The 144,179-nt window shown below is 44.1% G+C and overlaps 5 protein-coding genes across 5 annotated transcripts in view; 1 reads left to right on the top strand and 4 right to left on the bottom strand.

Moving 5' to 3' along the window:
- Positions 1–41,542: 41,542 nt before the first annotated feature.
- SNTB2 (syntrophin beta 2) lies at positions 41,543–70,379 on the bottom strand. Its single transcript, XM_063437408.1, has 7 exons — positions 69,775–70,379; positions 54,897–55,083; positions 54,612–54,807; positions 50,233–50,375; positions 46,613–46,809; positions 43,500–43,681; positions 41,543–42,625 (listed from the first exon to the last, which is right to left on the bottom strand). The coding sequence occupies exons 1-7, from the start codon at positions 70,325–70,327 to the stop codon at positions 42,533–42,535; spliced, it is 1,551 nt and encodes a 516-aa protein (XP_063293478.1). The 5' UTR covers positions 70,328–70,379; the 3' UTR covers positions 41,543–42,532.
- Positions 70,380–77,619: 7,240 nt separating this feature from the next.
- On the bottom strand, positions 77,620–93,485 carry UTP4 (UTP4 small subunit processome component). Its single transcript, XM_063437556.1, has 17 exons — positions 93,413–93,485; positions 91,001–91,161; positions 88,080–88,271; positions 87,886–87,970; positions 87,704–87,793; positions 86,965–87,176; positions 86,702–86,873; positions 86,524–86,615; positions 85,177–85,273; positions 85,023–85,087; positions 84,307–84,429; positions 83,987–84,143; positions 79,199–79,305; positions 79,010–79,105; positions 78,735–78,920; positions 78,195–78,305; positions 77,620–78,051 (listed from the first exon to the last, which is right to left on the bottom strand). The coding sequence occupies exons 2-17, from the start codon at positions 91,157–91,159 to the stop codon at positions 77,935–77,937; spliced, it is 2,061 nt and encodes a 686-aa protein (XP_063293626.1). The 5' UTR covers positions 91,160–91,161; positions 93,413–93,485; the 3' UTR covers positions 77,620–77,934.
- A 1-nt stretch (position 93,486) lies between these two features.
- On the top strand, positions 93,487–98,501 carry CHTF8 (chromosome transmission fidelity factor 8). Its single transcript, XM_063437557.1, has 3 exons — positions 93,487–93,605; positions 96,367–96,484; positions 98,223–98,501. Exons 1-3 carry the CDS (start codon positions 93,583–93,585, stop codon positions 98,430–98,432), a joined length of 351 nt encoding a protein of 116 aa, XP_063293627.1. The 5' UTR covers positions 93,487–93,582; the 3' UTR covers positions 98,433–98,501.
- A 5,973-nt stretch (positions 98,502–104,474) lies between these two features.
- On the bottom strand, positions 104,475–114,377 carry HAS3 (hyaluronan synthase 3). The gene is made up of 4 exons (XM_063438815.1): positions 114,294–114,377; positions 109,970–110,575; positions 107,879–107,980; positions 104,475–106,747 (listed from the first exon to the last, which is right to left on the bottom strand). The coding sequence occupies exons 2-4, from the start codon at positions 110,573–110,575 to the stop codon at positions 105,818–105,820; spliced, it is 1,638 nt and encodes a 545-aa protein (XP_063294885.1). The 5' UTR covers positions 114,294–114,377; the 3' UTR covers positions 104,475–105,817.
- A 14,301-nt stretch (positions 114,378–128,678) lies between these two features.
- Positions 128,679–144,179, bottom strand: part of TANGO6 (transport and golgi organization 6 homolog) — a 41,476-nt gene continuing 25,975 nt past the window's right edge. Inside the window, exons 16-18 of the mRNA XM_063437785.1 lie at positions 140,154–140,305; positions 139,962–140,075; positions 128,679–129,104 (exon numbers count right to left, since the gene is read on the bottom strand). Coding sequence (XP_063293855.1) covers positions 128,928–129,104; positions 139,962–140,075; positions 140,154–140,305 — 443 coding nt within the window. The 3' untranslated portion in view covers positions 128,679–128,927. The remainder of the gene's footprint in view (positions 129,105–139,961; positions 140,076–140,153; positions 140,306–144,179) is intronic.

Here is a 144,179-nt window from a genome sequence, read left to right as displayed (position 1 = left end):
AATACTCCCAGTAACGTGTCTGAATGTATAACAGAGCTCCACAGTAATAATACTCCCAGTAATGTGACTGAGTGAATAACAGAGCTCCACAGCAATAATACTCCCAGTAATGTGTCTGACTGTATAACAGAGCCCCACAGCAATAATACTCCCAGTAATGTGTCTGAGTGTATAACAGAGCTCCACAGCAATAATACTCCCAGTAATGTGTCTGAGTGTATAACAGAGCTCCACAGCAATAATACTCCCAGTAATGTGTCTGAGTGTATCACAGAGCTCCCCAGCAATAATACTCCCAGTAATGTGTCTGAGTGTATAACAGAGCCCCACAGCAATAATACTCCCAGTAATGTGTCTGAGTGTATCACAGAGCTCCCCAGCAATAATACTCCCAGTAATGTGTCTGAGTGTATAACAGAGCCCCACAGCAATAATACTCCCAGTAATGTGTCTGAGTGTATAACAGAGCTCCACAGCAATAATACTCCCAATAATGGGTCTGAGTGTATAACAGAGCTCCACAGCAATAATACTCCCAGTAATGTGTCTGAGTGTATCACAGAGCTCCACAGCAATAATACTCCCAGTAATATGTCTGAGTGTATAACAGAGCTCCACAGCAATAATACTCCCAGTAATGTGTCTGAGTGTATAACAGAGCTCCACAGCAATAATACTCCCAGTAATGTCTCTGAGTGTATAACAGAGCTCCACAGCAATAATACTCCCAGTAATGTGTCTCAGTACATAACAGAGCTCCACAGCAATAATACTCCCAGTAATATGTCTGAGTGTATAACAGAGCTCCACAGCAATAATACTCCCAGTAATGTGTCTGAGTGTATAACAGAGCTTCACAGCAATAATACTCCCAGTAATGTGTCTGAGTGTATAACAGAGCTCCACGGCAATAATACTCCCAGTAATGTGTCTGAGTGTATAACAGAGCTCCACAGCAATAATACTCCCAGTAATGTGTCTGAGTGTATAACAGAGCTCCACAGCAATAATACTCCCAGTAATGTGTCTGAGTGTATAACAGAGCTCCACAGCAATAATACTCCCAGTAATGTGTCTGAGTGTATCACAGAGCTCCCCAGCAATAATACTCCCAGTAATGTGTCTGAGTGTATAACAGAGCCCCACAGCAATAATACTCCCAGTAATGTGTCTGAGTGTATAACAGAGCTCCACAGCAATAATACTCCCAATAATGGGTCTGAGTATATAACAGAGCTCCACAGCAATAATACTCCCAATAATGTGTCTGAGTGTATAACAGAGCCCCACCGCAATAATACTCCCAGTAATGTGTCTGAGTGTATAACAGAGCCCCATAGCAATAATACTCCCAGTAATGTGTCTGAGTGTATAACAGAGCTCCACAGCAATAATACTCCCAGTAATGTGTCTGAGTGTATAACAGAGCTCCACAGCAATAATACTCCCAGTAATGTGTCTGAGTGTATCACAGAGCTCCCCAGCAATAATACTCCCAGTAATGTGTCTGAGTGTATAACAGAGCCCCACAGCAATAATACTCCCAGTAATGTGTCTGAGTGTATAACAGAGCTCCACAGCAATAATACTCCCAATAATGTGTCTGAGTGTATAACAGAGCCCCACCGCAATAATACTCCCAGTAATGTGTCTGAGTGTATAACAGAGCCCCACAGCAATTATACTCCCAGTAATGTGTCTGAGTGTATAACAGAGCTCCACAGCAATAATACTCCCAATAATGTGTCTGAGTGTATAACAGAGCCCCACCGCAATAATACTCCCAGTAATGTGTCTGAGTGTATAACAGAGCCCCATAGCAATAATACTCCCAGTAATGTGTCTGAGTGTATAACAGAGCTCCACAGCAATAATACTCCCAGTAATGTGTCTGAGTGTATAACAGAGCTCCACAGCAATAATACTCCCAGTAATGTGTCTGAGTGTATCACAGAGCTCCCCAGCAATAATACTCCCAGTAATGTGTCTGAGTGTATAACAGAGCCCCACAGCAATAATACTCCCAGTAATGTGTCTGAGTGTATAACAGAGCTCCACAGCAATAATACTCCCAATAATGTGTCTGAGTGTATAACAGAGCCCCACCGCAATAATACTCCCAGTAATGTGTCTGAGTGTATAACAGAGCCCCATAGCAATAATACTCCCAGTAATGTGTCTGAGTGTATAACAGAGCTCCACAGCAATAATACTCCCAGTAATGTGTCTGAGTGTATAACAGAGCTCCACAGCAATAATACTCCCAGTAATGTGTCTGAGTGTATAACAGAGCTCCACAGCAATAATACTCCCAGTAATGTGTCTGAGTGTATCACAGAGCCCCACAGCAATAATACTCCCAGTAATGTGTCTGAGTGTATAACAGAGCCCCACAGCAATAATACTCCCAGTAATGTGTCTGAGTGTATAACAGAGCTCCACAGCAATAATACTCCCAATAATGGGTCTGAGTATATAACAGAGCTCCACAGCAATAATACTCCCAATAATGTGTCTGAGTGTATAACAGAGCCCCACAGCAATAATACTCCCAGTAATGTGTCTGAGTGTATAACAGAGCCCCATAGCAATAATACTCCCAGTAATGTGTCTGAGTGTATAACAGAGCTCCACAGCAATAATACTCCCAGTAATGTGTCTGAGTGTATAACAGAGCTCCATAGCAATAATACTCCCAGTAATGTGTCTGAGTGTATAACAGCTCCACAGCAGTAATACTCCCAGTAATGTGTCTGAGTGTATAACAGAACTCCACAGCAATAATACTCCCAGTAATGTGTCTGAGTGTATAACAGAGCTCCACAGCAATAATACTCCCAGTAATGTGTCTGAGTGTATAACAGAGCCCCACAGCAATAATACTCCCAGTAATGTGTCTGAGTGTATAACAGAGCTCCACAGCAATAATACTCCCAGTAATGTGTCTGAGTGTATAACAGAGCTCCACAGCAATAATACTCCCAGTAATGTGTCTGGGTGTATAACAGAGCTTCACAGTAATAATACTCCCAGTAATGTGTCTGAGTGTATAACAGAGCTCCACAGCAATAATACTCCCAGTAATGTGTCTGAGTGTATCACAGAGCTCCCCAGCAATAATACTCCCAGTAATGTGTCTGAGTGTATAACAGAGCCCCACAGCAATAATACTCCCAGTAATGTGTCTGAGTGTATAACAGAGCTCCACAGCAATAATACTCCCAATAATGTGTCTGAGTGTATAACAGAGCCCCACCTGCAATAATACTCCCAGTAATGTGTCTGAGTGTATAACAGAGCCCCATAGCAATAATACTCCCAGTAATGTGTCTGAGTGTATAACAGAGCTCCACAGCAATAATACTCCCAGTAATGTGTCTGAGTGTATAACAGAGCTCCACAGCAATAATACTCCCAGTAATGTGTCTGAGTGTATAACAGAGCTCCACAGCAATAATACTCCCAGTAATGTGTCTGAGTGTATAACAGAGCTCCACAGCAAGAATACTCCCAGTAATGTGTCTGAGAGTATAACAGAGCTCCACAGCAATAATACTCCCAGTAATGTGTCTGAGAGTATAACAGAGCTCCACAGCAATAATACTCCCAGTAATGTGTCTGAGTGTATAACAGAGCTCCACGGCAATAATACTCCCAGTAACGTGTCTGAATGTATAACAGAGCTCCACAGTAATAATACTCCCAGTAATGTGACTGAGTGAATAACAGAGCTCCACAGCAATAATACTCCCAGTAATGTGTCTGACTGTATAACAGAGCCCCACAGCAATAATACTCCCAGTAATGTGTCTGAGTGAATAACAGAGCTCCACAGCAATAATACTCCCAGTAATGTGTCTGACTGTATAACAGAGCCCCACAGCAATAATACTCCCAGTAATGTGTCTGAGTGTATAACAGAGCTCCACAGCAATAATACTCCCAGTAATGTGTCTGAGTGTATAACAGAGCTCCACAGCAATAATACTCCCAGTAATGTGTCTCAGTACATAACAGAGCTCCACAGCAATAATACTCCCAGTAATATGTCTGAGTGTATAACAGAGCTCCACAGCAATAATACTCCCAGTAATGTGTCTGAGTGTATAACAGAGCTCCACAGCAATAATACTCCCAGTAATGTCTCTGAGTGTATAACAGAGCTCCACAGCAATAATACTCCCAGTAATGTGTCTCAGTACATAACAGAGAGCTCCACAGCAATAATACTCCCAGTAATATGTCTGAGTGTATAACAGAGCTCCACAGCAATAATACTCCCAGTAATGTGTCTGAGTGTATAACAGAGCTTCACAGCAATAATACTCCCAGTAATGTGTCTGAGTGTATAACAGAGCCCCACAGCAATAATACTCCCAGTAATGTGTCTGAGTGTATAACAGAGCTCCACAGCAATAATACTCCCAGTAATGTGTCTGAGTGTATAACAGAGCCCCACAGCAATAATACTCCCAGTAATGTGTCTGAGTGTATAACAGAGCTCCACAGCAATAATACTCCCAGTAATGTGTCTGAGTGTATAACAGAGCCCCACAGCAATAATACTCCCAGTAATGTGTCTGAGTGTATAACAGAGCTCCACAGCAATAATACTCCCAGTAATGTGTCTGAGTGTATAACAGAGCCCCACAGCAATAATACTCCCAGTAATGTCTCTGAGTGTATAACAGAGCTCCACAGCAATAATACTCCCAGTAATGTGTCTCAGTACATAACAGAGAGCTCCACAGCAATAATACTCCCAGTAATATGTCTGAGTGTATACCAGAGCTCCACAGCAATAATACTCCCAGTAATGTGTCTGAGTGTATGACAGAGCTTCACAGCAATAATACTCCCAGTAATGTGTCTGAGTGTATAACAGAGCCCCACAGCAATAATACTCCCAGTAATGTGTCTGAGTGTATAACAGAGCTCCACAGCAATAATACTCCCAGTAATGTGTCTGAGTGTATAACAGAGCCCCACAGCAATAATACTCCCAGTAATGTGTCTGAGTGTATAACAGAGCTCCACAGCAATAATACTCCCAGTAATGTGTCTGAGTGTATAACAGAGCCCCACAGCAATAATACTCCCAGTAATGTGTCTGAGTGTATAACAGAGCCCCACAGCAATAATACTCCCAGTAATGTGTCTGAGTGTATAACAGAGCTCCACAGCAATAATACTCCCAGTAATGTGTCTGAGAGTATAACAGAGCTCCACAGCAATAATACTCCCAGTAATGTGTCTGAGAGTATAACAGAGCTCCACAGCAATAATACTCCCAGTAATGTGTCTGAGTGTATAACAGAGCTCCACGGCAATAATACTCCCAGTAACGTGTCTGAATGTATAACAGAGCTCCACAGTAATAATACTCCCAGTAATGTGACTGAGTGTATAACAGAGCTCCACAGCAATAATACTCCCAGTAATGTGTCTGACTGTATAACAGAGCCCCACAGCAATAATACTCCCAGTAATGTGTCTGAGTGTATAACAGAGCTCCACAGCAATAATACTCCCAGTAATGTGTCTGAGTGTATAACAGAGCCCCACAGCAATAATACTCCCAGTAATGTGTCTGAGTGTATAACAGAGCTCCACAGCAATAATACTCCCAGTAATGTGTCTGAGTGTATAACAGAGCTTCGCAGCAGTAATACTCCCAGTAATGTGTCTGAGTGTATAACAGAGCTTCACAGCAATAATACTCCCAGTAATGTGTCTGAGTGTATAACAGAGCTCCACAGTAATAATACTCCCAGTAATGTGTCTGAGAACATAACAGAGCTCCACAGCAATAATACTCCCAGTAATGTGTCTGAGTGTATAACAGAGCTCCACAGCAATAATACTCCCAGTAATGTGTCTCAGTACATAACAGAGCTCCACAGCAATAATACTCCCAGTAATATGTCTGAGTGTATAACAGAGCTCCACAGCAATAATACTCCCAGTAATGTGTCTGAGTGTATAACAGAGCTCCACAGCAATAATACTCCCAGTAATGTCTCTGAGTGTATAACAGAGCTCCACAGCAATAATACTCCCAGTAATGTGTCTCAGTACATAACAGAGCTCCACAGCAATAATACTCCCAGTAATATGTCTGAGTGTATAACAGAGCTCCACAGCAATAATACTCCCAGTAATGTGTCTGAGTGTATAACAGAGCTTCACAGCAATAATACTCCCAGTAATGTGTCTGAGTGTATAACAGAGCTCCACGGCAATAATACTCCCAGTAATGTGTCTGAGTGTATAACAGAGCTCCACAGCAATAATACTCCCAGTAATGTGTCTGAGTGTATAACAGAGCTCCACAGCAATAATACTCCCAGTAATGTGTCTGAGTGTATAACAGAGCTCCACAGCAATAATACTCCCAGTAATGTGTCTGAGTGTATCACAGAGCTCCCCAGCAATAATACTCCCAGTAATGTGTCTGAGTGTATAACAGAGCCCCACAGCAATAATACTCCCAGTAATGTGTCTGAGTGTATAACAGAGCTCCACAGCAATAATACTCCCAATAATGGGTCTGAGTATATAACAGAGCTCCACAGCAATAATTCTCCCAATAATGTGTCTGAGTGTATAACAGAGCCCCACCGCAATAATACTCCCAGTAATGTGTCTGAGTGTATAACAGAGCCCCATAGCAATAATACTCCCAGTAATGTGTCTGAGTGTATAACAGAGCTCCACAGCAATAATACTCCCAGTAATGTGTCTGAGTGTATAACAGAGCTCCACAGCAATAATACTCCCAGTAATGTGTCTGAGTGTATAACAGAGCCCCACAGCAATAATACTCCCAGTAATGTGTCTGAGTGTATAACAGAGCTCCACAGCAAGAATACTCCCAGTAATGTGTCTGAGAGTATAACAGAGCTCCACAGCAATAATACTCCCAGTAATGTGTCTGAGAGTATAACAGAGCTCCACAGCAATAATACTCCCAGTAATGTGTCTGAGTGTATAACAGAGCTCCACGGCAATAATACTCCCAGTAACGTGTCTGAATGTATAACAGAGCTCCACAGTAATAATACTCCCAGTAATGTGACTGAGTGAATAACAGAGCTCCACAGCAATAATACTCCCAGTAATGTGTCTGACTGTATAACAGAGCCCCACAGCAATAATACTCCCAGTAATGTGTCTGAGTGTATAACAGAGCTCCACAGCAATAAAACTCCCAGTAATGTGTCTGAGTGTATAACAGAGCTCCACAGCAATAATACTCCCAGTAATGTGTCTGAGTGTATCACAGAGCTCCCCAGCAATAATACTCCCAGTAATGTGTCTGAGTGTATAACAGAGCCCCACAGCAATAATACTCCCAGTAATGTGTCTGAGTGTATCACAGAGCTCCCCAGCAATAATACTCCCAGTAATGTGTCTGAGTGTATAACAGAGCCCCACAGCAATAATACTCCCAGTAATGTGTCTGAGTGTATAACAGAGCTCCACAGCAATAATACTCCCAATAATGGGTCTGAGTGTATAACAGAGCTCCACAGCAATAATACTCCCAGTAATGTGTCTGAGTGTATCACAGAGCTCCACAGCAATAATACTCCCAGTAATATGTCTGAGTGTATAACAGAGCTCCACAGCAATAATACTCCCAGTAATGTGTCTGAGTGTATAACAGAGCTCCACAGCAATAATACTCCCAGTAATGTCTCTGAGTGTATAACAGAGCTCCACAGCAATAATACTCCCAGTAATGTGTCTCAGTACATAACAGAGCTCCACAGCAATAATACTCCCAGTAATATGTCTGAGTGTATAACAGAGCTCCACAGCAATAATACTCCCAGTAATGTGTCTGAGTGTATAACAGAGCTTCACAGCAATAATACTCCCAGTAATGTGTCTGAGTGTATAACAGAGCTCCACGGCAATAATACTCCCAGTAATGTGTCTGAGTGTATAACAGAGCTCCACAGCAATAATACTCCCAGTAATGTGTCTGAGTGTATAACAGAGCTCCACAGCAATAATACTCCCAGTAATGTGTCTGAGTGTATAACAGAGCTCCACAGCAATAATACTCCCAGTAATGTGTCTGAGTGTATCACAGAGCTCCCCAGCAATAATACTCCCAGTAATGTGTCTGAGTGTATAACAGAGCCCCACAGCAATAATACTCCCAGTAATGTGTCTGAGTGTATAACAGAGCTCCACAGCAATAATACTCCCAATAATGGGTCTGAGTATATAACAGAGCTCCACAGCAATAATACTCCCAATAATGTGTCTGAGTGTATAACAGAGCCCCACCGCAATAATACTCCCAGTAATGTGTCTGAGTGTATAACAGAGCCCCATAGCAATAATACTCCCAGTAATGTGTCTGAGTGTATAACAGAGCTCCACAGCAATAATACTCCCAGTAATGTGTCTGAGTGTATAACAGAGCTCCACAGCAATAATACTCCCAGTAATGTGTCTGAGTGTATAACAGAGCCCCACAGCAATAATACTCCCAGTAATGTGTCTGAGTGTATAACAGAGCTCCACAGCAAGAATACTCCCAGTAATGTGTCTGAGTGTATAACAGAGCTCCACAGCAATAATTCTCCCAGTAATGTGTCTGAGTGTATAACAGAGCTCCACAGCAATAATACTCCCAGTAATGTGTCTGAGTGTATCACAGAGCTCCCCAGCAATAATACTCCCAGTAATGTGTCTGAGTGTATAACAGAGCTCCACAGCAATAATACTCCCAGTAATGTGTCTGAGTGTATAACAGAGCCCCACAGCAATAATACTCCCAGTAATGTGTCTGAGTGTATAACAGAGCTCCACAGCAATAATACTCCCAGTAATGTGTCTGAGTGTATAACAGAGCTTCGCAGCAATAATACTCCCAGTAATGTGTCTGAGTGTATAACAGAGCTTCACAGCAATAATACTCCCAGTAATGTGTCTGAGTGTATAACAGAGCTCCACAGTAATAATACTCCCAGTAATGTGTCTGAGAACATAACAGAGCTCCACAGCAATAATACTCCCAGTAATGTGTCTGAGTGTATAACAGAGCTCCACAGCAATAATACTCCCAGTAATGTGTCTCAGTACATAACAGAGCTCCACAGCAATAATACTCCCAGTAATATGTCTGAGTGTATAACAGAGCTCCACAGCAATAATACTCCCAGTAATGTGTCTGAGTGTATAACAGAGCTCCACAGCAATAATACTCCCAGTAATGTCTCTGAGTGTATAACAGAGCTCCACAGCAATAATACTCCCAGTAATGTGTCTCAGTACATAACAGAGAGCTCCACAGCAATAATACTCCCAGTAATATGTCTGAGTGTATAACAGAGCTCCACAGCAATAATACTCCCAGTAATGTGTCTGAGTGTATAACAGAGCTTCACAGCAATAATACTCCCAGTAATGTGTCTGAGTGTATAACAGAGCCCCACAGCAATAATACTCCCAGTAATGTGTCTGAGTGTATAACAGAGCTCCACAGCAATAATACTCCCAGTAATGTGTCTGAGTGTATAACAGAGCCCCACAGCAATAATACTCCCAGTAATGTGTCTGAGTGTATAACAGAGCTCCACAGCAATAATACTCCCAGTAATGTGTCTGAGTGTATAACAGAGCCCCACAGCAATAATACTCCCAGTAATGTGTCTGAGTGTATAACAGAGCTCCACAGCAATAATACTCCCAGTAATGTGTCTGAGTGTATAACAGAGCCCCACAGCAATAATACTCCCAGTAATGTCTCTGAGTGTATAACAGAGCTCCACAGCAATAATACTCCCAGTAATGTGTCTCAGTACATAACAGAGAGCTCCACAGCAATAATACTCCCAGTAATATGTCTGAGTGTATAACAGAGCTCCACAGCAATAATACTCCCAGTAATGTGTCTGAGTGTATAACAGAGCTTCACAGCAATAATACTCCCAGTAATGTGTCTGAGTGTATAACAGAGCCCCACAGCAATAATACTCCCAGTAATGTGTCTGAGTGTATAACAGAGCTCCACAGCAATAATACTCCCAGTAATGTGTCTGAGTGTATAACAGAGCTCCACAGCAATAATACTCCCAGTAATGTGTCTGAGTGTATAACAGAGCTCCACAGCAATAATACTCCCAGTAATGTGTCTGAGTGTATAACAGAGCCCCACAGCAATAATACTCCCAGTAATGTGTCTGAGTGTATAACAGAGCTCCACAGCAAGAATACTCCCAGTAATGTGTCTGAGAGTATAACAGAGCTCCACAGCAATAATACTCCCAGTAATGTGTCTGAGAGTATAACAGAGCTCCACAGCAATAATACTCCCAGTAATGTGTCTGAGTGTATAACAGAGCTCCACGGCAATAATACTCCCAGTAACGTGTCTGAATGTATAACAGAGCTCCACAGTAATAATACTCCCAGTAATGTGACTGAGTGAATAACAGAGCTCCACAGCAATAATACTCCCAGTAATGTGTCTGACTGTATAACAGAGCCCCACAGCAATAATACTCCCAGTAATGTGTCTGAGTGTATAACAGAGCTCCACAGCAATAATACTCCCAGTAATGTGTCTGAGTGTATAACAGAGCTCCACAGCAATAATACTCCCAGTAATGTGTCTGAGTGTATCACAGAGCTCCCCAGCAATAATACTCCCAGTAATGTGTCTGAGTGTATAACAGAGCCCCACAGCAATAATACTCCCAGTAATGTGTCTGAGTGTATCACAGAGCTCCCCAGCAATAATACTCCCAGTAATGTGTCTGAGTGTATAACAGAGCCCCACAGCAATAATATTCCCAGTAATGTGTCTGAGTGTATAACAGAGCTCCACAGCAATAATACTCCCAATAATGGGTCTGAGTGTATAACAGAGCTCCACAGCAATAATACTCCCAGTAATGTGTCTGAGTGTATCACAGAGCTCCACAGCAATAATACTCCCAGTAATATGTCTGAGTGTATAACAGAGCTCCACAGCAATAATACTCCCAGTAATGTGTCTGAGTGTATAACAGAGCTCCACAGCAATAATACTCCCAGTAATGTCTCTGAGTGTATAACAGAGCTCCACAGCAATAATACTCCCAGTAATGTGTCTCAGTACATAACAGAGCTCCACAGCAATAATACTCCCAGTAATATGTCTGAGTGTATAACAGAGCTCCACAGCAATAATACTCCCAGTAATGTGTCTGAGTGTATAACAGAGCTTCACAGCAATAATACTCCCAGTAATGTGTCTGAGTGTATAACAGAGCTCCACGGCAATAATACTCCCAGTAATGTGTCTGAGTGTATAACAGAGCTCCACAGCAATAATACTCCCAGTAATGTGTCTGAGTGTATAACAGAGCTCCACAGCAATAATACTCCCAGTAATGTGTCTGAGTGTATAACAGAGCTCCACAGCAATAATACTCCCAGTAATGTGTCTGAGTGTATCACAGAGCTCCCCAGCAATAATACTCCCAGTAATGTGTCTGAGTGTATAACAGAGCCCCACAGCAATAATACTCCCAGTAATGTGTCTGAGTGTATAACAGAGCTCCACAGCAATAATACTCCCAATAATGGGTCTGAGTATATAACAGAGCTCCACAGCAATAATACTCCCAATAATGTGTCTGAGTGTATAACAGAGCCCCACCGCAATAATACTCCCAGTAATGTGTCTGAGTGTATAACAGAGCCCCATAGCAATAATACTCCCAGTAATGTGTCTGAGTGTATAACAGAGCTCCACAGCAATAATACTCCCAGTAATGTGTCTGAGTGTATAACAGAGCTCCACAGCAATAATACTCCCAGTAATGTGTCTGAGTGTATAACAGAGCCCCACAGCAATAATACTCCCAGTAATGTGTCTGAGTGTATAACAGAGCTCCACAGCAAGAATACTCCCAGTAATGTGTCTGAGTGTATAACAGAGCTCCACAGCAATAATTCTCCCAGTAATGTGTCTGAGTGTATAACAGAGCTCCACAGCAATAATACTCCCAGTAATGTGTCTGAGTGTATCACAGAGCTCCCCAGCAATAATACTCCCAGTAATGTGTCTGAGTGTATAACAGAGCTCCACAGCAATAATACTCCCAGTAATGTGTCTGAGTGTATAACAGAGCCCCACAGCAATAATACTCCCAGTAATGTGTCTGAGTGTATAACAGAGCTCCACAGCAATAATACTCCCAGTAATGTGTCTGAGTGTATAACAGAGCTTCGCAGCAATAATACTCCCAGTAATGTGTCTGAGTGTATAACAGAGCTTCACAGCAATAATACTCCCAGTAATGTGTCTGAGTGTATAACAGAGCTCCACAGTAATAATACTCCCAGTAATGTGTCTGAGAACATAACAGAGCTCCACAGCAATAATACTCCCAGTAATGTGTCTGAGTGTATAACAGAGCTCCACAGCAATAATACTCCCAGTAATGTGTCTCAGTACATAACAGAGCTCCACAGCAATAATACTCCCAGTAATATGTCTGAGTGTATAACAGAGCTCCACAGCAATAATACTCCCAGTAATGTGTCTGAGTGTATAACAGAGCTCCACAGCAATAATACTCCCAGTAATGTCTCTGAGTGTATAACAGAGCTCCACAGCAATAATACTCCCAGTAATGTGTCTCAGTACATAACAGAGAGCTCCACAGCAATAATACTCCCAGTAATATGTCTGAGTGTATAACAGAGCTCCACAGCAATAATACTCCCAGTAATGTGTCTGAGTGTATAACAGAGCTTCACAGCAATAATACTCCCAGTAATGTGTCTGAGTGTATAACAGAGCCCCACAGCAATAATACTCCCAGTAATGTGTCTGAGTGTATAACAGAGCTCCACAGCAATAATACTCCCAGTAATGTGTCTGAGTGTATAACAGAGCCCCACAGCAATAATACTCCCAGTAATGTGTCTGAGTGTATAACAGAGCTCCACAGCAATAATACTCCCAGTAATGTGTCTGAGTGTATAACAGAGCCCCACAGCAATAATACTCCCAGTAATGTGTCTGAGTGTATAACAGAGCTCCACAGCAATAATACTCCCAGTAATGTGTCTGAGTGTATAACAGAGCCCCACAGCAATAATACTCCCAGTAATGTCTCTGAGTGTATAACAGAGCTCCACAGCAATAATACTCCCAGTAATGTGTCTCAGTACATAACAGAGAGCTCCACAGCAATAATACTCCCAGTAATATGTCTGAGTGTATAACAGAGCTCCACAGCAATAATACTCCCAGTAATGTGTCTGAGTGTATAACAGAGCTTCACAGCAATAATACTCCCAGTAATGTGTCTGAGTGTATAACAGAGCCCCACAGCAATAATACTCCCAGTAATGTGTCTGAGTGTATAACAGAGCTCCACAGCAATAATACTCCCAGTAATGTGTCTGAGTGTATAACAGAGCCCCACAGCAATAATACTCCCAGTAATGTGTCTGAGTGTATAACCAGAGCTCCACAGCAATAATACTCCCAGTAATGTGTCTGAGTGTATAACAGAGCCCCACAGCAATAATACTCCCAGTAATGTGTCTGAGTGTATAACAGAGCCCCACAGCAATAATACTCCCAGTAATGTGTCTGAGTGTATAACAGAGCTCCACAGCAATAATACTCCCAGTAATGTGTCTGAGAGTATAACAGAGCTCCACAGCAATAATACTCCCAGTAATGTGTCTGAGAGTATAACAGAGCTCCACAGCAATAATACTCCCAGTAATGTGTCTGAGTGTATAACAGAGCTCCACGGCAATAATACTCCCAGTAACGTGTCTGAATGTATAACAGAGCTCCACAGTAATAATACTCCCAGTAATGTGACTGAGTGTATAACAGAGCTCCACAGCAATAATACTCCCAGTAATGTGTCTGACTGTATAACAGAGCTCCACAGCAATAATACTCCCAGTAATGTGTCTGAGTGTATAACAGAGCTCCACAGCAATAATACTCCCAGTAATGTGTCTGAGTGTATAACAGAGCCCCACAGCAATAATACTCCCAGTAATGTGTCTGAGTGTATAACAGAGCTCCACAGCAATAATACTCCCAGTAATGTGTCTGAGAGTATAACAGAGCTCCACAGCAATAATACTCCCAGTAATGTGTCTGAGAGTATAACAGAGCTCCACAGCAATAATACTCCCAGTAATGTGTCTGAGTGTATAACAGAGCTCCACGGCAATAATACTCCCAGTAACGTGTCTGAATGTATAACAGAGCTCCACAGTAATAATACTCCCAGTAATGTGACTGAGTGTATAACAGAGCTCCACAGCAATAATACTCCCAGTAATGTGTCTGACTGTATAACAGAGCCCCACAGCAATAATACTCCCAGTAATGTGTCTGAGTGTATAACAGAGCTCCACAGCAATAATACTCCCAGTAATGTGTCTGAGTGTATAACAGAGCCCCACAGCAATAATACTCCCAGTAATGTGTCTGAGTGTATAACAGAGCTCCACAGCAATAATACTCCCAGTAATGTGTCTGAGTGTATAACAGAGCTTCGCAGCAGTAATACTCCCAGTAATGTGTCTGAGTGTATAACAGAGCTTCACAGCAATAATACTCCCAGTAATGTGTCTGAGTGTATAACAGAGCTCCACAGTAATAATTCTCCCAGTAATGTGTCTGAGAACATAACAGAGCTCCACAGCAATAATACTCCCAGTAATGTGTCTGAGTGTATAACAGAGCTCCACAGCAATAATACTCCCAGTAATGTGTCTCAGTACATAACAGAGCTCCACAGCAATAATACTCCCAGTAATATGTCTGAGTGTATAACAGAGCTCCACAGCAATAATACTCCCAGTAATGTGTCTGAGTGTATCACAGAGCTCCACAGCAATAATACTCCCAGTAATATGTCTGAGTGTATAACAGAGCTCCACAGCAATAATACTCCCAGTAATGTGTCTGAGTGTATAACAGAGCTCCACAGCAATAATACTCCCAGTAATGTCTCTGAGTGTATAACAGAGCTCCACAGCAATAATACTCCCAGTAATGTGTCTCAGTACATAACAGAGCTCCACAGCAATAATACTCCCAGTAATATGTCTGAGTGTATAACAGAGCTCCACAGCAATAATACTCCCAGTAATGTGTCTGAGTGTATAACAGAGCTTCACAGCAATAATACTCCCAGTAATGTGTCTGAGTGTATAACAGAGCTCCACGGCAATAATACTCCCAGTAATGTGTCTGAGTGTATAACAGAGCTCCACAGCAATAATACTCCCAGTAATGTGTCTGAGTGTATAACAGAGCTCCACAGCAATAATACTCCCAGTAATGTGTCTGAGTGTATAACAGAGCTCCACAGCAATAATACTCCCAGTAATGTGTCTGAGTGTATCACAGAGCTCCCCAGCAATAATACTCCCAGTAATGTGTCTGAGTGTATAACAGAGCCCCACAGCAATAATACTCCCAGTAATGTGTCTGAGTGTATAACAGAGCTCCACAGCAATAATACTCCCAATAATGGGTCTGAGTATATAACAGAGCTCCACAGCAATAATACTCCCAATAATGTGTCTGAGTGTATAACAGAGCCCCACCGCAATAATACTCCCAGTAATGTGTCTGAGTGTATAACAGAGCCCCATAGCAATAATACTCCCAGTAATGTGTCTGAGTGTATAACAGAGCTCCACAGCAATAATACTCCCAGTAATGTGTCTGAGTGTATAACAGAGCTCCACAGCAATAATACTCCCAGTAATGTGTCTGAGTGTATAACAGAGCCCCACAGCAATAATACTCCCAGTAATGTGTCTGAGTGTATAACAGAGCTCCACAGCAAGAATACTCCCAGTAATGTGTCTGAGTGTATAACAGAGCTCCACAGCAATAATTCTCCCAGTAATGTGTCTGAGTGTATAACAGAGCTCCACAGCAATAATACTCCCAGTAATGTGTCTGAGTGTATCACAGAGCTCCCCAGCAATAATACTCCCAGTAATGTGTCTGAGTGTATAACAGAGCTCCACAGCAATAATACTCCCAGTAATGTGTCTGAGTGTATAACAGAGCCCCACAGCAATAATACTCCCAGTAATGTGTCTGAGTGTATAACAGAGCTCCACAGCAATAATACTCCCAGTAATGTGTCTGAGTGTATAACAGAGCTTCGCAGCAATAATACTCCCAGTAATGTGTCTGAGTGTATAACAGAGCTTCACAGCAATAATACTCCCAGTAATGTGTCTGAGTGTATAACAGAGCTCCACAGTAATAATACTCCCAGTAATGTGTCTGAGAACATAACAGAGCTCCACAGCAATAATACTCCCAGTAATGTGTCTGAGTGTATAACAGAGCTCCACAGCAATAATACTCCCAGTAATGTGTCTCAGTACATAACAGAGCTCCACAGCAATAATACTCCCAGTAATATGTCTGAGTGTATAACAGAGCTCCACAGCAATAATACTCCCAGTAATGTGTCTGAGTGTATAACAGAGCTCCACAGCAATAATACTCCCAGTAATGTCTCTGAGTGTATAACAGAGCTCCACAGCAATAATACTCCCAGTAATGTGTCTCAGTACATAACAGAGAGCTCCACAGCAATAATACTCCCAGTAATATGTCTGAGTGTATAACAGAGCTCCACAGCAATAATACTCCCAGTAATGTGTCTGAGTGTATAACAGAGCTTCACAGCAATAATACTCCCAGTAATGTGTCTGAGTGTATAACAGAGCCCCACAGCAATAATACTCCCAGTAATGTGTCTGAGTGTATAACAGAGCTCCACAGCAATAATACTCCCAGTAATGTGTCTGAGTGTATAACAGAGCCCCACAGCAATAATACTCCCAGTAATGTGTCTGAGTGTATAACAGAGCTCCACAGCAATAATACTCCCAGTAATGTGTCTGAGTGTATAACAGAGCCCCACAGCAATAATACTCCCAGTAATGTGTCTGAGTGTATAACAGAGCTCCACAGCAATAATACTCCCAGTAATGTGTCTGAGTGTATAACAGAGCCCCACAGCAATAATACTCCCAGTAATGTCTCTGAGTGTATAACAGAGCTCCACAGCAATAATACTCCCAGTAATGTGTCTCAGTACATAACAGAGAGCTCCACAGCAATAATACTCCCAGTAATATGTCTGAGTGTATAACAGAGCTCCACAGCAATAATACTCCCAGTAATGTGTCTGAGTGTATAACAGAGCTTCACAGCAATAATACTCCCAGTAATGTGTCTGAGTGTATAACAGAGCCCCACAGCAATAATACTCCCAGTAATGTGTCTGAGTGTATAACAGAGCTCCACAGCAATAATACTCCCAGTAATGTGTCTGAGTGTATAACAGAGCCCCACAGCAATAATACTCCCAGTAATGTGTCTGAGTGTATAACCAGAGCTCCACAGCAATAATACTCCCAGTAATGTGTCTGAGTGTATAACAGAGCCCCACAGCAATAATACTCCCAGTAATGTGTCTGAGTGTATAACAGAGCCCCACAGCAATAATACTCCCAGTAATGTGTCTGAGTGTATAACAGAGCTCCACAGCAATAATACTCCCAGTAATGTGTCTGAGAGTATAACAGAGCTCCACAGCAATAATACTCCCAGTAATGTGTCTGAGAGTATAACAGAGCTCCACAGCAATAATACTCCCAGTAATGTGTCTGAGTGTATAACAGAGCTCCACGGCAATAATACTCCCAGTAACGTGTCTGAATGTATAACAGAGCTCCACAGTAATAATACTCCCAGTAATGTGACTGAGTGTATAACAGAGCTCCACAGCAATAATACTCCCAGTAATGTGTCTGACTGTATAACAGAGCTCCACAGCAATAATACTCCCAGTAATGTGTCTGAGTGTATAACAGAGCTCCACAGCAATAATACTCCCAGTAATGTGTCTGAGTGTATAACAGAGCCCCACAGCAATAATACTCCCAGTAATGTGTCTGAGTGTATAACAGAGCTCCACAGCAATAATACTCCCAGTAATGTGTCTGAGAGTATAACAGAGCTCCACAGCAATAATACTCCCAGTAATGTGTCTGAGAGTATAACAGAGCTCCACAGCAATAATACTCCCAGTAATGTGTCTGAGTGTATAACAGAGCTCCACGGCAATAATACTCCCAGTAACGTGTCTGAATGTATAACAGAGCTCCACAGTAATAATACTCCCAGTAATGTGACTGAGTGTATAACAGAGCTCCACAGCAATAATACTCCCAGTAATGTGTCTGACTGTATAACAGAGCCCCACAGCAATAATACTCCCAGTAATGTGTCTGAGTGTATAACAGAGCTCCACAGCAATAATACTCCCAGTAATGTGTCTGAGTGTATAACAGAGCCCCACAGCAATAATACTCCCAGTAATGTGTCTGAGTGTATAACAGAGCTCCACAGCAATAATACTCCCAGTAATGTGTCTGAGTGTATAACAGAGCTTCGCAGCAGTAATACTCCCAGTAATGTGTCTGAGTGTATAACAGAGCTTCACAGCAATAATACTCCCAGTAATGTGTCTGAGTGTATAACAGAGCTCCACAGTAATAATTCTCCCAGTAATGTGTCTGAGAACATAACAGAGCTCCACAGCAATAATACTCCCAGTAATGTGTCTGAGTGTATAACAGAGCTCCACAGCAATAATACTCCCAGTAATGTGTCTCAGTACATAACAGAGCTCCACAGCAATAATACTCCCAGTAATATGTCTGAGTGTATAACAGAGCTCCACAGCAATAATACTCCCAGTAATGTGTCTGAGTGTATCACAGAGCTCCACAGCAATAATACTCCCAGTAATATGTCTGAGTGTATAACAGAGCTCCACAGCAATAATACTCCCAGTAATGTGTCTGAGTGTATAACAGAGCTCCACAGCAATAATACCCCCAGTAATGTCTCTGAGTGTATAACAGAGCTCCACAGCAATAATACTCCCAGTAATGTGTCTCAGTACATAACAGAGCTCCACAGCAATAATACTCCCAGTAATATGTCTGAGTGTATAACAGAGCTCCACAGCAATAATACTCCCAGTAATGTGTCTGAGTGTATAACAGAGCTTCACAGCAATAATACTCCCAGTAATGTGTCTGAGTGTATAACAGAGCTCCACGGCAATAATACTCCCAGTAATGTGTCTGAGTGTATAACAGAGCTCCACAGCAATAATACTCCCAGTAATGTGTCTGAGTGTATAACAGAGCTCCACAGCAATAATACTCCCAGTAATGTGTCTGAGTGTATAACAGAGCTCCACAGCAATAATACTCCCAGTAATGTGTCTGAGTGTATCACAGAGCTCCCCAGCAATAATACTCCCAGTAATGTGTCTGAGTGTATAACAGAGCCCCACAGCAATAATACTCCCAGTAATGTGTCTGAGTGTATAACAGAGCTCCACAGCAATAATACTCCCAATAATGGGTCTGAGTATATAACAGAGCTCCACAGCAATAATACTCCCAATAATGTGTCTGAGTGTATAACAGAGCCCCACCGCAATAATACTCCCAGTAATGTGTCTGAGTGTATAACAGAGCCCCATAGCAATAATACTCCCAGTAATGTGTCTGAGTGTATAACAGAGCTCCACAGCAATAATACTCCCAGTAATGTGTCTGAGTGTATAACAGAGCCCCACAGCAATAATACTCCCAGTAATGTGTCTGAGTGTATAACAGAGCTCCACAGCAATAATACTCCCAGTAATGTGTCTGAGTGTATAACAGAGCCCCACAGCAATAATACTCCCAGTAATGTCTCTGAGTGTATAACAGAGCTCCACAGCAATAATACTCCCAGTAATGTGTCTGAGTGTATAACAGAGCTCCACAGCAATAATACTCCCAGTAATGTGTCTGAGTGTATAACAGAGCCCCACAGCAATAATACTCCCAGTAATGTGTCTGAGTGTATAACAGAGCCCCACAGCAATAATACTCCCAGTAATGTCTCTGAGTGTATAACAGAGCTCCACAGCAATAATACTCCCAGTAATGTGTCTCAGTACATAACAGAGAGCTCCACAGCAATAATACTCCCAGTAATATGTCTGAGTGTATAACAGAGCTCCACAGCAATAATACTCCCAGTAATGTGTCTGAGTGTATAACAGAGCTTCACAGCAATAATACTCCCAGTAATGTGTCTGAGTGTATAACAGAGCCCCACAGCAATAATACTCCCAGTAATGTGTCTGAGTGTATAACAGAGCTCCACAGCAATAATACTCCCAGTAATGTGTCTGAGTGTATAACAGAGCCCCACAGCAATAATACTCCCAGTAATGTGTCTGAGTGTATAACCAGAGCTCCACAGCAATAATACTCCCAGTAATGTGTCTGAGTGTATAACAGAGCCCCACAGCAATAATACTCCCAGTAATGTGTCTGAGTGTATAACAGAGCCCCACAGCAATAATACTCCCAGTAATGTGTCTGAGTGTATAACAGAGCTCCACAGCAATAATACTCCCAGTAATGTGTCTGAGAGTATAACAGAGCTCCACAGCAATAATACTCCCAGTAATGTGTCTGAGAGTATAACAGAGCTCCACAGCAATAATACTCCCAGTAATGTGTCTGAGTGTATAACAGAGCTCCACGGCAATAATACTCCCAGTAACGTGTCTGAATGTATAACAGAGCTCCACAGTAATAATACTCCCAGTAATGTGACTGAGTGTATAACAGAGCTCCACAGCAATAATACTCCCAGTAATGTGTCTGACTGTATAACAGAGCTCCACAGCAATAATACTCCCAGTAATGTGTCTGAGTGTATAACAGAGCTCCACAGCAATAATACTCCCAGTAATGTGTCTGAGTGTATAACAGAGCCCCACAGCAATAATACTCCCAGTAATGTGTCTGAGTGTATAACAGAGCTCCACAGCAATAATACTCCCAGTAATGTGTCTGAGAGTATAACAGAGCTCCACAGCAATAATACTCCCAGTAATGTGTCTGAGAGTATAACAGAGCTCCACAGCAATAATACTCCCAGTAATGTGTCTGAGTGTATAACAGAGCTCCACGGCAATAATACTCCCAGTAACGTGTCTGAATGTATAACAGAGCTCCACAGTAATAATACTCCCAGTAATGTGACTGAGTGTATAACAGAGCTCCACAGCAATAATACTCCCAGTAATGTGTCTGACTGTATAACAGAGCCCCACAGCAATAATACTCCCAGTAATGTGTCTGAGTGTATAACAGAGCTCCACAGCAATAATACTCCCAGTAATGTGTCTGAGTGTATAACAGAGCCCCACAGCAATAATACTCCCAGTAATGTGTCTGAGTGTATAACAGAGCTCCACAGCAATAATACTCCCAGTAATGTGTCTGAGTGTATAACAGAGCTTCGCAGCAGTAATACTCCCAGTAATGTGTCTGAGTGTATAACAGAGCTTCACAGCAATAATACTCCCAGTAATGTGTCTGAGTGTATAACAGAGCTCCACAGTAATAATTCTCCCAGTAATGTGTCTGAGAACATAACAGAGCTCCACAGCAATAATACTCCCAGTAATGTGTCTGAGTGTATAACAGAGCTCCACAGCAATAATACTCCCAGTAATGTGTCTCAGTACATAACAGAGCTCCACAGCAATAATACTCCCAGTAATATGTCTGAGTGTATAACAGAGCTCCACAGCAATAATACTCCCAGTAATGTGTCTGAGTGTATCACAGAGCTCCACAGCAATAATACTCCCAGTAATATGTCTGAGTGTATAACAGAGCTCCACAGCAATAATACTCCCAGTAATGTGTCTGAGTGTATAACAGAGCTCCACAGCAATAATACTCCCAGTAATGTCTCTGAGTGTATAACAGAGCTCCACAGCAATAATACTCCCAGTAATGTGTCTCAGTACATAACAGAGCTCCACAGCAATAATACTCCCAGTAATATGTCTGAGTGTATAACAGAGCTCCACAGCAATAATACTCCCAGTAATGTGTCTGAGTGTATAACAGAGCTTCACAGCAATAATACTCCCAGTAATGTGTCTGAGTGTATAACAGAGCTCCACGGCAATAATACTCCCAGTAATGTGTCTGAGTGTATAACAGAGCTCCACAGCAATAATACTCCCAGTAATGTGTCTGAGTGTATAACAGAGCTCCACAGCAATAATACTCCCAGTAATGTGTCTGAGTGTATAACAGAGCTCCACAGCAATAATACTCCCAGTAATGTGTCTGAGTGTATCACAGAGCTCCCCAGCAATAATACTCCCAGTAATGTGTCTGAGTGTATAACAGAGCCCCACAGCAATAATACTCCCAGTAATGTGTCTGAGTGTATAACAGAGCTCCACAGCAATAATACTCCCAATAATGGGTCTGAGTATATAACAGAGCTCCACAGCAATAATACTCCCAATAATGTGTCTGAGTGTATAACAGAGCCCCACCGCAATAATACTCCCAGTAATGTGTCTGAGTGTATAACAGAGCCCCATAGCAATAATACTCCCAGTAATGTGTCTGAGTGTATAACAGAGCTCCACAGCAATAATACTCCCAGTAATGTGTCTGAGTGTATAACAGAGCTCCACAGCAATAATACTCCCAGTAATGTGTCTGAGTGTATAACAGAGCCCCACAGCAATAATACTCCCAGTAATGTGTCTGAGTGTATAACAGAGCTCCACAGCAAGAATACTCCCAGTAATGTGTCTGAGTGTATAACAGAGCTCCACAGCAATAATTCTCCCAGTAATGTGTCTGAGTGTATAACAGAGCTCCACAGCAATAATACTCCCAGTAATGTGTCTGAGTGTATCACAGAGCTCCCCAGCAATAATACTCCCAGTAATGTGTCTGAGTGTATAACAGAGCTCCACAGCAATAATACTCCCAGTAATGTGTCTGAGTGTATAACAGAGCCCCACAGCAATAATACTCCCAGTAATGTGTCTGAGTGTATAACAGAGCTCCACAGCAATAATACTCCCAGTAATGTGTCTGAGTGTATAACAGAGCTTCGCAGCAATAATACTCCCAGTAATGTGTCTGAGTGTATAACAGAGCTTCACAGCAATAATACTCCCAGTAATGTGTCTGAGTGTATAACAGAGCTCCACAGTAATAATACTCCCAGTAATGTGTCTGAGAACATAACAGAGCTCCACAGCAATAATACTCCCAGTAATGTGTCTGAGTGTATAACAGAGCTCCACAGCAATAATACTCCCAGTAATGTGTCTCAGTACATAACAGAGCTCCACAGCAATAATACTCCCAGTAATATGTCTGAGTGTATAACAGAGCTCCACAGCAATAATACTCCCAGTAATGTGTCTGAGTGTATAACAGAGCTCCACAGCAATAATACTCCCAGTAATGTCTCTGAGTGTATAACAGAGCTCCACAGCAATAATACTCCCAGTAATGTGTCTCAGTACATAACAGAGAGCTCCACAGCAATAATACTCCCAGTAATATGTCTGAGTGTATAACAGAGCTCCACAGCAATAATACTCCCAGTAATGTGTCTGAGTGTATAACAGAGCTTCACAGCAATAATACTCCCAGTAATGTGTCTGAGTGTATAACAGAGCCCCACAGCAATAATACTCCCAGTAATGTGTCTGAGTGTATAACAGAGCTCCACAGCAATAATACTCCCAGTAATGTGTCTGAGTGTATAACAGAGCCCCACAGCAATAATACTCCCAGTAATGTGTCTGAGTGTATAACAGAGCTCCACAGCAATAATACTCCCAGTAATGTGTCTGAGTGTATAACAGAGCCCCACAGCAATAATACTCCCAGTAATGTGTCTGAGTGTATAACAGAGCTCCACAGCAATAATACTCCCAGTAATGTGTCTGAGTGTATAACAGAGCCCCACAGCAATAATACTCCCAGTAATGTCTCTGAGTGTATAACAGAGCTCCACAGCAATAATACTCCCAGTAATGTGTCTCAGTACATAACAGAGAGCTCCACAGCAATAATACTCCCAGTAATATGTCTGAGTGTATAACAGAGCTCCACAGCAATAATACTCCCAGTAATGTGTCTGAGTGTATAACAGAGCTTCACAGCAATAATACTCCCAGTAATGTGTCTGAGTGTATAACAGAGCCCCACAGCAATAATACTCCCAGTAATGTGTCTGAGTGTATAACAGAGCTCCACAGCAATAATACTCCCAGTAATGTGTCTGAGTGTATAACAGAGCCCCACAGCAATAATACTCCCAGTAATGTGTCTGAGTGTATAACAGAGCTCCACAGCAATAATACTCCCAGTAATGTGTCTGAGAGTATAACAGAGCTCCACAGCAATAATACTCCCAGTAATGTGTCTGAGAGTATAACAGAGCTCCACAGCAATAATACTCCCAGTAATGTGTCTGAGTGTATAACAGAGCTCCACGGCAATAATACTCCCAGTAACGTGTCTGAATGTATAACAGAGCTCCACAGTAATAATACTCCCAGTAATGTGACTGAGTGTATAACAGAGCTCCACAGCAATAATACTCCCAGTAATGTGTCTGACTGTATAACAGAGCTCCACAGCAATAATACTCCCAGTAATGTGTCTGAGTGTATAACAGAGCTCCACAGCAATAATACTCCCAGTAATGTGTCTGAGTGTATAACAGAGCCCCACAGCAATAATACTCCCAGTAATGTGTCTGAGTGTATAACAGAGCTCCACAGCAATAATACTCCCAGTAATGTGTCTGAGAGTATAACAGAGCTCCACAGCAATAATACTCCCAGTAATGTGTCTGAGAGTATAACAGAGCTCCACAGCAATAATACTCCCAGTAATGTGTCTGAGTGTATAACAGAGCTCCACGGCAATAATACTCCCAGTAACGTGTCTGAATGTATAACAGAGCTCCACAGTAATAATACTCCCAGTAATGTGACTGAGTGTATAACAGAGCTCCACAGCAATAATACTCCCAGTAATGTGTCTGACTGTATAACAGAGCCCCACAGCAATAATACTCCCAGTAATGTGTCTGAGTGTATAACAGAGCTCCACAGCAATAATACTCCCAGTAATGTGTCTAAATGTATAACAGAGCCCCACAGCAATAATACTCCCAGTAATGTGTCTGAGTGTATAACAGAGCTCCACAGCAATAATACTCCCAGTAATGTGTCTGAGTGTATAACAGAGCTTCGCAGCAGTAATACTCCCAGTAATGTGTCTGAGTGTATAACAGAGCTTCACAGCAATAATACTCCCAGTAATGTGTCTGAGTGTATAACAGAGCTCCACAGTAATAATTCTCCCAGTAATGTGTCTGAGAACATAACAGAGCTCCACAGCAATAATACTCCCAGTAATGTGTCTGAGTGTATAACAGAGCTCCACAGCAATAATACTCCCAGTAATGTGTCTCAGTACATAACAGAGCTCCACAGCAATAATACTCCCAGTAATATGTCTGAGTGTATAACAGAGCTCCACAGCAATAATACTCCCAGTAATGTGTCTGAGTGTATCACAGAGCTCCACAGCAATAATACTCCCAGTAATATGTCTGAGTGTATAACAGAGCTCCACAGCAATAATACTCCCAGTAATGTGTCTGAGTGTATAACAGAGCTCCACAGCAATAATACCCCCAGTAATGTCTCTGAGTGTATAACAGAGCTCCACAGCAATAATACTCCCAGTAATGTGTCTCAGTACATAACAGAGCTCCACAGCAATAATACTCCCAGTAATATGTCTGAGTGTATAACAGAGCTCCACAGCAATAATACTCCCAGTAATGTGTCTGAGTGTATAACAGAGCTTCACAGCAATAATACTCCCAGTAATGTGTCTGAGTGTATAACAGAGCTCCACGGCAATAATACTCCCAGTAATGTGTCTGAGTGTATAACAGAGCTCCACAGCAATAATACTCCCAGTAATGTGTCTGAGTGTATAACAGAGCTCCACAGCAATAATACTCCCAGTAATGTGTCTGAGTGTATAACAGAGCTCCACAGCAATAATACTCCCAGTAATGTGTCTGAGTGTATCACAGAGCTCCCCAGCAATAATACTCCCAGTAATGTGTCTGAGTGTATAACAGAGCCCCACAGCAATAATACTCCCAGTAATGTGTCTGAGTGTATAACAGAGCTCCACAGCAATAATACTCCCAATAATGGGTCTGAGTATATAACAGAGCTCCACAGCAATAATACTCCCAATAATGTGTCTGAGTGTATAACAGAGCCCCACCGCAATAATACTCCCAGTAATGTGTCTGAGTGTATAACAGAGCCCCATAGCAATAATACTCCCAGTAATGTGTCTGAGTGTATAACAGAGCTCCACAGCAATAATACTCCCAGTAATGTGTCTGAGTGTATAACAGAGCTCCACAGCAATAATACTCCCAGTAATGTGTCTGAGTGTATAACAGAGCCCCACAGCAATAATACTCCCAGTAATGTGTCTGAGTGTATAACAGAGCTCCACAGCAAGAATACTCCCAGTAATGTGTCTGAGTGTATAACAGAGCTCCACAGCAATAATTCTCCCAGTAATGTGTCTGAGTGTATAACAGAGCTCCACAGCAATAATACTCCCAGTAATGTGTCTGAGTGTATCACAGAGCTCCCCAGCAATAATACTCCCAGTAATGTGTCTGAGTGTATAACAGAGCTCCACAGCAATAATACTCCCAGTAATGTGTCTGAGTGTATAACAGAGCCCCACAGCAATAATACTCCCAGTAATGTGTCTGAGTGTATAACAGAGCTCCACAGCAATAATACTCCCAGTAATGTGTCTGAGTGTATAACAGAGCTTCGCAGCAATAATACTCCCAGTAATGTGTCTGAGTGTATAACAGAGCTTCACAGCAATAATACTCCCAGTAATGTGTCTGAGTGTATAACAGAGCTCCACAGTAATAATACTCCCAGTAATGTGTCTGAGAACATAACAGAGCTCCACAGCAATAATACTCCCAGTAATGTGTCTGAGTGTATAACAGAGCTCCACAGCAATAATACTCCCAGTAATGTGTCTCAGTACATAACAGAGCTCCACAGCAATAATACTCCCAGTAATATGTCTGAGTGTATAACAGAGCTCCACAGCAATAATACTCCCAGTAATGTGTCTGAGTGTATAACAGAGCTCCACAGCAATAATACTCCCAGTAATGTCTCTGAGTGTATAACAGAGCTCCACAGCAATAATACTCCCAGTAATGTGTCTCAGTACATAACAGAGAGCTCCACAGCAATAATACTCCCAGTAATATGTCTGAGTGTATAACAGAGCTCCACAGCAATAATACTCCCAGTAATGTGTCTGAGTGTATAACAGAGCTTCACAGCAATAATACTCCCAGTAATGTGTCTGAGTGTATAACAGAGCCCCACAGCAATAATACTCCCAGTAATGTGTCTGAGTGTATAACAGAGCTCCACAGCAATAATACTCCCAGTAATGTGTCTGAGTGTATAACAGAGCCCCACAGCAATAATACTCCCAGTAATGTGTCTGAGTGTATAACAGAGCTCCACAGCAATAATACTCCCAGTAATGTGTCTGAGTGTATAACAGAGCCCCACAGCAATAATACTCCCAGTAATGTGTCTGAGTGTATAACAGAGCTCCACAGCAATAATACTCCCAGTAATGTGTCTGAGTGTATAACAGAGCCCCACAGCAATAATACTCCCAGTAATGTCTCTGAGTGTATAACAGAGCTCCACAGCAATAATACTCCCAGTAATGTGTCTCAGTACATAACAGAGAGCTCCACAGCAATAATACTCCCAGTAATATGTCTGAGTGTATAACAGAGCTCCACAGCAATAATACTCCCAGTAATGTGTCTGAGTGTATAACAGAGCTTCACAGCAATAATACTCCCAGTAATGTGTCTGAGTGTATAACAGAGCCCCACAGCAATAATACTCCCAGTAATGTGTCTGAGTGTATAACAGAGCTCCACAGCAATAATACTCCCAGTAATGTGTCTGAGTGTATAACAGAGCCCCACAGCAATAATACTCCCAGTAATGTGTCTGAGTGTATAACCAGAGCTCCACAGCAATAATACTCCCAGTAATGTGTCTGAGTGTATAACAGAGCCCCACAGCAATAATACTCCCAGTAATGTGTCTGAGTGTATAACAGAGCCCCACAGCAATAATACTCCCAGTAATGTGTCTGAGTGTATAACAGAGCTCCACAGCAATAATACTCCCAGTAATGTGTCTGAGAGTATAACAGAGCTCCACAGCAATAATACTCCCAGTAATGTGTCTGAGAGTATAACAGAGCTCCACAGCAATAATACTCCCAGTAATGTGTCTGAGTGTATAACAGAGCTCCACGGCAATAATACTCCCAGTAACGTGTCTGAATGTATAACAGAGCTCCACAGTAATAATACTCCCAGTAATGTGACTGAGTGTATAACAGAGCTCCACAGCAATAATACTCCCAGTAATGTGTCTGACTGTATAACAGAGCTCCACAGCAATAATACTCCCAGTAATGTGTCTGAGTGTATAACAGAGCTCCACAGCAATAATACTCCCAGTAATGTGTCTGAGTGTATAACAGAGCCCCACAGCAATAATACTCCCAGTAATGTGTCTGAGTGTATAACAGAGCTCCACAGCAATAATACTCCCAGTAATGTGTCTGAGAGTATAACAGAGCTCCACAGCAATAATACTCCCAGTAATGTGTCTGAGAGTATAACAGAGCTCCACAGCAATAATACTCCCAGTAATGTGTCTGAGTGTATAACAGAGCTCCACGGCAATAATACTCCCAGTAACGTGTCTGAATGTATAACAGAGCTCCACAGTAATAATACTCCCAGTAATGTGACTGAGTGTATAACAGAGCTCCACAGCAATAATACTCCCAGTAATGTGTCTGACTGTATAACAGAGCCCCACAGCAATAATACTCCCAGTAATGTGTCTGAGTGTATAACAGAGCTCCACAGCAATAATACTCCCAGTAATGTGTCTGAGTGTATAACAGAGCCCCACAGCAATAATACTCCCAGTAATGTGTCTGAGTGTATAACAGAGCTCCACAGCAATAATACTCCCAGTAATGTGTCTGAGTGTATAACAGAGCTTCGCAGCAGTAATACTCCCAGTAATGTGTCTGAGTGTATAACAGAGCTCCACAGCAATAATACTCCCAGTAATGTGTCTGAGTGTATAACAGAGCTCCACAGTAATAATTCTCCCAGTAATGTGTCTGAGAACATAACAGAGCTCCACAGCAATAATACTCCCAGTAATGTGTCTGAGTGTATAACAGAGCTCCACAGCAATAATACTCCCAGTAATGTGTCTCAGTACATAACAGAGCTCCACAGCAATAATACTCCCAGTAATATGTCTGAGTGTATAACAGAGCTCCACAGCAATAATACTCCCAGTAATGTGTCTGAGTGTATAACAGAGCTCCACAGCAATAATACTCCCAGTAATGTCTCTGAGTGTATAACAGAGCTCCACAGCAATAATACTCCCAGTAATGTGTCTCAGTACATAACAGAGCTCCACAGCAATAATACTCCCAGTAATATGTCTGAGTGTATAACAGAGCTCCACAGCAATAATACTCCCAGTAATGTGTCTGAGTGTATAACAGAGCTTCACAGCAATAATACTCCCAGTAATGTGTCTGAGTGTATAACAGAGCTCCACGGCAATAATACTCCCAGTAATGTGTCTGAGTGTATAACAGAGCTCCACAGCAATAATACTCCCAGTAATGTGTCTGAGTGTATAACAGAGCTTCACAGCAATAATACTCCCAGTAATGTGTCTGAGTGTATAACAGAGCTCCACAGCAATAATACTCCCAGTAATGTGTCTGAGTGTATCACAGAGCTCCACAGTAATAATACTCCCAGTAATGTGTCTGAGTGTATAACAGAGCTCCACAGCAATAATACTCCCAGTAATGTGTCTGAGTGTATCACAGAGCTCCACAGTAATAATACTCCCAGTAATGTGTCTGAGTGTATCACAGAGCTCCACAGCAATAATACTCCCAGTAATGTGTCTGAGTGTATAACAGAGCTCCACAGCAATAATACTCCCAGTAATGTGTCTGAGTGTATAACAGAGCTCCACAGCAATAATACTCCCAGTAATGTGTCTGAGTGTATAACAGAGCTCCACAGCAATAATACTTCCAGTAATGTGTCTGAGTGTATAACAGAGCTCCACAGCAATAATACTCCCAGTAATGTGTCTGAGTGTATAACAGAGCTCCACAGCAATAATACTCCCAGTAATGTGTCTGAGTGTATAACAGAGCTCCACAGCAATAATACTCCCAGTAATGTGTCTGAGTGTATCACAGAGCCCCACAGCAATAATACTCCCAGTAATGTGTCTGAGTGTATAACAGAGCTCCACAGAATTAATACTCCCAGTAATGTGTCTGAATGTAAAACAGAGCTCCACAGCAATAATACTCCCAGTAATGTGTCTAAGTGTATAACAGAGCTCCACAGCAATAATACTCCCAGTAATGTGTCTGAGTGTATAACAGAGCTCCACAGCAATAATACTCCCAGTAATGTGTCTGAGTGTATAACAGAGCCCCACAGCAATAATACTCCCAGTAATGTGTCTCAGTACATAACAGAGCTCCACAGCAATAATACTCCCAGTAATATGTCTGAGTGTATAACAGAGCTCCACAGCAATAATACTCCCAGTAATGTGTCTGAGTGTATAACAGAGCTCCACAGCAATAATACTCCCAGTAATGTGTCTGAGTGTATAACAGAGCTTCACAGCAATAATACTCCCAGTAATGTGTCTGAGTGTATAACAGAGCACCACAGCAATAATACTCCCAGTAATGTGTCTGAGTGTATAACAGAGCTCCACAGCAATAATACTCCCAGTAATGTGTCTCAGTACATAACAGAGCTCCACAGCAATAATACTCCCAGTAATATGTCTGAGTGTATAACAGAGCTCCACAGCAATAATACTCCCAGTAATGTGTCTCAGTACATAACAGAGCTCCACAGCAATAATACTCCCAGTAATATGTCTGAGTGTATAACAGAGCTCCACAGCAATAATACTCCCAGTAATGTGTCTGAGTGTATAACAGAGCTCCACAGCAATAATACTCCCAGTAATGTGTCTGAGTGTATAACAGAGCTTCACAGCAATAATACTCCCAGTAATGTGTCTGAGTGTATAACAGAGCTCCACAGCAATAATACTCCCAGTAATGTGTCTGAGTGTATAACAGAGCTCCACAGCAATAATACTCCCAGTAATGTGTCTGAGTGTATAACAGAGCTTCACAGCAATAATACTCCCAGTAATGTGTCTGAGTGTATAACAGAGCTCCACAGCAATAATACTCCCAGTAATGTGTCTGAGTGTATCACAGAGCTCCACAGTAATAATACTCCCAGTAATGTGTCTGAGTGTATAACAGAGCTCCACAGCAATAATACTCCCAGTAATGTGTCTGAGTGTATCACAGAGCTCCACAGTAATAATACTCCCAGTAATGTGTCTGAGTGTATCACAGAGCTCCACAGCAATAATACTCCCAGTAATGTGTCTGAGTGTATAACAGAGCTCCACAGCAATAATACTCCCAGTAATGTGTCTGAGTGTATAACAGAGCTCCACAGCAATAATACTCCCAGTAATGTGTCTGAGTGTATAACAGAGCTCCACAGCAATAATACTTCCAGTAATGTGTCTGAGTGTATAACAGAGCTCCACAGCAATAATACTCCCAGTAATGTGTCTGAGTGTATAACAGAGCTCCACAGCAATAATACTCCCAGTAATGTGTCTGAGTGTATAACAGAGCTCCACAGCAATAATACTCCCAGTAATGTGTCTGAGTGTATAACAGAGCTCCACAGCAATAATACTCCCAGTAATGTGTCTGAGTGTATAACAGAGCTCCACAGCAATAATACTCCCAGTAATGTGTCTGAGTGTATAACAGAGCCCCACAGCAATAATACTCCCAGTAATGTGTCTGAGTGTATAACAGAGCTCCACAGCAAGAATACTCCCAGTAATGTGTCTGAGAGTATAACAGAGCTCCACAGCAATAATACTCCCAGTAATGTGTCTGAGAGTATAACAGAGCTCCACAGCAATAATACTCCCAGTAATGTGTCTGAGTGTATAACAGAGCTCCACGGCAATAATACTCCCAGTAACGTGTCTGAATGTATAACAGAGCTCCACAGTAATAATACTCCCAGTAATGTGACTGAGTGTATAACAGAGCTCCACAGCAATAATACTCCCAGTAATGTGTCTGACTGTATAACAGAGCCCCACAGCAATAATACTCCCAGTAATGTGTCTGAGTGTATAACAGAGCTCCACAGCAATAATACTCCCAGTAATGTGTCTGAGTGTATCACAGAGCCCCACAGCAATAATACTCCCAGTAATGTGTCTGAGTGTATAACAGAGCTCCACAGCAATAATACTCCCAGTAATGTGTCTGAGTGTATAACAGAGCTTCGCAGCAATAATACTCCCAGTAATGTGTCTGAGTGTATAACAGAGCTTCACAGCAATAATACTCCCAGTAATGTGTCTGAGTGTATAACAGAGCTCCACAGTAATAATACTCCCAGTAATGTGTCTGAGAACATAACAGAGCTCCACAGCAATAATACTCCCAGTAATGTGTCTGAGTGTATAACAGAGCTCCACAGCAATAATACTCCCAGTAATGTGTCTCAGTACATAACAGAGCTCCACAGCAATAATACTCCCAGTAATATGTCTGAGTGTATAACAGAGCTCCACAGCAATAATACTCCCAGTAATGTGTCTGAGTGTATAACAGAGCTCCACAGCAATAATACTCCCAGTAATGTCTCTGAGTGTATAACAGAGCTCCACAGCAATAATACTCCCAGTAATGTGTCTCAGTACATAACAGAGCTCCACAGCAATAATACTCCCAGTAATATGTCTGAGTGTATAACAGAGCTCCACAGCAATAATACTCCCAGTAATGTGTCTGAGTGTATAACAGAGCTTCACAGCAATAATACTCCCAGTAATGTGTCTGAGTGTATAACAGAGCTCCACAGCAATAATACTCCCAGTAATGTGTCTGAGTGTATAACAGAGCTCCACAGCAATAATACTCCCAGTAATGTGTCTGAGTGTATAACAGAGCTTCACAGCAATAATACTCCCAGTAATGTGTCTGAGTGTATAACAGAGCTCCACAGCAATAATACTCCCAGTAATGTGTCTGAGTGTATCACAGAGCTCCACAGTAATAATACTCCCAGTAATATGTCTGAGTGTATAACAGAGCTCCACAGCAATAATACTCCCAGTAATGTGTCTGAGTGTATCACAGAGCTCCACAGTAATAATACTCCCAGTAATGTGTCTGAGTGTATCACAGAGCTCCACAGCAATAATACTCCCAGTAATGTGTCTGAGTGTATAACAGAGCTCCACAGCAATAATACTCCCAGTAATGTGTCTGAGTGTATAACAGAGCTCCACAGCAATAATACTCCCAGTAATGTGTCTGAGTGTATAACAGAGCTCCACAGCAATAATACTTCCAGTAATGTGTCTGAGTGTATAACAGAGCTCCACAGCAATAATACTCCCAGTAATGTGTCTGAGTGTATAACAGAGCTCCACAGCAATAATACTCCCAGTAATGTGTCTGAGTGTATAACAGAGCTCCACAGCAATAATACTCCCAGTAATGTGTCTGAGTGTATCACAGAGCCCCACAGCAATAATACTCCCAGTAATGTGTCTGAGTGTATAACAGAGCTCCACAGAATTAATACTCCCAGTAATGTGTCTGAATGTATAACAGAGCTCCACAGCAATAATACTCCCAGTAATGTGTCTAAGTGTATAACAGAGCTCCACAGCAATAATACTCCCAGTAATGTGTCTGAGTGTATAACAGAGCTCCACAGCAATAATACTCCCAGTAATGTGTCTGAGTGTATAACAGAGCCCCACAGCAATAATACGCCCAGTAATGTGTCTCAGTACATAACAGAGCTCCACAGCAATAATACTCCCAGTAATATGTCTGAGTGTATAACAGAGCTCCACAGCAATAATACTCCCAGTAATGTGTCTGAGTGTATAACAGAGCTCCACAGCAATAATACTCCCAGTAATGTGTCTGAGTGTATAACAGAGCTTCACAGCAATAATACTCCCAGTAATGTGTCTCAGTACATAACAGAGCTCCACAGCAATAATACTCCCAGTAATATGTCTGAGTGTATAACAGAGCTCCACAGCAATAATACTCCCAGTAATGTGTCTCAGTACATAACAGAGCTCCACAGCAATAATACTCCCAGTAATATGTCTGAGGGTATAACAGAGCTCCACAGCGATAATACTCCCAGTAATGTGTCTGAGTGTATAACAGAGCTCCACAGCAATAATACTCCCAGTAATGTGTCTGAGTGTATAACAGAGCTCCACAGCAGTAATACTCCCAGTAATGTGTCTGAGTGTATCACAGAGCCACACAACAATAATACTCCCAGTAATGTGTCTGAGTGTATAACAGAGCTCCACAGCAATAATACTCCCAGTAATGTGTCTGAGGGTATAACAGAGCTCCACAGTAATAATACTCCCAGTAATGTGTCTGAGTGTATAACAGAGCTCCACAGCAATAATACTCCCAGTAATGTGTCTGAGTGTATAACAGAGCTCCACAGTAATAATACTCCCAGTAATGTGTCTCAGTGTATAACAGAGCTCCACAGCAATAATACTCCCAGTAATGTGTCTGAGTGTATAACAGAGCTCCACAGCAATAATACTCCCAGTAATGTGTCTGGGTGTATAACAGAGCTCCACAGTAATAATACTCCCAGTAATGTGTCTGAGTGTATAACAGAACTCCACAGCAATAATACTCCCAGTAATGTGTCTTTAAACTGCAATGAATGTGTTTAGAACACCTATTTGTCCCTCTTTACCTATTGGACATTTTGTAAGGTGTATGGTGTGTCTGATCAGACCAGTGGGGCACCATGAGTAAAAAAAAAAAAAAAAACAACACCATTGTGTACTTGAAAATATCCTATAGACTGTATGCTCGTTTGAGCAGGGTCCTCTTCAACCTATGGTTTTCTTGTAATTGTCCTATTTATAGTTATATCCCTCCCACTTATAATATTGTAAAGCGCTACGGAATCTGTTGGCTATATATAAATGACAATAATAATAATAATTCAAGGGAAAACAATTACGGTTGCATTTAGAATGAATTAGCCCGATATATTCTACAGACACCTTCTCCAAGTTTCTTTCAACGTTGGAAGCCATTCATTTCACACTAAGACCTAAAGGAACACTGTAGTGTAGGGAATATACAAATATACGTTTCGAATGCTATAGTGTCCTGCTGCCTGTTTAGGTGGATGAGTGAGTGTGCTGGATCTTGATGATCTCAGCCAATCTAATGCTTCTCCTATAGGGAAGCATTGGAGGCAAATTGTCGCACTGCTCCAATCAGTGTCTCCTCTTAGAGACGCAGTGAATCAATGCATATCTGTGGTGAGCGTCCGTGTCTCCCTGCTGAACGTGGGTCATGCAAAGATTGCCGGACAAAACCTGGGAATACAGTCACTAGAAGGCCCTGGAGGTTGTGTTAAGGATCAGTGACAGTGTCCTCTGAAAGGCAGCGTTTACACCGCCGACCTTACATTGAGCTGTTAAGACAGAAAAAGATATGGCATACACTGCGGCCAAAATTATACGTACATAGAACTTCACGTATAATTTGGGGTCCAGTATACGCCATATCTTTTTCTGTCTAATGACTACATGAGGTCTTGGGAATCCTTGTATTGTATACAGCAGCCCTCACTAATTCATTGCACTATAGAGAGCGCCTATAACTTTTGTTCTTTACATTGAGCTGCAGTGGGTTTGGTGACTATTCTGTCGTGCCCTCTATACCTGCCTCTCCAGACGATGAATAAACATTCTTTTGTGTTCAATGTTTGTTGTGTTTGTGAGATGCTGTGTTATGTTTACAGAATCATTAAGCAGATCATATGTTACCTAGTCTATACCACTAGCCACTGGCAAGTAAAAATATAGCCCTGGGAAGTAGAAATGCACTCCTTCTGAGTGTGCCATGAACCAGGCAGGCTTGCAGTGGTAAGTAACTTTATTTATTTTAAATTCTTTATTTTAAATTGCCATCTTACACAATTTAATACAAAAGGTACATATTATTATTATGATTTGATTATTTATATAGCGCCAGCAAGTTCCGTAGCGCTGTACAATGGGACATATCATATCATACAAAGCCATAACATTCGGTTTTCCAACAAAGTGTAAGGTATAGTAGCCCATGTGTAACCGCAATATCACATCATATTCTCTGACCGGCGATAGTAACAGTGGTATATCTGACGATAAGGTTCTTATAAATATATCCGAAAATAGTTTAACAGTGGTTGTAACCATGTAACCAGCCCTGCCCTACCCACTTGCTATTGACGAGTATGCACGTATAATAAGAGAATTGCTAGTAGGTAGTTATGCGGCTGATGGAACTAGAGGTTCTGGCCCAACCAATGAACAAGAAAAAGTGGTGGCAAGTAACTTTAAAATCTGGCTAGTAGCGTAGGACTTGGAATTTGAATCTCTGTATGCCATCCTAGATGTTATTGGCATGTGTGTTCCTATTACTGGGCTTTGATCTGTACAACAAAATGTTCGGTATGGAAAAAACACATGGCCCAGAATTGTGTCACAGTCTGAGATTTAACAAGCAAGGATTTAAAATCATGTGGCATTCATTTTCGAAAAATCTGGAGTTTATTAATTACATTTGGTATTTTGGAGAATTGATAAGAGAATTTGCAGTGTTTGGGAAATTACTAAGGCAAGAGTCCTTCTAGCACAGCTATTAAGGTGAAAAGAGTAGAATTGCTAGTCAGTCCTCATTCTTTAATGAATACCATGTTGTATATACTGGGATATGTGGCCATTTACACCCATCTCTCAAAGTCCTCTTCACAATTGCAGACACCAGAATTAAACTATCAGGAGGTTAGAATAAATGCCTTTATGAACATTGTTATAAGAATAAAACCTCCAGTCTGAGGGGTACAGCCATATCCCGGGTTCACACTGTAAATACAGACTGCATCGCATTAACGAGAGGGTCCTTATCGTCTCCCCAAAGCTTTATCGTCTCTATTTAATATCACTGACATCGCTCTTCCATATCCATTAATAGGAGACACAGAATGTCAATTTATTAATGTGACACTCCGGATATACACATATCCTTTAGTACTAATTAATTGCTGGTCCCTGCTCCCATATTATATTATTAGCAGAGGTGTGAGGTTAGCTAAAGTGATCGAACGTTTCCATAGATTTCCATAAACCTTTACCAGACAAAAACACTGCCATTAGCTGGCCGATGATATGGGCTCTAACGGCCAAACTTGAGATTCATAGTTAAGTACCCATGGCTTTTTGTCCCGTCTCACAGAAAACAGGCAATCTCCACAGTTTGTTCTGCTGAGATCCGTAGAAAAAGATTCATTACGTTTGTACAGCGCTACAGAATCTGATGGCGCTATATAAATAATAATTACATGGTCCGTTATCATTGTTTCATGTATATATTGCTTTACACTGCACTACATAGCTATGTATTGCAGTAATGGCCAACTTTTGGCGCCAAGGGGATGGCTGAGCGTCATGAGAACTTAGTTTGTAGACTATTTGAAGTGGCAATGTTTAGCCATTATAGACACAGGTAAAAAGCCACACTTTCAAGGTGAATACACATAAAATGTGCATTCTGCTGGAGGACTGGATACCACCTCTATAGAAGTTTAAAACAGCAATGCTTTCTTTATAGGAAATGGGAATGGATAGTCGAAAAGTGGGGTGTGTTGGGGGAGGGGGCATTCATATTTTTTAAGGCACCAAAACAACTTAAGTGCACTTGATATGTTTTGGTCTCATATTTATGCTGCGTTTTTATTCACATTCAAATATCTTTAATTTTGCCAAAAATAAATAAGTGGCAGCTTTTAGCAGCATAACCGCATCCCCATCGCCAGGCCATTCTCTTTTCACAAAGCAACTTCCTTATTAGGTGTACGCTGAGTGTACTCATCTCAACCAATGAGAGATCAGTGTGAGCTGATCTGCTGACATGACTCCGCCCACAACCAGACACTCTACTTTTATTATAGTCTCCCTTTCAGGTTTGAATGGCTGTACAAATAATAAGAGGACCGTGGGTTGGGGTCATGCCTGTAGCTCAGCTCATACTGATCTCTTATTGGCTGATCTACACCATCTACCTTCCAATCGGAAAGTTGGAAGAGGTTAGGAGGGTTATAATGCTACCACTACTACGTTTTTTTTTAGCAAAACTAGAAATGTGAATGTGTAGAATAATACAGCATGGATATTGGGCCACAAATGAAGTTAGGTTGGTGCTGGAGAACTATTCTGGAACATTAATGTAGCCGTCATCATGGGAATCTGTGGGGTTTACCTTTTGGCTACTCCACATTTAGCGTGTTGGCCCAGCATTGCTCCACACACGTACAGCCAGGGGCGGGCTGGGAAGGGGGGCAGGGAGGCAATTGCCCCCCAGGCCGCCCTAAACCCATGGCTGCCCACATCCAGCAAAAAAATGAAAAATCTGAATCCCCTGCTTCTGGCTGAGGAGTCAGATTTTTCAACTTACCTCACTCTCCCTGCAGCCTGCAGTCAGTGGAGTCGGCCTCTCCTGATGATGTCAGGAGGAGGGGGCGTGACTTCCACTGCTCTTCTCACAGGACCGCTGGGGAGTCTGGGAGAAGAGCAGAGGAAGTCACGGCCCCTCCTCCTGACATCATCAGGAGAGGACGACTTCACTGGCTGCTGCTGGTTGCTGCTACTGTTGGCTGCTGTCCACCCCTCCCTGGCCTAAGGTAAGACTCAGGGAGGGGGGAAATACACTTTAGTGTTTTTTTTATTCCCCTCCTCAGCCCCTGTCCCCTTAGTCAGCCCCTGTCCCCTCCTCAGCCCCTGCCTCCTCCTCAGCCCCTGCCTCCTCCTCAGCCCCTGTCCCATCCTCAGCCCCTGTCCCATCCTCAGCCCCTGTCCCATCCTCAGCCCCTGTCCCATCCTCAGCCCCTGTCCCATCCTCAGCCCCTGTCCTCTCCTCAGCCCATGTCCCCTTAGTCAGCCCCTGTCCCATCCTCAGCCCCTGTCCCCTCCTCAGCCCCTGTCCCCTCCTCAGCCCCTGTCCCCTCCTCAGCCCCTGTCCCCTCCTCAGCCCCTGTCCCCTCCTCAGCCCCTGTCCCATCCTCAGCCCCTGTCCTCTCCTCAGCCCATGTCCCCTTAGTCAGCCCCTGTCCCATCCTCAGCCCCTGTCCCCTCCTCAGCCCCTGTCCCCTCCTCAGCCCCTGTCCCCTCCTCAGCCCCTGTCCCCTCCTCAGCCCATGTCCCATCCTCAGCCCCTGTCCCATCCTCAGCCCCTGTCCTCTCCTCAGCCCCTGTCCCCCCTCCTCAGCCCCTGTACCCTTTCCTCAGCCCCTGTCCCCCCTCCTCAGCCCCTGTACCCTTTCCTCAGCCCCTGTACCCTTTCCTCAGCCCCTGTACCCTTTCCTCAGCCCCTGTACCCTTTCCTCAGCCCCTGTACCCTCTCCTCAGCTCCTGTACCCTCTCCTCAGCCCCTGTACCCTCTCCTCAGCCCCTGTACCCTCTCCTCAGCCCCTGTCCCCATCTCAGCCCCTGTCCCCATCTCAGCCCCTGTCCCCATCTCAGCCCCTGTCCACACCTCAGCCCCTGTCCACACCTCAGCCCCTGTCCACACCTGTCCCCTTAGTCAGCTCCTACCTCAGCCCCTGTCCCCTTGGTCAGCCCCTGCCCCACCCTTTCACTGCTCCTTTCCCCCCTCTCAGCTCCTGCCCCCTTCCTCAGCCCCATGCCCCCCACCACAGCCCCATAACATCCCCACTACAGCTCCTCTCCCCCAATTGCAACCTATATTACCCACACCACAGCCCCTTTCCCCAAATTGTAGCCATCAACTTGCTTCAGCCCCTATCCCCCCGTACATTTCCTAAACCCCCAATTACAGCTTATACCCTCCACTACCACCCCCTGTCCCCCACTACAGCCCTGTCCCCCACTACAGCCCTGTCCCCTTACTCAGCCCCTGTCCACTGGTTTTAAAAGTGTAAAGTTTGGGTGTGTGTGTATGAGTGGGTGTGTGTGTATGAGTGGGTGTGTGTGTATGAGTGGGTGTGTGTGTATGAGTGGGTGTGTGTGTATGAGTATGGCTGTGTGTATGAGTATGGCTGTGTGTATGAGTATGGCTGTGTGTATGAGTATGGCTGTGTGTATGAGTATGGCTGTGTGTATGAGTATGGCTGTGTGTGTCAGTATGGCTGTGTGTGTCAGTATGGCTGTGTGTGTCAGTATGGCTGTGTGTGTCAGTATGGCTGTGTGTGTCAGTATGGCTGTGTGTGTGTGCGCATCAGTGTGGCTGTGTGTGTGTGCGCATCAGTATGGCTGTGTGTGCGCATCAGTATGTCTGTCTGTGTGTGTGCCAGTATGTCTGTCTGTGTGTGTGCCAGTATGTCTGTCTATGTGTGTGCCAGTATGTCTGTCTGTGTGCCAGTATGTCTGTCTGTGTGTGTGTCAGTATGTCTGTCTGTGTGTGTGTCAGTATGTCTGTCTGTGTGTGTGTCAGCCAGTATGCCTGTGTGTGTGTGTGTTTGTGTCAGTATGTCTGTCTGTCTGAGTCAGTATGCCTGTAACAGTGTGTCTTTCTGTGTGTGTCTGTGTGAGTACCAGTATGTATCTCTATGTGTGTGTCAGTATGTCTGTGTGCAAGTATGTCTGTCTGTCTGAGTCAGTATGCATGCAACAATGTGTCTTTCTGTGTGTGTCTGTGTGCCTGTCAGTGAGTGTGTGTTTTTTAGTGTGTGCCAAATCAGCAAGTGTGTGTGCCTGTCATTGATTGTCTGTTTAGGTGACTGCTTCCCCCCCCCCCCCCCCCCCCCCCACACACACACTTTCAATCACATGGGAAAGGTGTTTTTACTCTCCTCTTGGTGCAATGGGCCACTTGACTGGATTTGCCCCCCAGGCCTAAGGCTGCCAGCCCTCCCCTGCGTACAGCCTATTACTAGCCATTAATAAACGAGTGTCCCACACACCGCCATTGATTATACCAGGGATGGCAGGCTCACAGCTATACAGAGCATGAGATGATTACATGATCCACTTACAGTCCCTGATGTTTTGTTTCAGTCCTCACTACTGCCATCTCTATCCCCTCGTACAGCCATCTCTGATATAAAGTGTATGTCGAATCAATGAATAGCTTGCCAAATTTGTGGCAAGTAAATATTGACAAATTTGTAGCAGATCCCAGGGAATGTTCATTTTATTCCCAATATAGCAAAACACCCAAATGCAAAACATTCACCCCGTTGTGCTTGAATACATCACCTTTATTTTCCTGCAAAGACTAATCTTTGGTTAAATCAATGAGAGACAGTTCTGTTCGGGAGAAGACGCGGTTTTGGCTGGCGAGCTGCGGTAACTGCCTAAAACAGCAGTAAGTTTATATGTCCACGTGCGTACGTGATCATTAGTCCTTAGTTTCATCTCTCATAGTGGAACATTACATTTATTATGACGTATACATATTTGTATTACCTATATATGTACATATGCATATATATTTAATATATATTTTCATTAAATACTCTTGAGTTCAATATGCGTGAGTGTATATACACACACATTCACACTTCCTATCGCGTGTGTAGGCTACAAAATATACGCTATATATTTTTGTGTGACTAAACTTGCTAAGGCAGCAGTGACTCGAAGGCACTTTGGTCATAAAATAATTTTTTTTGCATTTTAAAATAAATCCCAGAGATCACGAGAAACCATACAAAGAGATTCTTGCTACCGAGAAAAGACGTCTGCCCAGCACTGACTCGGTAGAAGGATGCATAAGCTGTGTGATTGTCTCCGTCTGCTATGTACAGTCTGCTAGTCTCACGGGTATCTTTTAGACTTCACTTGTTTGCAGGAAAATAAAATTTAAAAAAAGCTAAACTGCTGTTTCTGGTCCAAAACCTATTCAACAGTCAGATCTTGGTTCCTTGCGATATACCATATCTATGTAGTTTCCTGCAGTTTCGATAATTTTGTTCATGTAGTGTGGAAGAGGCTTTAAAAATCTGTTAAAAAAATCTGCTCCCTTGCTTTTAACCCACATTCTGCAATGCCACCAGTCTACGTCTCAGCGTCGCTGGTAATGGGGAGAAGTATTGACCCCCAAGCTTGTAGTGGCTTTGGCCATTTCTGTCTCTGTATTACGGCATCTGATTTCCACCGGAAGGCACTGTAGTGAGGACAGCTGTGTGCGCGTTGAATTGAGGTGTCCTGCGGATGGCACTGTAGTCTTAGGCTAGCAGACCCATACGAGTGACTTTAGCAGATAGGAATGTGTGCAACAGGAAAACAACAGGCTTCGGACACGTGTGCAAATCCAGGGTCTGAAAGAATAGAGAGGATCGTGAGAAAGATAAAAAAAAAAGTGCATGGCAGTTGATATGCAAGATATCAGTCCAAATCGTTTTGGGAAAGTAGTCTCTAACCCAGCAAACTTGGTTAATTAATACAGTTACTGTAATATACATGCAGCAGCCCACGACGACACACTGTTTAGTGAGCATACCCCTCAGTTTATGGAATATTAGGTATCAGTAGAGCCATGGCACACGTGACCCCTCGCTATGCATTACGGTTTATCTGTAATAAGGGTTTCAGAAAAATGGTAACATTTCTTTCAGCCTCAGACTAACTCACTATAACTACTTTGCCCTGCGCAATTAAAGCAACACACAAGACAGGTATTGGCCCATCATATTATAAACACATATATGCAGATAATATGAGGATAATTCTAATGGACTTAAAGGGTTTCTCTAAGTATATAAACTACTAGAGCAGTGGCTATGGTGGTAGGAGTACCCTGACCCTGTTTTCTGGTACTGATGCTTGTAGTGGTTATGGTGCCTGGAGTAGCCCTTTAGTTAAAGTTCTGTGAAATATATATCAACAAAATCAGCTATAAATGTATCCATCACACACAGGTTATGTAATGACTGGCAGGACAGGGCGGACTGTACGTTGAATAAACACAATGCTGGAACGTCGAACATTTACAGGCAAACATCGGCATTTATTCACCAAACTGGGAATTTGGGAGAACTGGCCAGGAAACTGCAAATCGTAAGCCAAACTTCCAGTAACAAAGTTGGAGTGATAGATTAGTTGTAGAATGTTTTCACTGGGAATATTTTGGCTAAAAACGTACAATTCCTGGTCTGGTGGGCCCCACAGAACTGATGCACGTTCTCATCTTACCAGCTCTCCCTCTGGACCCCCAAAATCCAGATAAAGGTTTCTTTTTCCATCGTCCGCTGACATCCGGAGCTTCTCAAAAGGATATCTGTGCAATACTGGTCCTGAGGGCTCCCCACGACACACTGTGAACCCTGTGTCGTAGTGTATGGAGAGTGAGACGCCTTCTCCGCGCAGTGTGCAGCCTGCGTACAGACGTGTGTTAGCACATGACATTAATAAACATACTCCATATATAGTATTCTCTGTCTGGTACTCTAGCAGTGATCGCAGGCCTCTGGTATGTCTGCGAAATCTACAAAGGCAAATTTCCACTATTCGTTAGTTATAAGCAGCTGTATTCTTAATAGAAAATAAAAGCACCATGCTGGGGGGTGAGGATTAACGCACTTTCATGGCGCGGTGCCTGCGGGGGAGAGATTTAATGCAGATTTCATGGCGCGGTTCCTGCGGGGGCGGGATTTAATGCAGGTTTCATGGCCTGGTGCCTGCGGGGGGTTAATGCAGATTTCATGGCCCGGTGCCTGCGGGGACTTAATGCAGATTTCATGGCCCGGTGCCTGCGGGGGCGGGATTTAATGCAGGTTTCATGGCCCGGTGCCTGCGGGGGCGGGATTTAATGCAGGTTTCATGGCGCGGTGCCTGCGGGGGCGGGATTTAATGCAGATTTCATGGCGCGGTGCCTGCGGGGGCTTAATGCAGATTTCATGGCCCGGTGCCTGCGGGGGCGGGATTTAATGCAGATTTCATGGCCCGGGTGCCTGCGGGGGCTTAATGCAGGTTTCATGGCCTGGTGCCTGCGGGGGCGGGATTTAATGCAGGTTTCATGGCGCGGTGCCTGCGGGGGCGGGATTTAATGCAGATTTCATGGCGCGGTGCCTGCGGGGGCGGGATTTAATGCAGATTTCATGGCCCGGTGCCTGCGGGGGCTTAATGCAGATTTCATGGCCCGGTGCCTGCGGGGGCGGGATTTAATGCAGATTTCATGGCGCGGTGCCTGCGGGGGCGGGATTTAATGCAGATTTCATGGCGCGGTGCCTGCGGGGGCGGGATTTAATGCAGGTTTCATGGCCTGGTGCCTGCGGGGGGTTAATGCAGATTTCATGGCCCGGTGCCTGCGGGGACTTAATGCAGATTTCATGGCCCGGTGCCTGCGGGGGCGGGATTTAATGCAGGTTTCATGGCGCGGTGCCTGCGGGGGCGGGATTTAATGCAGATTTCATGGCGCGGTGCCTGCGGGGGCGGGATTTAATGCAGATTTCATGGCCCGGTGCCTGCGGGGGCTTAATGCAGATTTCATGGCCCGGTGCCTGCGGGGGCGGGATTTAATGCAGATTTCATGGCCCGGTGCCTGCGGGGGCTTAATGCAGGTTTCATGGCCTGGTGCCTGCGGGGGCGGGATTTAATGCAGGTTTCATGGCGCGGTGCCTGCGGGGGCGGGATTTAATGCAGATTTCATGGCGCGGTGCCTGCGGGGGCTTAATGCAGGTTTCATGGCCCGGTGCCTGCGGGGCGGGATTTAATGCAGATTTCATGGCCCGGTGCCTGCGGGGCGGGATTTAATGCAGATTTCATGGCCCGGTGCCTGCGGGGGCTTAATGCAGGTTTCATGGCCCGGTGCCTGCGGGGCGGGATTTAATGCAGATTTCATGGCCCGGTGCCTGCGGGGGCTTAATGCAGGTTTCGTGGCCTGGTGCCTGCGGGGGGTTAATGCAGGTTTAATGGCGCGGTGCCTGCGGGGGCTTAATGCAGATTTCATGGCCCGGTGCCTGCGGGGGCGGGATTTAATGCAGATTTCATGGCCCGGTGCCTGCGGGGGGTTAATGCAGGTTTCATGGCCCGGTGCCTGCGGGGGGTTAATGCAGATTTCATGGCCCGGTGCCTGCGGGGGGTTAATGCAGGTTTAATGGCGCGGTGCCTGCGGGGGCTTAATGCAGATTTCATGGCCCGGTGCCTGCGGGGCGGGATTTAATGCAGGTTTCATGGCTTGGTGCCTGCGGGGGCGGGATTTAATGCAGATTTCATGGCCCGGTGCCTGCGGGGGCGGGATTTAATGCAGATTTCATGGCCCGGTGCCTGCGGGGGCTTAATGCAGGTTTCATGGCCTGGTGCCTGCGGGGGCTTAATGCAGATTTCATGGCCCGGTGCCTGCGGGGGCTTAATGCAGATTTCATGGCCTGGTGCCTGCGGGGGCGGGATTTAATGCAGATTTCATGGCCCGGTGCCTGCGGGGGCTTAATGCAGGTTTCATGGCCCGGTGCCTGCGGGGGCTTAATGCAGGTTTCATGGCGCGGTTCCTGCGGGGGAGAGATTTAATGCAGATTTCATGGCCCGGTGCCTGCGGGGCGGGATTTAATGCAGATTTCATGGCCCGGTGCCTGCGGGGGGGGTTAATGCAGGTTTCATGGCCCGGTGCCTGCGGGGGGTTAATGCAGGTTTCATGGCCCGGTGCCTGCGGGGGGTTAATGCAGGTTTCATGGCCCGGTGCCTGCGGGGGCTTAATGCAGATTTCATGGCCCGGTGCCTGCGGGGGGTTAATGCAGGTTTCATGGCCCGGTGCCTGCGGGGGCGGGATGTAATGCAGGTTTCATGGCATGGTGCCTGCGGGGGGAGGGATTTAATGCAGATTTCATGGCCCGGTGCCTGCGGGGCGGGATTTAATGCAGGTTTCATGACCCGGTGCCTGCGGGGGGTTAATGCAGGTTTCATGGCATGGTGCCTGCGGGGGGAGGGATTTAATGCAGATTTCATGGCCCGGTGCCTGCGGGGCGGGATTTAATGCAGGTTTCATGACCCGGTGCTTGCGGGGGATTAATGCAGGTTTCATGGCATGGTGCCTGCGGGGGGAGGGATTTGTAATGCACTTTTATGATACAGTGCTTGAGGGGGAGGATTTTTATGTTGATTTCATATGCTATTATAGAACTTAATTAAGAAATAAATTAAAATATTTTAGAGGAACTTGTGAGTCTGAAAGCCAGGTTATTACACAATGAAACAGACCTTCTGCACACATTAACCATCAGATTTCCTGTGCAAATTGCATAATCTCCAGTGAAGCTACCATTAACCTAAAATTAAAACTCATAGATAGGTGTCTCTGGTGTGCCACTTACTGACGGTGACTTCCTGGGTGAGTTCTGCGGCAGCATGGCAACCTTGCACCAATGTCCTGGTCCATGCAGACAGATCCCTTTGATTCTCCACTCGAAACACATGTGTCTCAATGCCCTGAGGACAACCTGTACGAGTGCCAAAGGTTAGGTGGGACCCAAGCGAGGGTGATCCATGTCCAGGACCCGAGTGGACCAACCTGGATTGGAAGAGGGGGCACCAAACTATTACTGCTGGCTGGCGGTGGAGATTCACAGCATTATTACATGTACACAATGACATTTAGCTAAACTGTAGTTGACTAGGAATCTGCACATTATAGGTCAAAGATGGAAAATGATGGATTGGTAAATGTATTCACTCTGCCTTTATTGGCTAAAATCCTAGAAGTTCTTTTCAAATAATTTTTATTAAAGTTTTACATATTTGTATAACAACAGGAATATAAACATTGTATTGGGGGTAGGAAGGGAAGGGAAACTTGGAAATGGAAAGGAATAACCATCCAGTATTACAATAGGCATAACAGTGTATATGGCAAAAATAATAATAATATGTTTTACATCAATGCACTTTAATAACAAATATGTCAAAGACCATATGTTGTTTTGATTTTTTCTTCCCACTTATCCCAATTGTATTTTAATATTGGGAAACCACGCATATGAGCTCTATGTGATAATTCGTGTGCCTTGTTTTCTAGAATCAAATTAAAAACTTCCCTGAGAGATGGCACATCTTGGGACTTCCAATGTCTAGGTAAACAGGATGTAGCAGCGATCAAAATGTGACCTATGATTATTTTGTCTGTTCTATTAATGGACTCCGGGAGTTTTTTAAATAAGGCTAGTTCCGAGGTTAAAATGCTAATGGTTCTGTCCACTTTAATAATTAGGTCGTGAATCAATTTCCAATATTTAGTTAATTTAGGACAGAACCACCAAATATGGGCCGTATTGCCCACACCCCCACAATCCCTCCAACACCGGTCAGAATACATATTGTTCATGTTGTGCAATCTAGACGGGGCCAGGTACCAACGATATAAAATGTTATAATGATTTTCAAAGTGGTCGGTGCAATACGAAATACCTTTTAAAGCTTTAAAAAAACCGAACCATTCTTCTAGATCGAAAATCCTAGAAGTTCTGCTCTGTGGTTTGGCAGTGCTTGTATTAGTAAAAGTCCTAGAGGTTCTGGTCTGCCATTTGGCACTGCTTCTATTGGTAACAATCCTAGAGGTTCTGGTCTGCCATCTGGTATCAATCCTAGAAGTTCTGGTCTGCAGTTTGACACTGCTACTATTGGTATCAATCCTAGAGGTTCTGGTCTGCCATCTGGTATCAATCCTAGAAGTTCTGGTCTGCCATTTGGCACTGCTTCTATTGGTAACAATCCTAGAGGTTCTGGTCTGCCATCTGGCACTACTTCTATTGGTATCAATCCTAGAGGTTCTGGTCTGCCATTTGGCACTGCTTCTATTGGTAACAATCCTAGAGGTTCTGGTCTGCCATCTGGTATCAATCCTAGAAGTTCTGGTCTGCCATTTGGCACTGCTTCTATTGGTAACAATCCTAGAGGTTCTGGTCTGCCATCTGGTATCAATCCTAGAAGTTCTGGTCTGCCATTTGGCACTGCTTCTATTGGTATCAATCCTAGAGGTTCTGGTCTGCCATCTGGCCCTGCTTGTATTGGTATAAATCCTAGAGGTTCTGGTCTCCAGTTTGGCACTGCTACTATTGGTATCAATCCTAGAAGTTCTGGTCTGCCATCTGGCCCTGCTTCTATTGGTATCAATCCTAGAGGTTCTGGTCTGCCATCTGGCACTGCTTCTATTGGTATCAATCCTAGAGGTTCTGGTCTGCCATTTGGCACTGCTTCTATTGGTATCAATCCTAGAAGTTCTGGTCTGCCATCTGGCCCTGCTACTATTGGTATCAATCCTAGCGGTTCTGGGTCTGCAGATTGGCACTGCTTCTATTGGTATCAATCCTAGAGGTTCTGGTCTGCCATCTGGCACTGCTACTATTGATATCAATCCTGGAGGCTCTGGTCTGCAATTTGGCACTGCTTCTATTGGTATCAATCCTAGAGGTTCTGGTCTGCCATCTGGCCCTGCTACTATTGGTATCAATCCTAGAGGTTCTGGGTCTGCAGATTGGCACTGCTTCTATTGGTATGAATCCTAGAGGTTCTGGGTCTGCAGATTGGCACTGCTACTATTGGTATCAATCCTAGAAGTTCTGGGTCTGCCATCTGGCACTGCTACTATTGGTATCAATCCTAGATGCTTTGGGTCTGCAGATTGGCACTGCTACTATTGGTATCAATCCTAGAGGTTCTGGTCTGCCATTTGGCACTGCTTCTATTGGTATCAATCCTAGAAGTTCTGGTCTGCCATCTGGCACTGCTTTTATTGGTATCAATCCTAGAGGTTCTGGTCTGCCATCTGGCACTGCTTCTATTGGTATCAATCCTGGAGGTTCTGGTCTGCCATCTGGCACTGCTTCTATTGGTATCAATCCTAGAGGTTCTGGTCTGCCATCTGGCACTGCTTCTATTGGTATCAATCCCTGAGGCTCTGGTCTGCAATTTGGCACTGCTTCTATTGGTATCAATCCTAGAAGTTCTGGGTCTGCCATCTGGCACTGCTACTATTGGTATCAATCCTAGATGCTTTGGGTCTGCAGATTGGCACTGCTACTATTGGTATCAATCCTAGAGGTTCTGGTCTGCCATTTGGCACTGCTTCTATTGGTATCAATCCTAGAAGTTCTGGTCTGCCATCTGGCACTACTTCTATTGGTATCAATCCTAGCAGTTCTGGTCTGCCATCTGGCACTGCTACTATTGGTATCAATCCTAGAGGTTCTGGTCTGCCATTTGGCACTGCTTCTATTGGTATCAATCCTAGAAGTTCTGGTCTGCCATCTGGCACTGCTTTTATTGGTATCAATCCTAGCAGTTCTGGTCTGCCATCTGGAACTGCTTCTATTGGTATCAATCCTAGAGGTTCTGGTCTGCCATCTGGCACTGCTTCTATTGGTATCAATCCTAGAGGTTCTGGGTCTGCAGATTGGCACTGCTTCTATTGGTATCAATCCTGGAGGCTCTGGTCTGCAATTTGGCACTGCTTCTATTGGTATCAATCCTAGAAGTTCTGGGTCTGCCATCTGGCACTGCTTCTATTGGTATCAATCCTAGAGGTTCTGGGTCTGCAGATTGGCACTGCTTCTATTGGTATCAATCCTAGAGGTTCTGGGTCTGCAGATTGGCACTGCTACTATTGGTATCAATCCTAGAGGTTCTGGTCTGCCATCTGGCACTGCTTCTATTGGTATCAATCCTAGAAGTTCTGGGTCTGCCATCTGGCACTGCTTCTATTGGTATCAATCCTAGAGGTTCTGGGTCTGCAGATTGGCACTGCTACTATTGGTAACAATCCTAGAGGTTCTGGGTCTGCAGATTGGCACTGCTTCTATTGGTATCAATCCTAGAGGTTCTGGGTCTGCAGATTGGCACTGCTTGTATTGGTATCAATCCTAGTTTGAGCGACACCAGACACTCTGAACTGAGAAACCATAGAGGATGTGATTTTAAAATGTGTGCATGTGGTTTGTACCTGGTAGATATAAGAGGCAGTCGCTGTTTTGGACTCTCCCATTCCCCTCTTGTCCGTGGCATTGCTTCAAATAGCAGAAAGTCCTTCTGAGAAACCGCAGTGAGCACTGGGTGCCAACTGGAGCGTCCGTCTTCCTGAGGTACCTGTACATGAGATGAATATTGGTATTTGTGAAGGCAATGCGTGGATCGTGGATTGATACAAAGACTGGTAAATGTACTGATCGAGAGAAAGTCTACACAGCACAATCACCACTTACTGAGACAGCTAAGATCATCTCATGAGATAAGAGAGCATCTTATACAGAGGGGGAGAACAAAGTATGCCGCTTACAGCAATAGAGAGTGCCAGCATACTGCGAGAGAGCACAGGACACTGATAAACAGAGAGCGCAGCTTACTGAAAGAGAGAGAGAGAGAGAGTCTGGGTTACAGGGGGAGAAAGCAAACACAGGTTAGGGAGACAGACAGCAAACACAGCTGAAAATTACAGACAGCAAGTACAGACGCAGGAAGCGGCAGCACAGTTACAGGAGGCAACAGTAAATACAACTAAATGGGGACAGACAGCAAACTCAGGGTAAAGAGACTGCAAGCTCACAGTATAGAGACTGCAACGCAGGGTAAAGAGACTGCAAACGCAGGGTAAAGAGACTGCAAACGCAGGGTAAAGAGACTGCAAACGCAGGGTAAAGAGACTGCAAGCTCACGGTATAGAGACTGCAAACTCAGGGTATAGAGACTGCAAACTCAGGGTATAGAGTCTGCAAGCTCACGGTAAAGAGACTGCAAACTCACAGTAAAGAGACTGCAAGCTCACAGTAAAGAGACTGCAAGCTCACGGTAAAGAGACTGCAAGCTCACGGTAAAGAGACTGCAAGCTCACAGTAAAGAGAGTGCAAACTCACGGTAAAGAGACTGCAAGCTCACAGTAAAGAGAGTGCAAACTCACGGTAAAGAGACTGCAAGCTCATGGTAAAGAGACCCATTAAATATACGGTAGTTGAAGGAAGGATATTGTAAAGCAGGAAAAAAAGACAAATACTGAACCAACTGACAGTCAGACAATAATTAGGGAACCAAGGAGACAGACAGAGCAGAGTAAGGCATACTGAGAGTCTGTGTGCATTTAGAGAGAATCTGGCTGGTAGAAACAGACACCACGTATCACACATTGCTGCTATATTGTATCACCCTCAGGGCCGGATTAAGAGCCCGGTGGGCCTGGTGCTGACAATTATGATGGGGCCTAATTACAGAATCTTATCGACCAGAAACACTAAAACAGTCATACCTCTCAAGCATCATGTATCTGATGGAGATGGTGTGTGAGGAAAATTCCAAGGATGCAGCTATAAGAAAACACATACTCTATGCTAATCTCTTTATCTAATTTATGCTTTCATTTTTCAAGTAAATCCATACCCCCCTAAAAGCAGTGTCCAGTGAAACAGGAAGTCAATGAGCGGGGTAAAAGAGTGGGCCACTGATGCAAATTAAGTGACCAGAACGGCAAAAAGGGGCGAACATGCCCAAAAAGGGGGCATGTCTGTCCAAAGAATTGAAAGGCCAGTCTGGCATCAATGTGCCCATGTCGCCCAGTCCCCTAGTCTCCCAGTGTCTGTGTCCCCATTTCTCCCAGTGTCCCCATGTCTCAGTGTGTCCCGTGTCACTAGGATACTAGGGACACTGAGAGACATGGGGACACTGAGAGACCCGGGGACACTGAGACACTTGGGGACACTGGGAGACATGGGGGAACTTGTGGATAAAGACATTGGGAGACTGGGAGACATGGGGACACTGAGACATTTGTGGACACTGGAAGAAATGGGGTCACAGACACTAGGGAGACAGAGACATGGGGACACAGACACTGGGAGACATGGGGACACAGACATTTGGGAAAACTAAGACACTAGGGAGACAGAGACATGGGGACACATACACTGGGAGATATGGGAACACAGACATTTGGGGAAACTAAGACACCAGGGACACTGAGAGACATGGGAAACCAGACACTGGGAGACTAACTGGGAGACACACACTAACACTCACAGTAACACTAACACACACACTAACACACACTAACACTAACACACACACTAACACTAACACACACACACACACTTTTTAAAAATTTAATCCCCCCAGCCTCCTTACCTTTTGGAGTGCTGAGGGGATTCCCAGTGGTGCTGCTGGGCTCCTGGGGGGCCGGTCACCCGGCGAGCAGTCAGGCTGGCGGGCGCGCGAGGGAGCACTCTCCCCTGAGTGCTTCCTCTTCAGCTCCCTCGCGCGCCGCGTACTGATACCGGTGCCGGAAGATGACGTAATCTTCCGGCTCCGGTATCAGTGCGGTGCGCGAGGGAGCTGAAGAGGAAGCACTCAGGGGAGAGTGCTCCATCGCGCGCCCGCCAGCCTGACTGCCCGCCGGGTGTAAGCAGGGCCAGCCTCAGGGGGCCCGGAGGTGGCCGGCTCCTGGGCCCCCCAGGAGAAGAGGCTGGCCCAGAGCGTACATACCGGGTCGCAGGGGCGGCCGGGCGACCCTGGTATGTATGCCACTGACTGAGACACTAGGGACACTGGCTGGGAGACATGGGGACACTGGGAGATATGTTCCCCAGTGCCCCCAAGTGTCTGTGTCCCCATGTCTCCCAGTGTCCCCTAGTGTCTCCGTGTCCCCTAGTGTCTCAGTGTCCCCTAGTGTCTCAGTGTCCCCATGTCTCCCTGCTGCCTCCCCCCCTTCACATACCTGAGCTGTAGTCTGTCTCTGCAGGCTGGGAGATGCTGTTTGGACTCTCTGTGCTGTGTAGCTGCTCTCCTGCAGATCAGTGATTAGAGAGAGGCAGGGAGGGAGATGCTGTAACTTCCTATCCCTGCCTCTCTCCATACACAGTGAGATCCCTACTGGCCGGTGCTGGTATTGCAGAGTAATCTCTTTATACTGAGAAAAATATTTGCATTTGTATTGCTGGCATGGCCAGGCAGCCTCAAATACCGGCTGTCCCTTAAAATACCAGTCAGGTGGCAAACCTAAGAGTAGTGTGTAAAAAAAAAAAAGTGTAAAAATTTATTATTGTTTTTTTTTTTTTAAATGGGCCTATTCCATGGGCCTGGGCCTGGAGCTGCAGCTCCATCAGCCCCTATGTTAATCCGGCCCTGATCACCCTGCAGAAGGCAACCAGTATCCCAGGAATGGCTACTGATTGGAGTTGGGAAATAACTGCTTTCCTGCCTGCAGCTAAAGAATTGCAGGGCAGCCATTTTCACGTCTAGAGAGACAGGGGGTATTTATTCATATTGCGGTTTGTTTATTGATCGTTTATCCAGGACGCTATGGATTATGTTCTAACCTCATAATGTCCCTCCCTCCCCCTCTATATCTATATATATATGGGGCTATTTACTAAATGACTAATTTCAACCCATTTTGCTATTCACCAAAGGCATATTTGGTTATTTTAGCCGATATTTGGATTTTTATTTGGCTGCAGTTCAGTTTTCTGTTGAACTCTAGACAAATAAATCTCCATATGAAACGAGTGACTTGGTTTATCACAAACAGCCGAACCGTAAACAAACTGTCTTCATTTGGTTGTTCCAATTCTCCCGATTAAGAGGGTTATTTACCAAAGTGAGAATTTAAGGTCAGAGTAGTCGAACTGATAGCATTGCCAGATCATTTTTCCAGTTTTGCTCTATTGAATTCCCATTCTAGTGCAGAACCCTAACAATCCCCAGACCAGGAAAAGAACCTTCCAAGCCATTCCAATCCCCAGACCAGGAAAAGAACCTTCCAAGCCATTCCAATCCCCAGACCAGGAAAAGAACCTTCCAAGCCATTCTAAGTCTCTCTAATGCTCCCCAAACCCTCCCTTAAACCTATACAGATACCCCAACCCTAAATCCCCCCCAAAGGGATACATTCGCAGCCATGTTCTCTCCCCAGCTCCGCTATAGTCAGTGCATGGATATTTTAGCTTGAATTTAGTTATTTGAATTCAATTCACAAAATCCAGTGTTTAGCGATGTAACAACATTATCCAGTGGAATTTAACAGGGATCCATTTGGCCGATCTGAGCTGATTCGGTAAGCATTTGGTTGTTAGTGACTAGACACTAAAACGTCCCTTATAGGACAATTATCTAGAGAATAGACAGATGAATAGTGGGCTAGAAGATGACACGGGAATTCACTAGGAAAAAACATTCAATGCAGGTCAGGCAACAGCAGGATCTTGGGATTTGTGGTTTCAGATTGTAAGGGCCAGAATTGCAGGGCCACGTATTGGGACAGAAATTCACCTAAAATAACTCCCAGTTTACACTGACAAGAACACAAAAGGCCGGAGGGAGCAAAGCCCCACAATACATCACCTGTTCAGCAACCCAGCCCAGGTATCTGAGATCCTCACTCGTAGCTCCCAACATGCGCTGGGTCTCCGCGAGGACCTGAGGCAGCAGAGCGGTGATGTTACTGTGCAGAGCCTGAGACCAGGACAGTGCTGAGGCTGAATCTCTGCACCGGAGCACGACGGAGTGTGCCCCGTCTGGAGAGCGCAGTTCCACCAACCTGAAAGACAGACACGCGTGGTGGGAACGAGGATTGGGAGAAAGCTCAGTACATTGAATATAAACCTAGATCACACCGTGTCCACTCACCTGCCTTCGGGGTCTGACATGCTGAGGTTGCGCGCTGCGTAGCACATTTTTAAGGGGATGACCTTGCAGTCTCTGGATATGTGCTTTGGAGACCCCGAGTTATCGCTGTGTGCAGGGCTGTCCCACGGCAGGTCCCCAACCAGCGATGCCTTCCTGATGTACGGAGAGACATCTTGCAGAAAGCGCACTGCAAACAACATATATAAGAGACATATTATTCAAAAGCATCCCGGCACCGAAATAGTTAATAAAAACAGACGTTTTGGAAGCCTCCCGTCCTGTAGATTGCATGGAATGGAGAGATTTTCTTTCTGTATAAACCACCGTGTGTAATAGTTATAAAGATTATTATTTTTTAACTGTGTCACTGCCAACATGGTCATAAATGTCAAAGCCAATAAAAGAAATGTTTGCCTTATGGATTCTGTTTGGCGTTTTCTTTCAATCAGTAGGGGATGCCTTTCACACTGCACCAAAAACGTTCCCAGAATAACACAGGGAGAACATTTCAATATGATTTTAACCCTCTAAGGGACACGCTGCATTAGTAGTTACACTTTTTTTTTTACTTGTTTCTTTCGGTTCTTTAAGATTTAAACTCTACACCTACTGTGTTTTGTTAGAATTCAATGTTTGCCTTGTTTAGTTATTGTACAGCGCTGCAGAATCTGTAGGCGTTATATCAAATGAATTGTTCTCTAGCCCCCTCTTTACATAACCTGTCCCCACCTCCCTTCCAACCAACCAGAAATTCCATTCTGTCTGAAGATAACATCTATTTGGACATGTTATCCATATATGGAGGAGAGAAGAACTGAGACATTTAGAGAAAGGGAGAAGTTGGGTTCTGGTATGGAAGGAGCGAGGAGACAGATGAGGCCTCTTGGACTGTTTTTAGTTGGTGACAGATTTGTGAGGTGCAGCTGTGAGGAAATAGCACAGATTCAGCCAAATCTCAGACCAGTGACATCAGGAAAATGGTTTTTGTTTGGCGTTTACGCCCAGCGACACTTGAAATTTACGGAAAGGTCAGGCCACGTTAGCGTTGCAGTAATGTGTGCCCTAGAACCACGATAACAAGCTGCTGAACGACTCTTTCCACTGCCCCTAAATGGAGATTTTTTGTGATGTTTATAGAGTTTAGTTTTAGGTTTAATTGCCAAGTGGGAGAAGAGCTCATTTCATTTAGTATGTAGACTCCAAAAATATGGACGTGCTTGCTGGCAGCCAAGGATAACAGCCTTAAACAGACAAATATTCTGATACTCAGAGACAGAAAACTGGGAATGGCCACCGTCCATGTCACTGGCTCCCCAGGAGAGCTGTGAGAAGACGATGCTGTAACAAAACTAGCACGGCGGGCAGCGTCTCAGAATTCTGATACTGCTCCACATTCTCATTAATACTTGGAGTTTGTTAAGGCATCTGATACACTTGCAACAAATAATTATTAGTAAAACGGAAATCAGTTGGTTCATCTGGAAAATCGTGTTCTTGGTTAGAACACTGGCTTAAAGGGATTCTCCAGTGCCAGGAAAACAAAGCCGTTTTCCTGGCACTGGAGAATCCTGGAGTGCCTCCCTTCCTCCTGCCCCCAATCCCATGTCACTAATGGGGTTAAAAGCCGATGTCCCTCGGCGCTGGGTCAGGCTCCGCCCACGCATTAGACCTCCACATAGGAAAGCATTATTCAATTATCTACTATATCATTGTCATTAGTACTATACCTCGCCTCTCTCGTTAATACTATACCTCACCTCTCTCGTTAATACTATACCCCGCCTCTCTCGTTAATACTATACCCCGCCTCTCTCGTTAGTACTATACCCCGCCTCTCTCGTTAGTACTATACCCCGCCTCTCTCGTTAGTACTATACCCCGCCTCTCTCGTTAATACTATACCCCGCCTCTCTCGTTAATACTATACCCCGCCTCTCTCATTAATACTATACCCCGCCTCTCTCGTTAATACTATACCTTGCCTCTCTCGTTAATACTATACCCCGCCTCTCTCGTTAATACTATACCCCGCCTCTCTCGTTAATACTATACCTCGCCTCTCTCGTTAATACTATACCCCGCCTCTCTCGTTAATACTATACCTCGCCTCTCTCGTTAATACTATACCCCGCCTCTCTCGTTAATACTATACCCCGCCTCTCTCGTTAATACTATACCTCGCCTCTCTCATTAATACTATACCCCGCCTCTCTCGTTAATACTATACCCCGCCTCTCTCGTTAATACTATACCCCGCCTCTCTCGTTAATACTATACCTCGCCTCTCTCGTTAATACTATACCTCGCCTCTCTCGTTAATACTATACCCCGCCTCTCTCGTTAATACTATACCCCGCCTCTCTCGTTAATACTATACCCCGCCTCTCTCGTTAATACTATACCCCGCCTCTCTCGTTAATACTATACCCCGCCTCTCTCGTTAATACTATACCTTGCCTCTCTCGTTAATACTATACCCCGCCTCTCTCGTTAATACTATACCCCGCCTCTCTCGTTAATACTATACCTCGCCTCTCTCGTTAATACTATACCCCGCCTCTCTCGTTAATACTATACCTCGCCTCTCTCGTTAATACTATACCCCGCCTCTCTCGTTAATACTATACCCCGCCTCTCTCGTTAATACTATACCTCGCCTCTCTCATTAATACTATACCCCGCCTCTCTCGTTAATACTATACCCCGCCTCTCTCGTTAATACTATACCCCGCCTCTCTCGTTAATACTATACCTCGCCTCTCTCGTTAATACTATACCTCGCCTCTCTCGTTAATACTATACCCCGCCTCTCTCGTTAATACTATACCCCGCCTCTCTCGTTAATACTATACCCCGCCTCTCTCGTTAATACTATACCCCGCCTCTCTCGTTAATACTATACCTTGCCTCTCTCGTTAATACTATACCCCGCCTCTCTCGTTAATACTATACCCCGCCTCTCTCGTTAATACTATACCTCGCCTCTCTCGTTAATACTATACCCCGCCTCTCTCGTTAATACTATACCCCGCCTCTCTCGTTAATACTATACCTCGCCTCTCTCGTTAATACTATACCCCGCCTCTCTCGTTAATACTATACCCCGCCTCTCTCGTTAATACTATACCTCGCCTCTCTCGTTAATACTATACCCCGCCTCTCTCGTTAATACTATACCCCGCCTCTCTCGTTAATACTATACCCCGCCTCTCTCGTTAATACTATACCTCGCCTCTCTCGTTAGTTCTATAACTCGCCTCTCTCGTTAATACTATACCTCGCCTCTCTCGTTAATACTATACCCCGCCTCTCTCGTTAATACTATACCCCGCCTCTCTCGTTAATACTATACCTCGCCTCTCTCGTTAATACTATACCTCGCCTCTCTCGTTAATACTATACCCCGCCTCTCTCGTTAATACTATACCTCGCCTCTCTCGTTAGTTCTATACCTCGCCTCTCTCGTTAATACTATACCCCGCCTCTCTCGTTAATACTATACCCCGCCTCTCTCGTTAATACTATACCCCGCCTCTCTCGTTAATACTATACCCCGCCCATTGGCGGATCCAGGGGGGGGGCAACGGGGCAATTGCCCCCCCCGAGATTCTCCCCTGCCGGCTAGTGCAGGGCTGGCATTGCCCAAGCGCCAGCCCTGCAATGTGCCTGCGGACCGGGAGGGAGATCAGTGATCTCCCTCCCCGGTCCGCAGGCACATTACTGACAGCCGACCGGAAGGGGAGGGAGAGAGGACCCGGGAGCTGTTACCAGCAGCTCCTCCGGGTCCTCCTCTCGCGAGATTTGGAGCGTTGCCGCGGTTACCACGGCAACGCTCCAAATCTCGCGAGAGTGAACGCTAGCCCTGGAGCGCGGGCTAGAGTTCACTGGAACCACTGGACCACCAGGGATTCCCCACTGGGACCACCAGGGATCCAGAAATGTCCCCCCTCCTCCTCAATAAAGGTAAGAAGGGAGGGGGGACATAAATATATTTTATTAAATACATTTTTTTTATTTTATTTTATTTTTTTAATTAAAAAGCCTCCCTTCCCTCCTCCCCTCCCCCCATACACACTGACCCCATACACACACTGACCCCATGCACACACTGACCCCATGCACACACTGACCCCATGCACACACTGACCCCATACACACACTGACCCCATGCACACACTGACCCCATGCACACACTGACCCCATGCACACACTGACCCCATACACACACTGACCCCATGCACACACTGACCCCATGCACACACTGACCCCATGCACACACTGACCCCATGCACACACTGACCCCATGCACACACTGACCCCATGCACACACTGACCCCATGCACACACTGACCCCATACACACACTGACCCCATACACACACTGACCCCATGCACACACTGACCCCATGCACACACTGACCCCATACACACACTGACCCCATGCACACACTGACCCCATACACACACTACACACACTGACCCCATGCACACACTGACCCCATACACACACTACACACACTGACCCCATACACACACTGACCCCATACACACACTACACACACTGACCCCATACACACACTACACACACTGACCCCATACACACACTGACCCCATACACACACTACACACACTGACCCCACACACACACACACTGCCCCCATACACACAAACACTGCCCCCATACACACAAACACTGCCCCCATACACACAAACACTGCCCCCATACACACAAACACTGCCCCCATATACACACTGCCCCCATATACACACTGTCCCCATATACACACTGTCCCCATATACACACTGTCCCCATATACACACTGTCCCCATATACACACTGTCCCCATATACACACCGTCCCCATATACACACTGTCCCCATTCACACACTGTCCCCATACACACACTGCCCCACACACACTGCCCCACAAACACTGCCTCCATACACACACTGCCCCACAAACACTGTCCCCATACAACACTGTCCCACAAACACTGTCCCCATACAACACTGTCCCACAAACACTGTCCCCATACACACTGCCCCACACACATACTGCCCTGCACACCTATACACACACAGTGCCCTACACACCCTGCTGCCCCCCCATACACACATTGCCCCAAACACACACACACGACCCCCCCATACACACAGTGCCCCCCATACACACACTGCCCCACACATACATACAGTGCCCCCCATACACACACTGCCCCACACAGACATACAGTGCCCCCATACACACACTGCCCCCTAACACACACACTGCCACCCTTACGCACTCACACTCACTTCACCGCTCACACACACACTGCACCTTTCACACACACTTCACCCCTAACACACACCACTTCTCCTATGCCCTATATCCCAGCAGACCCCAGGTAAGTTGTCAAACTGTTCTTAAACGGTATGACTACTTACTCCGGGGTGGGATCCTGGCACTACTGGCACCATAACTACTACACTGAGCTGTAGTGGTTATTGTGCTAGGATTATTTTTTTTAAATAATCTACAAGTGCCCCTCCCGAGATCAGGCTCTGGATCCGCCACTGACCCCGCCTCTCTCGTTAATACTATACCCCACCTCTCTCGTTAATACTATACCTTGCCTCTCTCGTTAATACTATACCCCGCCTCTCTCGTTAATACTATACCTCGCCTCTCTCGTTAATACTATACCCCGCCTCTCTCGTTAATACTATACCCCGCCTCTCTCGTTAATACTATACCTCGCCTCTCTCGTTAATACTATACCCCGCCTCTCTCGTTAATACTATACCTCGCCTCTCTCATTAATACTATACCCCGCCTCTTTCGTTAATACTATACCCCGCCTCTCTCGTTAATACTATAGCTCGCCTCTCTCGTTAGTTCTATACCTCGCCTCTCTCGGTAATACTATACCTCGCCTCTCTCGTTAGTTCTATACCTCGCCTCTCTCGTTAGTTCTATACCTCGCCTCTCTCGTTAGTTCTATACCTCGCCTCTCTCGTTAATACTATACCTCGCCTCTCTCGTTAATACTATACCTCGCCTCTCTCGTTAATACTATACCTCGCCTCTCTCATTAGTTCTATACCCCTCCTCTCTCATTAGTTCTATACCTCGCCTCTCTCGTTAATACTATACCTTGCCTCTCTCATTAGTACTATACCTCGCCTCTCTCGTTAGTTCTATACCTCGCCTCTCTCGTTAGTTCTATACCTCGCCTCTCTCGTTAGTTCTATACCTCGCCTCTCTCGTTAGTTCTATACCTCGCCTCTCTCGTTAGTTCTATACCTCGCCTCTCTCGTTAATACTATACCTCGCCTCTCTCGTTAATACTATACCCCGCCTCTCTCGTTAATACTATACCTCGCCTCTCTCGTTAATACTATACCCCGCCTCTCTCGTTAATACTATACCCCGCCTCTCTCGTTAATACTATACCCCGCCTCTCTCGTTAATACTATACCCCGCCCATTGGCGGATCCAGGGGGGGGGCAACGGGGCAATTGCCCCCCCCCGAGATTCTCCCCTGCCGGCTAGTGCAGGGCTGACATTGCCCAAGCGCTAGCCCTGCAATGTGCCTGCGGACCGGGAGGGAGATCAGTGATCTCCCTCCCCGGTCCGCAGGCACATTACTGACAGCCGACCGGAAGGGGAGGGAGAGAGGACCCGGGAGCTGTTACCAGCAGCTCCTCCGGGTCCTCCTCTCGCGAGATTTGGAGCGTTGCCGCGGTTACCACGGCAACGCTCCAAATCTCGCGAGAGTGAACTCTAGCCCTGGAGCGCGGGCTAGAGTTCACTGGAACCACTGGACCACCAGGGATTCCCCACTGGGACCACCAGGGATCCAGAAATGTCCCCCCTCCTCCTCAATAAAGGTAAGAAGGGAGGGGGGACATAAATATATTTTATTAAATACATTTTTTTTATTTTATTTTATTTTTTTAATTAAAAAGCCTCCCTTCCCTCCTCCCCTCCCCCCATACACACTGACCCCATACACACACTGACCCCATGCACACACTGACCCCATGCACACACTGACCCCATACACACACTGACCCCATGCACACACTGACCCCATACACACACTGACCCCATGCACACACTGACCCCATGCACACACTGACCCCATACACACACTGACCCCATGCACACACTGACCCCATACACACACTACACACACTGACCCCATGCACACACTGACCCCATACACACACTGACCCCATACACACACTGACCCCATGCACACACTGACCCCATACACACACTACACACACTGACCCCATACACACACTGACCCCATACACACACTACACACACTGACCCCATACACACACTACACACACTGACCCCATACACACACTGACCCCATACACACACTGACCCCATACACACACTACACACACTGACCCCACACACACACACACTGCCCCCATACACACAAACACTGCCCCCATACACACAAACACTGCCCCCATACACACAAACACTGCCCCCATACACACAAACACTGCCCCCATATACACACTGCCCCCATATACACACTGCCCCCATATACACACTGTCCCCATATACACACTGTCCCCATATACACACTGTCCCCATATACACACTGTCCCCATATACACACCGTCCCCATATACACACTGTCCCCATTCACACACTGTCCCCATACACACACTGCCCCACACACACTGCCCCACAAACACTGCCTCCATACACACACTGCCCCACAAACACTGTCCCCATACAACACTGTCCCACAAACACTGTCCCCATACAACACTGTCCCACAAACACTGTCCCCATACACACTGCCCCACACACATACTGCCCTGCACACCTATACACACACAGTGCCCTACACACCCTGCTGCCCCCCCATACACACATTGCCCCAAACACACACACACGACCCCCCCATACACACAGTGCCCCCCATACACACACTGCCCCACACATACATACAGTGCCCCCCACACACACACTGCCCCACACAGACATACAGTGCCCCCATACACACACTGCCCCCTAACACACACACTGCCACCCTTACGCACTCACACTCACTTCACCGCTCACACACACACTGCACCTTTCACACACACTTCACCCCTAACACACACCACTTCTCCTATGCCCTATATCCCAGCAGACCCCAGGTAAGTTGTCAAACTGTTCTTAAACGGTATGACTACTTACTCCGGGGTGGGATCCTGGCACTACTGGCACCATAACTACTACACTGAGCTGTAGTGGTTATTGTGCTAGGATTATTTTTTTTAAATAATCTACAAGTGCCCCTCCCGAGATCAGGCTCTGGATCCGCCACTGACCCCGCCTCTCTCGTTAATACTATACCCCACCTCTCTCGTTAATACTATACCTTGCCTCTCTCGTTAATACTATACCCCGCCTCTCTCGTTAATACTATACCTCGCCTCTCTCGTTAATACTATACCCCGCCTCTCTCGTTAATACTATACCCCGCCTCTCTCGTTAATACTATACCTCGCCTCTCTCGTTAATACTATACCCCGCCTCTCTCGTTAATACTATACCTCGCCTCTCTCATTAATACTATACCCCGCCTCTTTCGTTAATACTATACCTCGCCTCTCTCGGTAATTCTATACCCCGCCTCTCTCGTTAATACTATAGCTCGCCTCTCTCGTTAGTTCTATACCTCGCCTCTCTCGGTAATACTATACCTTGCCTCTCTCGTTAATACTATACCCCGCCTCTCTCGTTAATACTATACCTCGCCTCTCTCGTTAATACTATACCCCGCCTCTCTCGTTAATACTATACCCCGCCTCTCTCGTTAATACTATACCCCGCCTCTCTCGTTAATACTATACCTCGCCTCTCTCGTTAATACTATACCCCGCCTCTCTCGTTAATACTATACCTCGCCTCTCTCATTAATACTATACCCCGCCTCTTTCGTTAATACTATACCTCGCCTCTCTCGTTAGTTCTATACCCCGCCTCTCTCGTTAATACTATAGCTCGCCTCTCTCGTTAGTTCTATACCTCGCCTCTCTCGGTAATACTATACCTCGCCTCTCTCGTTAGTTCTATACCTCGCCTCTCTCGTTAGTTCTATACCTCGCCTCTCTCGTTAGTTCTATACCTCGCCTCTCTCGTTAGTTCTATACCTCGCCTCTCTCGTTAATACTATACCTCGCCTCTCTCGTTAATACTATACCTCGCCTCTCTCGTTAATACTATACCTCGCCTCTCTCATTAGTTCTATACCCCTCCTCTCTCATTAGTTCTATACCTCGCCTCTCTCGTTAATACTATACCTTGCCTCTCTCATTAGTACTATACCTCGCCTCTCTCGTTAGTTCTATACCTCGCCTCTCTCGTTAGTTCTATACCTCGCCTCTCTCGTTAGTTCTATACCTCGCCTCTCTCGTTAGTTCTATACCTCGCCTCTCTCGTTAGTTCTATACCTCGCCTCTCTCGTTAATACTATACCTCGCCTCTCTCGTTAATACTATACCTCGCCTCTCTCGTTAATACTATACCTCGCCTCTCTCGTTAATACTATACCTCGCCTCTCTCATTAGTTCTATACCCCTCCTCTCTCATTAGTTCTATACCTCGCCTCTCTCGTTAATACTATACCTCGCCTCTCTCATTAGTACTATACCTTGCCTCTCTCATTAATACTATACCTCGCCTCTCTCGTTAGTTCTATACCTCGCCTCTCTCGTTAGTTCTATACCTCGCCTCTCTCGTTAGTTCTATACCTCGCCTCTCTCGTTAGTTCTATAACTCGCCTCTCTCGTTAATACTATACCCCGCCTCTCTCGTTAATACTATACCTCGCCTCTCTCGTTAATACTATACCTCGCCTCTCTCGGTAATTCTATACCTCGCCTCTCTCGGTAATTCTATACCTCGCCTCTCTCGTTAATACTATACCTCGCCTCTCTCGTTAATACTATACCTCGCCTCTCTCGTTAATACTATACCTCGCCTCTCTCGTTAATACTATACCTCGCCTCTCTCAATAATACTATACCTCGCCTCTCTCGTTAGTTCTATACCTCGCCTCTCTCGTTAATACTATACCTCGCCTCTCTCGTTAGTTCTATACCTCGCCTCTCTCGTTAATACTATACCTCGCCTCTCTCGTTAATACTATACCTTGCCTCTCTTGTTAGTTCTATACCTCGCCTCTCTCGTTAATACTACAACCTGTGCATCCCTCTCTACTCTCAGACTCAAAGATCTCACCTATTACTCCACCAGTGCTTGTCAATCACGTAGACACAGTGGTCGATTTACTCTTCACATCCTGCAGTTTTCAACTATTGTAAAAAAGGCTAACAGTGATATAGAAAGGGTAGTAGATACCTGGAATAGCCTTCCAGTGGAAGCAGTAACAGTGATATAGAAAGGGTAGTAGATACATGGAATAGCCTTCCAGTGGGAGCAGTAACAGTGATATAGAAAGGGCAGTAGATACCCGGAATAGCCTTCCAGTGGGAGCAGTAACAGTGATATAGAAAGGGTAGTAGATACCTGGAATGGCCTTCCAGTGGAGCAGTAACAGTGATATAGAAAGGGCAGTAAATACATGGAATAGCCTTCCAGTGGGAGCAGTAACAGTGATATAGAAAGGGCAGTAGATACCTGGAATAGCCTTCCAGTCGGAGCAGTAACAGTGATATATAAAGGGTAGTAGATACCTGGAATGGCCTTCCAGTGGGAGCAGTAAAGGCTAACAGTCAGAGATATATAAGTCTGGGTCTTCAAACACTGGTATCCATTGTCTGAGGAGGATAGGGGTTGAATTCCTCACTCCACTCTGTACTCTTCCTCTCTGTCATTTATTGCACAACTCCACAGGGCTAAAGTGGGATAAGGCAGGCACAGCATCATGGGACCTGGTGTTTTATCCCAAAAAATGTGAAACCTGGGTGTAAAAAGCTGGAGGTGTGAGCTCACTTATTTGGTTGTTTTTTTGTGAAATAAAACCATCGTTAATGCATTAAATACACCATAAATTGTGGTGAATTGAAGACTGAATTACTATAGCGCGGTCGTGGAATTTTTATCCAAATCAGCGACTTTGAACACAACGTTTCTATAGATTTTTCAGGTCAGCCCAGTACGCTGTTTAGTGAATGAGCCCCGTCATTCCAGAGTGCCGGCCAGCACACATTGCTGAGATACACACACCCAAGGCCTGGGGATTGTGCCTCTCCCTGACTGCTTCCAGCTGGGATTGGTGCCGCCAAATTAACCCTTCTCTAATCCCGGCTCTGTCCCAGTTATTGGGATAACACGCAGGAATTCTCGCCTGGAGCCAAGTGTGCTGTAGGATTTGAATGGTTTAAATGGTGTATGTGATTAAAGGATACAGATAAAGGTTGTTATTATTTTTTAAAGGGACACTATTTCTTAATTCCCAGTCCCTCTATTCAGACTGTGTAAATCATTGCGGTTTTCAAGAAACGTTTCACTGAATACACAACACCAGTGCTTGTCAATCACGTAGACACGCAGGTCGTTTTACTATTCACATGCTGCAGTTTTCAGCTATTGTAAAAAAGGCCAACAGTGATATAGAAAGGGTAGTAGATACCTGGAATAGCCTTCCAGTGGGAGCAGTAACCGTGATATAGAAAGGGTAGTAGATACCTGGAATAGCCTTCCAGTGGGAGCAGTAACAGTGATATAGAAAGGGTAGTAGATACCCGGAATAGCCTCCCAGTGGGAGCAGTAACAGTGATATAGAAAGGGTAGTAGATACATGGAATAGCCTTTCAGTGGAAGCAGTAACGGTGATATAGAAAGGGTAGTAGATACATGGAATAGCCTTCCAGTGGAAGCAGTAACGGTGATCTAGAAAGGGTAGTAGATACCCGGAATAACCTTCCAGTGGGAGCAGTAACAGTGATATAGAAAGGGTAGTAGATACCAGGAATAGCCTTTCAGTGGAAGCAATAACGGTGATATAGAAAGGGTAGTAGATACATGGAATAGCCTTCCAGTGGAAGCAGTAACGGTGATATAGAAAGGGTAGTAGATACCTGGAATAGCCTTCCAGTGGGAGCAGTGACAGTGATATAGAAAGGGTAGTAGATACCTGGAATAGCCTTCCAGTGGGAGCAGTAACAGTGATATAGAAAGGGTAGTAGATACCTGAAATAGCCTTCCAGTGGGAGCAGTAACAAACGTTATCTGTAGAAACTACTTTTTTTCAATATAATTGGTGTTTATGCTTATATAAAAATATCTTACTTGTAGTGAACTGACCCCATCCTGCACTTTAATCTACAGTAGTGGCATACGATATAACTGCTATAATGATAGGAAATAGCAATAAAAAGTAACTTAAAAGTAACTTTGGGGAGCAATCACCATGGAAACCAATGGAATGTTCCTGCTGATTGATCTACAGCTGATACGATCACCACGGAAACCAATGGAATGTTCCTGCTGATTGCTCTACAGTTGATACGATCACCACGGAAACCAATGGAATGTTCCTGCTGATTGCTCTACAGTTGATACGATCACCACGGAAACCAATGGAATGTTCCTGCTGATTGCTCTACAGCTGTTACAATCACCACGGAAACCAATGGAATGTTCCTGCTGATTGCTCTACAGCTGCAACAATCACTATGGAAACCAATGGAATGTTCCTGCTGATTGATCTACAGCTGAAACGATCACCATGGAAACCAATGGAATGTTCCTGCTGATTGCTCTACAGCTGATTCGATCACCATGGAAACCAATGGAATGTTCCTGCTGATTGATCTACAGCTGAAACAATCACCATTAAAAAACCGATGGAATGTTCCTGCTGATTGCTCTACAGCTGTAACAGTCACCATAGAAACCAATGGAATGTTCCTGCTGATTGTTCTACAGCTGAAACAATCACCATGGAAACCGATGGAATGTTCCTGCTAATTGCTCTACAGCTGAAACAATCACCATGGAAACCAATGGAATGTTCCTGCTGATTGCTCTACAGCTGATACGATCACCATGGAAACCAATGGAATGTTTCTGCTGATTGCTCTACAGCTGATACAATCACCATGGAAACCAATTGAATGTCCCTGCTGATTGCTCTACAGCTGAAACAATCACCATGGAAACCAATGGAATGTTCCTGCTGATTGCTTTACAGCTGATACGATCACCATGGAAACCAATGGAATGTTCCTGCTGATTGCTCTACAGCTGAAACAATAACCATGGAAACCAATGGAATGTTTCTGCTGATTGCTCTACAGCTGAAACAGTCACCATGGAAACCAATGGAATGTCCCTGTTGATTGCTCTACAGCTGATACAATCACCATAGAAACCAATGGAATGTTCCTGCTGATTGCTCTACAGCTGTAACAGTCACCACGGAAACCAATGGAATGTTCCCGCTTATTGCTCTACAGCTGAAACAATCACCATGGAAACCAATGGAATGTTCCTGCTGATTGCTCTACAGCTGATACAATCACCACGGAAACCAATGGAATGTTCCCGCTTATTGCTCTACAGCTGAAACAATCACCATGGAAACCAATGGAATGTTCCTGCTGATTGCTCTACAGCTGATACGATCACCAGTTCCCGCTTTGAAATAAAAAAAAAATAAACTTTATGGACGTGAGTCAATGTTAGTCTGTTTAAACTACTAATTTGCCCTAACACCCTATAGAACAGACTGCGCTTACCGCACCCTTTAATTAAGGAGTTATTGCTCTCTGTGTCACTAATCATCTCCCTACAGGAGAGTCTAATGCCAGAGGCAGGATCATTCCTGAAGTCCCAGACACATGGATTAGGAGGGTAGGGATGAGCCTATCTCCCAGCGAAACTTTACAGGATCACTTGTGTGGGGGAAGGTGATTGTAACAAATGCCAAGGGAACCCGATTAGTGTCACATGCAGACTCAGCAAATCCCTCTGCCGTGTGAACAAGCACCTTGCTGCGGGGATTAGACACCGCTCAGCAGGGATAGAGTTAAAGAAATTCCCAAAATGTCTGTTAATAGGATTTCCACCCTCTATTGTAAGAGGAGATGGATTGTGGCAGATTCCCTTACAGTGAGAGCTTTAACCTGTCACACCAATAACCACACCACCCCTCTGCTTGGAACAGTTACTGTCCAGCCCCGAGCAGAGATGGGGAACTAAACGAAAGTGTAATATATAAACTGCTCCCTCCGCAACGATAATCGGGGACAGATAAGGCGGTGGCGGATGAGTTGGGGCCATTGCATAAAATGTTACATTAACTGACTTATTCACTAAACTCTGACTGGTAGTGAGATCCTGATGGCGTAACTATTCCTGAACTTTACAATGTCCCAGTTCAGATTTCAGTTTGCTACGTCGTACAATTTAAGGAATAACCCCGACAACGTTTCACCCGATTGCATCCTCTACACTGCTCCTGGTCACAGCCCCTGCTCCATGGGGTACATGGGAAGTAGCAAGGGGCCAGCTTCATTTCAGAGTGGAACGGTACTTGGTGGCCATTAGGCGTACTTACATAGCTACATAGTAATCTCCATCGAGTTCATCCTTAAACAAGTGGCTGATGTTTGGGATTCTTGGCTAAGAAAATCTAGTCTTTGTGGTAAGTGGTTCTGTAGTGATTGAGACTCTTGTAGAGTGGTAGGTTACCCAGGGATTTGGGCGAGATCTATAGACTGTACGCTCGTTTGAGCAGGGTCCTCTTCAGCCTATCGTTCCTGTAAGTTTTTTTGTAATTGTCCTATTTATAGTTACATCCCCATCTCATAATATTGTAAAGCGCTACGGAATCTGTTGGTGCTATATAAAAGGCGATGATAATAATAATAATAATATGCCACTGGCTGCCCCACTCACTTACCTTCTAATGTCACCTCCTTGCCGGCTTTTTTGAGCACTTGTACAGCTTGATCGTGGGTTGCGCTCCGTAAATCAGACCCGTTCACAGACAGGATGGCATCTCCGACCTTTAATGCCCCACTCTGATCTGCTGCCAGTCCTGGGAAGATCTTTGAGATAAGAATCGGCATCTTGTTTTCTTGCCCTCCCTTGATACTGATCCCCAACCCTCCAGATTCCTGCTTCACCACCCGAACTCTCCGCGTTGGCATGTCCACCAATGGACTATCCAAAGGGCAGCGAGCTCCGGGGCTGCCGAGACCAGATTCTGATCCGCAATCTGAACCTGCCCGGGGAGAGTTGGCTCCGGGGCGTCCAGGAGAAGCGGGGCCCCTTCGGGGGCTGCCATGGACCAACTCGGTGCCATTGCTGAGACCGTTTAGACTTCCGTAGGGTTCAGTCTCTGAGGTCAGGCTCAAACTTTCTCCAGTCAGGTCAGCCTGGACGCGCACCCAGTGGTCCTGCAGCAGAAGGTCCAGGAGCCCAGACTTGGAGGCTCGTGTCCAGACTGCCATGGTGAAGGGGGAAGAAGCTGCTTGCACAGAGCGAAACAGGCACTTCCTGCCAGCAAAACCTCATAGTGATCCCCCTCCCCCAGCTTCGTCACTGCTTAAATTCACCCAGCCTGGCACAGGTACACCGGCGCCATCTAGTGCCAGCCTGCTTCTGCTACACCTTCGAAAACATGAACCTGTAACTAACGGAAGATAATTGGAACCCACATTACATTTCATTCAATAAACTCCGAATTGTAGCCAATTAATATGTAAATGGTAAAATTTAGGCAAATTAGCAAAGCTGTGAATATCGGAAATTTTTCTGTTGTAGTCCAAATGTTGCAATTCAGATTTCAATTTGCTGTAGGTCGTAGTACTAAATCTCACGGTGTACGAAATCTGTACATCTGGACAGTCAAATAAACATATAGAGGAATTAATAAAATAACCGGTCACTCGATGTAACATAAACCGGAATGGGTACACTCCAAACAAACCAGCCTCTAATTCTGTAAAGGTGCTACGTATCAGACAGGGGGGTTATAAAGCCCTAGAAGGTTTGCAGTACGTTCTCTGCACTAATGCCCTGGCATTTAGCCTGTAGGCGAGTGATTAACAATGTATCCAACTAAAATGTAACTTAGAACAAGAACAATGTATCTTATTTACACACACTGATTTCTAAACACATTTATTGCAGTTTAAAAACACATTACTGGGAGTATTATTGCTGTGGAGCTCTGTTATACACTCAGACACATTACTGGGAGTATTATTACTGTGGAGCTCTGTTATACACTCAGACACATTACTGGGAGTATTAGTGCTGTGGAGCTCTGTTATACACTCAGACACATTACTGGGAGTATTATTACGGTGGAGCTCTGTTATACACTCAGACACATTACTGGGAGTATTATTGCTGTGGAGCTCTGTTATACACTGACATAACTGGGAGTATTATTGCTGTGGGGCTCTGTTATACACTCAGACACATTACTGGGAGTATTATTGCTGTGGAGCTCTGTTATACACTCAGACACATTACTGGGAGTATTATTGCTGTGGAGCTCTGTTATATACTCAGACACATTACTGGGAGTATTATTGCTGTGGAGCTCTGTTATACACTCAGACACATTACTGGGAGTATTATTGCTGGGGAGCTCTGTTATACACTCAGACACATTACTGGGAGTATTATTGCTGTGGAGCTCTGTTATACACTCAGACACATTACTGGGAGTAGTATTACTGTGGAGCTCTGTTATACACTCAGACACATTACTGGGAGTATTATTGCTGTGGAGCTCTGTTATACACTCAGACACATTACTGGGAGTATTATTGCTGTGGAGCTCTGTTATACACTCAGACACATTACTGGGAGTATTATTACTGTGGAGTTCTGTTATACACTCAGACACATTACTGGGAGTATTATTGCTGTGGAGCTCTGTTATACACTCAGACACATTACTGGGAGTATTATTGCTGTGGAGCTCTGTTATACACTTAGACACATTACTGGGAGTATTATTGCTGTGGAGCTCTGTTATACACTCAGACACATTACTGGGGGTATTATTGCTGCGGAGTTCTGTTATACACTCAGACACATTACTTGGAGTATTATTGCTGTGGAGCTCTGTTATACACTCAGACACATTACTGGGAGTATTATTGCTGTGGGGCTCTGTTATACACTCAGACACATTACTGGGAGTATTATTGCTGTGAAGCTCTGTTATACACTCAGACACATTACTGGGAGTATTATTGCTGTGAAGCTCTGTTATACACTCAGACACATTACTGGGAGTATTATTACTGTGGAGCTCTGTTATACACTCAGACACATTACTGGGAGTATTATTGCTGTGGAGCTCTGTTATACACTCAGACACATTACTGGGAGTATTATTACTGTGGAGTTCTGTTATACACTCAGACACATTACTGGGAGTATTATTGTTGTGGAGCTCTGTTATACACTCAGACACATTACTGGGAGTATTATTACTGTGGAGTTCTGTTATACACTCAGACACATTACTGGGAGTATTATTGCTGTGGAGCTCTGTTATACACTTAGACACATTACTGGGAGTATTATTGCTGTGGAGCTCTGTTATACACTCAGACACATTACTGGGGGTATTATTGCTGCGGAGTTCTGTTATACACTCAGACACATTACTTGAAGTATTATTGCTGTGGAGCTCTGTTATACACTCAGACACATTACTGGGAGTATTATTGCTGTGGGGCTCTGTTATACACTCAGACACATTACTGGGAGTATTATTGCTGTGAAGCTCTGTTATACACTCAGACACATTACTGGAAGTATTATTGCTGTGAAGCTCTGTTATACACTCAGACACATTACTTGGAGTATTATTGCTGTGGAGCTCTGTTATACACTCAGACACATTACTGGGAGTATTATTGCTGGGGAACTCTGTTATACACTCAAACACATTACTGGGAGTATTATTACTGTGGAGTTCTGTTATACACTCAGACACATTACTGGGAGTATTATTGCTGTGGAGCTCTGTTATACACTCAGACACATTACTGGGAGTATTATTGCCGTGGAGCTCTGTTATACACCCAACACATTACTGGGAGTATTATTGCTGTGGAGCTCTGTTATACACTCAGACACATTACTGGGAGTATTATTGCTGCGGAGTTCTGTTATACACTCAGACACATTACTGGGAGTATTATTGCTGGGGAGCTCTGTTATACACTCAGACACATTACTGGGAGTATTATTTCTGTGGGGCTCTGTTATACACTCAGACACATTACTGGGAGTATTTTTGCTGTGGAGCTCTGTTATACACTCAGACACATTACTGGGAGTATTATTGCTGTGGAATTCTGTTATACACTCAGACACATTACTGGGAGTATTATTGCTGTGGAGCTCTCTTATACACTCAGACACATTACTGGGAGTATTATTGCTGTGGAGCTCTCTTATACACTCAGACACATTACTGGGAGTATTGTTGCTGTGGAGCTCTGTTATACACTCAGACACATTACTGGGAGTATTATTACTGTGGAGTTCTGTTATACACTCAGACACATTACTGGGAGTATTATTGCTGTGGAGTTCTGTTATACACTCAGACACATTACTGGGAGTATTATTGCTGTGGAGCTCTGTTATACACTCAGACACATTACTGGGAGTAGTATTGCTGTGGAACTCTGTTATACACTCAGACACATTACTGGGAGTATTATTGCTGTGGAGTTCTGTTATACACTCAGACACATTACTGGGAGTATTATTGCTGTGGAGCTCTGTTATACACTCAGACACATTACTGGGAGTATTATTGCTGCGGAGTTCTGTTATACACTCAGACACATTACTGGGAGCATTATTGCTGCGGAGTTCTGTTATACACTCAGACACATTACTTGGAGTATTATTGCTGTGGAGCTCTGTTATACACTCAGACACATTACTGGCAGTATGATTGCTGTGGAGCTCTGTTATACACCCAGACACATTACTGGGAGTATTATTGCTGTGGAGCTCTGTTATACACTCAGACACATTACTGGGAGTATTATTGCTGTGGAGCTCTGTTATACACTCAGACACATTACTGTGAGTATTATTGCTGTGGAGCTCTGTTATACACCCAGACACATTACTGGGAGTATTATTGCTGTGGTGCTCTGTTATACACTCAGACACATTACTGGGAGTATTATTGCTGTGGAGCTCTGTTATACACTCAGACACATTACTGGGAGTATTATTGCTGTGGAGCTCTGTTATACACTCAGACACATTACTGGGAGTATTATTGCTGTGGAGCTCTGTTATACACCCAGACACATTACTGGGAGTATTATTGCTGTGGAGCTCTGTTATACACTCAGACACATTACTGGGAGTATTATTGCTGTGGAGCTCTGTTATACACTCAGACACATTACTGTGAGTATTATTGCTGTGGAGCTCTGTTATACACCCAGACACATTACTGGGAGTATTATTGCTGTGGTGCTCTGTTATACACTCAGACACATTACTGGGAGTATTATTGCTGTGGAGCTCTGTTATACACTCAGACACATTACTGGGAGTATTATTGCTGTGGAGCTCTGTTATACACTCAGACACATTACTGGGAGTATTATTGCTGTGGAGCTCTGTTATACACCCAGACACATTACTGGGAGTATTATTGCTGTGGAGCTCTGTTATACACTCAGACACATTACTGGGAGTATTATTGCTGTGGAGCTCTGTTATACACTCAGACACATTACTGTGAGTATTAGTGCTGTGGGGCTCTGTTATACACTCAGACACATTACTGGGAGTATTATTGCTGTGGGGCTCTGTTATACACTCAGACACATTACTGGGAGTATTATTACTGTGGAGCTCTGTTATATACTCAGACACATTACTGGGAGTATTATTGCTGTGGAGCTCTGTTATACACTCAGACACATTCGAAACTCAGATTGTAGTAAAATGAAAGTCTGGTTATGGATGTAATTCCGAATGCTATGAGGCCAGCGTCCTTCACAGAGCGGGAGGCTCTTTGTTGGGAGACTCCCTTTAATGTTTTAGCGGCAGAAGGTGTGTGGTTCGGGAATGTGAGATTATTGTGTAGGAGGAATTCCTATTTTGGCAGTTCTCACAGTCTGGACAGTTAGATAAATGGGCTAAACCAGGAATTGTGCTAAACTAAAATAACTATAACTAAAATCGCCAAATTGGAATAAAATCTCATCTATTGTTCCAGATTTACTATTTTGGCCATTTGAAATTCTGTTGTCATTTCCCCACAATTGACATTTTTAAAATGCCCCAACCTGAGTTTATTAAGTGTTTTCGGTACACAGTGTGCACCCTGTATTGATGTGCTCACGCTGAAATACACTGATCTCAGATAAGAGCTTAATTATTCTGTGAGCACAATAGCCAAACCATTAAATCAGCGTGCACTGTACGTGTAGCTAAAATGAATTTATTAAACTGTGGGTTTAGATCATCCCACACTTGCCATATGATGAAATAGTCAATAGATTTAAATGCCAAACTCTGTTTAGCGTAAAACCATAAACCACAGATAATTTACGGTCTAGACCAACATGACAGATCACCTTGGAGTGTTAATATACACACTAAATATAGAGCTGTAACAGGTCCTAAACTATATTTTATTAATTAAATTGCTGATTGCTGGGGAAGAGAAGACAACTGGCCCTGGTCCCCAAGATGCTGTGAGAACATTCGGTCATGTATCGCTGGGGAGTAGAGGGCTCTTTGATAATGCCCTACAGAGACACGGTACTCACCTTGTCCTCCTCCGGGGGCTCAGGGATGTTCGTACAGAGGCTGGGGTTGCCAGCCATGCCATCAGCAGAGGTTGCAGCCCAGAGGGAATTAATATTGGAGACACAATCAGTTCAATCAGCAGATCCCAGTTGACCAACTTAGGAACACAGACCATCAGCAGTAAACCCCTGTTATAGTTAGACTATAAGGGAATCCCATACCCTATGTCAGGCATAGGGCACCTTCGGCACTCCAGATGTTTTGGACTACACCTCCCATGATGCTTTGCCAGCTTTATGGGGGATATAGTCTACAACATCTGGAGTGCCGAGGTTGCCTATCCCTGCCTTGTCGTCAACCCACTATGATGCCTGTCCAGTTATATATTTATATTTACCACTTAACGCTAGTTATAATCAGAGCTTTGTGAAGAGTAATACTGCAGACTACAGGTTTTATACACTTACGTGTGTTTTATTGATTTATTTATGTTTGTTGCTCCTTATCTATCATTTCTGTCTAATTCTCAAATAATGAAAATGATGTGTATCTTGTGTACAAACATCAATAAAATACGAATTGAAATGTGTGATTTCCATCTGATAATAAATAAAAGCTGGTATATTAGTGTGGCTTGATGTATACACTATACATGTTCTTTAGGCTGCTTGTAGATCATATTCATGAGCCTTTGATAAAAAGTTTCTAAATTACTACAAGCACCATAACCACTTCAGTGCTTGGAGTGTTTATGTGCTGAGTTTTGCTATGAAACAGCTGGGGACAAATGAGCTTTTTTACTGCAGTCCACTTTGAACCAATGCTATAAAATTTGCAATTGTCTTGTTAGTTGTATACAGCTTCTGCTTTATTGAATAAACCCCACTGACTCTCAGTTTCACATTTAAATATAAATATTTTTATGGATGTGTCTTTATATGCGCGGTTATCCAGATTGTATGAATTATGGGACTTTCAGTTGCATGAATAGTGAAGGGATCCCTGTAGCATAGCCCTCCCCTAAACACAACACAAATAACCGTAAGGCGTTCTAAATGTGTAAAATAAATGATGGAATACTGGGCATTGTGTTTCAGGTCCATCATGCCTGGAAAATATGGATTGAAGAACAATCATCCAGGACCTTCCTAGCTGTGATTTCTGGTAAAAAGGGGTTTTATCTAGGAAATTCCAGGAGTGTGCATAGCTTCCTTCCCGAGGATACATCTGCAGAGAATCCCATCCTGTTTACAGCTGGTTAATGAAAAGGTAGCATTACAGTGCGTATTAGCGGGTGTGTGGATGCTGTCCAGTGACCCCAGTAAATTCTGCACTGGATTTTAATGGTATAATAATTAATGCTGGTGGTAACAGGAGATGGCTGAGTGCCACATTAACATGAAGAATAGGTTTTTCTCGGTTTGCGACACTATTGAGTTTTTGCCTTCTTTTAGATCATCCGGAGACACGACTGGAAAGTTAATCCCCATGTTACAAGTTTTACATACATTTTCCTGGAGAAAGGTTGGACATTCTAACCTTATACTATAATACTTTTCATTACTTTTAAAACATCGATCCAACATAACAGAATATCCACTAATCCAATGGGCTCTCCTATGCACAAGCTGATAAAATAAAGTGCTATTTTAGAGCCAATTTAAATTAGTTTAACCCCTTAAGGACACATGACATGTGTGACATGTCATGATTCCCTTTTATTCCAGAAGTTTGGTCCTTAAAGGGTTAAATAATAAGGAGCGTGTTTATTTTCGTATCCATTGCTCCTGACGATCTGCATTTTATAGCAGGCAGGAACTGTCATTCATTTTCTGTTTATTCCAGCCACTGATCTGGGTTTATCTCTCACAGTTACACCCAGAATACTGAAATATGTCAATTCAGCCGCAAACACATAACCTTTAATTTAATTTTTCTCTATAATACAAAGAAAGAGCACAATTTCTTTAAACACCTGTTATTTTAACCACTTTTTATTATTAGAAAAATAATATTAATTAAAGTGATCATTGTGAAATATTTACACTCTGCTGGAATTATACGTTTTTCTGATTACTTGGGAAATTCACCAAATCTCAGGGAAATTCACCAAAGTCAACAGATAAAGCCATGTTGAACTTCCCAAGGCCAGAATGACTTCTATGATAAAATCCAAATATGGTGCATAGTGAATGGGAATCGAAGTCCCCTGTCATCCAGAAATCCAGACTTTCAGTCCAACAAAGGCTTTAAGTAAGGCATGTAAAACAAAATAAGGTGTACACAAGGAAGCTTAAGTTCCAAACTTCTTCTGTCTGATGGGAGGAGGAAGTTGAGCTTGAATATCACTGAAGGGCCTCTCCACCACGACCAGTTCTCCATCGTCGAGCAAATCCATGAAAAGCAGAGGCTGGAAAATGAACAAAAAAAAACATCAAACCACTAATCGTAGGAAGAAATACTAGCAGAGGTAAAATAGAAGGAAGGGGTAAAGATAGAGAGAAAGAGGGGCAGCTTGGGTCATGCATCACATTTCCTTATCCACCACCTCACCTGATATTTCTTTGTGATCTTAAATGCGTGTGCTTGACTCTTCCGCGCTTTAACAGACAGGCCTTTGAGTGTCCTCTGGTTTAGTAGAGCGGTCTTGTCATCTGGAAGTGGCTGTACCGAGAAATATATTGCAACAGTGTCAGTAACTATATGGTTAAGATGAAAGGACAAATCAGTTCAACGGAATGTTCTAGCACAGCGTTACTGGCATCAGAGGGTGACAGAGAGTCTCCGATGTATGGGAAAAAATAGAATTAAATAGTGCCAGTTTGTGGGATTGCAACCCATGATATATGTTAGAATGTTACAATATAACAAAGAAAAATAGAAATGAAAATGTCACACACCAAGACTCCAAACTGTAAACACTCAATAAATGAAAATCTCAATCGCAAAACCAAAGCAAAGTCACAGTCTGAATATTTTTTTTGCAGTTTTACAATGAAGATTTTGATTCAGAGTAATTAACGCTTTAGGTAACAGGATTTCAATATTTATTTTGGGCCTATTGTACAGATTTGTTTGATTATTGACACGTACCAGTGTTTTATCCACGACGCAGAGCATAAACGTGTCATGCATTAGGATGTGTTCAGGCATGGAAGGGTTAAAGGAAACACCAGTGATGGGCGTGTCCCTCTCCAGCCAATCACGGTGCAGTCCATGTCGCAGCAATCGCCGGCTCCAATCTGTGTATTCTTTAAGAGAAATACTGAATTCTAACACCTGGGGACAAGAAATCAATAAAAAGGTAAACATTTAAAATAAATGACTTAAGATCTCCAAGGGGCCTCGCTTGCTCAGGGCGTACTCACCTGCTGGTCTGTGTGAGTGATGACTAGGTTGTTGGTTAGTGGGTGGACGGCCATTGCAGTGGGAGGTGAATTATACCGGGGCACTGAGCATTCATGCTGGAAGCAACACAGAAAATATAATCCTGTAAATACAATGTGTGTCTTGCACGTTATGAAATCTAACAAACATTTATACTGCGTTCCTCTCACCTTCAGCTTCTTAATGTTATAGACATCAATCTGCGCATTGATTGTGGCCACTGCCAGGAAAGCACCGTCTTCACTCACAGCCAAGAGGTGGACAGGATCGGGAGTACCTGGAGGAGAAGAAGCTTTCAATCTACAATCTGCATGTCTACGTAATCAATCCAAATCAATACTTATTAACATCAACCCCCAAAGCTTGAGTTTAAAGAGTTGGGTACAGCTTACCAGCAGCCTGCACTAGAAAAGTAACCAAAAATGGGTATTTATCATAAGTTGGAGTTACAAATCACAGAACATTTTGCTGTTTGAATAACAGCAAAAACATATATGAGGAAGGCTTAACTTGATGGACGCAAGTCTCTTTTCAGCTATGTAACTATGTGACATAAACCCCACCTAACCTCCACTTCTGGGACATAAACCCCACCTAACCTCCACTTCTGGGACATAAACCCCCACCTAACCTCCACTTCTGGGACATAAACCCCCACTTCTGGGACATAAACCCCACCTAACCTTCACTTCTGGGGCATAAACCCCACCTAACCTCCACTTCTGGGACATAAACCCCACCTAACCGCCACTTCTGGGACATAAACCCCACCTAACCTCCACTTCTGGGACATAAACCCCACCTAACCTTCACTTATGGGACATAAACCCCACCTAACCTCCACTTCTGGGGCATAAACCCCACCTAACCTCCACTTCTGGGACATAAACCCCACCTAACCGCCACTTCTGGGACATAAACCCCACCTAACCTCCACTTCTGGGACATAAACCCCACCTAACCTCCACTTCTGGGGCATAAACCCCACCTAACCACTTCTGGGACATAAACCCCACCTAACCTTCACTTCTGGGGCATAAACCCCACCTAACCTCCACTTCTGGGACATAAACCCCACCTAACCGCCACTTCTGGGACATAAACCCCACCTAACCTTCACTTATGGGACATAAACCCCACCTAACCTCCACTTCTGGGGCATAAACCCCACCTAACCTCCACTTCTGGGACATAAACCCCACCTAACCGCCACTTCTGGGACATAAACCCCACCTAACCTCCACTTCTGGGACATAAACCCCACCTAACCTTCACTTATGGGACATAAACCCCACCTAACCTCCACTTCTGGGGCATAAACCCCACCTAACCTCCACTTCTGGGACATAAACCCCACCTAACCGCCACTTCTGGGACATAAACCCCACCTAACCTCCACTTCTGGGACATAAACCCCACCTAACCTTCACTTATGGGACATAAACCCCACCTAACCTCCACTTCTGGGGCATAAACCCCACCTAACCTCCACTTCTGGGACATAAACCCCACCTAACCTTCACTTATGGGACATAAACCCCACCTAACCTCCACTTCTGGGACATAAACCCCACCTAACCTCCACTTCTGGGACATAAACCCCACCTAACCTCCACTTCTGGGACATAAACCCCACCTAACCTTCACTTATGGGACATAAACCCCACCTAACCTTCACTTCTGGGGCATAAACCCCACCTAACCTCCACTTCTGGGGCATAAACCCCACCTAACCTCCACTTCTGGGACATAAACCCCACCTAACCTTCACTTATGGGACATAAACCCCACCTAACCTCCACTTCTGGGACATAAACCCCACCTAACCTCCACTTCTGGGACATAAACCCCACCTAACCTTCACTTATGGGACATAAACCCCACCTAACCTCCACTTATGGGACATAAACCCCACCTAACCTCCACTTATGGGACATAAACCCCACCTAACCGCCACTTCTGGGACATACAGGGAGTGCAGAATTATTAGGCAAGTTGTATTTTTGAGGATTAATTTTATTATTGAACAGCAACCATGTTCTCAATGAACCCAAAAAACTCATTAATATCAAAGCTGAATATTTTTGGAAGTAGTTTTTAGTTTGTTTTTAGTTATAGCTATTTTAGGGGGATATCTGTGTGTGCAGGTGACTATTACTGTGCATAATTATTAGGCAACTTAACAAAAAACAAATATATACCCATTTCAATTATTTATTTTTACCAGTGAAACCAATATAACATCTCAACATTCACAAATATACATTTCTGACATTCAAAAACATAACAAAAACAAATCAGTGACCAATATAGCCACCTTTCTTTGCAAGGACACTCAAAAGCCTGCCATCCATGGATTCTGTCAGTGTTTTGATCTGTTCACCATCAACATTGCGTGCAGCAGCAACCACAGCCTCCCAGACACTGTTCAGAGAGGTGTACTGTTTTCCCTCCTTGTAAATCTCACATTTGATAATGGACCACAGGTTCTCAATGGGGTTCAGATCAGGTGAACAAGGAGGCCATGTCATTAGATTTTCTTCTTTTATACCCTTTTTTGCCAGCCACGCTGTGGAGTACTTGGACGCGTGTGATGGAGCATTGTCCTGCATGAAAATCATGTTTTTCTTGAAGGATGCAGACTTCTTCCTGTACCACTGCTTGAAGAAGGTGTCTTCCAGAAACTGGGAGTTGAGCTTGACTCCATCCTCAACCCGAAAAGGCCCCACAAGCTCATCTTTGATGATACCAGCCCAAACCAGTACTCCACCTCCACCTTGCTGGCGCCTGAGTCGTACTTGAGCTCTCTGCCCTTTACCAATCCATCCATCTGGCCCATCAAGACTCACTCTCATTTCATCAGTCCATAAAACCTTAGAAAAATAAGTCTTGAGATATTTCTTGGCCCAGTCTTGACGTTTCAGCTTGTGTGTCTTGTTCAGTGGTGGTCGTCTTTCAGCCTTTCTTACCTTGGCCATGTCTCTGAGTATTGCACACCTTGTGCTTTCGGGCACTCCAGTGATGTTGCAGCTCTGAAATATGGCCAAACTGGTGGCAAGTGGCATCTTGGCAGCTGCACGCTTGACTTTTCTCAGTTCATGGGCAGTTATTTTGCGCCTTGGTTTCTCCACACGCTTCTTGCGACCCTGTTGACTATTTTGAATGAAACGCTTGATTGTTCGATGATCACGCTTCAGAAGCTTTGCAATTTTAAGAGTGCTGCATCCCTCTGCAAGATATCTCACTATTTTTAACTTTTCTGAGCCTGTCAAGTCCTTCTTTTGACCCATTTTGCCAAAGGAAAGGAGGTTGCCTAATAATTATGCACACCTGAAATAGGGTGTTGATGTCATTAGACCACACCCCTTCTCATTACAGAGATGCACATCACCTAATATGCATAATTGGTAGTAGGCTTTCGAGCCTATACAGCTTGGAGTAAGACAACATGCATAAAGAGGATGATGTGGTCAAAATACTAATTTGCCTAATAATTCTGCACGCAGTGTATACCCACCTAACCTCCACTTCTGGGGCATAAACCCCACCTAACCTCCACTTATGGGACATAAACCCCACCTAACCGCCACTTCTGGGACATATACCCACCTAACCTCCACTTCTGGGGCATAAACCCCACCTAACCTCCACTTCTGGGGCATAAACCCCACCTAACCTCCACTTCTGGGGCATAAACCCCACCTAACCTCCACTTCTGGGACATAAACCCCACCTAACCTTCACTTATGGGGCATAAACCCCACCTAACCTCCACTTCTGGGACATAAACCCCACCTAACCTCCACTCCAATCATTCTTACTGTGAACCCCAGGAACCTGTACCACCATTCTTGCAGCCAGTTGGCCACAATATCTGCAGGTGAGGTTTTTGTTTCCTTTTGTAACTTTAGATTTTCAACATTCATGGTTCCACTTGATTGACTTTAGTTGTTTTTTAACTTGGATAACTATGTAATATCAGCACATACGGAGATGGAATTGTTCAAGAAGGCACAAAGAGAATGTCACTTCCAATGGGAGCAGGGGATGCACCTCTGGAACACACTACTTATAAACATCAAAACAATTGAGGACTAACCCAGTCTTTCAGAGGAAACTGAAGTTGTGGCTCTTTAACATTGTGCCATAATCAGTATTAAACTCTAGTTTCAGATTTCTTCTTTACTTCCTTCTATTTGCCGCCAACCCCCCCACCTCGGTTTCCTTTCGCACAAGAGATGAGCTTACTTTGTTTAAATGACCAAACCACACAAATCTACGTTCACCAACTTCCATGTTAAAGGGACACTATAGTCACCTGAACAACTATAGCTTAATGAAGCAGTTTTGGTGTATAGAACATGTCCCTGCAGCCTCACTGCTCAATCCTCTGCCATTTAGGAGTTAAATCCCTTTGTTTATGAACCCTAGTCACACCTCCCTGCATGTGACTTGCACAGCCTTCCATAAACACTTCCTGTAAAGAGAGCCCTATTTAGGCTTTCTTTATTGCAAGTTCTGTTTAATTAAGATCTTCTTATCCCCTGCTATGTTAATAGCTTGCTAGACCCTGCAAGAGCCTCCTGTATGCGATTAAAGTTCGATTTAGAGATTGAGATACAATTATTTAAGGTAAATTACATCTGTTTGAAAGTGAAACCAGTTTTTTTTTCATGCAGGCTCTGCCAATCATAGCCAGGGTAGGTGTGGCTAGGGCTGCATAAACAGAAACAAAGTGATTTAACTCCTAAATGGCAGTGAATTGAGCAGTGAAATTGCAGGGGAATGATCTATACACGAAAACTGCGTTATTTAGCTGAATTAATTTAGGTGACTATAGTGTTCCTTTAACTATTAAGTCTTCACTTTTGTACTAAGTAACTGTCTCCCACTTCAATCTGCAATGACCGCTCAAAATGAATGAAAACATGGACAATTCTACTCAGCATCCTAGGTACCTGATGGAGGCTCCAGAGTGTGACTGTGCTGGCAGCTGCCCTCTGTAAGCTTGAGGACATGCACTCGTCCCTCCTCCGACCCCACGTAGAGTTGAGTAGAATCTGGAGAGAACAGAAGTTGCAGAACTGCAGATGTGACTCGAGGGACCTTGGGAACCTGTGAAATGGTTAGATAGTAAGAGATAGTGAATCACAAATCCTTACACAAACCCTGGATAATTAGCATTCTAGACAGACAGTACACAGCAGCTGGTAAAGGATCAATGGAAGAGTAATGTAATTGAGAACCAAGGCCAGCAATTATCCATGGATTTACGTACCCGACTAATACTCAGATTATCCTTTTCATAACACAGCCGGTGCAGGTAGAGTCGGGAAGTGGTGGCATAAGAAATCCACGAGCCGCAGTTTGAGACAGAGCTGCAGCGGATACTTTCAGTGCCCTGAACAGAAAAAGAACGTTAGATGCGCCCCAGCCAGTGGATACACAGCGCCCACATACATAGGGGGAGGGGGCTATGGGCATGCACTACCAGCCAGGTGTAGCAATTTCACCCATTGAATACAGGACAACGGTCATCACATTTTCAAATATCTTTTTATAAAAGTTTATTTAATGAAAATTATGTTACTGATGTTTGTTTTTTTAAAGAAAATTTCACTTTTTTTATATCTGTTTGAGCAGCCATGTTATCTACTGATATCTGATCAACTCCCGTTCAATCTAACTTGCTGCTGCTGCGATTCCTCTGTGTGAAACTGCAGAAGCTGGCTGTATTAAAGGAACACTATAGCGTTAAGAATACTAATATATGAAATGGTGAGAACTTTTTAAAAATGTTCAACAAGCAGCCCCTTGTAGCTACAATCCTTTCCAGATTTGTGCTCCCTCTTCTTCCAAACACTGGTGCCTTTTGACACGTGACACACAGTGACAATACCGCTTTCTGCAGCCCTAAGGGGAACATTTATACACTGCGTCCTCTTCTCCTGTATAATAACTCCAGGAAGGACAGTTAGACAGGGGTCTTCTCACCTTCCGTTTCAGCTGCAGGAGAAGCTCATGTTTTTGCATCATGTTAAGAATATGGCCATCATTCCCTGTGAGTAAGCACAACAGGAGGTTAGATCATGATTAGAACCAGACTAGGAAACGCATCCCTAAACAAATGCACTCAATGAGCACCTACCTGACTCCTCACTTTTCCCCAGTCTCCACAGCTCCAAGCGCTCGGGGAACTGGAATAGAAGCAAGCGGGCTCCTCGGGCGCAGGATATTAAATGACGCTAAAAATAGATAATGAAAATATATTGAAATGTTTAATTTTTCTGATATTTTCACAACTTAATATTATTATTATGTTATTATTTATATACAGCCAACAAATTCTGCAGCACTTTACATTGGGTGGACGAACAGACATGTAGTTGTAACCAGACAAGTTGGACACACAGGAACAGAGGGGCTGAGGGCCCTGCTCAGTGAGTTTACATGCTAGAGGGAGTGGGGTATAGTGACACGGTAACAGAGGGATTGAGGGCCTGCTCAGTGAGTTTACATGTTAGAGGGAGTGGGGTATAGTGACACAGTAACAGAGGGATTGAGGGCCTGCTCAGTGAGTTTACATGTTAGAGGGAGTGGGGTATAGTGACACAGTAACAGAGGGATTGAGGGCCCTGCTCAGTGAGTTTACATGTTAGAGGGAGTGGGGTATAGTGACACGGTAACAGAGGGATTGAGGCCCTGCTCAGTGAGTTTACATGTTAGAGGGAGTGGGGTATAGTGACACAGTAACAGAGGGATTGAGGCCCTGCTCAGTGAGTTTACATGTTAGAGGGAGTGGGGTATAGTGACACAGGAACAGAGGGATTGAGGCCCTGCTCAGTGAGTTTACATGTTAGAGGGAGTGGGGTATAGTGATACAGTAACAGAGGGATTGAGGGCCTGCTCAGTGAGTTTACATGTTAGAGGGAGTGGGGTATAGTGACACAGTAACAGAGGGATTTAGGGCCCTGCTCAGTGAGTTTACATGTTAGAGGGAGTGGGGTATAGTGACACAGTAACAGAGGGATTGAGGCCCTGCTCAGTGAGTTTACATGTTAGAGGGAGTGGGGTATAGTGACACAAAAGGTAAGGATAGTATTAGACTAATGACAGTTGGAAGAGAGGAATATCCAAAAACATTTTCAAAAATGGCAATTAGAGACAAGCCAATGCATATTACACCTTTCTGATACAGTGTCCAACTGAACACTAGGAACAGGCCAATGCATCAGACACCAAGGCCCTGTTATGGTGAAACAAGGACACAGCATGGCATTTCACATCATTCTCAAAATAATTTTTAGATTGATCAACTGTGAGGCCAATGCATTTCGCTTTCCTCAGATACTCATTCTTGTTAAATAAACGAATATGTTCGCAAATTTCACTCTTCTGATTCTCAGAGTGCTAAAATAATTGAGGAAACTGATTTAACCAATTATTATTATTTTCTTTCTTGTCAAATTAGAAAAAGATATATAGTGTGACTCACATGTGGAAAGGTGATCTTTCGTAAAGCAGCCTCATAAGACTTGGTTTGTATCCTCTCCATCAAGGGGCGGGAAACCAGCTGTCCATCTACACCTTGAACACAGTAGAAGGTTTTAGCACAGAAATAAAAGAAGCGTGGGAAATAAAAGCATGTAGGTAGGTAGGTGATCGCCACATACCTCCAGATATTAGTGCTGTGCTGCTGTGTGCCACTGCTCTGACATCGTGCGTATGATGCCGAAACGGTTTGGTAGAAAACCACTTCTTCTCCTTCTCTCCAACTTTCTTTTCAAGCAGCTGAAATTGGAAAGTTATGCCCTCAGCCGTGCCCACCACCAGGCTGTCCTCGTTCTGCGGGAATTTAGTATGGAGACCAATTATTCACTACAAGTTCTAAGTTTTTGGGGGGGATAATACTCAAGATTTGGAGTAACAGCATCACCTGTGATACAGCGAGGCAGAGGACGTCACAGTTAGCTACCGTGTGTGTCTCAATCAGCGTCCCGGTCACTGAATCCCACATATGTAACTTGCCAGAAGAATCCACACTAATGATGTCACCACTTGAAAGCATGGCGATGCCCCAAACCAGGCACTCCGGCCGTCGACCAGCTTGTGGCCGTCTGTCCAGTCTGAGCATGTGCACCAGATGGCCTGATAATGACACAGAGAGACAACATTCATAACGAACCAACAAACCTTACTGGCACAGCAAGGAGTTCTGGGAGTAGGAGTTCAATTATCAGCTTTCTGATGTAGCAAACTAATATTTGGACTACAGCTCCCAGAAACTCCATAACAGGACCAACAGTACTTCTGGAGTTATAAAGGTAAATACTTCACGTTGGGAAATAAAAGGAGGAACAGCATGGGCCTACAGAGCAAAAAAACTAAATAAAGATACTCCTATCCAACCCCTTGCACCAAATATGGAGACACTGTGAGTACCCCATCAACCACACCAGGACCTCTACATTAATCACTATGGATGCATTATTATGTGTGTTTCTCCTTATAGCTGTGTGTTTGGGGCATTACTTTCTGATTATAACTCAAACAAACAGGAAAGGTTTATAATAGCAGCCATTTTTATTTTGCTCCATAAAACTCACACAGGTGAAGTGGAAGTACAGTAACCAGTCTAGACTGCTCCCCACGTTACAACCATCACCCAAACATACCTGATTGAACATTAAATACGTGAATCTTGTTAACTGAGCCAGTCACTATGTGAGTACCCAAGGGGTGCCAAGCCAGACAGAGAATTCGACCTGCAGAAAGGAGAGATGTGCCAACATTAAAGCTGGTATACCAACCAAAAAGCCTGTAACTGGCGAGAGCACACTGCCCGAAGTTCCTTTACCTTTCTGACGATCCAAGTTTCTTTCAAATGTGACTCGCTCAGGTGTAACGCTGAACAATTTGACAGAGCCGTCCTCACAGCAGACCTGGAGAAAGTCAAGGAGAGGACTGTCAAGCAGGTCCAGAGTCTTTATGGCAGACTATTCAAATAACTTGTAGAGAGTACCATGTAGAATTCAAAGTCCTTTTACTTACTGCAAGGTGCGAGCCGCTGGCATTAGCACGGATACTCCAGATGGGGCCTCCAAAGGCATCGAGGGTATATTTGACGCACAGCTTTGCCAGGTCATATTCTACAATCTCACCGTTTAGACCAGCTGTAAAGAGTCGGTTGTCAGCCGCCCAACAGATCGCTTCTGTGGATCTCTTCTCATCTCCAGGGATCACCTGCACAGAACACACACACACACTTACGGGTCTATATGCAGACTTGTAAACGCTTACATTCCAGAGGAGTCCTGCCAAGGAGATCCATTTCCTACAAAGACTTATTACAGAATTCTCTTTTAGTCTTGGTGATACCATGGAATCCTCCTTCATAAAGTAACGAGGAGACCTATATACTGTACAAATCTACACAGGAATGGGCACCTTATTACACAGAGCTTTCACAGTTTACATTTATGGCAAAGGCAAAAAATGGCAGAAGATTTTCAGTGATGTTGATACAGATTGAGAATAGGCATGACATTTTTACTTGCCAATGACTAGTGTATATTTTAAGCCCACAATATATATTTCTTTTTTTTATTTTATCTTTTCAATTCTTTATTTTATTGTGCGAAAAAGATCACAAATTGGCTTGCACTGCTACAACAGCATGTGTGAGCACATAACTGGCATACATTTGAGAACAAGCACATAGCAGGTGAGGAACATTGCACTTTTTTTTTAAATATAAACATAGCTAGGCAGCTGAGCACACATGGACATCAAATTAAGCGGTGGCATTGGTTACCTGAGGTGTTTTAGTGCTTTGGGCAGGACACTACTATAGTTTAAGTAGAAGACAAAACAGGTCTAGTTTTGGATGTCAATTAAAAATCTCCTATAGTGAGACAATGGGTTCTAGGCTTCATCTGCTCCTTGTTGTTTTAGTTGGGGTATTCTATTGGGGCCCTATGTGACTCATCCCAGTAGTTTACTTTCCCCGTAGGGTATTTGGTGGTTCCTTAGTGTGGACCAGGAGCTTTGAGTGGAGACACAATGTTAAGGAGTCACCTGTCTGTAGGTAACTTTGTTCCCTACCGAGCTCTGAAGTATAGGTTTGCAGAGTGGTTCTTTTGGGGGGGTTTGGTAGGGGGGGGGAGGTGTGTGTGGGCCAGTTGAGAGATACTAGGTCTGAGGATCATGAGCAGACTAGTACTCGGGTACAGTCAAGGTGGTGGGATAACTAGTTGGTGATAACACAGAGGCTGTTACTGTTAAAACAATGCTAAACAGTGACGGTAATGCACTTAGTAAACACCAAATAGTAAAATAAAACAATAAAACATTGATGCTGAGGAACGAGAGAAAGACATCAGACAAACCTGGCAAGCAACAATCAGTCCAGCACAGCGGTTAGGTATCTATGCGGACAGACCATCTCTGGCTCGGTCGTCTTGTTGGCGTTCAGGTCGGCACGAGTTCAGGGTCGTTCTCGGAGTAAAGTCCGCAATGTTTGCAGGGTTTACGTGGAGCAGAGTCCGGCTTGCCCCGTTCTGGGGGGTTGTAAGACTGAGTGAATGCAGGTGTGATTCTAGTTCTTGTAAGCTCCGTGCCTTGTAGGTATTCCCTTCATATGTGAAGAGTAGTGCTCGTGGAGTGCCCCATCGGTATGGTATGTTCTTGGTGCGGAGGTTTTGAAGCTGCGGCTGTAGTGATTTTCTCCAGGATAGGGTACTTTTTGTCACGTCTGGAAAGACTAGGAGCGTGGCTCCTTCAAAGGTTAGGGGGGGTTTCCCTTTAATTGCAGCTGAGAAGGTGTTCTTGTCCTGGAGGTTTTGGAAGCGGAGGTGTGCAGGCTTAGGGAGCCGGAACATCCCGCCTTGCTTTATGGCTTTGGCCTGTTTGGGCATCATCATAGCTTCAAACAGGCGTCTGATGAAGTGGGGTAAGTCCTTGAGGCCTACGGTCTCCGGTATTCCTCTGACTTTTAAATTGTATCTTCGTCTTTGGTCTTCAAGTGAGTTTACACGGTTTACCGTGGCTAGTTGCCTGTTTTAGAGGTCTGCCAATGATTGCTCCACCATCGTGATTCGGGTGTCATGGACACTGGAGGTGGCCTCAAGTTGTGTGGCTTTGGTCATTACGCTTTCTATGGCGGTTTTGTAGTAGGCCCTGTCTGCGGCCAGGTCTTCTCGCAGGTCCGCAAACATGGCTTTAAGCAGGTCTGCCGTCACCGGTTCCCCGGTTTGCAGGGGCTTGACTGCCCTTTTCTGCGGTGGGTCATAGGAGGCTCCCTCCTCGAGATCTATGGAGGCCTCATCGGAGGAGCACGATAACTCATCCCTGAGCGCCATCTTGGCCCATGCGGCCTCCTGCGAGTTCCTTAGCAGTTCCCCTATATCTTTGCTGATCGGGCACTTGTCGGCTCGGGGCTTTTTAGTTTTTCTGCCAATTGTCTGCCTTTGCGTTGCGTGCGTGGTAAGGGGTCAGTTTTGGCTTAAAATGCCTATTTTAACACTGTTTCAGCAAAGTAGGGCTCAGAGCTCAGAGAGTTGCGTCCGCTCCGGTCCTCAGTTGGCTCCGCCCCCCACAATATATATTTCTTGTATGAACCTCAGCTACATTCTACCCATGTTTCCGAGATAACAGATGTCAGTTTTTTTTTTTTTATTTAAATATGTGATTTTGTTTTGTTTCAAAGAATTGTTAGTTTAAGATAGTTCAACGTTTTAACCCAAGCAGATGTGAAATCCGTGATCTCTATTACTCACCACTACTAGGAAATTGCACGGCTTAACTTGTGGTTTAGATTTTAGTGTAATTTATGGTTAAAAAAAACCCAACAACAACTATTCTTCAACTCAAGCAACTGCTTCTAATACTGAATAAGAAATTATACTAAAATGGAAAATCAACAGTTATTGAGAAATGCTCAGAAATGTGAGCGTTACCTAGAATGATCATACCTTTTCCTGGTAATAATTTGCAGAGAAATTATACACCTCCACGGAGCCATCGCTGCGGGCTAGGGCAAGTCGATCTGTCTGCTGAGCGTACGCCATACAGCGCACGCTGGACGGGATGTAATCAAAGAACTTAGCACGATGAACCTTGAATTCCCCCATTTCTACAACCAGACGCATTAACAGAAGATGGAATAAAAAGAAAGAAAAAGATCATTTAAAAGATTGCAATACAGTGTATTAATATATATTATTACTGACCCCCCCCGTAATACAGTGTATTATTATAAGATATTATAGATTATTACTGACCCCCCTGTAATACAGTGTATTATTATAAGATATTATAGATTATTACTGACCCCCCCATGTAATACAGTGTATTATTATAAGATATTATAGATTATTACTGACCCCCTGTAATACAATGTATTATTATAAGATATTATAGATTATTACTGACCCCCTGTAATACAGTGTATTATTATAAGATATTATAGATTATTACTGACCCCCTGTAATGCAGTGTATTATTATAAGATATTATAGATTATTACTGACCCCCCTGTAATGCAGTGTATTATTATAAGATATTATAGATTATTACTGACCCCCCCCCTGTAATACAGTGTATTATTATAAGATATTATAGATTATTACTGACCCCCCCTGTAATACAGTGTATTATTATAAGATATTATAGATTATTACTGACCCCCTGTAATACAGTGTATTATTATAAGATATTATAGATTATTACAGACCCCCCTGTAATACAGTGTATTATTATAAGATATTATAGATTATTACTGACCCCCCCTGTAATACAGTGTATTAGTATAAGATATTATAGATTATTACTGCCCCCCCCTGTAATACAGTGTATTATTATAAGATATTATAGATTATTACTGACCCCCCCTGTAATACAGTGTATTATTATAAGATATTATAGATTATTACTGACCCCCTGTAATGCAGTGTATTATTATAAGATATTATAGATTATTACTGACCCCCCCTGTAATACAGTGTATTAGTATAAGATATTATAGATTATTACTGACCCCCCCGTAATACAGTGTATTATTATAAGATATTATAGATTATTACTGACCCCCCCTGTAATACAGTGTATTCATTATAAGATATTATAGATTATTACTGACCCCTTGTAATACAGTGTATTATTATAAGATATTATAGATTATTACTGACCCCCCCTGTAATACAGTGTATTCATTATAAGATATTATAGATTATTACTGACCCCCCTGTAATACAGTGTATTATTATAAGATATTATAGATTATTACTGACCCCCCCTGTAATACAGTGTATTATTATAAGATATTATAGATTATTACTGACCCCCCTGTAATGCAGTGTATTATTATAAGATATTATAGATTATTACTGACCCCCCCCTGTAATACAGTGTATTATTATAAGATATTATAGATTATTACTGACCCCCCCTGTAATACAGTGTATTATTATGGATTATTACTGACCCCCCCGTAATGCAGTGTATTATTATAAGATATTATAGATTATTACTGACCCCCCCGTAATACAGTGTATTATTATAAGATATTGTAGATTATTACTGACCCCCCTGTAATGCAGTGTATTATTATAAGATATTATAGATTATTACTGACCCCCCTGTAATGCAGTGTATTATTATAAGATATTATAGATTATTACTGACCCCCTGTAATGCAGTGTATTATTATAAGATATTATAGATTATTACTGACCCCCCCTGTAATACAGTGTATTATTATAAGATATTATAGATTATTACTGACCCCCATGTAATTCAGTGTATTATTATAAGATATTATAGATTATTACTGACCCCCTGTAATACAGTGTATTATTATAAGATATTATATATTATTACTGACCCCCCTGTAATACAGTGTATTATTATAAGATATTATAGATTATTACTGACCCCCCTGTAATACAGTGTATTATTATAAGATATTATAGATTATTACTGACCCCCCTGTAATACAGTGTATTATTATAAGATATTATAGATCATTACTGACCCCCCTGTAATACAGTGTATTATTATAAGATATTATAGATTATTACTGACCCCTCTGTAATACAGTGTATTATTATAAGATATTATAGATTATTACTGACCCCCCCTGTAATACAGTGTATTATTATAAGATATTATAGATTATTACTGACCCCCTGTAATACAGTGTATTAGTATAAGATATTATAGATTATTACTGCCCCCCCTGTAATACAGTGTATTATTATAAGATATTATAGATTATTACTGACCCCCCCTGTAATACAGTGTATTATTATAAGATATTATAGATTATTACTGACCCCCCCTGTAATACAGTGTATTATTATAAGATATTATAGATTATTACTGACCCCCTGGTCTCCTCTCACGTTGCTCTCTATATTCACGTGGAGCCCCAGGACCCGGAAGCGGAAGTGCACGGTGACCCCCCTGGCCCCGCCCCCAGCACGGTGAAGGCGCCGGATTTAGATAGTGACAGTGTTAGTACATAGCGCGATAGCGAGAATTTATCGACCGGAACATGGCGCAAATCCGGGTATTCAGGTAACAGCGACAAAACCGGTTATTACACCCTGTTATTACGCCCTGTTATTACACCCTGCGTTATTACACCCTGCGTTATTACACACTGTTATTACACCCTGTTATTACACCCTGTTATTACACCGCGTTATTACACCGCGTTATTACACCGCGTTATTACACCCTGCGTTATTACACCCTGCGTTATTACACCCTGCGTTATTACACCCTGCGTTATTACACCCTGCGTTATTACACCCTGCGTTATTACACACTGTTATTACACACTGTTATTACACACTGCGTTATTACACCCTGCGTTATTACACCCTGCGTTATTACACCCTGCGTTATTACACCCTGCGTTATTACACACTGCGTTATTACACACTGCGTTATTGCACCCTGCGTTATTGCACACTGCGTTATTGCACACTGCGTTCTTGCACCCTGCGTTATTACAGTTATTACACACTGTTTTCATAGACTGCGTTATTATACACTGTATACACTGTTATAGTGTTATTATATACTGTGTACAGTGTTACTATATACTGTTTATTATAAATGCTTATTATACACTGTTATTATATACTGTATTTAATACTATACTATTATACACCGCTCATTATATACTGTTATTATACACAGTTATTATGTACTGTTGTTATACACAGCTTGTAACTGGTTATTATACACAGTGCTATTATATTATACATAACTGGTTATTATACACAGTATTATCATACATAATGTTGTTATATTATACATAATGTTATTACACACAGCGCGCCGGGTTATTACGCACAGTGTTGTACTACGCATAGCGCGCCGGGTTATTATGTACAGCGCGCCGGGTTATTACGCACAGTGTTGTACTACGCATAGCGCGCCGGGTTATTACGCACAGTGTTGTATACGCACAGCGTGCCGGGTTATTACGCACAGTGTTGTATTACGCACAGCGTGCCGGGTTACTATGCACAGCCTGTAAGGTTATTATGCACAGTGTTGTATTACGCACAGCGTCCCGGGTTATTACGCACAGCTTGCCAGGTTATTACACACAGTGTGCTGGGTTATTACACACAGTGTTGTATTAGGTACAGTGTGCTGTGTTATTATGCACAGGGTCCTGGGTTATTACGCACAGTGTTGTATTGCATACAGCGGGCCGGGTAATTAAGCACGATGTTTATTACGCACAGCATGCTGGGTTATTATGCACAGTGTTGTATTCTGCGCAGTGTGCAGACTTTATGTTTGGATATTCTACACTAGGTGTACCTTCCAAATGTGGGGTTATTACACTGTGTGTGCCTGTCGGATGTGCGGTTATTATACACTGTGCTTACTCGTCAGATGCACAGTTATTATACACCATGTGTACCTGCTTCATGCAAGGTTATTATACACTGTGCATGCTTGTCGGGAGCAAGGTCATTATACACGGCGAGTGCCAGCCGGATGCAGTTATTATACACTGTGCGTGCCGGCCGGGTGCAGAGTTATTATACACGGTGCGTGCCGGCTGGGTGCAGAGTTATTATACACTGTGCATGCTTGTCGGGAGCAAGGTCATTCTACACGGTGAGTGCCAGCCGGATGCAGTTATTATACACGGTGCGTGCCGGCCGGGTGCAAGGTTATTATACACGGTGCGTGCCGGCCGGGTGCAGAGTTATTATACACGGTGCGTGCCGGCCGGGTGCAGTTATTATACACTGTGCATGCTTGTCGGGAGCAAGGTCATTATACACGGTGAGTGCCAGCCGGGTGCAGAGTTATTATACACGGTGCGTGCCGGCCGGGTGCAGAGTTATTATACACGGTGCGTGCCGGCCGGGTGCAGAGTTATTATACACGGTGCGTGCCGGCCGGGTGCAGAGTTATTATACACGGTGCGTGCCGGCCGGGTGCAGAGTTATTATACACGGTGCGTGCCGGCCGGGTGCAGAGTTATTATACACGGTGCGTGCCGGCCGGGTGCAGAGTTATTATACACGGTGCGTGCCGGCCGGGTGCAGAGTTATTATACACGGTGCGTGCCGGCCGGGTGCAGAGTTATTATACACGGTGCGTGCCGGCCGGGTGCAGAGTTATTATACACGGTGCGTGCCGGCCGGGTGCAGAGTTATTATACACGGTGCGTGCCGGCCGGGTGCAGAGTTATTATACACGGTGCGTGCCGGCCGGGTGCAGAGTTATTATACACGGTGCGTGCCGGCCGGGTGCAGAGTTATTATACACGGTGCGTGCCGGCCGGGTGCAGAGTTATTATACACGGTGCGTGCCGGCCGGGTGCAGAGTTATTATACACGGTGCGTGCCGGCCGGGTGCAGAGTTATTATACACGGTGCGTGCCGGCCGGGTGCAGAGTTATTATACACGGTGCGTGCCGGCCGGGTGCAGAGTTATTATACACGGTGCGTGCCGGCCGGGTGCAGAGTTATTATACACGGTGCGTGCCGGCCGGGTGCAGAGTTATTATACACGGTGCGTGCCGGCCGGGTGCAGAGTTATTATACACGGTGCGTGCCGGCCGGGTGCAGAGTTATTATACACGGTGCGTGCCGGCCGGGTGCAGAGTTATTAAACACGGTGCGTGCCGGCCGGGTGCAGAGTTATTAAACACGGTGCGTGCCGGCCGGGTGCAGAGTTATTAAACACGGTGCGTGCCGGCCGGGTGCAGAGTTATTATACACGGTGCGTGCCGGCCGGGTGCAGAGTTATTATATACGGTTAGTGTTGTGAACACTCCTGATGTCTCCTTGTTTTACAGGGGTGCTGAGGGCCAGCCAGACGAGTGGCTGCTGATGGAATTACAGGGGGAAATCGAAGCTCGAAATCAAGATGGACTGGCCGGGAAACTGATGGGAGATCTGCACTACACTAAGGAGGTACGTAATGGGTTATACTGCGTGGAAACATGTACATCTGTTAGTGCTGCACCCAGTCTAATAACTCCAGCTTACAATTACTGTGTGTGCTTCATTTATCGCAGCGATACGGCTCCGTGCTATTACTCTTATTGTAAGTCTACTGGAACTGCTGCCAAATCGTGCTGATCAATACTGACCGTTACTCAGTCAGTAACCTCACCTCCTATAATGAATGAAATTTCCACATGTTGTAATATATATTAATGAAATATGTGACTTTGCAGAGTTGTAATAGACCTTCCAGCATTGCAGCGGCTAGAAGGTTTTAAGACGTGGTTAGTAGCGTAAAACTTGAAATGTTAAATTCTGTATACAGTAACATCAAAAGGTTACATTTACACAATCTTTATCAGTTTATTTTTTCTCGTTACTGCAATTTGCTTCTGCCAGTCCGTACATTATAACTTTCTCTTTCTTTTTTCATCCCCTGGGTAGGGCATTCCCTAGATCTAACCTATTGCTCCATATAAACTGCGTAATTAGCTAAGCACTTCAGCCCAAATACTGCAGTTTCTTTGCTCTGTCTAGTCTACGCTGAGGGTACAATTCGGCTAGCGTACTAATTGAATGCCCACACTGTTAGCTTGAGGTGAATACTGTGATAGGATGTAACTAACCTGTAAATTCTGTGACTTACTGGCTGCAGATCCAAAATGCCTTATTGCCTCTTGTGCTGCCTTTGGTATCCAATAACTGCTACTCGTCCTCAAATATCTGGCTGAGCTTAATAGGGAATATGATCTGAAAACATCTGCCGTGCCAAGCATTGCCACCTCTGGTTTCGCCTGGTCTTCCAGTAAAGCAAGCAGCATAGATCACAATCCCTAAACGAGAGGACACAAGGGGCATAGAATATTCTTGGCTCTTTAACCAGAGCTCAAAATGTCTACTAGCCATTGACCAGAGAAAATGTAACCCTGGCAAATATAAATACCCACCTGGGGAGTGGGCTGTGGACCCCTAGGCTTGCAGTGGCTAGTAACTTTTAAGGGCTGGATAGTAGTGTAGGACTTGAAAAGCTGAGCCTTGATTTAAGCTCTAGTTAACAAAGTGTTAATAGGACCCCCACTGTTTTCTGTCCTTGTGATTAGACTCTTGATTGAGACAAATTATCTCAAAGTTTGATATCTCTGTATACATTTCTATGTTGCTTGTCAAACCTCATTGTGTGTAATGTAGTCCTATCTGATTCTTAATGCCAGCTTTGGCCCCCCCGTGTAATTCTAGTTTGAAGTGCCTGTCTTTTATGTGACCCGTCTTGCTGTGCACAGAGATATTTTAAGTTTAACGTGAAGCATTTGCAGGAGAATAAGAGGATGGGGTACGTTAAAGCCTTTTAGTGTCTCATAAAATGAATACCAGTTTACTTTACAGCAGTCCTGGGGGCTTTGTCTGTTTTGTTAATATATATTCAAAGGGCATTCATGATGATGATTCAAACTTGTACATGATTTATTTTTTTTCTAAAAAAATAAAAATAAAATAAAAACCTCTAACATTATACTCATCTGTTGCTGTTAAACTAAGCTGTACCACTAGATGTCGCTCACAGCCAGATGTTGATCATTAGTAGCTAATAGCTATTGTAGAACATCTTCTGAAATTCTAGCAGGAAGAGATCTAATGCTTTACTGCCAATGCAGAGAATGTGTTCTTCACTGCTTTGATGTCCCTGTTGCCCCTATTCTGCCATCAGGGTGTTCCTGTGCTGATTATCGGACATCACATCCTGTACGGGAAGGTATCTCGTTTGGAGAAGCCGTTTGCAGTGTTGGTGAAGAGTTGTAGTGTCCCAATGGAGGAACATAGAGACACAGAGTACCACGTGACAGCACTGATAAAGAAGAAAGTCATCTTTAAAACACGTCCCAAACCCATCATCACCAATGTCCCCAAGAAGGTGTGAGAAGCCGGATGGTGGCCCTGTATGGAGCATATCTACTCCAGGAGGAAACCCTCAGAATGTGGACATAGAAACAGCTCATCTCTTCAGGTTTTCAACCCAGTTCTCTATTGTTATAAAGAAGAGAATGATGGGAAATGTCCCAGAAGATGTCTTCTGCAGGCGCTAAACAGATGTGTCAATATAATGTGTATAAATATATTTATATTTTTTTGATGAGTTGCTTGTTTTACTTGTTTAAACAATAAATCACTGTAAATAGTCATGACTGAGTTGGCCATGGTGTTGCTGTTGGAAAAACACAGAGAACCTTATTTTTCTTCAAACACTGAAGCTTACAGAGTGATGGCAGATGGAAAAAAAAAAAATCTTGTATATCATTGTTGGCTTTTACTGCTCCCACTGAAAGGCTCTTCCATGTATCTACTACCCTTTCTGTATCACTGTTACAGCTTCCACTGAAAAGCTATTCCAGGTATCTACTACTCTTTCTATATCACTGTTACTGCTTCCACTGAAAAGCTATTCCAGGTATCTACTACTCTTTCTATATCACTGTTACTGCTCTCACTGGAAGGCTCTTCCATGTATCTACTACCCTTTCTGTATCACTGTTACTGCTCCCACTGAAAGGCTCTTCCATGTATCTACTACCCTTTCTGTATCACTGTTACTGCTCCCACTGAAAAGCTATTCCAGGTATCTACTACTCTTTCTATATCACTGTTACTGCTCTCACTGGAAGGCTATTCCAGGTATCCACTACCCTTTCTATATCGCTGTTACTGCCCCCACTGGAAGGCTATTCCATGTATCTACTACCCTTTCTGTATCACTGTTACTGCTTCCACTGAAAAGCTATTCCAGGTATCCACTACCCTTTCTGTATCACTGTTACTGCTCCCACTGGAAGGTTATTCCAGGTATCTACTACCCTTTCTATATCACTGTTACCGCTCCCACTGGAAGGCTATTCCAGGTATCTACTACCCTTTCTATATCACTGTTACAGCTTCCACTGGAAGGCTATTCCAGGTATCTACTACCCTTTCTATATCACTGTTACTGCTCCTACTGGAAGGCTATTCCAGGTATCTACTACCCTTACTATATCACTGTTACTGCTCCCACTGGAAGGCTATTCCAGGTATCTACTACCCTTTCTATATCACTGTTACTGCTCCCACTGGGAGGCTATTCCAGGTATCTACTGCCCTTTCTAGTTCATTGTTACTGCTCCCACTGGAAGGCTGTTCTAGGTATCTACTACCCTTTCTATATCACTGTTACTGCTCCCACTGGAAGGCTGTTCTAGGTATCTAGTACTCTTTAATATGTTCCAACATTAATCCTTAAGCTACTACCCTTGAAGTTCAAATCATTCTGCATTCTCTTAGCACCTCTTTCCTTTTCATACTAACCATAATTTAATGCTTTGATAGATTATTTTCTAAACTGTCTTAGTTTTTAAAACTTTCTTTGGATCCTCTGCTGGTGGGTACCAGTATAAATGGACTGCGCTAGTGATAAAACCCAGAGACACTGACCGGAAATCTCCTTCCGTACTCCATACACTGAGCATGGTGACATTATGGGGCACTGAGCTGCCCTTTAATTATCATTCCTATCAGCGGATACACAGGTACTTCCCTTCCCACTTGTTTGTGGTTTTTAGTGAAGTCAGTTGACTTTGTTTGATTTATGGTAATCTATATATGGTCAGTTTTATCATTGAGTGAAAGCACTGCGCTGTGTATCTGTAATCTCTGCTTTGCCCGTCAGTAAGTATCGGAAGCAGAACCTCCCTGTAAGATCGATGTGTTGGCAGTATAAGCGCACACACTGACTTTATAGTCATTTGTTTATAATGATCTTGCATAGGTCATAGTGTTGTACAGGGTACACTAAAAGCAGGAGTTCTGATTCTGTAAAGCAGGGTGGAATGACAGGCAGATCTCCTGTCAATGTAACCTTCAAGGCACACTTTAGCCAATGTAACTGCTTCATCTCAACTGAAGTGGTTATAGTGTGCGGAGTACCCTGGCACGGTCCTATTCAGCTTTAAACCGTTTAGGTTTTAATATCCCCAGCAGCTCGTCCCCTCTGTTGCCTCGGCTAATCAGAAAGAATTAGCTTGAGCAGCAATGGGTGGTGGTGACTGGCGGAGTATCAGCTGACTGCTTTCAGCCAATCACAGTGCCCATTGCTGGTATGGTTGAAGGAAGTGTGTGATCTCTGCCTTAGTCACACCTCTAGTTGGGGCGGAGCTTATAGGAAGCCAAAGACCATTATTTAGTGTTAAACTGCTCGAAAATGGTTTAACACTGAATGGAGGCACAGCGCCAGACGACTACAGGCACCATAACCACTTCAATTAGATTAAATGCTTATGATGTATATAGTGTCTCTCTTAAATCTGGATGAGCATTTTCGGAGGTGTAACTCCGCAGTCGCTGTGTGTGTGTGTACATTTTGGCCGCTCCTGATGTAAAAGGTTTAAACCTTCTGTCCTGTAAGATTGGTTTCTGCTTTATTTATTTATTTTATCCTCTGTTGTATTCCGAGGTCTTGTGAAGGAGGACTTATGGGAATTTGTAGGTCGTTTTTTGTTGCCGAAAGATCGATAGTCATTAATTTTTAATTTGTCAGGCTAACAAATGACACCGCAGTCACTGTCAGGTGACAAAATGCTGAAATGTATTGATTGATTCTTAACAATCTATAGCTTCCCTCAAATTGGCAATTCAATAAAATAGAAAAATCCCAATATGATATTTAAGGCAGCGTTTTATGGGGAATCTGTTTCTATACAAGATATTGACCAGTTCTCCATTTGTTTTCTATTGGGTGTCATGCTTCTAAGCAACCAGCAAAACAATTCCACCACCCACATTGGATTTGTTTCAAACATATTGTTGCAGGTTGTGACAAGCGTCCGTTCCTAAACAATGATATTTTATCTTGTAGAGATTATTATTTTCTTCTCTCTCTCTAGTTCTGATACCTGTATGATGCCAAGTTTAGCCACCCCTAATCGATGCCATTAAGTGGGTTTTTCTGCCCACAACGTTAGGAGGGAACTTTCTATAGTATGTCCCTGCGCAGTCTGTTTACGTTATTCTTCCTACCGTTACGGGCTCATTGTTACATTGTGACAATTTATAGCATGTTGTCTGATGTGAGTTTCATGCCATCGGTCTATTTCTAAAAGTATATGTTTATATAGTGCCGCGATCTGAGTGTCCCAGCCAAGCCCTGAAAAAAATCTGAGCTGGGGTATGCCTAGCACATAAAAATATCATACATTACTCTCTGGGGCATAGTGAGACTTTTTGTGTTGTTTTTGGGGTTTTTTGGCGACTTATAGCTTAAAGCAATGCTATAGTCACCAGGAAAAATTCTAAAGTTAATTATCATCTGGAAATAAAACAATTTTTTTTTCTCATGCAGGCTACGTCAGTCACAGCCAGGGGAGGTGTGACTAGGGCTGCATAAACAGAAACAAAAGTGATTTTACTCTTCAATGGCAGAGAATTGAGCAGTGAGACTTCAGGGGCATGATCTATACACCACGACTGCTTTATTAATCGAACTTTGTTTTGTGACTGTAGTGTCATGTTAAAGCTGTTGTCATTTTCTTTTTTGGGTTTCTTTTGTTTTTAAATATTGTATTCCAGATGCTACGGTATCCTGGCACAGCCAGAGCATAAAATGTAAATTAATGTAACACCCCCGTGTTTGCCCTGAGGGCTCAGGTGAGTGTGTGGCACTAGGGAAGTAAAAACCGGGCACACATGCGTTGGTACAGTACTTTCTCAGCAAATGCCCAATCAAGCAGAAACATACCTATAACATGGGGCAATCATGCCACCCACATCCAATGGCCTGCGGAGGTAAGTGTATTTTATACTTGCAACCTTTGCTTCAGTAGCATTGACTGAGGTTAGGGAACGTAGAACTGTAACTATTTGAGAAATAATATTGGGTTTCAGGTGTGCGCCGTGCCATGCCACTCTGAGCAGGGCACCTAACTCGAATATAGAGCATGCTACAATTTTCAGCAGCAAGGTTCCCATATAGTGGTAGTGAGTATGCGCATAGTCTGTTATATATTGACTGACAGGACACCTGCTGTTTGCATGCTGTAATCTCCCATACTATGTCATGCTTCTTGTCCTCCCTCCTGGCTGAGGATGATAAGAATTGCAGTAATCCCGGTTTATTGACCTCCCATTAGGGTGGTTTATTGATTTGCCACTCTCCTGCATTATATGGATCCTGACATAGAGACCCCTTAAATGTCCTCCGTAAAAAGCCAGCGTGTTTCGTACAAATTGTTATCCTGGTTAAACCACATTACACAATAATCTTCTCCTCTGCTTATCATCCTGGTTCTATAAATTGCACCTGGTTTTAGAAGCTTAAGTAACCGGATGCTGATCCCACCAACCCCTCATTGCCTGCGAGTGTCAGCTGACCGTTCTCAGCCAATGAATGGAATATCCGCAGAATTGACATCCGCCAGCCTGGAACTCTCTAGATAAACTCTGTGCATTCTTAGCCAAACGCTTTACATACACAATACAGGCACCATGACCAGTTCAAATCACTAGAATTGACCCTTTAAAGGATCACTATAGTGTTTTCCTGACACTATAGTACCCTGAGGGTGCCGTTGTTTACAGCAGGCAAGGTTAACCCTAGAGGGACCTGGCACCCAGACCACTTCATTGAGCTGAGGTGGTCTGGGTGACTATAGTGTCCCTTTAAATCCAAATTGAGGCTCAAATTGAAAAGATTTATTTAAAACTGCTTTTTTTTTAGCTTTAATGTTGACCATTGTATTTAGTTCACTAAAATTTATTGAATAACCTTTTCAGCATCCAAAGTAGTGGGTAAAAAGCCTGTGCGCAAGCATGAAACAGAACCTGGGATGTATTGTGCAGTAAGCCATTACACCACATACCATTTTTCTTACAATTCTGGGAAGTACGGGAGAGAAGGAATAGATTCAACAAACGATTTCTAATATTTCTTCTTTTGAGTCAAGTCAGTAAACTGGTAATTGTGGAGAGTTGAAATTGGAACTGCACAACTCCTGGTTTTGTGGATAAACCCCAGAATATTAATATGAATACAAATTCAATTATATACATTATACTATAAATATTTGAACATTTGCACATTGATCACACGCGCAGTACTGCGTTACCCAGAACGCTCTTGACTTCCCCTTCCCAAGAGACAGAATATCTTTGTATATTTCTCAACCGTAACTAGTTTTTAGGATCTTTCCTGAGATCAGGACAGAGGGGTTATTTCAAATATCCCATTATAAGTTTTCATGGTCAATAATGCACAATTTTACTGGCAATACCATAAACACTGAACTAAGCTCTGTCGGTGGGTTTATTATAATGGCTTAATTCAGCTAAATCGAGCAGAGTGAATGTAATAATGAGCCGTGGGTAAAAAATAGATTCTAGTCGTAGAGATTAAAACATATTTTGTTATAAAATTTGTCCAATGAGCAAGTCACACTCCAGGATAATGTAAAACACGAATATCCAATCACGCCTGAATTATACAAAGTCATATTGTCAAAAAAAAAAAACAAATAAATATTTATTTTTAAAAATGAACAAATTAACACTACTGAACGAGGGAAATTATAGCCAAAACGGCTTAAAATGCTTCCATCACTTTTCTTTTTTTATAAATATTTTTTATCAGGTTGGCTGCGTTTTTGTGTTTTCTTCTTCAACGTGTGTCCTGTTTCCAGTAAATATCAGTACTTTTTTTTTTGACTGTTATAGCTTTATATTCCTCGTACCTATGTCAGAATACATTGCTGTGTAACTCGAACCGGTGCCTGAGTTGAGCCAAAGGTAAAGTTATGCATAGTGAGCTGTTAGAAGCATTCAAAGGAGCCTTCAGAAAGAAGGGTCATAAGGTAAAACAGCCATTTTTTCTTTTTTTACATTAATGATAACTTTAGAAAAGGACACATTTTTAAATATACAAACAAAATAAATTATAGCCAGCTGTGTATACACATAGCCCAGATTTGTTTATGCAATAAGTTAGGCAAGCTGTGATTAAGTTCCCTCCATTCATTCAGTAACCCTCATTACAGTCCCTCGTTGTAAAGCAAGACAGGTTTTTACATATCTTGTGATTTCAATGATCAAAGCAGCTCTCCGTGGCTGGACATGCAGTGCCTAGACCCTATTCACATTACGTTTCCCATTTATTGGGTGTGTGTGTGTGTCAATGCAGCTATCAGCCACCACATGGGCATTCTACAAGCAGCAATTTCAGGTTAATGTAAAATCAGTTCCCTTTGTTACAATCTCGTGGAATTCGAGAACTGTGTGCATTCCCTTTCTATCCCATATGCATTGCTAAGAGAAGAGGCAGCGGGGGTATTGGGCTTTGCATATTTACTGGATTTTAATGTCTGTAGCATTCTGTGCCCAACTTGGAGGCTGGAAATTGGGTTATAAATTCGGTATAGGCCCTTTACCAGCCGAGGACACTAGGCATGCAGTGCACTATGGGAAATGGACCAGTCCTGAGCAGAATACATTCTAAGGTTACTTAGTGCTGCATAGTGGGAAGCCTAGCGCTGGCAATGGTATGATGATATGGCTGTCTGTCCTGCTACCACAGTGAATACATTGACCTTACATTTACAGTAAGTATTAAACCTCATTTTACTATTGCTTCATCCCATTCCAGCACGGTCGGATCACTGTTTACAATCTACATATGGATTCATGAATCAAAATGTATTTATAATTCATGTCTATTAGTATCAGGAATCCATATTGAATTTCTGCAAGTGGTGCCATATTGACCCAGGCTCCTCTCCTTTCTACCGGTATCATTGAGTGCTAAGATGGCCGCAGCATTGTGTTCAAACTGCATGGTTAGTGAAAGGACAGAAGGATGGGGTTTGGTGAGGTTGAATACATTTGGCTTTGTTTACCCTGCCGAAGATAGAGGTCACTGCTCCCTTCAATACTGGATGCGGACATGTATGGTGCTCACAGTGAGATGGGTGTTGATGTTCCCCGATTACAGGGACTGAATGTTGCTATTAAGGCTGTGCCCAGGAGGGCTTGTATTGCTTTGGCTACTGGCTCACGTTTTGAGGTATGTGTTTGCATAGTGCAGTCGTAGATGTGTAAGACTTTGCTGGTGAGAAACCGTCCCTGTTCGTGTGTTCCCTCTCTGAATTATTCACAACTTGGACTGTTCAAGGTCTCCTGATTTTTTTTTTCAAGGTGTTCTGAGTCCATATAAAATGCTGGTTGCACTTCCCATCTCTTCTCCCTAGAGTTTCTGTCCAGTCCTTACAGTAATACTGGAACGTCCCTTTTGCCTCACACTTCACCTAGTGCCAGGCTGTAAAGTTCCTGCTTCTTCCCGCAGCGGCGGGCAACCAGAGCCAGGTATAAGCTAAGCAGCGCCACCCAGTAACATGCATACAATATTGCGCCAGTCACCAGGAATAGCATCTCTGTCTCGGTGAAAGGGTCCTGGCTCTGGCAATATGCGGTGTACACCAGCCCGCCCAGCAGGACGCAGAACCACACTGACACAGGCACCATGCCCATGAAATTCACCACCAGCTTCCGACGCCCAGACGTTCCCCACCCAGACTTGTTAATTGTGATAACTGCAAAAATTTTTGCTGGTAGCAGGCTGGTCATGTAGAGGAGTGAGTAGAGAGACATAAATATCATTTCAGCATTACCCCGAAGGAAACATGCATACGTCGCCTTCACAATGCCCACAAGCTGCACCGTGAGCAGGAAGAGGAGTATGTTCCAAACACGGCCACGGTAAAAAAGCTGCACCACGGTTGCCACCAGGAAGAAGGGGAAAAAGCCTGTGACCACAGATTCGTAGGTCATCCAGAGGTTGTGTTTATGGAACCAGAGTGCATTATACAACCACTCCCGAAAATATGACTTGCTCCAGCGGGTTTGCTGGTTCAACCAGCGCAGGTACTTTGTGGGGGTCTCAGTAAGGCACCGGGATCTTGCTGTGTACTTTGTCTGGTATCCCATGCTCAGGACACGGTTTGTTAAGTGCCGATCATCCCCAAAGCTGCACTTCTGGCCAAGGAAGGTCTGATGGTACCAATCCTCAAGGAAGTGTTGTAGAAGGCTGTTTCGATACATTCCCAGTGGGCCACTGATGCACTGTACACAGCCAAAATAGGACTGACAGGCCCGCTCGACATTAAATGCCATCCAGTACCGAACGCTGCTCAGAAACGAGATCCACGAGTCGTATTTATTGAGGATCTGTGGAGTACAACACACAAATAGTAAAGGAAATAACAAAACAAAGTATGTACTTCAAATTCCACCAGATAGACTAAGGCAGGCAACCTTTGGCACTCCAGACGTTGTGGACTACATCTCCCATTATGGTCTTACAGTCATCATTTCAGCAAAGCATCAGGTGAGTTGTAGTTTACCAAGTCTGGAGTGCTGAAGGTTGTCTATCCTGACCCTAGCAGCTACTAACCCTTTAATGAGGACCCAAATTACATCAGTGACCAATGCTTGGATTTTAGTGACTACCATTCCTCTGGTGCTGGCCGAGCATAATAAGAATGGAAATGTTTAAATACCTGCAGTTGCAGGATTAGCCACGACTGATAATAGACCGTTTATATTCTCCTGAATTAAATCCTTTTATAAGGCTTCTGTTATATGATCTATTTTATAAGGTTTATATCCTGTGATATTTTATATGGCTTCTTAATTCCATTGCTGTTATTTGAGAACAATATACATCAAGGTTCATTGTTAGACAAGTCATAAAACCTCCTAAAATAAATGCATTGTGTTCACAATTCCTGGTGTTTTGATATATTTTTTTTAATTAACGTGGATTGGTTTATGTTGAAGTGGAGTCGCTACGTCTTTTCATTACAAGCGCACCGCATTATTACGCATGTGGATTTTTGATGTGAACGCCAGAGGCACCATGTATCGAATGACCGGAGATGTAGAGCTGCGCCAAGGACAATGGGAGACCCGTAGAAATAAGATCAGTTCATTGAAATGCTCCCCATCTTTCTATTCACCTGAACGTGCTTCTCTACAGATCACATTGTAACCAGACACAAGATGTAGGGCCTCCCTTCAAAATCAATGAACACCATTTTTGTTTACTGCAAGAATAGGGACCTCTTGGCAATCCAGATGTTGTGAAATACTCCTCCGGCCATAATGCTGGCAAAGCATCAAGGGAGATGTAGTCCACAGCATCTGGAGTGTCAAAGGTTGTCTACCCCTGGTTTATTGGGCGGATAAAGGCCTACATAATGTTAACCTACACCTGAATCCTGCTTTTGACACTTACTATTTCATTGGTACCAAATCACCATTTCATTGATCACGTAATGCTGAGTTTGTTATATTTACCTGCACATCCCCACCAACGCCACCCACTTTGGGGTCTTCTTCTAGAACACGTAGCATCTCTGCGGTACATGCCGGATCTAGCACCGTGTCCGAATCACAGACCTGCAAGTAGACAATGGAAACAGGGATTTTAATAATGTCACGTAGAAACATACAGGAGCCCTTTTTTATAGCAAAGCATCTCCTGGAATCTCTACATTTGTTTGGTTCTAGAATTATAGAGCTAAATCCTCTTTGGCCGCGGGTCTGCAGAATGGCTTTTTCCCAAGGCTTTTTTTTTAATGAATTTTTTTTTTTTAGGATCTTCACATTATAAAAGTGAATGCGTCGGTTTGCAGAGGTGACTGTGATAATACTGTGCATTAATTCACTTTGTACAGCGTTCTCTATAGTCTGTGATGTGACTGCATGTTAAAGGAAATTCCTAAACTCTATTATATGACACCAGATCAAGGTCCCCGTGTCCTTGTAACCAATACCCCAAACAGTAAAATTAAACAGGAGAATGTGGCCGCAGATTTGAATGTGTTTATAGTTCTAATCTGAACTGGGACTCTTTTTATTTCATTTTATTTGTGTGTGTGTGTGTGTATGTATATAATTTGTCATTGAAACATTTTTAATACAATATGGCAGTATTGATATATTATATATTAATAAGCTTTGTAAACCTTCCATATTAAATATTGATTTCCATACAGTGGATATTATTTGCACCGGTTAATTGATTTTTGGGGGTTATTTTTTTGCAAGGCAACATTTTTTCCAATTGTGTTTTTGTCTTCCATATTTTGACATAAATACCCAGAAATATATTTCAATGTAGTTTTAGGATATGCCGCTATGTGTTGCACTGACTCTTTCAGTTTTTGCAATTTGCCCTTTCTCTCCTGTGTGTGTCTCTGCTGTAAGAGTCACGGGTCAGATATCTGTTACAGGATTGTACGGCCCTGTGGAGGTCACTAAGCTATGGACGAATACGTAGCAAGTATATTTGCCTGGCACTCTAGCAAGGAGAACCTGCAATATTATTATTACAGACCATTATTATTATTATTATTATTATTATTATTATTATTGCAATTTATATAGCGCCAACAGATTCCGTAGCGCTTTACAATATTATGAGAGGGGATTTAACTATAAATAGGACAATTACAAATAAACTTACAGGAACAATAGGTTGAAGAGGACCCTGCTCGATCGAGCTTACATTCTATAGGAGGTGGGGTGTAAAACACATTAGGACAGGAATTTGCAATCAAATAAGGTGGGCTGCCCTTTAGGAGAGGGCAAGAGACAGGTATGTGAGGTAGGGGTTAGTCTTGGAGGCCATAAGCTTTCCTAAAGAGATGGGTTTTAAGGCACTTCTTAAAAGATGCAAGACTAGGGGAGAGTCTGATGGCGGTAGGCAGGCTTTTCCATAGGAAGGGAGCCGCCCGCGAGAAGTCCTGCAAGCGCGAGTTGGCCGTACGAGTGCGGACAACGGACAGGAGGTGGTCACGGGCAGAGCGGAGAGACCGAGAAGGGACATACCTATGGATCTGTGAAGAGATATGAGGGGCTAGAGTTGTTCAGTGCTTTATAGGTGTGAGTTAGTACCTTGAATTGACTCTTATAGGATACAGGAAGCCAATTTAAGGACTGGCAGAGGGGTGAGGTGTGAGAGAAACGACTAGAGAGGAAAATCAGTCTAGCAGCAGCGTTCATTACGGACTGTAGGGGTGCAGTACGGCATATTTACTAAGGAGCAGGCGGCTTGTTGCAGGTTAGGACACTGGTCTCATATCCTGACATCAAACTATTTTACTAGCAAATATACTTGTCCAGTTATCCGGTAAATCATGGGGTGATTATTACCCACTCTGTGTTGTTTGTAGGAAGCTATAAGGTTTCTTTCTTAGAAATTAGAGGAGTCCTCTGCCACATCCAATGTCTGTATATACAATTAGAAGGGGTTTTAGGCTAGCTGTTCTTGGCTAGTGGTTATTGTATGGGACTAGCAAGTTTATCTAAAAAATAACTGGTACAATGTGTGTATTTTTGCTGCTGTAGAGCACAGTAAAGAACAATGAATGCATGCTTACTGACCTGTATATAATCCACAATGTCTCCAAGTGCCCGGAATGCTGTGTACATCACCTCTCTTTTCCCTCCCCACTTCTGCATAATGCAGGTATAAGGAAAGTTTTCCACCAGTTCTTTAACACCCCTCTCACCCTCCTGACCCCCTTCTTCTGTTTCGTGGTAGTTGGTGTCCCAGATGTAGCATCCGGTGCCTTCCGATCCCATGACTTCCCGAAAAATCTCCATCATGTATCTGTCCTCCTCGGAGTTGCCATCCACCACCATCACTACCCGGAGGTGGGGGTAGGAAAGCCGTCGGACCGACTGTAGGCACTTTCTCAAGTATTCGGGGTCTTCCTGATAGGCAGCGATGCACAGAGCCACTGAGGAGGTTCCGGACACACTCCGTCCCCCTCCACGCATTCTTCTGTGTTCAAAAAAGGCGAAAAGGCTCTGAAAGAGCAGGTGCAAGCCCAGTATGGCTCCGTACAATCCAAACGACAGGTGGTGCCGGTCCGTATGGATAAACTGATATCCGGTCACATAGGCAGCCAGAATGCCTCCTAAAACCAGCAGGGCAAAAACACTGGTGCCCAGAACCCTCAGCGCCGTCTGCAACCGCCCAGGCATCTGTGTCAAACAGAAAGAGCATGGTAGAGACATACACTGACACATGCCCACATCCACTAATCACACACTTTATAAATGAAAGCAACTCGTGTAAAGAACTCACAATCCAACTTCAATGCCCAAGGCAGATGACGAAAGAAATGAGTCAGCCGTGACATACCCCAGTGCTTTTTACTGGCTTGTTATACCCAATCCATAATGCAGGCTTATCACTTGGCAGAGTAAATTTTACACTAAACTCAGTGATATTTAGGATCCACCACCCCACACCAACACATAGCTCATTGTGAGAGTTCAACATACGATGGGATTTGCTGACTCGTAACCAGGAATTACAGATCCGAAAATGAAAACCCTTGGACCAGGGAGATAAAAGCCTTTTTTTTTTTTTTTTAAACAACCTTGGATCTCGGATGACTGAGCTGCAAGAAGCCGAGCCAGCTTCCTTCCCAAACCTACTATTACCTGTCAGGTAGAGACCTGTCCCCCTGCAATCTTCTGCAATTATCAGGGCATTTGGGTCAAATTAATTTCAAGAAGACGCAATTATTCTTTTTTTTTTTTTAATAAAACCCACACAAAAATTCTTAAATTGTCCATGGAGATCCAGTCTTACTGAAATTTTCTTATGGTCCAAGCTCTTAGAGTGCAAGCTTTCAGGGCAAGAGTGACTTGCTATTGAAATCTTTCTACCACAAAGGGTTACTGCAGCAATACTCCGTGAACCTTTAACGCTTTCAGTCCTGCCACGATTGCGGGTCCATCAGAGAAGAAAAGATTTTAAGACTTGAACCGGTTTCAGAAGTTCAAGTGAATCTAGTGTGGGAAACTAATCAACATCAAAAGTCTGTTAAGGGAGAAGAGGGGGGTGTAATTGGACTTTAATAACAGGGTACATGTGAGGGAGTCTATGGCTTGTCTGAATGAAGCTCAGGAGAATAACTGCACAACTTCAGTGAAACCTGGACTCACACCGGCCCCGTGGGAGAAATATCTCCACCCCCTTCCCCCAATACTGTATGAATGGACATGATAAATACAGAGTATACGGGGCTGCCTTAAAATACAGTATAACCATAGTTTATTAGAGTTTCAGTGTCACGGCTGTGTCTTAAAATACAGTTGGAGCATTTCTACAAATCCATCTCCCGTTCTCTCCAGTTCACTGTAATGAACCCCATTGGTGTACATTCTGAAATCTGCCCCTAAGGATGAGTCGGGGTAAAATAAACTGTGGCTGGGAATCCACCGCAGAGCAATGCAATATTCAGTGCTATTTACTGGGGATGTAGCCATTTCTATAAAAGATAGTAAAAGTACAGGACATTCGAGGGACACGATAGTCACCAAAACAACTGTAGAATAACAAATGTACACTTTTTGTGTACAACTCAATTAAATAGCATGTGCAATAAAGGAAGTGTAAATATTAGATCTCACTTTATAGGAAATGTTTAGGAAGGCTGAGTAGGTCACATGCAGGGAGGTGTGACTAGGGCTGTATAACCAAAGTGGTTTAACTCCTAAATGGCAGTGAATTGAGCAGTGAGACTGCAAGGGCATGAACTATAAACTAAATCAAAACTGCTTCATTAAGCTAAAGTTGTTTTGGTGACTAGTGTCCCTTTAATGACACTACATACAATCATCTGGGCATTTCTACAACTATCTAGTGAGTGGCATTAATATACAGGGTTGGATTATACACAGACTGTGTATATCGGGTGATGCTTTAGCCCCCTAGAGTGTTTGATCCATCTTCTACAGAGCCCTATAATATCCTTATACAGAGCCCTATAATATCCTCATACAGTGCTCTATAATATCCTCATACAGTGCTCTATAACATCCTCATACAGTGCCCTATAATATCCTCATACAGAGCCCTATAATACCCCCATACAGTGCTCTATAATATCCTCATACAGTGCTCTATAACATCCTCATACAGTGCTCTATAATATCCTCATACAGTGCCCTATAATATCCTTATACAGAGCCCTATAATATCCTCATACAGTGCTCTATAATATCCTCATACAGTGCTCTATAATATCCTCATACAGTGCCCTATAATATCCTTATACAGTGCCCTATAAAATCCTTATACAGAGCCCAATAATATCCTTATACAGAGCCCTATAATATCCCCATACAGAGCCCTATAATATCCCCATACAGTGCTCTATAATATCCCCATACAGAGCCCTATAATATCCCCATACAGTGCTCTATAATATCCCCATACAGAGCCCTATAATATCCCCATACAGTGCTCTATAATATCCCCATACAGAGCCCTATAATATCCCCATACAGTGCTCTATAATATCCTCATACAGTGCTCTATAATATCCTTATACAGTGCTCTATAATATCCCCATACAGTGCTCTATAATACCCCCATACAGTGCTCTATAATATCCCCATACAGTGCTCTATAATACCCCCATACAGTGCTCTATAATATCCTTATACAGTGCTCTATAATATCCCCATACAGTGCTCTATAATATCCCCATACAGTGCTCTATAATATCCTTATACAGTGCTCTATAATACCCCCATACAGTGCTCTATAATATCCCCATACAGTGCTCTATAATACCCCCATACAGTGCTCTATAATATCCCCATACAGTGCTCTATAATATCCCCATACAGTGCTCTATAATACCCCCATACAGTGCTCTATAATATCCTTATACAGTGCTCTATAATATCCCCATACAGTGCTCTATAATACCCCCATACAGTGCTCTATAATATCCCCATACAGTGCTCTATAATATCCCCATACAGTGCTCAATAATACCCCCATACAGTGCTCTATAATATCCCCATACAGTGCTCTATAATATCCCCATACAGTGCTCTATAATACCCCCATACAGTGCTCTATAATATCCTTATACAGTGCTCTATAATACCCCCATACAGTGCTCTATAATACCCCCATACAGTGCCCTATAATACCCCCATACAGTGCTCTATAATACCCCCATACAGTGCCCTATAATACCCCCATGCAGTGCTCTATAATACCCCCATGCAGTGCCCTATAATACCCCCATGCAGTGCCCTATAATACCCCCATGCAGTGCCCTATAATACCCCCATACAGTGCTCTATAATACCCCCATACAGTGCTCTATAATACCCCCATACAGTATCCTATAATACCCCCATACAGTGCTCTATAATACCCCCATACAGTATCCTATAATACCCCCATGCAGTGCTCCATAATACCCCCATACAGTGCCCTATAATACCCCCATTCAGTGCCCTATAATACCCCATGCAGTGCTCTATAATACCCCCATGCAGTGCTCCATAATACCCCCATGCAGTGCCCTATAATACCCCCATGCAGTGCCCTATAATACCCCCATACAGTGCTCTATAATACCCCCATACAGTGCTCCATAATACCCCCATACAGTGCTCTATAATACCCCCATACAGTGCTCCATAATACCCCCATACAGTGCTCTATAATACCCCCATGCAGTGCTCCATAATACCCCCATGCAGTGCCCTATAATACCCCCATACAGTGCTCTATAATACCCCCATACAGTGCTCCATAATACCCCCATACAGTGCTCTATAATACCCCCATACAGTGCTCCATAATACCCCCGTACTGTGCCCTATAATACCCCCATGCAATGCTCCATAATACCCGCTCCCCCCTCCCCGGCTCTGCTCTCACCTTGCTCCGGTTATTCCGCGGTCACTTCTCCCGGAGTCCGCGATTCGAACCCCGAGCCATCCTCCCCGGTATAGCCGTCTCCCCCCTCTCCCTCCCCGGGCTCCTGTCAGTCCGCTCTCCCCGCTCAGCCTGCAGCGCTTCAACCTTTAACTTTCCTCCTCCTATTCCATCCTCCAACTACTGACTGCTAGTACCCCATCGGTATAATGTACCCCTCCCTGCTAGTACCCCATCTGTATAATCTACCCCTCCCTGCTAGTACCCCATCGGTATAATGTACCCCTCCCTGCTAGTACCCCATCGGTATAATCTACCCCTCCCTGCTAGTACCCCATCTGTATAATCTACCCCTCCCTGCTAGTACCCCATCTGTATAATCTACCCCTCCCTGCTAGTACCCATCTGTATAATCTACCCCTTCATGCTTTTACCCCATCTGTATAATCTACCCCTCCCTGCTAGTACCCATCTGTATAATCTACCCCTTCATGCTTTTACCCCATCTGTATAATCTACCCCTTCATGCTTTTACCCCGTCTGTATAATCTACCCCTCCCTGCTAGTACCCCACCTGTATAATCTACCCCTCCCTGCTATTACCCCATCTGTATAATCTACCCTTCCCTGCTAGTACCCCATCTGTATAATCTACCCCTCCCTGCTAGTACCCCAGCTGTATTATCTACCCTTCCCTGCTAGTACCCCATCTGTATAATCTACCCCTCCCTGCTAGTACCCCAGCTGTATTATCTACCCTTCCCTGCTAGTACCCCATCTGTATAATCTACCCCTCCCTGCTATTACCCCTTGATTCCAGTAATCCGCTGTAATGCATTAATAAACATCATTAGTAGTTCAATGGATCAGTAAACGCCATTGAGAACCAAAATGGCCAAAGATACGTAGGATTTTAAAACGACAGTCCGCATTCTGCACGTGGATTTGAGGGACTTTCTGTTTATTAGAAACTTCCTACAGTATTTATAAAGTAAATTTAACCCACCCTTGCTGCACTCTCGCTCTTGGATACATGTGATTGGGGACTCTAGCTAGCTACTCTCTATCCCATGATGCTTTGCCAGCATGCCACCGGTGGGGGTCGAGTCCTACTTCAGTGGGAGAGCTAACTGTTGGCCACCCTGGAATCTGTGACGTAAGGATGAGCTCCTTCCTGGTCATCGTCATTCCCTCAAATACGCCTGCTCATCACTTTATTTATGTGTTAATACCTATTTGTGAAACCATATTACTACTTTGATAAACCCAGCCCGTCGCTTCATAGTAAGTGTCCCACCAGATCGAGGACCCAACTCATTTCAATTGTGTCATCCATGGTGTCTGCCATTTATAGTCATTGTTATAGTCATTGAAAACCACTAATCTAGCTTAATGTTTTTTTATTTTTTTTTTATTTTTTTATAAATTCTTTGTTTTGAATTTTTTGTTGTTGTTGGGGTTGGGGTACAGAAGAAAACAAGGGAGTAAGCTTAATGGTACAGATTTCGTTCGGCATATTTTTGCCGTTTGTGTCATTCGTACATTTTAAGCAGGTATGCGATATTTCTTCCTTAGTTGCATTGTACATTGTTTGCTTATACATTATTACTCTGTACATATCTTTATGTTGTTCTAGGTCTAAGGGTTGGGGAGGGGTACAGAATGGAAAGAGAAGGGAAGTGGGGTACACTATCGACTGTAGGATGGTGGTATGAAAAGCCAGGGTGTGTCTGGAGTCGGGTAAGGTAGGGGTGCATCGGCCGGTTCCCCCCCCCCCCGGTCGGGGCCACAGGTCTTAGTTTGCGTACTATAGGTGCTGCGGGTGTGCCGCAGCATGGGTGTGTCTCTGTTGGTGCGGTATTGTGAGGGTTAGGTCCCTTGTGGGATGTTTTGTATTGGATGTTATTACCAGGGTAGTGAAGTGTCTCCGTTTAGCCATGGGTCCCAGATCTTGTGATATTGTGTGGTTGTCTCGTGTATTTGGGCTGTGAGGCTGTCCATGTTTGCGCTATCCTGTATCTTGTGTGTGATGGTGGTTTGCGAGGGAATGTGTGGTGTTGCCCACTGTTCTGCGATCGCTCTGCGGACTGCGAGCGTTATTCTTGTGATAAGCTTGTTTTCCCTTCTTGTGTAGGCGTCAATGGGTTTGGATAGCAATAGTAGCTAGGGATCCATGGGGCATGGCCTGTCAAATAGTCTAGTGATCAGGGCTATGATGCTTTGCCATAATGGTTTCAGTTTAGGGCATGACCACCAGCAGTGGTCAAAGGTTGGGGTGAGTTGCTCTCATAGCGGCTAGTCTTTGTGGCATCAAGTACCATCGGAACAGCATTTTATATGCTTGTTCCTTATGGGTAACACATATTGAAGTGGTGGCTATGGCTTCCCATATATCAGACCATTCTGTGGGGTCTTCCAGTGTGCCTAAATCTTTTTCCCATGTCCTGATGTAGGGAAGCTTCACCTGGGTAGGGTGTGTTGCTATGGTGACATAGAGGTCTGAGATTTGACCCTTTCTCATTGGGTGTTCCATGCGTTCAAATTGTGTGAGGGGGGCTGTGCCTGCCTGTTTGATGATGGGTGTGGAGGCAAAACTTCTGAGTTGGATATATCTGAAGTGGTCAAATGTGGTTAGTGTGTCTTTGTCTGGTAAGTCGTTGTAGGCAATGATTGCGTCTGCTGCGTATAGGTGTTGTAATCTACATATATTTCTGTTATCAAAGCTTGCAAAGTGTGCCGGGGTTAGTCCTGGTGGGAACAGTTTGTTTCTCCAGATGGGGGTGATTGGGGATAAGTAAGAGGACAGGTCATATTTATCTTTCGTTTTGTCCCATAAGTCTAGGGAGTGTGTTATCGCGGGGGATGTAGGTAGTGGCAATGGCCTTTGTGCTTTGGGTAGCCACATGTATAGGAACGGATGGTCCCAACCAAATATCAAGTGCTCCAGGTCTACCCATTGTTTTTTGTTTGGTGGGAGAGGCTATTGTTGTATGTGGGCCAAGCGTGTTGCTGTCAAGTAGGGTGTGAAGTGCGGGAGTCCTAGGCCGCCTGCCTGTCTGGGGACATATAGCGTGGTCTTTTGTACCCTTGGTTTTCGGCCGTTCCAGACAAAGGAATCCACCTCCCTCTGGAGTGTTTTAAGATCTTGTTTGTGGACGGGGATAGGCAGGGTTTGAAACATGTAAAGGAATCTGGGCAGGAGATTCATTTTAATTGAGGTTACCCTGCCTAGCCATGATATCCCTAGTGGCTGCCATCTTCTCAGGTCCTCCCAGGCCCGTTGAAGCATGGGTTTATAATTCGCCTCGTATAAGTGTGTCAAGTCATTTGTAAGTTGGATTCCCAGATACGTGATGGAATCAGGGCGGGTACGTAATGGGAATAGATTTTGTAAGTGTTCCAATCGTGTTTTGTTTATATTTATTGGTAGGAGTTCCAACTTTGTGATATTGAGTCTATAGCCACTTAATGTGGAATATGTTTGTATGAGGGTCAGTAGGGCTTCTATTGATGTTTTGGGGTCGGTGAGCATTAGCAGGATGTCGTCCGCGTACGCTGCTACTTTGAAGACTTCTCCCCTGATTTGTAATCCTTTAATGTCTGGGTTGATGCGTATTGCTTGCATTAGGGGTTCCAGCGAGATCGCGAATAGGAGGGGTGAGAGAGGGCAACCCTGCCTTGTTCCGTTCACAATAGTGAAGCGTGGCGGGGTGATGTTTGGGAGCAGAAGGGCGCCTTGTGGTTTGTGGTATATGGCTTTCAAAAAGGTGATGAAGTTGTTTGGGAAACCGTATCGTGTAAGAGTGTGGTAGAGATATGGCCAGAGAAGGCGATCAAACGCCTTCTCAGCGTCAAGCGAGATGACCGTCATAGAGATCTGTCTATGCTGTGCTACCCAGATCAGGTCTACGGCTCTGCGTGTGTTGTCTAGAGCTTGTCTGTTGGGGATGAACCCCACCTGATCTGGGTCTATTATCTGTTCTAAGTGGGAGTTCAGTCTGTTGGCCATTACTTTGGTGAGGATTTTAAGGTCCACATTGATGAGGGAAATTGGTCTGAAGTGTTCGGGTTGTGTGTGGTCTTTGTTAGGTTTCGGTATTAGGCAAATGTGAGCTGTTGTCATGTCTGTTGGTAGCGTCTCTCCCTGTAAGAGGGCATTAAAGACCCGTGTCAGGTGTGGTAGTAGGATGTGGCTGAATTCTTTGTAATATAAGGCTGTGTAACCGTCTGGGCCTGGGCTTTTGTTGGGTTTGAAGGATTTAAGTGCTGCTGCCATTTCTTCTACCGTGACCTCTTCCACTAGTGTGGCTCGGGCGGTCTGGGATAAGGTGGGGAGGTTCAATTTGTCTGCAAAGTCGGTCATGGCCGTTTCGTCTAGTTGGTCCGTTCCGCTCGATGTAGGAGAATGGTTGTATAAGGCTGCGAAATAGCTGTGGAATGTTTCTCTTATCCTGTCCGGATTGTTGCTTAGTTGTCCCGATTGGGTCCTTATTTTATGTATTTGTTTAGCCTCTATTCTGTGTTTAAGGCGACGTGCTAACATTGCGTCTGCTTTGTTACTTTTTTCATAATATGTTTGTTTAAGCCACATCATGGCTTTTGCTGTGTCCGCTTGTGTGAGCTGTTTCACTTGTCGTCTCCTGTCCGTCAGTTGGGCTAGGGTGGACGGCAGTGGGCGTCTTTTGTGTTCTGTTTCTAGGCGGCGGAGGTCTGCTAGGACAGTTAAGGGAGATTGGAGAGGTGTCAGCTGTGGAGTTTAGTTCAAAGTAATCTGTGAGTTTTTTTTGTGATTTGTGTTGTCGTGTAGGAGGAGTGGGTTGAGCCTCCACGTCTAGTGCCTTTTGAGGTGGGGTATATTTAGGGTGAGTGTGATGTCAGCATGGTCTGACCATGCTATCGGTCGTATCCGTTGTATCTGTTATTTGGGAGAGTAGTCTCGGGGATATTAAAAATTTGTCTATGGGGGCGGAGCTTGGAGCCTGAACGGAGCAGTCGCCATCTTTCAGAGCTCCGGGGAGAAATTATCCAAATCGGCTTAAAATCAACAGCATCTTACATCGCACACAGTCTCTGACTAGAGGGTCGGCTTCGGAGAGACATACGGCACCCACAGATGCCCTTCTTTTCTACTCCGGGCAGAAAAACCTGAAAACGAGGCCCCAAGGCCTACCTCACGTGCGGACAGCCGACAGAGCTTGCCTGGGGATTCGACCCGCGATACACGCCAGACTGCTACGCCCAGACAGAGGCAAGTACAATGGGGCGAAGGTCACAAAAGCAACCTGCACCCAACCCTAGAACGCAGCGAGATATCATCCACATGCTGCAAACCCCTGCCACTTCACTGAATCAGACGCCCCGTGAGCCCTCGCCAACCTCCTCAATAGAGGGAGAGCACACTGACACTCTCCCCTCCAACACTCACCCACTGGAGGCAATGCAGAGGGCACGAGACCTCCCGGAACCGCTCCCCTCCAACACTGACCCCCTGAGGGCTAAGCAGAGGGCAAGGGACCACACACCGGCCTCCAAAAGCGACATCCAGGAAATGCTTGCCGGCCTGCAGAAAAACTTAAAACAAATGTGGGAGGATGACCTAGCAGTGCTCACCACAGAGGTGCAGTCCGTAACAGCCCGCACACAAGCCACTGAATCAGGCCTGGCAGACCTGAAACAGGACCTCCAAACAATGAGGGACACGGTGCTGAGCCTCAAAGCAACACAAACCTCGATGGCCAGACAACTTAATATTCTGGACGACAGAGGTAGGAGAAAAAATGTAAAAATACGGGGAGTTCCAGAGAACATACCGCTAGAAGAGCTGCCCCATTTCATCAGGCGCCTAGTGGCAACAGTCCTACCGTCCAAATGGGCCAAACAGTTTATGTTTGATGGCATATACAGGATAGCAAAATCACCCCGGGCTCCCGAGTCAGCGCCACAAGACCTCATTCTGCGCTGCTGCACCATGACTGATAAAATGGGAATAATGGCAGCATTTCAAGGGAAAACCCCTTACACGTTCGAGAATTGTCAACTCTCCTTATTTCAGGACCTAAGCAGAGAAACACTCCTCTGGCGTAAAACGCTGAAACCAATCACAGCCGCACTTCAGGAAGCAGGCATTAAATACAGGTGGGCGACGCCGAAGACCCTGTGGGTAACTAAAGAGGGAAAACACTACAAGGTCTCAGATCCAACAGAGGGACCGACGCTACTAACAACACTGGGAATAAAGAAACAGGGCATGAACGCAACCTCAAGCCTCGAGCAGAGACCGACGAGCAGCAGAGAAGTATCAGCGCCCAGAGGACCACACGAAGCTATGACCTGACTCAAGCTCATCTCTCACCAACTCCGGTTGAGGGAAAATGGGACATTTCCAGTTCTACAGTGTGCCCCATTGCCTTAGATGAACTGTCCTACCCACAACCGCTACAAGAGTACACACACTCCGGAGCTCTATTACTACCCCTCCTTCCCCCCCCCCCCCCCCGGGTCACAGGGGAACTACATACAAAGGAGCTTACACACGACCTTAACGACTCCGCTCAGCCAGCGACCCACTTTTAACCAAGATATAGCTATATGGGACTGACGGACCACCATTATATGCTCCGACACTGACGTCCATAGACGCACCCTAGCCGTCACTTTCTTAGAATGGACCAGAGCCATGCAAATAGACCACACACAAATAGTCATAACATAGCGAGCTACCACATAACGTACACCCATTCAGGTATACCATAGACGCACACAAATAGTCTAGCGACTCACAGGGAGTTTATCCTAGAACTACCTCCAAGCAGAGGACACCGACGAATTCCAAGTCTAAAGCCCCTGGACACGACATCCACTACCAGCTAACACACACCAGGCAACGTTAGTGGTGACAGCGTCTAAAAAGTGATAACCTCACTCCTACTTACACATGACCGCATACCGCTACAACCCGCCAGCCTTCTTTAAAACTAAAAAAATTTGCTTAATGTTTTATGCTGTTGTCTTGTTGTACCAAGTTTGCAATAGCAATACTTTACCTTACTATAGCCACTACGGCACTTGCTTGTGTAATTTTCACATTATGCACCGAAAATAAAGAATTAAAAAAAAAAAAATTTGTCTATGCGTGAGTATGATGCGTGTGGGTGTGAGTAGAAGGTGAAGTCCTTCGTGGTCGGATGTTGGGCTCTCCAGATATCTGAGGTGTTGGGTAGCCAGGAAGTTGGCAAATAAGGTGTAATTTCTATTCTGTTGTGTTCTGGGTTGGTGTTGTCTGTCAATAACCGGTATGTGGACTGCGTTGTAGTTCCCCCCCGATGATTATTGGTACATTTGTGTACGTCCGTAGGTGTGTCGAGTATAGGGTCCAGAAATTAGGTTCTGGTATGTTCGGGGCATATATAGTGCTAAATGCGTATTGATTGGTACCTATGTAGCCCGTTATAGTGAGGAAGCTGCCTTGGGGGTCTGCAGCGCTGGTTATGCGCGTTATCGGGCAGGATGAGCGTATTAGGATGGCCACCCCTTTTGTTTTTGTGTTTGGCGAGCTTGCGAAGTAGCTTCGGTTATAGTATCTATTTGTTAGGGGGAATGTTCTTTGGGCAGTGAAGTGGGTCTCTTGTACAAAGAGAGTGTCTGTCTGTTTTGACTTTGTAGGCCCATCTCAGGAGACTGTCGTTTGGAGGGGGAGTTGAGTCCCTGTGCATTGATTGACCCACATTTGATTGTAAGGGGCATTGTGGCTTCTGGGCTTCGGTGTCAGGCTTTCTATCTAAATATGTGGTGTGTTTGTGTTGTCCGGGTAATGGGTGTCCGGCGTCTGGGGTGCAGGGGTCCCTAGAGGCCCGGCCGATGCAGAGAGAGTGGAGAAGGTTAGTCTACTGGTCTTATCCTTGGGGTCAGTAGGAGTTGGGGTAGTCGTCTGGCAGCTCCTCGACTGTTTTGTTGTGGTGAAGGTGTGTAGTGGGTCGTGTCAGTCTGCCAGAGTCTCGCTTGCAGGCTGTGATGGTGGAATGGTCGGTTCACTCTCAAGTCCGTGTCCTGAGGTTCAGCTGTGAGCAAATATTCAACATCAAACATCAAACGATAAACATTAAACATGTTGCTCAAACCCTGTTGGCGCGCCATTAATATCCCGTCCCCCGTGTCTACCCGCCCCCCACCCCAGCCGGGGATAGGGGGAGGGGGGGGCCGGCACACCACCCCCCCCCCCCCCTTCCCCAGGTGACCATGCCCATATCTCAGTAATGGTAGCTAGTATCATTGGTTGATTGTATACAGCATTTCAAGGCTCAACCAAACACAGTCATGCTGTCTAACTGGGTGCCCACTCCTCAGGTGGATGCTGCATGGATTCATGGCGGGAGCAGGGCGCCGGGGTTCATGTGTTCCCCTCAGGGGAGTTCAGGCTATGCCCTCTGTTATACCTAGTGGTGTTCACGGTGTAGCCAGGAGTTAGGGAGTCCCGCTCCACCCCCCCGGCAGAGGGCAGGACCGCCCCGCAGGCTTGAAAGAGCGGTGGGGGGGCACCCACCCAGGCCCCTCAGGGGGCGAGCCCGGGACGGGAGCGGGAGCCAGGGAGGGGAGTGTATTAAGTTGAAGCGTGGTGCCTCCCCCTGGGGTGGCTATCTATGGTTCGGGCCGGGTGGGGTCCCCTGTATACTTGCAGTCTTCTGGATTGTCTCTGTTTCTGGTCGCGTTGTCTGGTAGCTCCATTTCTTTTATTGTGTGTGAAGAGGTGTCTCTGTTCTTTGCGCCGGGCGTGGGGCAGGCGGACGGGCTATCTTAGCAATGGCAACCGGGTTGAGCGGGTCGGGTTGCTGTTAGGTATCTAGTGGCAGGCGTGTCCATAGGGCTGGTGTTAGTCTCTGTGTTCTGTGGGTCCTCCAGGGTTTCTGCGCCGATAGGAAGGTGCTCTATTCTGCGACTGGTGGGGTCCCTGGTCCAGACCTGTGATCCCGAGTTGTTCTGCAAACTCTGTCATTTCTGACGGGTGGTGGAGGGCAAAAGTCTGGTTGTCTTTACGTACCAGAAGTTTGAACGGGTGGCCCCATGCGTATCTGATTCTTTGCTGGGTCAGTGCTTGGGTGAGTGCTCGGGGCCAGGTCCTGGAAGAATTGGACTTGGTGGCCTTCTATTTGTAGTGGTGTATTCCGCGTTGCTCTCATGATGGCCTCTTTGACATGAAAGTAGTGCATGTGCACTATTACATCTCTGGGTAAAGTCGTGTTTAAGGCTGGGGCTCTCAGAGCTCTGTGTGCTCTGTCCATGAGTAACTCTGCCGGTGGCGCTTCTGGCAATAGGCCGCAGAAGGTTTCTCTTAGTGTGGCCGTTAAGGCTTCAATGGTGACCGATTCAGGGATCCCCCTTATTCTAATATTATTTCTCCTCGAGCGATTATTCAGATCCTCTTGTGAATCTTCAAGGGCTCAGACTTGCTCTTTTAGTTCCAGGATAGTTTGTGCTTGCGTAGTGGAGGCTGAGGTGACCTGCTCCATTCTGTCTTCTATATCTGATGTTCTTTTATTTAGGTCAGCCATTTCTTCTTTCAGTGGGGCTAGATGCTTTGTGAATTCTGCTGCCATATTGCTTTTGATTTCCTGGAGGAGGCTTTGCAGGTCTCTTTTTAGTGAGGGGTCCCTGGTCTTGTGTGTGGCTATGTTCACTGATGTCTAACTCTGAGTCTTGTCCGTCATTGCCGCAATTACCACGCGGTCTTTCTTGTTCCCCGCGGCTCTGGAAGATCGGGCGACCGCCGCGTTGGATTTGGATTTTCTGCCCCCCCCCATGGTATGTCATGTTTGTAGGGCTTAATGCTTCGTTTCGCCGGGTCCTTGAGGTGTGAGTGACCCTCTTCCTCGGAAGCCAGGCGCCGCCCCTCCAGCTTCATATGTTTGAGCCCTTCCATCTTGTCTTTTATATAGAACTGTCATCATTGAAGGTACATAGTGTGTGAAGCCAATTAACATTTAATACTACTACCAGGATGAGAGGCCCAAGAGGTAAAATAGCTCATTAGGTTTTGGAGTTCTTGTGCGGGGTATATAGCATTAGAAGGTTCTCCTAGTTGTGTAACTTGACTGATGGAGGAGATCAGCAAATTTCATTCCATATAGTGAGTTTTGAGAAGTAGCTGGTGGGCTCGAGCCCAAAACTCTATTAAACCAAAATAATCAGGTTCATGTATTAAAACTGTTGCATTTGTTTTCATGCTTGCATAACTAACATATAACATTTTCATATGTTCTAAAGATGTTACTGCACGCTTTATACGTTGATCATTTTTTGTATTTAATAATGTTTAAAAAGCAGGGACAGGAATAAGTTCCTCCTTTGGTAGCTTCGGGCCATCCATTAAGGATATAATGCATGTATTAAAACACCCACCACATAGTGTAAAATCACAACCTGCATAGTATGTAATATAACAGCCCCAGGCCTGTGTGAGGGCCGCCATCATAAGTCCACGGACCTTGGGCATTCTCGAGGGCCAAGTCCTTTCCCATTATGGGGGGAGCGGTGGATCCAGGTCTTGTGATCCTCCATAGAGGTGGTCAATGCAGCGAGGCAATGCCTCAGATGGCTCTTGGCCCAGGTAGGTGAGTGATAGGTTCTTGAGGTGCTTAAATGGCAGAATCACCCTGGGGGAACCTCACTGTCTCCGGCAGCCTGCTCACTGTCTGACACTTATGGCTTTGGTGAGCTAGCTTGTGCTCATGTCAGAATCTTTGTCCATAAGACCTGGAAGATTTCATCCAGACGGTGTAGAATACTTGCTGCAGACGTATAGTGAGAATCATGATGTGGGCACAGGCCCTGCTTAGCCATTGGAGAGAGAGGCCCATCTTGCGTGCAGATCCCTGTTGTGTGCGGTGACCTTTTGGAACAAGGTAGGAGCAGTATAACTGATGCCAAACCACCCAGTTGGGGCCAGGAGGGGGTAGGAGAACAGCCCCAGCAGGCTAGGATTCTCCGCTTCTCCGCTTCTCCCCCGCCCAGTCTGTGGTAGTCCGCAGTTGGGCGCCCTGGGTCTCAAGCAGACGGACACCACAGATGAAGAGCAAGCCTGTTCAGTCATGAACCCCCAACTTAGAGGCATTTGTATGCAGGTTTAATCGCTTGGTAGTTGGGATAAATGCCATAAAATCCGCCAATAGTGGGGAGCCCAGGCACCACTCATCTGATCCGTGCAGTAGCTAGACTCTGCCCCCCAATTGGATATTTTGAACTTAAACTTTTTTCCTAGGGAGTTTGAAGTTGAGTGAATTACCCCGATTACAGTACTACTTGTATAACTTGTTACAGTTCTTTGGAGAGAGAAAGCAGTCACGTGATTAGACAGCGGGGATGTACAAACTGCAGCTCTCTAGTCTAGTCTAAATTAAACTGTCGTCAATAGTACAATGATCATTGTATATAGATAGCTGGAGCAACACTGGTCGATTAAACTCAGTTTCCATACCCCGTTGTGTGGCTGGGGTTCAGGCTTATTTTAAGTAAAGGGATTCAACTTTAATTTTTTTAATAAAGAAAGCAAAACATGTTTTAAAAAGCATAAAAAATGATTTTAAATATAATTTGAAATTCCCTTAAATTATTCCGGTTAATCGTGGATTTTTACAGACAGATGGGATATATTGGGGATTTTATATGTAATTGCGGACTTCATTTACCAGTTACCTGGATGGGTGTAGGGGCAGTATAAAGTAGGAACCTAGGAATTGAATAGGGATTTACAGTTTGTTGGATGAAATATATTGGTCCATAGTGAGGATGGTCAATATTGGTGTCCATGTGGTTGGGACAGTGGATTGGAGATATTCGTCCTGTGCCGTGCCGTGCCTTGCCTAGTTCCCTTCCCACACCTACAGGTAGGTGAACTTGGCCAGCGTGGCTGATTGTGCAACTTAAAAAAAATCAGCATGTGGAAATGTCTGTACTAGAAAGAACATGCTGATGACTTAAGGATATTTCTCAGTGTAGTGTGTTAGAGCAGGAAAACCAAAAGCTCTGCCCCTAACCCAAGAAAATTGTGAATTTTATAAGAATTTGCAAAAGTAACATGGGAGATGACCCCCCCCCCCCCCCCCTCATAAAACTGGCCAAGTCTTAATGTAATCTAGTTTGTATATACATATGTGGCTCTAGATAGGTCTATTTGGGCAAAGAGAGGTCCTAAACTCCATCTAGAAAGGGTTTGATTCGCTAAACAGTCTATTGTGAAATGTTTGGTGAGTGTTTGTCTGCTCACTATTGATTGTTGGCTACAAGAGAAACACACCATGGGAACAAAGTTTTCAGCCGCTAAGTACTATATGGCTTCTGCATGTGTAATCACAGACACCAAGGTCGGTCCCTTTACCCTTCCGAGGGTTCTGCTACACGCATCACTGCTGTGCATTGCTGGCTCTTTGAAAGCTAAGGGTGAACAGGCCCACAATGACAGGCATAGGCTGCATTCCCAGGAGCTCCCTGGTAACAGCCCAAACAAAAGACCAGATCCAGCGAGCCGGCTTGCTCTGCATGCTGAGTGAAAACTGGCACAGCACCAGAGCCTAATACGGCGCCTGACCAGGTTTAGCCAGGAGCTTGGAGCTTTTACTGCAGTCGCAAGCAGCACAGCATCCGCAGGCTTAATGTATGGCAGCAATGTCACATGCCGCTGCCCAGGGCTGGCCAAAAGCTACATGCCCATCTCTTACAGAACTTAGCGCTGGCAAAGCATCACAGGAGTTATATTCTACTACAGCTGGTACTCCTACAACTCTCAGCCGCCACATGCTGGTTGAAATGCAAAGGGGTGGCAGGTGGCTAACACTCTCTCAGTGCCTTCACCTTTAACCACATTTTCCAAGAGTCCTTTGCCCTCCCTCCATATAAAAGGTCCGATAATGTATATGTAATAACACCGATCATGCACCCCTTACCTTTGCACAGGACGGCCAGCCTACCACTCCCTCCTGTTCCCCCCCTCTGTGATATAAATAAAATTCTCTACCTCATTTTTTCCCCCTTTCATTAAACACAAAAATGTCCTTGTTTTGGAGGGAGTGAAACAGGATCTGGGATGGGAGCAAGGAACAGGCCAGTCATTCTCTCCTCTTGTGAGCAGAAAGAAACCTCATCCATAAACAAATTCAGGCCTACACCTACCTGCGGTGACCGGGGAGTGAAGCCAAGGACATGATAGCTGCAGCACAAGATTCCATAGAGAGTTCATTGCTGCAATCCAGGAAAACGGTCCAGGCCAATGGGAATCAATGTTTTCACAATAACATTCTTCTCTTAATTGCGGTCTTTTTTCTTTGTGTGTGTGGTTCCGATTTTAAGCCTTACTTAGGCAATCTGACGACATTATCTCATGGGCTCTTCCTTGTAGCAATATCATTGTGTTAATGAGCTTGCTTTGCTGAGTGATGGCTGCATTCAGCCAAAAGTCTAGTTTGTGGCTAACAATGAAAAGGCTAATTAACATTATCAGCTTACATTGCCTCTGAGAATGCAATAACTGTAAGATGCTGAGCACAAAAGACCCACCCACGTATACAAACAGAATTTGGGGGGAAAAAAAAAAAAAAAAAAAAATTATATATATATATATATATATATATATATATATATATATATATATAATATGCTGGGGAGGAATTAAACAAATGACAACAAAGTTAAAAATAAACAGACAAAATGGAAAAAGAACTCCAACTCTTTATTTTGAATAAAATTTTGCAAGTAATTTTATTTACATAAAGGGGTACTATAAGCACCATATACAGCGAGCCGCCATGCCCAGATTCCATATCAAGCGATGTGAACCCTTGTAACCCGGACTCTATGCACAAATTGTGAAACTGACACAGAAACAAGAATATCTGCTAGCCTAGTATCTGTAGTGTCCCTTTAACACCACGCAATACCTTATATGAAACATATTCCTTTTATATATTACATCCTATGTAGCCCAACCTACATATACCATATGTCAAAAACCATTGCAAGAAAACAGAACACTATAGGATTAAGTAATCAGACCTGTCCATCTCGATGTTGGTCCGTGTACCATGTGCCCCATTTTAACCCTGCAGTTTAAAACATTGCTGTACAAATCACAGAGCTCCATTTATGGTTTTCCATTATTTCATCTAGATATGGCACCGGTCTCTCATAGTCTATCGGAGAGAGGAATGTTAATAAGGCACAATGACTGGGACATCCTTGTACCATTGATGGTACTATGGTAAATGGACTGTCCCTTTAACCATTCAATGAGTCTAGGGAGGATTGCCAGACTCAAACACAATATATCATGAAAGATATAGCGGACTAAACAAACGCTAGCAGCCAGAGAGTTGGATAACATTTAATCGGCTCTAAGACTTTAGAAGTGGCAACTGTTAACTAGATTACTATTAATACCAGCGTTCATTCAATGGAGAAATGGCATGAAAAAGACCACCGCCATTGCTCTTTCTTATAGCCCCCACACCAGGCGTAAGATACAGTCAATATATTTTATGATCAGGAATTAAAAGATATTTGTCCCTGAATTCCAAGGTACAGGCTTAACGCAGTAACACAATCTGGGTTTACAGGAATTTATCGTGTACAAGAATGGCAGTCGGTATAAATCTGCTAAGGAAGGACTACGATTTTCTTCTCAAGTTTCTGTGATGGCAGTAGCGCAGCTCTTATAATCCTGTCCAGTTCTTCTAGAGCCAGCTGTGCATGAAGCACGCAGACTGAGTCCGTCTCGCATCGCACCACAAATTTCAGCAATCGGTATAGATCCAGCAGGACGTCGTGCAAGACCTGTGGGGGAAACCAGAGACGGATAGGGGTCAGAGGAAATAGTTCAACAGTCTCATTGGGTTTCCTTCCATATCAAGTTTAAACTGTTCATTCAATCCAAATTTCAGCTAATCCAATCTGTACAAATGGCAGCATTTGTGTGGGATGGGATATAGTTTCCCTTTTATAGGAAGTAGAACACATCAATACAATAACAAACATTAAGTAGTAATCATGGCAACTGGTTTGCCAGGAGGGATAAACAAAACGGAAGCTGTATTCGGATTGGGTGGTGGTTTCTCCCAATCCAAACACATCAGGGACCAGTACAAGAGAATGAAAGGCGGAGCCCATAAAAGCCTAAATTCACATATCAGCCCCATAAGCTTTACACATACCGTAGATTTATTTTATATAAACGTTATAAATCTGTCCTGGTGTTTGCATCTTTGTACAGACAGACAAGTATATGTACCTGGTTTCCAGCAATATGTCCGGTATTTATGCTATATCATACTGTGTGAAGATCTCTATATTTTAGTCTTTGTTGTGACAGTAAAAAGATCTGAGGCCCTCCCACCAATAGCCCCTTCCTTCGTTTAGATAAGTTAGAGAGAAGCTGTGAGTGTGATGCTCACCTGTGTTCAAGGTGTCCGGTGGCTGATTACTATTGCACGCGTGCCTTGATATCCGTCTATGACCTTGCATTATTACAGCAAGGGCTACAGCTGATCTTACAGAGAGAAATGGCTGGCACCAACCTCAATAACGTTAGATTCCATGTTTACTGGAGAGACAGTGAAGGCTGTGGGCCTAGCTGTGACTAGGGCTCATTATTCTGCTACCATGGAAACTGATTTAAAACGGTGCGTGTCTGTTAATTGAAACAACATACTGGAAACCTGTACGACTAGCGTGCTATATAAAGCAACAGGGGAATAAAATGCAAACACCGTAAAATGATGGAGGGCACCCACACATTCACAGAAAAGTACTTAAAAACCCACAGGATGCCACAGCTATTACCGAGAGGATTATACGGAAAGCTCAGGTAATCAGCATTGCTACAGGAAAATAAAAGAATCACGCGATTGGGGAAAGTTGCGGAAGTGGTGCTGGTCAATGTGTGTTAGTGACCATTCTAGGAATCACTAAGACCAGTACTGATTATAGCACAGAAACCTCTAGCGGCTGCACAATAAGATTGATGTATCTCCCATACGGCAGGGATGTGATAAAACCTGTATACCGCGTCCACTGCTACGTGCAATATAAGGCTCCTGGCTCTGTAGTTGATGACTGTTCAGGATACCATGGGGGTGGGTGGCACAGTAAGAGGTGTGAGACATAAGATTAGGCAACTAGATGGGAAGGGGGTATGCAAACCAGACTGCACAGGATTATCCTAATAAAACGAAAATGAGCAAGAATGCAGTCATAATTTGTGTAACCTCTTAAAAGTGCCCCCCCTGCCCCCTCCCTCCCTCCCCAGAACAAATCACCCAGAATGCACACACCCTCTCTGTCTATCAAGCTTTACAATGGTTTGTCAAGTCAAGGACACTAAGCTGCACTGGAGGCCACACACTGCGGCAGCACCGAGTCCTCGCTAACGCTGCCTCTATCATACTATACAAAACTCAGAGTGTGATAAACAGCTGCCGTCTTTAACCCCATCCTTGCTACACTATTTATAGTCTTCAATACATTGCTCTCATCTGTGTACTGTGATACACTCTCCCGTCCTGTCCCCACATTAAATGATAAAGCTTTATATTGGTTAGAATTGGGTTCAAGCAACAAATCAAACTTGAATATATCAAGGCGAGAACAAATGCAGCATAAAAACTGTATTTTTCGATGTAGCTCTTCCTAACACGGGGCCAGGGAGCGCATGTATAGGACATCACTTCCAGGTACCATGCCTGCAATCGGTCCTCCTGAATGATCTCAGGACTGATAATAAATGACCTCCTCCTAATATTCCTACTGTATTACCTGCACACGTCTATCAGATAATCCCATTGTACTCCTAGTTTAGGGCCACGCAATTTAGGGTTGGCATGCCCATATCACAGGAAGAGTGCTTCCCTGGAGCAAGCAGAATTAATATCTCGCTACATTTTAATTGATTAGTAGATCTAATATATTTCTTTTCTGAATCATTTCATTTACTGCATTAAGTAGCGATGTTTGCTGGGAGAATTTGGCAACACAAACTTGTGTTTCTACAAGACAGGGTAAACCCGATTTGGGTGGTGAGTAGTCTGCATTGAAAGGGTTAAGGTCCTTCCTCAGTAATTACCAGACTGAGGATGTGCTTAGCAGGGGAACATGTTAAGGCATTAACTAACCAGAGTGATCAGAAATGCAAATTTGTATCTGGAAGCCTCGGGTGGGGAAAAAAAAAAATCTGAAATCCCATCCCACGAAGACTCATAAACGACAGTAAGCACGCACATTGGAATTACATGCAGAGGGGTATTGTCAAATAATGAGTTGGTTCGTTAATTACCACTCCCTAATATCATGTAATTATCCAGTCGTCTGGCTCCTATCTATTAAACTATGGAATGGTGATGGTCACACATTGACCATCACCATTCCATCACACAATCGGCCAACATCTGTCCAAGCACTATGACAGCTAGCCTGAGCTAAGCACAGACGGCTTGGGTCACAGAGCTTGCAATTAGTCACACATTACTTGGGCAGGAGGCTGTCAGTTTGATACACACTTCATTAGATGTCAGAATATGGAGGCTGTAACTAATCCATTTTTTATATTTCTACTTTCCTTTTTACTTTGCCCTAACACATTGCAAATCTTTTGTATTTCCTAGTCAGTAACCTCAATCCAGAACCTCGCCACCTTATGCCTATAATAGAGAGGCCAGTAACCTCAATCCGGAACCTCGCCACCTTATGCCTATAATAGGGAGGCCAGTAACCTCAATCCGGAACCTCGCCACCTTATGCCTGTAATAGGGAGGCCAGTAACCTCAATCCAGAACCTCGCCACCTTATCCCTGTAATAAGGAGGCCAGTAACCTCAATCCGGAACCTCGCCACCTTATGCCTGTAATAGGGAGGCCAGTAACCTCAATCCGGAACCTCGCCACCTTATCCCTGTAATAGGGAGGCCAGTAACCTCAATCCAGAACCTCGCCACCTCATCCCTGTAACAGGGAGGCCAGTAACCTCAATCCAGAACCTCGCCACCTTATCCCTGTAATAAGGAGGCCAGTGACCTCAATCCAGAACCTCGCCACCTTATCCCTGTAATAAGGAGGCCAGTAACCTCAATCCGGAACCTCGCCACCTTATGCCTGTAATAGGGAGGCCAGTAACCTCAATCGAGAACCTCGCCACCTTATCCCTGTAATAGGGAGGCCAGTGACCTCAATCCAGAACCTCGCCACCTTATCCCTGTAATAGAGAGGCCAGTAACCTCAATCCAGAACCTCGCCACCTTATCCCTGTAATAAGGAGGCCAGTAACCTCAATCGAGAACCTTGCCACCTCATCCCTGTAACAGGGAGGCCAGTAACCTCAATCCAGAACCTCGCCACCTCATCCCTGTAACAGGGAGGCCGCCAGTAACCTCAATCCAGAACCTCGCCACCTTATCCCTGTAATAGGGAGGCCAGTGACCTCAATCCAGAACCTCGCCACCTTATCCCTGTAATAAGGAGGCCAGTAACCTCAATCCAGAACCTCGCCACCTTATGCCTGTAATAGGGAGGCCAGTAACCTCAATCCAGAACCTCGCCACCTTATCCCTTTAATAGGGAGGCCAGTAACCTCAATCCAGAACCTCACCACCTTATGCCTGTAATAGAGAGGCCAGTAACCTCAATCCAGAACCTCGCCACCTTATCCCTTTAATAGGGAGGCCAGTAACCTCAATCCAGAACCTCACCACCTTATGCCTGTAATAGAGAGGCCAGTAACCTCAATCCAGAACCTCGCCACCTTATCCCTGTAACAGGGAGGCCAGTAACCTCAATCCAGAACCTCGCCACCTCATCCCTGTAACAGGGAGGCCAGTAACCTCAATCCAGAACCTCGCCACCTTATCCCTGTAATAAGGAGGCCAGTGACCTCAATCCAGAACCTCGCCACCTTATCCCTGTAATAGAGAGGCCAGTAACCTCAATCCAGAACCTCGCCACCTTATCCCTGTAATAAGGAGGCCAGTAACCTCAATCCAGAACCTCGCCACCTTATCCCTGTAATAGAGAGGCCAGTAACCTCAATCCAGAACCTCGCCACCTTATCCCTGTAACAGGGAGGCCAGTAACCTCAATCCAGAACCTCGCCACCTCATCCCTGTAACAGGGAGGCCAGTAACCTCAATCCAGAACCTCGCCACCTTATCCCTGTAATAAGGAGGCCAGTGACCTCAATCCAGAACCTCGCCACCTTATCCCTGTAACAGGGAGGCCAGTAACCTCAATCCAGAACCTCGCCACCTCATCCCTGTAACAGGGAGGCCAGTAACCTCAATCCAGAACCTCGCCACCTTATCCCTGTAATAAGGAGGCCAGTGACCTCAATCCAGAACCTCGCCACCTTATCCCTGTAACAGGGAGGTCAGTAACCTCAATCCAGAACCTCGCCACCTTATCCCTGTAATAAGGAGGCCAGTGACCTCAATCCAGAACCTCGCCACCTTATCCCTGTAATAAGGAGGCCAGTGACCTCAATCCAGAACCTCGCCACCTTATCCCTGTAATAGGGAGGCCAGTAACCTCAATCCAGAACCTCGCCACCTTATCCCTGTAATAGGGAGGCCAGTAACCTCAATCCAGAACCTCGCCAACTTATCCCTGTAATAAGGAGGCCAGTGACCTCAATCCAGAACCTCGCCACCTTATCCCTGTAATAGGGAGGCCAGTAACCTCAATCCAGAACCTCGCCACCTTATCCCTGTAATAAGGAGGCCAGTGACCTCAATCCAGAACCTCGCCACCTTATCCCTGTAACAGGGAGGCCAGTAACCTCAATCCAGAACCTCGCCACCTTATCCCTGTAATAAGGAGGCCAGTGACCTCAATCCAGAACCTCGCCACCTTATCCCTGTAACAGGGAGGCCAGTAACCTCAATCCAGAACCTCGCCACCTTATCCCTGTAATAAAGAGGCCAGTAACCTCAATCCAGAACCTCGCCACCTTATCCCTGTAACAGGGAGGCCAGTAACCTCAATCCAGAACCTCGCCACCTCATCCCTGTAACAGGGAGGCCAGTGACCTCAATCCAGAACCTCGCCACCTTATCCCTGTAATAGGGAGGCCAGTAACCTCAATCCAGAACCTCGCTACCTTATCCCTGTAATAGGGAGGCCAGTAACCTCAATCCAGAACCTCGCCACCTTATCCCTGTAATAAGGAGGCCAGTAACCTCAATCCAGAACCTCGCCACCTTATCCCTGTAATAGGGAGGCCAGTAACCTCAATCCAGAACCTCGCCACCTTATCCCTGTAATAAGGAGGCCAGTAACCTCAATCCAGAACCTCGCCACCTTATCCCGGTAATAGGGAGGCCAGTAACCTCAATCCGGAACCTCGCCACCATATCCCTGTAATAGGGAGGCCAGTAACCTCAATCCGGAACCTCGCCACCTTATCCCTGTAATAGGGAGGCCAGTAACCTCAATCCAGAACCTCGCCACCTCATCCCTGTAACAGGGAGGCCAGTAACCTCAATCCGGAACCTCGCCACCATATCCCTGTAATAGGGAGGCCAGTAATGTCCACAGATGAGGAATCGGATCCACCTGCACACTAGACAGGCCTTCAGGCTATTTGCTGTGCCCGCTATGAACGAAAGCATGGTTTATAATACGCCCTTTGTTATATATAAAATGTACTTTCAGCCAGGATTCAGAGTATTGCGATAAGGTGTTGATATTTATTTATAAAATATTTTACCAGGAAGGATATATTGAGATTTCTCTCGTTTTCAAGTATGTCCTGGGCCGACAAACATTGCGTTGTTAAAATATGGTACAGCATAATAAAAAAAATACTAATATTAAAATATAACACCGACGAAGTAGGAAATAGAGTTAGCCAGGATCGTGGTCCTTTCTTTTCATAATGCGGTATAGTAAATGAGAATTACCCATTTCTACATATCTTCTCTATAGTGTGCACCAGCATGACATTCCCAATGCTAATAATAGTCTACGCCAGAGATGGAGCTCAGCTCTTTCTCGGTGGTAAAATCTGTGAGCAAATCTAACATTGTTGCAGATTGGCTGTTCTCAAAATGGCTCTTTATAGAGGAGATTTTGACACTAAAATACTGCGTTGGGACTATAAATAGATTACAGGGGCGGCTGCCTCCACTCTCAAACGCTAATGAAAAATGAAGAGAATTGCAGAAATTGGCAGTTTATCACAGCGGGTAATTAAGAAATTGAACTTGTGCTGACGCTGAGCTTAAAATACTCTCACACGGTGTGCCAAGGCATTAACCCTGACAGAGCCAGCGAGAGCAGACTGCCGCCAGTCTGTACATTGAATGAAATAAGTAAAGGATCTGATCTGGGAGAGAAGGGTGTGTGTTCAGGTAGAGGAAGCAGTCTATTGTATCACCATAGTATCCTGCCGTGGGCCATTAATTCACTGCTGTAATGCAGATAAAAAGTGCAAGATCAGCTATCAGGGATCTCCGGAGCCTTAAAGGGACACTCCGACCACAACTCGCCAGCATACATTTAAATATACATCCGTCACAGAATTCAAATGGAGGAGATTGAATGTGTCTCTTCTCTTCAGTTCACTACAATATCACCTGAGCCTATCCCACCCAGAGCCAGGGTTGTTTAGGCTCTGGGAAATGTGAGTGTGAACTCCCAATTTTTAATAAGTGTGCACAACTAAAATACTTAAGATGAGATGGCCGGCACTATATTTGCTTTGTATGTATCTTTTCAGATGATTCCATGAAAATATTTGTTCTGGTGAGATATACCAATTGACCATTTATAGAGAGTAATGATTTAGCGCTACACTATATCTTGGTTTTGGATGTCAGAAGTCACTTGTTTGGGTGGTTGCTGCTGGTTTTAGCAATTCTATGATTTTATGTGCTACACTGTATATTAGAATCTTTAGTGCTGTCCACGTTTTTGGGTCACTACACTATCGTGTTTACATTTTATTGTGAAGAGCCCAATCCCAGAGCCGCTACGCAGACACTATTTATTGATATTTTTTCAGATCCTGGGTAACATGTGGTGTCGTTGCTTTGTGGATGTTTCACTCTGGTCTTGTGTTTACTGTTTATATTCCTTCTACAAATACTCTCTCTACCAACAAACACAGGAAATGATTATAATCTGATAAAGTAGGACTCTCACACCAGTAAGCCATATTTAGAGGAACACTGCAGGCACCATAACTATTCTAGAACAGTTTGACTTCTTCCCGGCGATCCAGCAGGAGCCTCTCACTACCTCCACTACAGTATTCAGGGAACCAGATGCTTATCTATGCGAGGTCCCAGTTCTCCTAGCTGTTGGGAGGAGGTGTGGAGTAGCACCCGGCACACACCAGGTAAGAATTCAGACCGTGTTAAAAAACAGTTTGACTGCTTACTTACTACAGGGCACCATAACCACTACTGTGCACTGTAGTGGTTCTAGTGATTGGACTGTTCCTTAACCTGGCTGTGTAGTGCAGACATGTAGATAAATATGTACCTCTGCAGGATCCTGTTAAGGATAACACCATCACCCCATGCTCTGGGCATCTACAGAGGAATGCCATGTGAATAGGGCTGTACCCATACAGGCAGCATCTAATATACATGGCATGCCTTGTGGTGCCCTAAAAGCCAGGAATGCAATATAAAAAATATTAAAAAAAATTTAAACTACCTAGAATTTTACAGGGGGATGATCCGAAAACTGTCTCTCTTTTTTTTTTTGCACTCATGATAAGCATTACCGACAATAATGCAAATTATTCTCTTCCACAAAATGTGCCTTGGTGGACTGCTAACACGGCTGTTCGAGGCTGGACAGCTTAGGGAATCTTTTCTCTTACAGGAACAGCTTCAGCTTCATAGAAAAAGAATCCCGGCACCATAACTACTCCAAGGAGCTGTGGTGATCAGACTACATAAAATTCAGCTAAACAGGAAGTATTACTTTACTGACAGGGTAGTGGATGCACGGAATAGCCTTCCAGCTGAAGTGGTAGAGGTTAACACAGTAAAGGAGTTTAAGCATGCGTGGGATAGGCATAAGGCCAGAGACTAATGAAAGTATTTAGAAAATTGGGCAGACTAGATGGGCCGAATGGTTCTTATCTGCCGTCACATTCTATGTTTCTATGTAACACAAGTTTATTAGTGCACAGGACAGGTTAGGATCCCTTTACATGATGCCACTTCAGCCTGCTGGTTAATGAGAAAAATACATTTGAAAACCCTCTTTATTGAGGAGATTTAAGCCAGGTTTGGATTGGTTACAGTCCTGGGAAGATAATGCATGTATATATATTTAACATTTTTTATTTTAGAGGTTGGGATTTCAACAGCAATTGTTTGCCACGGAAGGTGTAGTTTTTCATACCAAAAGAATTCAAACTCTTCCTATAGGAATGAGGTAGGCATCAAACACTGCAGCATATTATTCTGGTACAAGGATTTATCAGAGCTAGTCGCTGAGAACTTGCAGGGATTCAAAAGAGTTGAATTAGAAAAAAACATCCCAAGTCTATTTTCTTCCATATCAGCAATTTTGGCGTAAAGTTTAAAATATACTCGGATTTCCCAATCATTTTAGTGAGTAACCCAGTCTTTCTCAAACCATAGAATTATTCTATACGTTTTCCCTTCACGAAAACAAGAAGGTCAAACACTTAAAAAGTGCTGAATTCCCAGTATATATATCGGGATTCAAATCCTGAGCCGTGCACCGACCAGTCTAATTTCCACAATCCCATCCCGCAGACTGGGGCACCATACAAGAACATGTTAATGGCTATTTGGTACAACCAAACCAATATTATTGTGGATGCACGGTGAGAGAGGTTAAATGTCCTTCTAGGAGGTCCAAACTAAAATAACCCGTGTCCCTTTACCAAAGCAATCGACTTTAGTGGGGATTATATTGGGAAGCAATAAACTAGCAGAGTATGATCCTCAGGAATTTCTTATCGGAGGACAGGAGGGCAGCATTATTTCCCCAATCACAACCAGATCTGTCGGACGATTTGCTTTTTACGAAAGTGGCTGCAACTTTGGAAACTATGTATCAAGGTATCCGTTCATAGAATGGTTTAGAAGTTACAGAAGACCACGTTTATTTACTCTGCAGATAATTATCTTTATTAATGGACAGGCTTATTCACAGAGAACATGGGATTCACTCTGTGTATGTATTCTCTTTTGATTTTTAAACATTAAACAATGTTTATTTTCTTGCTAGGGGGAATTCGTGAAAATAAATTACCGTACAATATTTATCTTTTGTCTTTTATAAAGCAGACACTCCTTCACTAGAGATCAGAAAACCCTGAATTCTAGAGAAAGCACTGGGTCAGGAAGGCAATCCAGCCACGTAAGTCACGTAAATAATTTTATTGGTTAATTTGTGGTAACAGCGAGGATGGATGCTCTAGGAGTGCCATAAAGCTGGCAAAGCACCAGGAGATATGTAATCCACAACATGTGAAAGGTTGAATACCCCTGTTCTAGATGCAGGGTGAAAGGTTTAAATACAAACCTAAACCAATATCTGTAAAGTGTAGGAATCCCTGTCTGGGGAAGCTGGATACCGTGTGCACAGATCAGTCTATGCTGATTATACATTTTACCACGGTAACCGCATAAATTAACTAAAATTCAGTGACGACACGAGTGGCTGACTACTACAAAAAGGGAAAGCCATTAAACTCGTCAATCCATGGTGAGCGACTGACATTATGGCCACTATAAATTCAAATTCAATAATTTTATAATTGCGTGCATTACTACATCTGAAATCCTATTGGGTCAATAAAAATTATTTTACTTATATATTAATCAATAGCTGGTAGGCAAGTCATTAGGATTATACAGTATTGTAATTCTATATATTGATATGGACAGGACACAGGGATAGCTCGCTAGTTAGTGAGTTTGGCCTTTACCGTGGAAGATCAGATGCGGTTACAGACTGCACGGATATCAATTACTATAGTATGAACATCAACCCAAAATAAAATAATGATATTAGAAGCCCAGATACATCTGTCAACCTTGAGATTTGTGTATTGAACATTTATTGTAAATCAAGCATTCAAAATTAGTTTACGCAGTAACTGGCAGACATAACCGATCAAGAGACATGTACAATTAGTACTCTATTACCCTCGTTCTCAATCTGGGAGATACATGATACACCAGAGATTGGGAATGTGGGTGACAGACACCCGAATACAGATTGGTCCAACAGTTTAAAACTTCAAGCGCTGTGCTCAAACTCCCATTACTTGTGGGCGGCAGCAATGACTATCACATCAGCCCCAATACATACAATAAAAATCATTTTTTTTAAAGTTACTAGCGCACTATTTCAAGTCAAGGCCTCTTAGGGGAGTCTTACAATAACCATTCACCTTGCTGCTTTAAGCTATAAGGTTAAATCTCTAAAGAGACAGAGAGGGGGATTTTTCTAAACTCCTACACACTTGTTAACCTTTAACAGGGTTGATACGTGTGTGCAGGGATTTAGAAATCAAGGTGAATGGTTTTTAAATGTGGCAGGTGAGCTTACACTTTAATGGCCATTGGAGTGATACTAAAAACTTCTAGTTATTTAAATGTACAAACAGGTAACTTTTTCCTTAGGTTAAAGACATTGTCCCAGAGTTTCTCACCTCTGTGACTTTTTCACTCAGTCCTCGGAGAAGAAGGACCACCACGTGTGTAGCTGCCCTTCGCACCTGAGCTTCGGGGTCTGTCCGGACCATGGCCGATAAACAGCTGCTAACCTGTTGGGGGGGAAATTATTTTTTTAACTCAATAGCATCATTTTCAACAATGTTAGAGGACGGGATGGGTGTACCTACCTCGTGTATTATAGGACCCAAAGCAAACTGTAGATGCTGGCACAGCTCCCCCAGATTAGACAGGCTGCTGGCCCTCAGCAAGGCATCGTGATCTTTGCAGCCACTAAGAAAAGCATGTATCAGGAGGTCTCTGTACTGGGAAACCATGTCCCCTGTAAAGAAGACATTTAAACTGATATTATCTCACCCAGCTATGTAAAATTTCATATACATTACTAGACATATCTGGCCTTCAAAAATAGATATTTTAAGTAACCAATTTAAAACGTAAAAAAGTCAGCTCTAGCTATTAAATATCTGTATATAGAATATTAATTACAGACCATCATATGAACACAGTAAGGGGGTGGGCGGGGTAATCAATATATTGATTTGTAAATGTGCAGTCTGTGCCACACATGGGTTAAGTTAATGCTAGTTGTCTGGCACCTGGAGCTATTAAGACATGATATGTCTGCACATTGATCGTGACCCAGAAATCGTTACAGTATACCTGGTTTCCCACACCCAGGAAGCAGGCACCGCTCGGAGCTGAAATCATACGCTTATTACTAGAAGGCTTTGGGCTATGGTAGGGATTACAATAGTTTATACAGCGGTGAAGGATCAAACATAAAGGCACACGGTTACAGCATGTCTAACCCTGATCACTAACTTCAAGGTCTAATCCCTGATGTCACAGTCATACTGCCAGATCTGCTTATACAGAATAAACAACTGACACTCGCAGAGCCTACCATTAAAGAGTATTAATCTCTACCTTGTGCAGATACATGGCAATGTAGCATTGTATTAACTAATACTGGCAGAGCCGGCCATACCTACCATTATAGAGTATTAATGTCTACCATGTGCAGATACATGGCAATGTAGCATTGTATTAACTAATACTGGGAGAGCCGGCCATACCTACCATTATAGAGTATTAATGTCTACCTTGTGCAGATACATGGCAATGTAGCATTGTATTAACTAATACTGGCAGAGCCGGCCATACCTACCATTATAGAGTATTAATGTCTACCTTGTGCAGATACATGGCAATGTAGCATTGTATTAACTAATACTGGCAGAGCCGGCCATACCTACCATTATAGAGTATTAATGTCTACCTTGTGCAGATACATGGCAATGTAGCATTGTATTAACCAATACTGGGAGAGCCGGCCATACCTACCATTATAGAGTATTAATCTCTACCTTGTGCAGATACATGGCAATGTAGCATTGTATTAACTAATACTGGCAGAGCCGGCCATACCTACCATTATAGAGTATTAATGTCTACCTTGTGCAGATACATGGCAATGTAGCATTGTATTAACTAATACTGGGAGAGCTGGCCATACCTACCATTATAGAGTATTAATCTCTACCTTGTGCAGATACATGGCAATGTAGCATTGTATTAACTAATACTGGCAGAGCCGGCCATACCTACCATTATAGAGTATTAATGTCTACCTTGTGCAGATACATGGCAATGTAGCATTGTATTAACTAATACTGGGAGAGCTGGCCATACCTACCATTATAGAGTATTAATGTCTACCTTGTGCAGATACATGGCAATGTAGCATTGTATTAACTAATACTGGGAGAGCTGGCCATACCTACCATTATAGAGTATTAATCTCTACCTTGTGCAGATACATGGCAATGTAGCATTGTATTAACTAATACTGGGAGAGCCGGCCATACCTACCATTATAGAGTATTAATGTCTACCTTGTGCAGATACATGGCAATGTAGCATTGTATTAACTAATACTGGCAGAGCCGGCCATACCTACCATTATAGAGTATTAATGTCTACCTTGTGCAGATACATGGCAATGTAGCATTGTATTAACTAATACTGGGAGAGCTGGCCATACCTACCATTATAGAGTATTAATCTCTACCTTGTGCAGATACATGGCAATGTAGCATTGTATTAACTAATACTGGGAGAGCCGGCCATACCTACCATTATAGAGTATTAATGTCTACCTTGTGCAGATACATGGCAATGTAGCATTGTATTAACTAATACTGGGAGAGCTGGCCATACCTACCATTATAGAGTATTAATCTCTACCTTGTGCAGATACATGGCAATGTAGCATTGTATTAACTAATACTGGCAGAGCCGGCCATACCTACCATTATAGAGTATTAATGTCTACCTTGTGCAGATACATGGCAATGTAGCATTGTATTAACTAATACTGGCAGAGCCGGCCATACCTACCATTATAGAGTATTAATGTCTACCTTGTGCAGATACATGGCAATGTAGCATTGTATTAACTAATACTGGCAGAGCCGGCCATACCTACCATTATAGAGTATTAATGTCTACCTTGTGCAGATACATGGCAATGTAGCATTGTATTAACTAATACTGGGAGAGCTGGCCATACCTACCATTATAGAGTATTAATGTCTACCTTGTGCAGATACATGGCAATGTAGCATTGTATAATACTGGCAGAGCCGGCCATACCTACCATTATAGAGTATTAATGTCTACCTTGTGCAGATACATGGCAATGTAGCATTGTATTAACTAATACTGGCAGAGCCGGCCATACCTACCATTATAGAGTATTAATGTCTACCTTGTGCAGATACATGGCAATGTAGCATTGTATTAACTAATACTGGCAGAGCCGGCCATACCTACCATTATAGAGTATTAATCTCTACCTTGTGCAGATACATGGCAATGTAGCATTGTATTAATGGAACCCTCCTATTATATGTAGACCTACCTGGATGTAAACCTGGCTGCCGTACTTTAGCAGATAATGAATTTATTCAATGAGATTGCTGCCCTGCCAACGTCTCACTGAATGCACAGAGACCATACCTCATTCAATAGATTGACAAAATCGGCCAATGAATGACAGATTCCGTTAGCGGTCCACATGGTAGTGAGAGACAGTCTAACCCGCCATTACAGATACAGCATCATCTGCACACTGCACCTTTTATTCACTAAAGATTGTGCTGAATATGAGAAGGATATAGTCCAGAATAGCCACTTTCCACAAATCTCGTGTGGTGAGATCTGATGGTGACGGTTAATAAAACATATTAAAACACACATTCTATCAGCATGTTAATTACATACAAGACATCTTCCATTTTAGAATTAAAAATAACACAAGTTCTGTGTTCCGATCAGATTATCCGTTCTCTCTATAAAGCAGCAGATTCTGTGCAGACGGATGTGTTTTTGTAAATATTTCCTGAACTTTCACAATAAGCTGCTCCTCGTCTTCTGTTGGGACAGACGATGCACGTTAACTCTGCCACACGCAAGATGGAACACGTTCCCTGCCCTGGGAACGGCACACGATTAATGCATGTGGGAAAGGCTGCAAATCCCAAAATACTGGGTGCAGGGTACAGTATACATGTCCTGCAGTCTGTCCTCACTTAGAGAGAGGTAGCATTAAACCAGAAGGTCTACGACATGCAGATAGCCCGTATCGTTAACAGATATCAATATTAAATTTCCCTATCGCAGTATTACAAATTTATCAGATGGCAGTGAATAGACACACACTGAATGACTTGTAGCAATCCATACGGCAATAACATGTACGAACAAACCTCGAGTGCAACAAAAAGCCCAAGTTAGCTGGCGGCCTCGCGGCTCAGGAAATAATTGAAATGGACCTTACCACATCGCACAGAGCGGTGCAGTACGTGCCAACCTCTGTGTCATGGAGTGAGGTCACAGCTCACTGAATGGTAGCTGCCAATACAAACTGATCACTTTCTGGGAATTATGGCCCATTCGGGATGTGATGGGGACGTTCCCTCCGCCAACATTTTATCTCCTATTACATCCGCCTCTTAAGGGACAAACTTTATTTTGTGTTAAACAAGAAAATAAAGTTTGGTTTAAAAAAAAAAAAAATAAATAAAAAAAACCCAGTTGTGTTTCAGTGTGAACACAATATAAAAATATACACAGACTGTAATTTTACGTTTCCAGAATTATAAGACTTTTTCTGTCATGGCAACAAAACT

The sequence above is a fragment of the Pelobates fuscus genome, chromosome 12 (genome assembly GCF_036172605.1).
Source record: "Pelobates fuscus isolate aPelFus1 chromosome 12, aPelFus1.pri, whole genome shotgun sequence".
NCBI classification, from domain to species: domain Eukaryota; kingdom Metazoa; phylum Chordata; class Amphibia; order Anura; family Pelobatidae; genus Pelobates; species Pelobates fuscus.
Note: the sequence above shows the minus strand (reverse complement) of the source record. Positions and strands in the feature narration are given on the sequence as shown.

Bases quoted from the DNA above. Each gene is read 5' to 3' on its own strand.
- CHTF8 (XM_063437557.1), top strand. From the start codon at position 93,583: ATGGCGCAAATCCGGGTATTCAG. The intron at 93,606-96,366 runs GTAACAGCGACA...CTTGTTTTACAG, and splicing joins GCGCAAATCCGGGTATTCAG to GGGTGCTGAGGGCCAGCCAG. The intron at 96,485-98,222 runs GTACGTAATGGG...TTCTGCCATCAG, and splicing joins ATCTGCACTACACTAAGGAG to GGTGTTCCTGTGCTGATTAT.
- UTP4 (XM_063437556.1), bottom strand. From the start codon at position 91,159: ATGGGGGAATTCAAGGTTCATCGTGCTAAGTTCTTTGATTACATCCCG. The intron at 86,874-86,964 runs GTGATGCTGTTA...AAATTCCCGCAG, and splicing joins TCTGCCTCGCTGTATCACAG to AACGAGGACAGCCTGGTGGT. The intron at 78,921-79,009 runs GTGAGTACGCCC...TCTTGTCCCCAG, and splicing joins TCACTCACACAGACCAGCAG to GTGTTAGAATTCAGTATTTC.
- SNTB2 (XM_063437408.1), bottom strand. From the start codon at position 70,327: ATGGCAGTCTGGACACGAGCCTCCAAGTCTGGGCTCCTGGACCTTCTG. The intron at 43,682-46,612 runs GTAAGTGGCACA...GTCTGTACGCAG, and splicing joins CACCCAGGAAGTCACCGTCA to GCTGCACACTGCGCGGAGAA. The intron at 42,626-43,499 runs GTAAGATGAGAA...CTATTCTTTCAG, and splicing joins GGGGTCCAGAGGGAGAGCTG to ACCCTGGATTTGCACACGTG.
- HAS3 (XM_063438815.1), bottom strand. From the start codon at position 110,575: ATGCCTGGGCGGTTGCAGACGGCGCTGAGGGTTCTGGGCACCAGTGTT. The intron at 107,981-109,969 runs GTCAGTAAGCAT...GTCTACTTGCAG, and splicing joins ACATTGTGGATTATATACAG to GTCTGTGATTCGGACACGGT. The intron at 106,748-107,878 runs GTAAATATAACA...TGTACTCCACAG, and splicing joins GCGTTGGTGGGGATGTGCAG to ATCCTCAATAAATACGACTC.